Source organism: Momordica charantia (genome assembly GCF_013281855.1).
Source record: "Momordica charantia cultivar OHB3-1 chromosome 10 unlocalized genomic scaffold, Mcharantia_2.0 BLBB01000010.1, whole genome shotgun sequence".
NCBI lineage: Eukaryota > Viridiplantae > Streptophyta > Magnoliopsida > Cucurbitales > Cucurbitaceae > Momordica > Momordica charantia.
In genome coordinates, this window is record NW_028275158.1 from 5843801 (window position 1) to 5949300 (window position 105500).

Here is a 105500-nt window from a genome sequence, read left to right on the forward strand (position 1 = left end):
CCCAAACCTAGTGGAAATGTCAAAGAAGGAACGACCTGACTCGTCCTTTGCAAGTCATTCCCTAGAAGCGTAGAACCACTTCCTCACCCATCCCTTGATGGAGGTCGGCCCCTTAACTATACCGCCTGCGCCTTTCCTTGCGCACATATAGAACCGACCAGGCTTCTTAGCTATCCTTTTCGCTTTGAAGCACGCGAGGAGCTGGTCTACGTCCAACAGCTCGGCCTCTTCACTATCCCGAGCTCGTAGCCAAAAAAGGATGGCCAAAGCAAAAATGACACCCCACCCATTGGGGGCCACTTGAGCCGGAGCCAACCCAGTCCGGAAGAGAAATTCTTGGACAAAAGGGTGAAGGGGAAGCCGGAGGCCGTACTCAAACATTTTGAAGTAGAGAGTGACCCATCCCTCTGGAGGATTGTCAACTCTCTCCCCCTCCTCCGGAATCCTAAAGAGGATGTTCTCAGGGATAGCGAACCCCCTACGAAGGGATCCGAGGTAGTGCTCAGGTATCCTAGAAGGGTATTCCAAACCCTGACCCGAGGTGGAGGCATCACTATCCTCCCCGTCATCGGAGAACCTAAAGTTTTCTATCTCCTCGAGCTCGGACTCTAATCTACGAGCTAAATCCTCATCGGATCCTAAGTTGCTGCTAAAAGAGGACGACATGGCAACTACGTTCGAAAGAGAAAGTGAGGGAAGAGACCGACCTACCAAGGGTTCGAGCTGCCTTCAGATCGAACTCCAAGAATTCAGGAAACGTAAGGTATGACCTGAAGGGTTGGGGATATTTATAGCTCGTCGGAAAATTTCCCCACCGTACATGTGTAATCAACGAGCGGCTAGGATCCTCCCGGAGATCCGAAGCGTCGGAATATTTGAATATTCCGATGATAAATCCACCGCAACAGTTATGTTTTCTCACGAATAGGAAGTCGCCACGTGTCCGAAGCAAATCAAATGAACTTCTCTGCCAGGTCGAGATCGGACCAGACAGAGAGGGAGCCAATGTTTGGGGGAAAGAATACCCAGGACACGTGGAGGACGGCCATTGGTGCCCCGAGGTGACCATGAGTCATGCCCCAGCTCGGACCGCCGAGATCACCACCACTAGCGTTGACAGATACTAAGTATGAGGGCCGAGGTGAACCTCGAACTAAACTAGGAATCCGACCTATACTGACTTGATCGTCGGAGTGCTCACCTTTTTGTGCACGTCCGCCTAAGTATTCAGATCGGTCCGGAGGTCGAGTTCGAGCTGCAATCTGAAATACACTGTTGTGCATATCCTTCCATAAACAAATTTTAATTAAAAAGTCATTTCATTTTCTAAGATGATTATGGTTTTTATTGAATATTTAAACCTCATTTTTTTAACCCGAATTGTGATTAGTCGTTTACCAATTAAATTTATGTTTGGCCTTTCCAACTCCCTAGCAGTAGATCCACACAAATGATATTTGAGTTAAAAAAGATATATAGTATAGTTGTTGGTGCGTGATTTTGGTACATATAAATTTGTTTAATGTCTCATCTACAATAACGATGATCTAGTTGAGGTGACAACTTGCACATAAACTTTCGTACAAAATACTCTAATGTTTAAATTAATATTTGAACTGAAATAGTAGTGTTGAGTAAAAAATGGTTCAAACTATGTATTTGAGAGGGAAGTTTCACTATTTAAAATAATTTTTGGATGTAACCTTGAGATCTGGTTATTTCATACATAACTCTCATACACTTTGTCACGCCCTATGACACTACACACAAGAGTGACAAGCATAGGGATAGTTCAGGATGAATTTTCATTTGGACTTTGGTCTATTCTGGTGGTATGACTTGTGAAGGTGTGCATCCCACTTTGGCTTGTAGGTCTTGACTTGACTCGACTGGTCTTTAGGTGGCTTCGTCCAACTTTCTTCCACGTATGCTTCGATACGTGGAGATGGTATTTTCTCACTCCCAACAGTAGCGATTTTGGAACTAGACAGTAATAAAATCAAAATTTATTTTCTAAAAGTTTTATGTTTAATGTTGTGAAATTTTAGCCTTTTCTTTTATTTGTCCATATACACTAGATGTTTATTAGCGCAAAAAAAAAAAAAAAAAAGACGCGGTTTGTCATTCTAAATTTCGTCAATACACGGTAATGAAAAGTTCTTATCCTTTTGACAATATCTCAATAACAAAAAATAAATAAACAATATTTATATATAAATATATATTTTCATGACCCTTTTTCTAATGTTTTATTTTAGTATTTTTGTATTGGGTAGAATTGTAAGTCGGTTACCTATTCGAGTCAAACGAACCTTCTTAGTTAGCAAAATATTCACAAAGTATTGCTTCTTTTTGCACTTTCTAGAACGGGATCCAAATAATTAGCGAATGGTTTAATTTGTTTTTATAGTTTAAATGGTAAGTTTAGTCATTAAAAATTGTGATTATTGTGTTTATTTAGTCTAGAATTTTCATTTTTTATGCTTGTCTAGTACTGTGTGCCACTTATTACTACATTTTAACGATATGTTTGAGAGTGATTTTGGCATGACCAAAATTATTTTTGCCATTATTAAAGTCACTTCCCTTGATCATGTTTAGCAAATTAAAGTGTGTTTAAGAGTAATTTTGGCATGACCAAAATTACATTTGTTATTGTCAAAATCACTCTCTTCCCATCGATCATGTTTGACAAATTTAAAAATTTTGATTTTATAAAAACTCAAAATCACTTTAAATTGATTTCTAAGGTATTACTTGAATGGTGATTTTGGAAAATCAATTATACCATTTTTTTTTTAAATCACTCATTCTACCGTCATTTTCAAAAACAATCTAAATCATCAATTGTTAATCTAATTAATTTGTCACGTAAATATATGAGTAACCAACACGGTTAAACACAACAATTGAAACACTTAAAAGATTGAAAGATTCTATTATCTATTCCTTATTTCTTGAACTCAAAACAATAAATTATCAAAATTGCTACGAAACATGTAATTTAACCAAACTAAGAATTATGATAAATTAAAAGAAAAGAAAATTGGTAGAGTGAAGTTTTCAAAGAAACTTTGATGAAGATAATAAGAGGAAAAATGTCAGGTGGTGAGATGTGAGGGGCAATGGATGGCGATGGCGACATAAAGTAATGGCTGAAATTTACGAAAAAAAATCTAGAATTTAATGAGTTTTGAGGTAGGGGCTCACAATGCAAATTAAATTATTTAATTTTATTATACATGAAAATAGACTGTCTCTAAATTATTATCATCATTAGTGTCACTTTCACAAACATCAACTAAATTCATATCGATAGTTATTATTAACATCATTCGTATTTCTCATATTCATATTGATGATAATAACATTCATGTTGCTCGTTTTTTCTTTTTTAATCCAGAAAAATAAAATTGGTTAGTTTGTATCTTTTTTGGTTTTGCTGAAAATAAGAAACAATAAATGTTACTTTATATGAAAATTAAATTTTCACATTTTGTATGTTATGTTTAGTTTTTTTTTATATTTATTATATATTTTACAAGTAAAAAATCTAAAACAATGTAATTATCTATATTTAAGAAAAACTAGAAACAAAAATTAGAGACAAGAAATTTGATTTGGTTGTTTCCAAAATTTGTATATAATTTCTAAAAGGAATGAGAAACGAAAAACAGAAATAATTATCAAATATTTATACTTTTTAAAAAATAAAAAATAAAACTTTAGAAAAAGAAAAAGAAGAAAGAATAACATTATCAAAGGGACCATAAATTTTTTTTTATGCTCATGCACTATTAGCAAAACTAATTATTTTTTTTTTGGGTATAAGATGCGGAAGAAAAAAATGATGAAAGTGAGAGGGAGGGGAGGGGGTTGAATTTATCGAAATAATCATATATTCCAATGTTGATTTATCAAATAGTTTAAAATAATCATAAAATAAAAAGAATGAAAACGGAGAAAAGGTTAAAATGGGAGTAACGGCGTTAAGGAAGGAAAGGCGTAGCGGGGGGCGGCGTTAAAAGAAACTGACGGTCACGGGGATGTGTTGTAGAGAGAGGAGAATTGTGGCGTTGCGTGAGAGAAGGAGCCTGGTCAAATGCTCTTTTGACCTTTTCCTTTTTTTTTTTTCAAATGAAAATTTATTGACATTTCCATTCGGACCAACTAAGATTCTCCATCTGGCGTACCTGCACCCCTAACTTCCGGCTCGGCTCGGCTAACCGTACCAAGAACCTTTAACCAAAAAAACAAAAAAAGTTTTACCCAACGGAGCAAAGTTAATCAATTTGCACTCTAAAATTTTAAATTTTATTATAAGAACCTTGGAATTAGAGTTGCAATTTTCATAAAAATCAAATTTGGTACAAAAATTAAGTCCCGTCAATGCAGAAAATTAGTTCTTGAATAACTCGTTAAACAACTAATTAAAAAAAAGGTTAAAAATATTATTGTAATTTCCTTTTGATCCCTGCACTTTTAAAAAATGATCATTCTAGTCCTCCTTGTAAAAATTTTACACACAACGAAAATTATTTAATATAAAGTAATGTTAACATTTAAAGAAATATATTGATTTTAGTGTAATGTTGAAATTGTGATAGAAAAAATGAGACTAAAAATAAAATTAATTGACCAAAATACTCACTTTTTAAAGTAACATGAACCAAAATGAATATTTTGAAAGTAAAGAGACTAAAATAAACCAACATTGAAAGTATAGGGGTCGAAAATTAATATTTTTAACTAAAAATATTAGTTATAAATAAACATAAACTTAAGTCCGTAACTGATATCTGTATGTAACGGAGAAGTCAAGGGATCAAATTTTACACCTCACTTGTGCTGCTCAAACCAAAAAAAACAAAAAACAAAAAACAAAACAATGGAGGGTAATTTGGGAAAAGAGAATCTAAAACGGTAGTAGAAAGAAACGGTCTGGGTGTGGGGTATGGCCACCGCAGAAGGCGTAGGCTGAAACCTCGGCCCCAAATATAAAAGCTCTAGGCCATTTCTCAACTTCCCCTTATCTTCATCGTTGGTTTGCTATTTCTTCCGCTCTCCTTGTTTCTGGTGTGAATTGAATCCCGCGCCCAGCCCCAACCATGAAGGCCACCGAATACCCGAGCTCCTTCCTTGGCCGCATCAGCATCCGCCGCAACCAGGTCATGTCCATGGACGGCACCCACGAGCAGGAGCTCGAGGATCTCGAGCTCTTCCAGAAGCACGTCTCCGAGCGCTTCTCCGACCTCCTCCCCCCGCCCCCCTCCGACGACCTCTCCTCCGACCCTCTCCTCTCCGTCGCCTGGCTCCGCCGTCTCCTCGACGAGTTCCTCTGCTGCGAGGCCCAATTCAAGGCCCTCCTCATCATGGGCCGCGACCCTTCCCAGATCGTCAAGCCCCCCCTCGATCGCCTCGTCCCCGAGTTCCTCGATCGCGTCGTCAAAGCCCTAGATATCTGCAATGCCGTCCTCCACGGGATCGAATCCGTCCGTCAGTTCCAGAAATTGGCCGAGATCGCCATCTCCGCTCTCCACCAGCGCCCGATTGGGGACGGTCAGGTCAAGCGCGCGCGTAGGGCCTTGAATTCCTTGATTACTTCCATGGCCGTCGAGGACAAGGATTTCACCACTAAATCCACCGAGCGGGCTTGGTCCTTCGGCCGCCGCGGCGGGGGCGGCCCCGGCCCCGCCACCGGCAACGCCACGCCGCAGCATAAAGACCGGATCGCCGGCCAGTTTCGGTCGCTGTCTTGGAGTATGGCCAAGGGTTGGTCCGCGGCCAAGCAGATTCAGGCGATGTCGTCCAATCTCGCGGCGCCACGCGGCGGGGAGTCGTCCAGTTTGCCGCAGACGGTTTATTTGATGAGTACGGTTTTGGTGTTCGTAATGTGGACTCTGGTGGCGGCGATGCCGTGCCAGGAGAGGGGCGGCCTGCCGACGAACTTTCCGGTGTCGAAGCAGATGAGTTGGGCGCAACCGATGATCGGACTGCAGGAGAAAATCGCGGAGGAGTGGAAGAAGAAAGAGAAGAAGGGGACTGCTGGGTTGTTGGAGGAGATGCAGAGGATGGAGAAACTGAGTCAGTCGCTGATCGAATTCACCGATTCCTTCGCGTTCCCGCTGGAGGCGGAGCGGCTGGAGGAGGTGGCGGCGCAGGTGGCGGAGCTGGCGGAGACCTGCAAGAAACTGGAGGAAGGATTGGTGCCATTACAGCAGCAAATCAGAGAAGTATTCCATAGGGTCGTCAGAAGCAGGACGGAGATTCTGGAGCTTTTGGACATTACTGCAAAAGCATCTTCCCCAATTGTGTAAAAACAAAGAAGCCATCCACACGCCATGATCAACTGCCAAAGGATCCTCAAAATACCAAAAAACAGAATCACAGAAAAGAAGAAATTGCAACTTTTTTCTTGAAGCAATCAATATCTGTGGGATGATCCCATGTCGGAGTTGGTGGCGCCCATGTAGATTTTGTAAGACTTTTTTTTTTCTTTCTTTTTTTGGGTCATTTCTTTACTAATGTTTTCTCTTTTTTTGGGTGTTAGAAGAAAGATTAAAGTAATCTGCAGGTGTAATTGTGATAAGTATATGCTCTTGCTGAAATTGAAATACCTAATTTCTTTTATATAGTTTTTCTTTTTCCATTTTGGCATGAATTTAAATCTGAAGTGGTTCCAAGATATTTTGAGCCTCGAGGAATGTGGGGGGATAACCATAGCATAAAAGAAAACAATAATAACCCATGTGCTGATTATTCTGTTGCAGATTTTGAAGCTCTATTGTCAATTCTGGTGCAGTGTTAATGTTGGATTCTTTTTGACTTTTGTGTTTTTTACTCATAAAGAGAAAAAGGGTCACTCAGTCTCTGGTGGCTGCCCACATTCTTCCATGATTTCTGTTCTCTTCTGATCTTATGTGTGTTCAAAGTTTTTAGAGAGAATTGTATATTAAAAAAGAGTCTATAGAATTTATTTGATTATTAGACATGATGCAACAACATGCTAACCATGTTTAGATTATGTTGTTTTAATTATTGGATTGGGCTAGGAGCATATCTGATATCAACAATATTCATACTATTAAATGATATAATATATGTAATTTTGGAAAAGTCATCATTGGAGATTCTAATTTATCAACTTAGTAGGAGAAAGATGTCAGCGGATTGAACATACAGATAGACTGATAAATCAATTTCACTGCAAATAAAAAAAAACAAGTTAAAGCTTAGTGATGTCACCCATCTAAGTAAGATAATAAATTCTAGTGATTCTTAACAATCATAAATCGTAGGGTCCTCCAATATGTCCAGTGAGAATAGTTTGTCTAGAATTTCATGTTAGAGTCACATATTAGTATAATTATAATTTTAAAGGCATTAATGCAAACTAGTGGATAATAATGAAATAAAACAAACACAAAAAAGCAAAATCCATTGAGTATAAATAAACAATAATTACTAACCTAGCTTAACAAGATTGTTTTTATAAATATATAAGAAACAAAATAAAACATGAAATATTTAGTAGATATTTTTCTTTATTAGAATTATATCATTTTTAATGTAATTATTATTATTTTTTTACTTAATTAACTTTTTGACATAATTTTAAAAAAGATTCAAAATATTTTTATAAATTCTATTTTCTATTGAAAATTGACATCAAGAAAATGTATATAAAAATGTAAATTATAAACTTTAAATGAAAAGAATAAAAATAAGTAGTTATTGATGAGAGAGAGAGTGAGTTGGTGGTAGGTAAATATGCTATAGATTTCTCCTTCCATTTTTTGGCAACTTGTGTTTCAGATTTTGAGTTTGAGTAAGCCACTTTTAGGAGTGGCCACAAAGTCCTAGAAAAAGTTGAAGTTGAAGTAAATAGTTCTTTTTTGGACTATATATGTACATGACAACTCTATCTATCATGGACAAACATGTCAACAATGATTAAAATTAAAGAAATAATTTTTCTCTACCCCATTTGCCCATCTTTTTTTTTCTAATTATTATTTTCTTTAATTTTATAGAATCGATGTTGTGTGGTTTACACTAATGGAGCCTTATAACATGGCCGAGCAACACTATGACCAACCTGATAGATGTCATAAAAAAAAAGGACCCCATGTCCTTACCGTTGCGCCATCTCTCATGCGCGTAGCTCTTCAAAACTTAAAAATATCTATCAAAATGTCAAAAATGATCACATTTTAGCCAAAAGAAATCACAATTAATTTAGAATTCTATAACATTATATGGACCATCACTTCAAAATATTTCAATAGGGAGTTCTAGAAACACTTTTAATTATCTATGAAGGGCTATTAGTCCAATATTATTTCTTTAAAATAAATTAGAGTTGAAACAAATAAATGAGATGGTTAGTTTAATATAGCTAGTTAAATTGCTAAAAGATTTGAACTTTTAGTATATTTTTCTTCCTCCTTGATTGTTTAAATTTGTTGTATATTTTGGATGAAGTGTTGAGGTTAATTGGGCCTCACAAAAAAACCTAGCCTCTAGTAAGTGGAGGGTGAGTTAGAGCCTAAGGCCCAAAGTCTCTTGCATTTGAGATTGACAACTCCTAAAATATATCAATTTTGATGAAACAAAAAGTTTTGGTTGACTCAACAAATTACAAGATTAGAGAAACCCATCTCAATAATAGAAATATATCTATTACTATGGTTTTACATAACAATCAAAATTGACTATAATAAAGTCCTTAAAACACTAACAAATTCATCAAAACATGCAATTAAGAAACAACTATTAAAGAAACTAAAATTAATTATGTCGTCTCAAAGCCAGCATAGCTTAACGATAATTGACATATATCTCCAATCAAGAGGTTGTGAGTTCGATCACCCCCACATATTGTACTAAAAAGAAAAAGAAAATTAATTATGCACCGTTTGATAGCTATTTGGTTTTTGGTTTTCTATTTTTTAAAACTAAACTTACCACCATGACTTTCACCCCTACATTAAACCATTTGTCTTTTTATCAACTTTTTAATAACATTTTTAAAATTTAAGCCAAATTTTGAAGGAAAAAAAAGTAGTTAACAAAAATTTGTTTTTCTTTTTTAAATTGGACTAAAAATTCAAATGTATTATGAAGAAAGGTAAAAAACAAAAATATATCAAAGAAATTAGAAAGAAAAATACAAGCATAACTTTTAAAAACAAAAAACTTTATATTAGAAGGGATTTAATTCCTTCATTTACCATTTTACTCATTACTACTCGTCAGGGTGATCAAAAAACAAAGGCTATTTACATCAAAATTTCAACATTCCAATATCTTTCTTCTTGCTATACCTCAACCAAACAATATAAATCATAAAATCAATGTTTGATTTTCTTGGACTAATTATAAAATTTTCTTTGTTTTATGTTTTGAAGGTAACAAAAAAATGCATTTTTTTCCTTTTCTGCAATTGACTCTCCAACCACTACATGTCATAATAAAACGACCAAATTTGGAGTGTATTGCATTGGCTTTAGCTTTTGTTTAATACACAAATTTCCCCCTCGAAAACAAATCTCAAACCCAATTTCTTTGACCGAAAAAACAACCCCCTATACATTTTTTTTATTAAGATAGTATTATTATAATATGATCTCATCTATTTTAAACTTAAACTGATACGGAGCATCTAAGTTTGGATTCGAGTTTTTAAGCTTACCTTAAAGTTTAAGTTGAGAGCAGACGAAAGACCGTGTTTTTAAGAAAACTAGGTGAGTGCGAGTTTGAATAGGGTGGGGATACTGTATAAGTTTGTCGGTTTTTTCAATTAAATCTAACGTGTGGGTTGAAACCGAACTTAAGCCTAATTCACATTTCAAAAGCTCCGTATAAATTTACGACTCCAAAAGTTTCGGTAGCAATAAAAATGTTGTCTTTTATATATTTGTATACAAGGAAGACCAAAGTCATTGGGACATTTTTGTATTCAACTTTGGCTGGCGGGGAGAGGTTTAATTTCTTGTTCTTTGCAAAATCCCAAAACTTTTTAAATTGGTAACACATTTGTACAAATCCATTCTCTCTCTCTCTCTCTCATCCCTGCCCTTCATTATATATATATACACAGACTTAAAACTCTATGAGATTTTTGTACCAAAAGTCATTTGATTTTTTGCAATTTCTCTCTACTCTTGGCAGGCCTCTTGGGTTCTCTCTCTAGCTATTAATTCAAGTCAAGTTCTTGTTTATTTTTGATATCTTCTTCACCCTCAACAGAAATTAGCATGATCAAGGTGATTATTACTCACTACTTCAAAATCATCTTTCTGAATATTTCCGCAAGTCTTTAATTTCCATTGTTTTGACCTTAAACCCTCTCATCATCCTCTGATACTATATCACATCTAAAAATCAATTAATTCTTAGAAGAATAGTCCAGGTCTATTATATAAACTTTTGTTAAGGTGTTTTCTTTTTAAGGTGGGATAATCCTTAATAAAATTAGGCTTAGGAAGGGCTTAAGAAATTAAGCACTGTTTAAACAGAGCTTAATTAAGAAGATATCCTGAAATCAATTAGCACGTATTTTGATTTTTCCTCCGTCAAAGATTGAGATATTAATTAATTTCATGTATATATGACATATTTTGATGCAGAAAGTAGTGCTGAAAGTGGATATACATGATCAGAAGACAAAGCAGAAGGCTATGAAAGCAGTTTCCAGTCTTCCAGGTACAAAAGCAAAATTTTAATTACCTTCTACATACATTACATCAAACCGTTATAAAAGTTTAAAAAGACAAATTAGAGAAAAGAGTATTAAAATTTCAACATTTTATTTTATATAATTTTTAAAATATAAAAACTTTGTCCTCCTCCTCTTTTTTACCCGGCTCAAACTCACTCGAAAGTTCGAATATGAGACCTCTAGGATATGTGATACCAAGAGATCCTACTATCTTTGCCAAAGGAGCCGTCCCGAGAGACAACCATACGTCGTAGCTGTTATTTAATGATTGTTGTTTTAGTGCAGGGATAAACTCCATAGCAGTGCAGCTGGAGGAGAGGAAGATGACAGTAGTTGGGGAAGTAGACCCAGCAGAAGTTGTGGAGAAACTTAGAAAGCTTTGGTTTGCAGAGATTCTAACAGTCGGACCACCAGAAGAAAAAAAGGAAGAGAAAAAGGAAGAATGCGACAAAACAAAACCAATTTGTTATTGCAATACCTATCCCTGCTGCCAATATCCCATGTACTATTACATCATATAAATTGCAGAACAAAACCCAATTTCTTGTTCTTTGTTTTCATGCATATACTTTTTGGATCTTCCAATCCAAAATTACCATAGCCTGTGACAATTTTACTTTCTGTTTGGCAGCTGGGAAAATCTTGGTGGAGTGCTGGTAAAATGTGTGTGTTAATTTGTGTACTTTTGAGGATGTTTTTGATGGACATCATGTGAATATATCATGCACGTGTGTTGTCGGTTGTGGAGAAATTATCAACAAAAATTATTATAATATATATATGTTATTTTTCGACGTAAGTACACTTCCCTTTACTCTGTAGGGTCTTCTCTCAGTTGCAGGGTTTGGTGAACCCTACCGTGCGGCTTACGCGAGTGGATTTCTATAGTTCAGATTCACTATCTGAGCTAAGCAACTTCCCTTTACTTCGTAGGATCTTCTCTCAGTTGCAAGGTTTGGTGAACCCTACCGTGCAGTTTATGCTAGTGGATTTCTATAGTCCAGATTCACTATCTGAACTAAGCAACACTAAGACCAATGTATTGCTCGAACTTGAGATTTCAAGGTAGGTGGTATTTCAAGACTCAAAATACTTGTTACCTATGTCATCTTGAGGCGAACAAAAATAATTAAATAATACATTTTGTTTTTGTTTTGTTTAATTGAATAAGAAGGGTCAGTTATGAGATTGGTAGTGATACAGATTAGTTGGACTATCTTTTTCATGACAATATATACTATTGGGATTAAAGAAAAAACTAATATGTTATTGGAAATAGAGTACTCATGAGTGTCTATTAATTTAATTAACTAAGATATACTTGAAAGATAAAAATTAACAATTGCATACGATTAATTTTAAAATGTATTGAAAAATAATACATGAAAACAACTTGTTAACGTTTTTTTTTCAACCTTATATATGTATGTGTTTATAATCTCTTTTAAGTAATTATCAATTTTAGGCATTAATTATCTAAAATAGAAAATATCTTTTTTTTATATATATAAATAAAGAAAAAAAGTATTTAATCTTTTAATTATTTTTTAGAGATATAATTCAATTTGGTTCTTAGTCATCTTTTATAGTTTTTAAGCTTTAAAATTCTCAATTTTTTTTATAAAAAATCTCAATTTTTATTTCTGATGTATTAAAAATTTTCACATACTACTCGGTGACTATTAATATAATTAACTAAGATACACTTAAAACTAAAAAAATAAAAATTATATATGATTAATTTTAATATGTACCAAAAAAGTATGTTGAATCAAGAAATAATTGACCAACTCCACGAACGTCGGTTCAGATCGGATGAGCCAGACAGTAAACTCCGAATGTCATGTAACAGACCTGCAAAACAGAGTGAGCACTCCGATGCCAAAGTCAGTGAAAGTCCGAACTAAATTGAGAGAGAATCGAAATGTTTGTGTACCTCCAAATGAACGGAATGGTTCTATTCATAGGCGAAGACCACGACAGTGTTCCAGACAAGGCCTCAACGACTCTTTGAGGTTACCGTGAACAGTGGCGTGTTGTCGTGGAGTGTGTCGGAGGCGTGACCAAGCTGAGGTAAGCTAATCGGCTCAACCAATGACATGGGAACGCGATTGTGAGCAAGCTTATTCGGTTCGGCCATCGAAAGGATTCGACTCAGTCAGACAAATGAGTTGAGATGTGCACACTTTTGGGTGATTTCTTGTGGCATCTATGAGCAACGTGTCATATTTTGTATCCACTCGTCTCCATGTACGCTGAAATCTATATTATATATATATATTAGTCCATAATTTATTAATTAATTATCAATTTGGTCCTTAGTTATTTATAAGAAAACAAGTCTTTAGAAGACTTTTAGGTAATTCTAAATTTAGTCGTCTAAAAAAAAAGGTGATCTTTAGTCTTTAAAATATATTCTCAATTGGGTCCTTAATCACATGATAAAAGATGATACTTAACCTTTTTAAATTCCCAATTGTTTGTGGGGTGGAGGTTCACTTTTAAAATATAAGTAATTATTATCTCATTTACCTCTTAATTGGAGATATATGTCAATTACTATTTAACTATATTCGCTTTCACTAATATTACTCATTAATTAATTTATAGTTAATATCTAAATTAATTTTGATTACTTACTTAATTAATTATCTAATATAAATATTTCATTGAATTAATTTCTTAATTCAATTTAATCATTTAAAGTATTTTTTCCATAAACAAAATCTATAAAACAAACACAGAGATTTAACTTCCAAAATCCTTGTCATTTAACTCTCAATATATTTAATATTTATATCCATCAAACAATATCCAGAATCCAAACGAATGGAAATAGTAAAATTGAGATATTTGAAAAGTTAAAAGACTAAGAATTATCTAATATTCTTAAAACTCTTTTGTTAAACAATACTTTCTTTTCATAAAAATAGCATTATATTTTTAAAAATAAGCTATTTCAAAACATTAAAAATTTAGGCTAAATACAATTTTTGATTCCTCAGTTTCAGAATAGATTTTTTCTTTGGTTCCTAAATTTTAAAAATTGATAGTTTGGTCCTGATTTTTGAAAAATTATTCTAAAAGGTCTCTAAAATCAAATGTGGTGAGATACCTGCAAGTCTGTCCTGATTTAGATTAAATATGATAAAAAGTAGTAATTAAAAATAATTACAAATATAATAAAAATTAGGTCGTAAAATAGTTATTAATATATATGATTGGGCCCAGAAGCAACAACACGAATAGCAGAGACTGAAGCCCATATGAAATATCAAAGTTTCAAGTTTGGTATTGCATTTGAGTCCAAAACCAATCGTTTTTAATAGAAATGTCCCATCTAGCAAATCCAAATATTAAAAATATCAAATCAAGGACCTCTTAGATAATTATCTTTTGTTTTAAAGACAAGCTTTTTAATAATACCAATTTCTTTTATGTAATTCATATTTTGAAGTTATTTTCAGAAACCCATTTGTATTCTTAGAATTAGAGCAACATATTATGCCAGTAATTTTAAATAAAATTGAAAACAAAAAATACATATCAGGATTAAAAATACTCCTCTTTTCGAAATTGAGAATAAAAACAAGAAATCAATTTGTGGTTGGCTGGTTTCTATATTATATGATTTTTCTTATCTCAATTATTTTTTAATTTATAATTGATTTTCTTTTCCAAATCCCCTTTTACCAAAAAAAAAAAAATGATAACAAATGTTTACGTACCTTTTATCATTTTAAAATACTTGAAGTAATTTTTTAGTTGATGTTCTCTTTGGAATAACGTAAAGGCCGTACAATTATCAAATTATTTATAGTTTTTAAAGTGTTCTCTTTTCAACTAGAGGCAACCTACAAAAGAAAAAAAAAGGAAAACAAATTGGAATACTTTACTAATTAAATTAAACATTTGATTATTAAACAAAGCCAAATCCAAATTCATCTTCCATTACAATAAAAACCCTTGACCAAATTACTTTTGAAAATTGAACTACTTTCCAGTCATGATAAGAAAAATTAAAAAAAAAAAAAAAAACTAAAAGAAGTGGTTTCTTTAAGCCGTGACAGACCAAAAAGTTTGGTCCCCGACCTTAACATAAAAAATTATTTTAAAATAATCAAGAAAAATATCAAGTTTTTTTTAGTGCCTATGTCATGCATGATTTACATAATTACATCACTTAGATTTAATTTCGAAGTGAATACTCTTTTAGTCGATGTATTTTGATTTCGATTTATGCAGGTCTGTGTATTTCAAAAACGTCCATTTTAAATTTTTATATTTTGAGCTTTTGATTATTTTAATTATTGTATTTTTAGAAAGTTGGTTTTGATTTTTACACTTTTAAAAAATGATTATTCTGGTCCACTCATTTTCATTTTTACCTTATTTATTTCGTTCAAAATTTTAACATGATGCTTCACTCACTATATATATTTTTAAAGGTAGAGAACCATATAACTTTGTATTAAAGTATTTTATTATACATAAAATTTGTGTTAAAATTTTTAAAATAAAAACTAAAATGATATTTTTTAAAAAAGAAAATACAGGAACCAATTTGGAGCATGCCTAAGTTGGCTGTGCTTTTTGTGACTGGTCTTGTCGCATGATGTTCTGTTGTTCAATATTATTCCATAATGTTCCATTGGCCTAATTATACAAAAATTAATTTATTGAATATGTCACATCACACTCTTAAATGTAGCCCACCCATTCTTACCTTATTAATATTTATTATTGTTTTTTTCTAAAGTTCCATCCATTTCTATCCTGACCCCAATTTGATTTTTATAATGGATTTTGGACTTTGCTTCCTCTTCCAATTTCTATACAATTTTATAAAATTGCCTTAGCTCTTATCCACTTGCCCAAGACCATATATATGAGTCCACAAATCACATATATGTATATATATAAATATTATTTGACTTAATATATAAGTTTGACCCAATGAGATTTGGTATATATATCAATATTATTATTTTTTTAGTGTTAATCTTTTTGCATATTGAAGGACCCCCATATCATCTATTTTGTTTTTTAAAAATAAAAGTACAATTGGAGTTCTTTCTGCTTAATTATTATTGAGGGCCTTGAGATCACAATATAATATGTGTTTTTGCTTCATCAAAATTAAATAATCGTTGTGAGACTCGGTCATATGAATTTATTAAGTGTCAAATAAAATTTTGATGTCTTTGCAATTGTTAAAATATTAAATATTATAAAGGCACGAAAATAAACCTCGAATCGTTTGTCAAATTAGATGTGTGTAAGTTTTGTCAAACAATAACTATTATTAATTTTTTTTTAAAAAAGTTTAAGTTTCATTTGAATACTTGAATTTTCAAAATTTTTATCATTTTGATCCATCGAGAGCTATATATTTTATTTTAGTATCTGAACTTTAGAAAAAAGTAAATATAACTAGTGTTATATATTGGCGTAGACATGTATTAGATCTACATAGGGTTTATTGAACTGAATATTAAATTAAAAATATGTTAGGTGACAAAACATAGCAAAAATTTATTTTTAAAAAGTTCTTTGAAATTAAAATATATATTTTAAAAGTCGTATGGAAAGCTGAAAACTCAAAGACTATGGGGATATTCCAAGAGAAAAAAGCAAACTTCTTTGTTATTCCTTTGTATGAATGTTTCTTACAAATTGTAATAAAACCCTCTTTGAGTTTCCACACTCATCCATTTGAGCAGTGAAAAAGAGGATAAAAGAAAAAGAAGAAACAAATGCAAATTATGCATGCAGATACAAAAGCCCACAACACCCACGACGTGCAACTACACACAGCCTCCAAGTTCCCTAAATTATTGGGAATTAGAAGCCATTTTACAGTGGAAACTTATTACAAAAAACTGAAGGAAGGATTAATCCATCAAATAAACCAACCCCAAAAACCCACAACCAACAATTGAGAGATTGATTAGTAAATTTCTTCGTTAACTTGTCAAAATCCGTGTTCGATCGAGTTGAAATTTTATTCAACGTGATCGTCACAATATGACTGTCGTCCCCTCTAAGTTGTGGCTCGGAGCATTGGCGATTGAGGTAGCGGCGAGTGCGGCGACATTATGTCTTCAAGCCTTCGAGATGATAGCCTGAGCTCAAGGCTGCTTTGTCGCCAACAGAATTTGTGTTTCTTAATCTTAGTTGCCTCCTTGTTTTGGAGCACAAAGGTTCTGATTCTGGTTATAGAGATGTCCATTGTTTTGTCGTCCATATTGGCGAAGCAAACTCTGAACCACCCGGGCTCGGAGCAGTGGAACGAAGACCCGGGCGATACGTTCAGCTTGACCTCGTTGATTATCACTCTCCATAGCGCCATTTCTGCTTCCAGTGTCTTCTCTTTCAAGAGATGCCTCAAATCCATCCACAAAAACAGTCCCCCACTTCCTTGGAGATACCCAATACCAACCTGCATGCATATTACATAAACTTTCGTTAAAACTCTAAGTTCAAACATTTTTCAATTACATATTTAACGATATTTACTATAATTCATCAGCTAACCTGAGCAAGTCCTTTAGTGAAACTTCGGTGGCGTGCTGCGAGCTTCTCAGCACTCCCAACAAGGAAGCTCTCGACAAACTCATCGTCGGACAGCATCGACGCAATCATGTGCTGCGTCTGCGACGACACGAGCCCGAAGCTCGACATCTTCCGTGCACAGCTGACAACGGCATCGTTATACGAGTAAATGATACCGACTCGAAACCCGGGGAACCCCATATCCTTGGAGAGGCTGTAGACGACGTGGATCAAGTTTCTGTCGCAGCTGGGGTCGTTTTCGATCACTTCGGAAATGCTGACGAATCCCGGCTCGGCGAAGACAGTGGCGGCGTAGATTTCGTCGCACACCAAGTGGATGTTTTTGTCGTTGATGAATGCAACGGCGGTTTCGAGCGTTTCCCTGTCGTAAACTGTGCCAAGTGGATTTGAAGGATTGGTTATGAGTAAGCCTTTGATTTTGGTGTCGGATTTTTGAGCTTCCTCGTACGCTGTTTCCAAGGCTTCTCTTGTCAGCCTGAAGTTGTTTGAGCTCTCGCAGATTACAGGAACTATTTCTACTCCTGTTCTCCATCTCAAATCTCTGTCGAATCTGCATCCATTTTTTGCATCAAATTAAAACTCCAATATTGCAGAGTAAACCAAATCAAACCCCAATACTAATTTTTAAATATGCTGTGTTTTTATTGGTCTATTTCTATTGAACAGAGCCATTAAAAATACCCACATTAGAAAGCAAAAGTTAGTGTGCAATTTTTATAAAATAGAGAAACTTTTAAAGTTTTAATTTTTTGAATGGAAGAGAAATTATGTTGAGTGGGTGATTGTCTTTTTTCTTCCCACTTTTGCTTATCTTGTTTGAGTGTATTTGGAAAGAATGAGAGAAAGTGGAGTGGTCAAATTTGAGTCAGAATCAAATACTGTAACATACTAATTAATAATTAATATGTCAAATTAAACAAGAATTAGGAAAAGAAAAGAAATAAAAATAAAATACCCTGGATAATAAGGAACAGGCACTAGAAATGCTTCGCCAGGATCAGCGAGACAAAACGCCACCGTTTCGTGAGCTCCTGTCGCTCCACCACTCATCACAACTCGGTCCGGGTCGAATTTGACTCGGTCGCCTCTCACTTTTCCCATGAAATTCGCCACAGCCTGCCACATTTCCCCCAAGAATTAAATTTACACACCACAAATAAAATCATCAATAATAATCCAAATTAATCAAGGGTTTAATTAATTACGTTTCTGAACTCCGGCAATCCGTGGTAATCCTGGAAGATGGCCACATCCTTGAACTCATCAATTCCTTCAGCAGTACAAATGGAAGCCTGTGGGTTGTTTCTCATCCATTTCTCCACGAACCCAAAAGAAAGCTGCAATTTTGAACCAAATCCACCAAGAAAAATGCAAAAAAACATCAGAAATTGAAGTTGAAAACTTGAGAAAGGAGAAGAAAAGAATGGTGTGGTTTTGGGTATGTACTTGATTTTCAGCGAGACCCATTTGAATGACTCCACGAGGGTTGAGAGTGGGGTGAAAAGGGTCGGAATCGTAGGCTTTCCAGCCATCAAAATATGGAGAATCTTCCCCATGGCCGTTGCCTGTGGCTAACTTTGAGAGAAGTTTCTTGGCATTATTGCTCGATTGCAGCACCATTTCCAGTAACAAAAGTAATTTAAATGGCAGGAGAGAGAGAGAGAGAGAGAGAGAGAGAGAGAGAGAGAGAGAGAGAGAGAGGGAATTTGGTTTGGGTTTTAATGGTGAGTGTTGTTGAGGAATTTATGAAGGAAGAGGAGAGGGCGTGTGGGTATTTATAGATATGGAAATTCAGAGTCGGGTCAGCGGCGCAAATTATAGATTTCTATTTCTTCCCCTGGAAACTCAGAAGAAACTTCTCTTAAATTCGGGACATCACCAAAGTCCGCCGGTGAAAATCGCCGGCTCTCTCTCTCTTCTTTTTATTTTTATTTTTTACGAGAGAAGAATACTTTTAAGACCCGAATACATATTATTCTTTTCATTGTCAATTAATTTTTGCATCGAACATATTAATGTTGATAAAGTATTAGAACTTAAAACGTTCAAAGAAATATCCGATTAAGATCGATGAATCAAAAGAACTATGATTATGATTTTGAGGGATCAGACTACTCCTCTTCATGAGTGGTCTATTTTTCAATGGTGGTCAAAATAGAACTAAGTGTTTTTCTCTTCATAAAAACTATTTAATCGTTTTATATAGAGTATTAAATTTTCATCAACATGTCAACATTTTTATGGTAAAAAAATCGATGAAGTATTAGAAAAATATCAACAAAGTATCATTAATATCCACATAACATTATTAACAACTTTAAACTTGGACAAAAAATGTTTATTTGTTAAGTTAAATATGTTTATAATTCTCGACACTTTATTGATATTAACATTGAAATTTAGACCTCAACATCTTCATTAACAACTTTTGAAATCTTAATTTTATCTGAGATATCTCTTTAGCTAAACATTATTTCATTGTTACATAATTTTTTTAAAGTGTCATGTAATATATAGTAATGAATTCTCGTAGTACGAAGAATGGTGGCATTTGATGGATTATGAAATTAAATTGAAACTAAACTCAAACTAAACCAGTGATTTAGGATATCTAGTTTAACTTTTAATCACTCTTCTACCGTTTTCTTTTCGAAGTTATTTTTCATTTTGTTTCCTATCACCAAAGTGAGGATTTTGAAAAGAAATAATACTGCATAATGTTTTCACAAATTTAACAGCAAGGTTTTCTAACGATTATATTTAAATTCTAGTAAAAGTTTGAAGAGTTAAAATCGAGAAAATTAAAGTTGAAGAATCCAAATCTTATTTGAAGTCAACTTTAATTTCTGGTTAAAATCATATTTTTTTGAATTAAAGTCTGACCAATTTACCATTTTTATTCGTGCCTTTTGAGTCGAGTATATACATGAAATATACCTAAAAAAAAAGAAAAAAACTAATTCTGTTATTGTACACTTTTTCCTCATTTTGTGCATTTTTCTCAATCAATTTAAATTCAATGTCCTTGTGAGAAATTGAGATGGTGACGTAAAAAATGTGGGAACTAGTGTTTGAAAAGACAAAGCAAGAATTATTGTGTTTTTTTAAAACTATTTTGCCAACTTCTCCTTACTTGCAGTTATCCCATCAATTATTATAGATTCTAACATCCAAATCTCTGCCCATTTCAAAGAACTTGCACTTTTTTTTAGAACAAGAGTGGAATAAAAATTTGATTGTTCCCCTTAATAACCTAGTTGATGACAATTAAAATGGTTACACCAAATTTAATCTACCCCTAAAGTTTGTTAAATGCAATGTTTTGTTCTTAATCAAATACAATTTTTCAATTTTTAATCTTTGCTATTAGAAAAACTTTTATACAAAAAAGGTGATTAGGTCACGTTTTAGTTTGTGACATCCGATTTGTTTAGAGTAATGTGTATGTATGATCATGCTACCACTTGGCAGGATAGCGTTAATTCTATATCTCGAACTTTGATGATGTATGCTTTAGATTTATTTTTATAATTGGATCGTTAATTTTCTAGCTTTTTATGTGTATACTCTCTTCTTTCTATCGTACCATGTTTGTTTTTGTTTGTTCTATTGTTATCATTTTTTTTACTTGTTAGGTCTCAGTGTTTGTGTCGTGCCTTAATCGTAATATATCTTACTTTTGCAAAAGAAAAGACGACCTGTATTGGATGACTTTCAAAAAATGCATTAATTAAAAACATTTGAGAAGTCTTTTTTAGTACTCTTAGAATTTTCAATTATTTAATCAACACGCTATATATGAAAGTATTGCAAAAACATTTTTTAATGAACTAAAAAATGAATCTAGGTATAAATAAGTAGATAAGGCGCTTGTAACTATTCTTCTTACCATCCCAAACTCAACGAAGGAAATAAAATGGACTATTCTTCTATCTTACCTTAAAAGTCTCTTTTTTAACCATTATGGTGGGTCTCATTAGTCCAAAGAGACTCAAGTTGAGCTATGTTCATGTTGGTACATTATTAAGAGTCGTCTATAGTTCACGTGTTAGATTTTAGGAAAAAAAAAACAAACGTCGGAACCGACATTTCGAGAATCGGATAGCGTAACTAGAGTGATTGGGATCCAAAGAGGCAAAACAGTGTGGAAGAATCTGATTGCGTGACCCAAAATAATTACGAGGAGGTGGAGCCAAGAGCAACGCGTGAGCGTCGTATAATAAAAGAGTTTTAGGTGGGGAGGGTGATAGTGAAGAAGTGCAGGTGCCCTACAAGACAAGGAGTGGAGGGCCATGGTGTCCCACAAAGTGACAACTCCTACGGATTATTCAATAGTGGCACTGCGAATATCCAGCTTTATCCCCCCGACACTGCACAGCTGGCAGATCTGACTTCAGACTCAAAACATCATTCACAAAAAGCAAAAATGAAAAAAAAGGAAAAGAAAGAAAGTTCATTTATTATAGAATCTCTTAGCTTGTTGGTGTATCCCTTTTGCCACGAGGTTAGGTTTTCCCTTTCTTTCTCTTTTCTTAATGAGAAGCTTTGGTCCTCTCGAATGAGTTCGACTATAGAAGTTTTCAACGTACACCCGGGGACAAATCTTTCACTCACTGAGAAGTGAAAACCTGTGACTAGATCGTCCTGAAGACGGATGCGACGGGAAGAAGTGGCATTTGGAAGTGTTGCTGACTTAACATTTAGGTTTCGGCATAACAAAGCTTGCACTGTCTTTTCGCACTTAGGCGCATAGCGCGCCATTGGTAATGATTCGACTACGGTGCCACAAATTCGCAAACTGATCCTAAGTAATCGTTGTTGTTCATTGGACTACTCAAAACTAAGAGGGGATGCCGCCTACTACTAAAATCCCGGTTTTTGCAACAGTTGCGTTCTTCTATGCAAGAAGAAGACTTAGAAAGAACAAAGAAGTTTGGATCGGAAAAAGTATGCTTAGGCAGTTCCTTCGCTGAGCACAACAGAATGAAGAGGAATTTGTATCATTTTAAATCCCTATTCTTATCGAATAGAAGGAACGAGAAAAACCGAAATCTTCCTACTCGAACAAGAAGTGTTTTGATTGGAAATATATGTAGTTAGATAAACAATGTTTGGATTGTTCTCTTTTTTCTTTTTTAATAATGTTTTTGTCGTGGATTAGAAATAGTCTTGTCACGTGGAAGATAGATGAAAGTCGGAAAAGACTAGGTCTCTCTCTTGAAGACCAGCTAAGAGGGAGTGTCGACTTTCGGTACTTAGCTATAAAGTCACACTTGAAAACTTTCATTCGGTTGAAGGTTTTACCCATCCTTGAACTTATATATGCACCAACATAACGACTTTCAGGACGACATGGATAACCATTGCTTTGATAGCTTGTTGGATCCTCAACTTATAAATAAAGCGCTTCACTCCAGTATCAGGTATTTCATTTTAATTCGGTCTATTTAAACTGACTTTTTGTTTATCTCATGTAGGTTTTTCCTAGCCAAGTGACACTCAAGCTCGTTTTAATCGTCTTTGTTGACCAGTTCTAACCTTGACCGAATTTGTTTCACGAACCGTTTTAATTAAGAATTGTTTGACGTGACAACTAAGACCATGCTAAATAGGATGTCTAAGAGCTAATTACAAATGAAATTAATTATAATTAAGGTTCGATCGATAGTCATTTTGTTATTGATTTTCTGTTTTTTGAAACTAAGCTTACAAAACCTACTACTTCCCGTCTATGTATTCCTTTATCTTGTATCAACTTCTTAAAAACATTTCAAAATCTAAGTCGAATTTTGACAACTAAAAGTGAAATATAGTTTCCAACAACTTGTTTAGGTTTTTAAAATTTGGTTAAAAATTCAAATTGTGTTACGAGGAAAGGTAAGAAATAGTGAGAAAAATAAGCATACTTTCTAAAAATAAATAGAAAACTAAAAACAAATTGAAATGGTGCCTAAGATTTTTAGAGCTTATTTCCGTCTCTTGTTTCTCGTTTTCAATTTTATTTAGACGTACCCATTTAACAACTATTTATGTTTCTTGTTTTTCAATTTTTTAGAAACATTTTCAAAATTTTATAGAAATTTTGTGAACAACCCAACATGTTTCTTGCTCTCATTTTCAATTTGTTCTAAAACATAAATAAAAATATCGTTGTACCATTTTTGAGTCCATGGAAATTGGAGGTCATCAATTCTGCTTTTATTTATTAAAAAAGAACAATAAAATATGAATATTACCAAACGAATTCTTAATGACCACAAACTTTAGTTCACCATATTGTATTACGTAATCTTTAATTAATATGGTTAAAGTAACTCACTCGTGAGAAAACTCCTTCCTACGTATGGCACTAATATAGTTTTAACGTCTAATTAGATCGAGTAATCATTCGATAACCAAGAACATAAGTTCATTACTTTTTATTTATCTATAATTGGAACATAGGATCCATTTATTCATTCGACCCGACTTGACCTCTAAATGAAAATTCAGGAATGTAATTGATACTTATTAAAATTTGGAGATTAAATTGATATCAGAGCTACATAAATAAATAAATATATATAAACTTGGCTGGGATACAGCTTTTGGAACTGTTTTAAATAATTTGTAAAATCATGCGGTGATCAATTATAAAATAATTGATTAATGTCTTCTTGTCGCCTCGAACTCACGTTTTTAAATAGTTTTATGTCTCTAACTTTTGTATTTTATGCAAAAAGTTTGTTCATAGTGATATCTTTTAAAATACAAATATCGTCATTGGAATTAAAAAAAAAAAAGAGAGAAATAGTCGACATAAATAATATTTTTTTAAATGTTCAAAATGGAACTGTTCATAAATAATTATATGGTTATTTTTCTGGTTGCAACTTGATTTTATTGTGTCATATTTTAAAGTTAATGTATTTGAAGAAATAAATGAAATATATAGAGGATATATGACCATTTTTAAAATAAAAAAATATCAAAATTTTGAACCAGCTAACTGTACGGAGAGAAACTAGATTTTAATGTTTTAGGAATATTACATGGAATTTAGATGCACCCTCGAAATTTAAATAGAAAGATTTAAAATAACTAATGAAAAAATATTTTAATAATTATGTTTATTTCGCAGGATTTATATTATATACTGTTCTAAAATAATCCTTAGGTATGTTAATGTAATTTATACATTGATTTGTATTATTAATTTAATATTTTATTTTTCTTATCAATTTAGTTTATATTAATTTTAAATAATATTTTTGTCGACACACATGAATATATATTAATTTGAGATCTAAAAAAAATTGATTATAACTATTAATTTCAATTATAGCTTCAATATTTTTTTCAAAATAAAATTATATAATTGACGATATGTTTATTAGATTATATTTTTACATTATCAAATAAAAAAATTTAGGGGAGAACGTTGGTTTCTATAAAAATTTCTTAAGGTATATAATTAATATCAATTTGAAGATAATCTATAAATCAAATAAATTGAGATATTGATTTAATTGAAATATATGTTATATGTAAATGTAATATATAAATCTAGTTAATTATATAGAGTTGTTTATTCGTGAATAAGTATATTTAGTTATTTTAATTATGAAATAAAAATAAGAAAGGATGAAGGAAAAAAATGATGTAAGAAAAAAATGAAGAACAAAATAACAAGATATCTTCATCCTAGAAACACAACCTTTTTCAAGAGGGCATAAAAAACTATATCTCTCGGTCATCCTAGATCATTCATGTATATTCTACATTATTCCTATAAAATAAATGGATGGGAATCGAGAGACCAAGGTAAATTAAAAGGATGATGACCACCTACTTTGAATTAATTTTTTCGTTTCCATGACAGCAAATATAATAGGATTATTAAATCAGACTTATAAGATGTGTAAAACTGTGTTTATCAGTTTCTCCCGATAAAAGAATAAGTAAGTTTTAGTCATGAGTACATTACACCGGAGCTATCCAAAACTAGTCATTTAATCATTTTCTTCGCAAAACATTAAAAAGAAAAAGCTGTTCTAATATTCGAAAGAAAAGAGGAAAAAGAAGTAGAAAATTAGACTTTTGATTCCAAACCATCCCAAAAATAAAAATAAAAAATAAAAAAAATAATCGGCTACCAATAATTTCGAAGTCTCGAAGAAAGAAAAACGTTGAGTGCCATTTTCCTAAAGATGTTTTTATGATTATCCATTCTTTAATTATAAAATATTGTTTCGTAAAATTGTTTTGAATTGGTCGGTTCAAAATAAAAAGAAAAAAAAACCATGATGAGGGAAATTGAACTCGAAGCTCACGTAACAAATCAAAGATTGTGAACTCAAAAACATCAAAATTCAAAGCATGGTAGAAAATATATATTTGCCTAAATTATAATTCTATTCTTTTTAATTTTGCTATTTATTGCATACACGTTTTTCTACTTTCATGTACGTGTAAACATATAATCACTGACATTAATTATTCAATCGAATAATAACGGAATAATACTGTTCAATACTTGTTCTAAAAAAATAAAAAACGTTGTTCAATACTTTTCTTTAAATTAAAAAAAAAAAGAGTTCAATAATTTTTTTTGGAAAAAAAAAACTTAAATAATTGTGAGTGAGAAATCCAATCATCGTAATTAGGATGGTAATAAATATTTTATCCATTAAGATATATTGATAGATTCATAATGACAATACTATGTGTATATATTCAATTTTTAAATGATGCAATATAGTTTTTCATTGTTATATAGTTAGATGATTAAACCAAAATGAGAATTAAACTAATCCATTCATAAATTTATGAAGATTTTACAAAATAATTAAGAAAACAAATATTATTAACTTAAGTTTCGGTTGATTTGAACTTGTACTATAAAAAGAAGGGAAAAATCAAAGAAAATCAACACATCATATTTAAATTGTAATACAAAGAATGAAAAGCAAAACAAAGAAAAGAAAATGTTGTCTTTTTATGTTATTTTTTCTAATTCTGTCGCGTGGAGAAGATCCGATCAAGTGATGTTTTTTCTTTTCTAAGGAAAATAAATAAAATAAAAAGAGACTTCAAAACAGGATCCATCCAATTCTCGACAAACTTTTATTAGCCTCATTTAAAAGAGAAATCTTCAGTTTTGTTTTTTAGAGAATGGATTGGCAATAAAGTCATCCATTTCTCTTTAAAAATTGGGTAAATTGCGAAATTGATCTCCTCTAATTTAGTGTACTTTCAATGTAGTTTTCTAATTTATGATTTGATCAAACCTCACCTTAAATATTAAAACTTGTTCTAATATTCTCCCATTGAAGTTTTTTTTCTCTCTTAAATTTGTCGACACACTTATATTTTAAATTTTAAGTTAAAATATTATTTTGATTCACCGTCTCTAAATGTTCATTTTGATCTTTTTTACTTTCAACTTTTGATTTGTTTTAGTTTATGTACTTTTAAAAGGATCGTTTTAGACATTATACTTTTAAAAAATGACTATTTTATAGTCTTCTAGTTTTATTTTTAATCTTATTTTTTCTATCACAGAGTTTCACCATGTCGGTACATTGGATATACTCTTGAAATGTAAAATGGTTTTATGTAAAAGGATTCCATTATGTATAGAATTTGTGATAAAATTTTGCAAATAAGGACCAAATTAAAATGGTCATTTTTTAAGAGTACAAGATCAAAATAAACACTACAATTACAGAGACTAAAATGAACTAAATGGAAGTACAACGACCAAAATAGTATTTTAACCTAAAATTTAACTAGGATCTCAATTTTTTAATGAAAGAACTGAAATGAAAAACCGACTTAAGAACAATAAAAATATAAATAAAATTTTGGTTAAAAATACTTTTTTGTTACTTTCATGAATGTTTAAGTTATGAAATAAAGTCTATATTGTATACTAAGGTTCGGAGAAGGCCTAATTTTCTTAATTAAAAATCCATGGACAAAATGGAAAGAGCTAGTTTTTTTTCCCTCTCTTTTTGCAAAAGCCATTACTCTAGCTAGGAAATATCACATCAAGTGTAATGTGTGGTTCAATGTATCTGATTTAAGATCCTAGTGAATCAATTATTATTTCTTTTAACTTACTCTATGAATTCCCTTAATTTTATAAAAGTATAATCTTTATGCATATCCCTCTTCTCCATAAAAAAATTAAAACAAAAGAAAAGCATAAGGTGAAGTTTTATGTGTGTTCCATGTGAACATCCACACATCAAGGGTTATATTCCTTGGAGTTGGTCTTTTTCAAAGCTCAATTTTAGCATGTTTCATAGAAAAACATGCAATTTGATCAGTTTCTTCCCACTTTTTTTCCTTTAAAGAAAAAACCCATTTCCAATATTCAAAAAGCACCCTTTAGACTTTAATTTTCCACATAAACAAAACAAAACAAATGAAAATTTGTTGATAATGAAAAGACTTATATATTATAGAACATGAAGAAGTTGTAGAATGAATCAAAGTATACGTTTTTGGAAGTTTTTTTTTTTCTTTTTTAAGTCAAAGCTATATATATAGTTGATGACGAGTCCAACAATAATTCCCATTTAGAAGATCAAATTTGAGTGTGTTGGAAAGATATGGCACTAACTTAATTATTAGAATTTCTTTTGTTTTTTGTTTTAATTAAAACATTCGAGAGTGAAGTGCATATATAAGGTTCAATGAATTTTGCTTGGGATATGTATAAAGAAGAAAGGTATTATTAAATATTTTATGATTTGGAGATTTAAATTCAAATTGATATGAAACGGTGTTTAAAACATGTGGGTGGCTAGGCCAAGCCTAATATTGAAGAAGTAAAAATTTTGAAAAGAAAAGAAAGGGAGAATTTTTATTCTTTGGAAGACCCAATCAAAATCAAGAACAAAAACCCTAAAATAAAAAACAAAAGTTGTCAAAAACGACATAGTTTGGTTGTGTTCCATTCCATTCCACATGAAGTTGAAACATTAATAAGAGTCAAAAAGTCATAGATTAGAATTTTTAGATGCACGTGGGTTGCCCATCGTTTCCCCCGGGCAGCCTCTTGCCCTGCCCCTTAATTTTTCCAAATACTATTTCATTAATTTTGACTTCATATTTCTCCAATCTTTCCCATTGTTAGGAAAAAAATGTGCTGCATGCTATATGCTTAAAAAAGAAAAAAAGAAACTATATATATTGTTTACGATGGTGAAGGCAGCTATTATGGAGTTAGAATATAAGTAGTTTCATCCTAATTTCTTTTAGGAATTATGAAATGAATAAATAAAACATGTTTCATATAATCTTTTAATTTTATTTTTTTCTAAAAATTAGAAAAGAAAGAGTGATAGGAAAAAGTATATGTTAAGAAAATATCAACATAAGTACACAACTAATTTAGGTATATATCCATGATTAAAAGGTCGAAAATTAGAATTTCTACCCAACATGTTATTGAACTAAATAAAAAAAAATGCAAATAGAAATGAACAAATATATATATACATATATATTTATACAACAAATCATTGGAAAAAAGTTCAAAATTTTATTACAATCCTTGAACTTTTATGTCTATTTCATATATGGATCTTTAAAACTTTTCAAACTTCTTACAAAATACATCTTTGGTTTATTTCCTTGATTAATAGATGCTTATATGAGCTAGTGTTTAAAAGCAAACAGGTTAGAATTAGGTATTAGGTTTTCGAATAAATTATTAAGTTCTTATAATCTTATTAAATAATTAATGAATAGTTAAGGATAAGAAGTAAAATAATCTTTAAACAAAGCCTAAAGACTACGACGGAATATTTACCAAAATGAGAGATGAAAATAAAATATTTGAAAAGTTGAGGACAAAATTATATGATTTAAACTTTATATATATATATATATATATTTTTTTTTTCTTTTGCAAGTATTAGAAATACACACTAATGTTTTACCCACGGATGATGGAGAGCAAAATTACTTACTAATAATTTAGAATTTCTAAGAACTTTGTATTCCCTTAGTTCTATTTGGTTATTTTTTAAGAATATATCATTATTATAGATGCAAGTGTAGAATTTTGAATTTACTTTAAACTATGCACGAGTGGGCTATTTGATCACTTGATTTAGTAAACATCATTAATGATTTTGTATCTTGATGTGTTAAAGATTTTTTCGGTGTCAACGTTGACAAAATTTTACCTATGGTGTGACAGAAATAAAGAAAATCATTAACATATGGAATATGTGAAATTATACAAAATTTGACCTAAAGTTTAATCCATGATCAAAAGTAGGGGTGGATTCATAAATCATAATAAAGATTTGGTTCATTGGCTTTCATGTTTGTCTATACAAGTCTTAATGCCTACTTAATTTCGATTTCATCCAATTGACTCTAAATTTAAAAAAGTGTTACAATTTTTATTCTCTATTTAATTTTTATTTATTCACCCCCTAATACTAATAGGAAAAAAAAATAAAAGTTAAAAACTTCAAAAACTCAATAATTTAATGAAAATAAAATTTTGTGCAAAATTAAGTTCGGTATATGCACAAAATCGACTAACTTTGGAAAAACAAATAAAGTAAAAAAAAAACAACTCAATTATAATTTTGTCTCAATACTGTTAATTTCGTACCAAATAGTACATATTTTTCAATTCATTAGACACATACTTTTTTCAAGAAACTTCCAAAGGAAAATTCAGAGGATAAACCTTTAAATTAAAGTGAAAATTGCAACACTTATCCAAGTTTAAACTACAACTTATCAAGTTCATGATTGGATTAATCAATATTCTATTATTCTTGTTTTAGTTTTTTCTTTAATATATATAAAAAGTAATTTCAAATTTCAAGTCAAAATTTTAAAATTAATTATATAAAAAAAGAAATTTAATTTAACGCCATTAGGAAAAAAACACTAAATATTTGAAGTTTCCTTCCATTTTTAATTTTTATTATATTTATATAAATAATCAGCATACTTTTTTAGTATTTATACTCAAACAAAAAGAATATATATATATATATATAATAGTTTATTTTAATTTAGCTTTTTAATCAATATTATATTTTTGTTATAAAAAAGTAATCAATATCACTTAATCTCAATGTCTTATATCATTACATCTAAGATTATATACATAATCCGGCACTCGGAGTTCTGCACATTGAATTGTTATGTGATAATGAAAACCACTGGTTTTTTGTCCGACACGATAATATTTAGGTTAAAATACTTTATATTTTTAACTTTTGGTTCATTTTGATCGCATACTTTCGAAATGTTCCGTCCTTATTCCTGAAAATGAAAAACCAGAAAAATACATATTTCCGAGCAGCCTCGTTCGTTCAAAATTCAAATGAAGCCAAAACAAATACTTTTTTTAAAAAAAAAAAAAGTTCAAGCCAAAACAAATACTTGACATGGCTATAAATTAGTACCTGCAGAAATAACGTCACTTAGCCACAAATTAATACCTTGTTACAAATCTCCATAAAAGGATTTATTTTACTGCCTATCCAAGTTTAAAGTTCGATGGTGTAAAACTAAAACTTAATAAAAATCGACTCACCCAAAAAAAAAATAATAATCATTGTGGCAATTTCTGAACTTCTTCTCTCACCATTTTCATATTTCATGTTGTTGAATGATTAAAACGTTTAATTCAACAACCAACTTACAATTGTGTGCTGGAAACTGTGGACGAAAGGGGGGAGAGATTCAAAGTATTGACAACAAGCATTCCACTTGAAACAGAGCCACAAATGTTGTTACTACACTGCAGAATTGATGGGCGAGAGGGGTTCTATCTCCTCATCAGTAGAACCACAGTGTGAGCGGCAATGCTTCTGTTTTCGCCAAGGCTGTCGACTTTCTCGTGCGTTTTTGCCTTCAGATTCACGACACATGGGTCGGCTCCCAGAAGCTCGGACAGGTTTGTTCTGATGGCTTCCTTGTGAGGGCTAAGCTTTGGTCTTTGAAGTATCAATGTGGCATCCAAGTTTCCTATGTCATAACCTGCCTCATGCATCAGTCTCACCTGGATGGAATCAGCCAAAAAATAGCACCAAAGATATCACATCATCTATTAGATAATGGAACTTTTTAGGCTAAAATGAACAGAAATTGAACTAATGTATTTCCACTTCGGTTAACTAGATGAATTCATGCGCCTCAAATTTGTGTAGGAGAGGCGTGTTGTTTCACATATGGAAAGATTATGTTTTTTGACTAACCTAACTTACCCGCTTTACTTTTGACTTTAGTTGTACTTTAATATGCTATTAGAACAGGAAGTCCGAAAGTTCACACACCAACAATGTTATTTTCTTCCATGTGTAGGACCTTATGTTTGTATTTAACCCCACTAATATATTGAAAATTTCAAACTTACCAACTTACATTTTTAAATTTTTTTATGATTTAACAAATATCGAAGAACTCCTAGATATGGTGTAAGTGGGATAGACTCTTACTATTGATTAACTACATAAGAAGACTCCTTGAAAATTTTTTACCCACAATCTTAATAAACTTGAATCTATGAAGCCTAAAGTTGGGAAGCTTGGGTTCATGTAATTTGTATAAGTTAGCTTGTAGAATGAGAGATGGGTCTCATAAGCAACATGGGTTAAAGTAGCCCATGAGATTAGGACACTCTTAATTTGTGATAAGCAAATCCACGTACCGAATGTAATCTTGATATCTTAACTCGGGATAACACAAACCTACCCCAAATAGGTAATAAAGGAAGAGGCAGAATGGTTTGCCTCTGCAATCAATTCTCACCTCCTGTCCTAGCCCATGGCCACATAATACTGGATCCCTAACAAAGACAATCTAGGAAGCAGAAACTTTCTGATTTTGGCCTAGCGTTCATGTCCAAGGTATAATATGCTCCAAAATGCATCCAACACTTATAGTGTCTAATATTATTTATATTTTTGTTACGACCTTAGCTAGCAGATATATTCTTCGAGAGAACCTCCTGCAATAGTGTCAAGAAAATATCCTTGACATGACTAGTTAATCCATGGATCCTCGCAAAATTTTATATGCGTGCATTGAACCTAGCATAGGCCCATATTTCTCAGAAAGACTCTCGACCCTTTTAAAAGTTTTCTTATTGCTGTCGAAGGAAATGTTCGGTAAGGAAGAAAAAAAAAAGAAAGAAGAGTAGCACACACCAAAGGCCCTCCTTGTCTAGGATTGGTGGGTGAAACAACACCAAACCTTAGCCATATTACTAGCAAAAATTTTCTACAAGCCTAAATTTCATTTGAAAATCTTGAAATCCGAACGATGATGAGCAACATCATGCTTCCTAAGGTTACTAAGAGCATCAACCCCATTTTCGTCCAGGAAGCCCCATTCATGTTTAGAATTTCTTTTCCCATTGTTTGAATTGCCAATGGTGTGGTGCCCACAAAATGATATCCAGGATTCTTTTACTCAAAGTGTTGTTGGGAGACAGTTTCAACAGGAAAGCAAAGGTTCTCTGGATTCTTATGGTGTATGATGTTCAGTAAGAATTTTGATACAAAGAAATGTATGTATTTCTGAAGGGAAGAAGTATAAAGGAGATCCAAGATATAAGACGAGCCACTTTGTTCAAAGATTCAGCTTCTCTTCTCTTTTGGTAGAAACGTCAATTGGAAAACCTTTTAGTAGTTCCTTTTGGTTTCACAGAGTTTATTATACTCCCCTGTTTGTTTATAACTTCCCTTCTCTCAGTAATAGTCTTTGATTCTACTTAACAATGAAAGATATTTAACACAACAGAGTTGAAAGATTGTGCTAAGCTGATTTTTAAATACTTAACTGAGATGCTTACATTCCCCACCCCAACCAACATCACTTCATTCAGGTACTACCACATGACTTGTTGCAGTCTTTATCCTCTCTAGGTAATTAGAAAATGAAGCCATATAGAGGAACCATTAAATTTTATAATGGTACAAATAGAGGGAAAAAAAATAGAGGAACCATTAAATGGTATTATGGCACAAATAGGGATCGAACAAATATACAAGTGAACTAGTGAAGGATGCAATATAATTGAAGCTGAGGATGAGGACTATCTTTGAAGTTTTCAACTTCAAGTGAGTTTGAGATGACTTTTGAAAAAATACTTTTGAGTGAAAGCACTTCTTTTATAAGAAGCACTAATCTAAGTTCTTTCTCCTAAAAGCACTCAATGTTTTTTTTAGTATTTGTATAATTTATTAAATTACTTTGATGATCTAGCCAGATATTATGAAATTTTCAAAATCACCCTTAGTACACTTGGATGATACAATGAATATAATGTTTTTACTTATTAGATAAGCACAAAGTGTACCCACCAACAAAATACAGCGTAGACACAATTTATCGAGATTCATAAAAATTGGCACAACTACTACTTCCCTCCTGAGTAAGAACTCGATGCAACCCACATAAAATAAAATTCATTTAACAAAGCAAATAGTATTCTTATATGACATCATATACACATCAAAGAAACAGATAACAATCTCAGAACATCCAGTATAAAAGCAATAACAGAATCTTGGATCATCTGTACACCGACCAAGTGCAAGAACTCCAACATGTCTATGAGAGCGATCCACTTAAAACCAATTGACTCAAGGAAGACATGATTCATACATTTTTCACCTAGCAAAAGTTAGTAAGCGTAAGAATATAGTTACGGCGCGTAACTTACAGCTTCTTTAATAAAAACAGATGATGGAGCACCCTTCCATTTGGGATCTGAATCTGGAAAGATCTGTCCAATGTCAGGAAGCCCCAAAGCACCCAAAATTGCATCAACCACGCAGTGAAGTAGAACATCCCCTAAAATGAACAATCCGAAAAAGAATCAAACTACTCTTCAAAATTTGACGAGGAATTCAGAACACTTTTATATTGAAAGAATAGACTCAGAAACCAAAATTTTGATCATTTGACAATAAGGTTACTTCTTAAGATGGAATCTCCATTCAATTGGGCATGTGCAGGCACTTGGCTTAAATGACTATATCCCCTTCACTCCAAAAGATGCAAAATCTCTCAGACAATAGTAGACTATAAAAACAGTGAAATCCAAGTCCCAACACCAACATTAGGACAAAACACCCAATGATGTCATATCTAGGGGCAGAAGAAAATTAAGATGTTAAAGTTTTCCCTCTTGTTTACCTCAATACTAAAAAAAATTTTAAAAATTATATATATAAAAAGTCAAAATGAATTTTAAATTTGTAGCTCTGAGTCTCTGACCCTGGTCATTACTGCAATCAACAACGGCCAATTAAGCCCTAGTAGAGCACTCTGACTGTGCAATGATTAATAATCTAGGGAAAAAGAACAACAAAACTGAGCGAATTATTCAAAGAATCAAAACAACCACACAACAAAGTTCATAGCAAAAGGGACAAATTAAACAACCCTGAAGTGGGGTAAGAGCAATTACCATCAGAATGAGCCTCGCAGCCTCTCTCGTGGGGAATATTAATTCCCCCAATAATCAAAGGATATCCAGGCTCCAGCCTATGAAGATCGAACCCATGTCCAACCCGAAACGGAAGGGCTTTAGACCGAGAATCGGATGCCGCGGCGGGACCAGATTGGAGGGCGGTGGTGGGCTCCGCAGCTGCGGCGGAGGTGACCCGGATGGCCGGTGGCGAAGAGGAGGATGAAAGAGCGAACTTTCTTCTGGGGAAGGTACGGGGAAACATGGAAAGGGAAAGGGATTGGTGGGAGGGAGTGGCGGCGGCGGTGGCCGGAGAGGCGAAGAAGGGGGCGGGCACAGCCATGGAAACTGGAAACGGCAAAGGGAAGAGCTGTGTGGAGTGGAGCTCGGCTGTGTTGTCTCTGCGGTTGACTCGTGTTGGCGCGCTGTAGTCCCGTGGGCTTCAAAAAACATGAAACACGCCTTCCTCTTCATTACATTGCCTTTTTTAGCATAGATCACTCAAAAAATAAAATAATAATAATAATAAATAGAAATTAGGTTTAAAAAATATATATATATATTTTTTGGTATATTTTCGATTTTGTTCACTTTGATTTCTATATTTTTTAAAAGTTTTTTTTCCTTGTATTTAAAAAAAATGATTACTTTAATCCTTTAATTATATTGTTTTATCTCATTTTTCCGATTATGATTTAAATATGACACTACACTCAATATATTTTTTAAAATATAGTCGTACTTTTAAATGATTTTTCGTTTTGTATAAAATTTTTGTTAAAATTTTGTAAATAAAAACAAAAATTCACTTTTTAAAAACATGGCAAAAATGAACATTTTAAAACTTTAGTGACTAAAACGAACAAAAGTTTATCTAGATCAAAATAACATCTTAAAAGTAGAGAGACTAAAATTAAAAGTATAAGGACGAAAATAGTATTTTAACATAAAAAAAAAAATGCTAAAGGTTGAAGGTTCAAAATCCTTCCGATATAAATTTAAAAAAAAAAATTCATTTGAGCGACCTGTGTGATTCCAATATATATGAACGTCTACTACTCATTGTTAAAAGCAAAATAAAGATGAGAATGAAAGTGAATAATTTTTTTTCTTTTTAAGTTAAATGACCAAAACAGAGTAAACCTAAAAATTTAATGACAAGAAATAGTAAAATCTTAAAAGTTTGTCAGATCATAAAATGAAATTTAAGCCGAAAAAAAAAAATATGATTACGATCTTAAATACATTCAAAAGCAATGCATGTAGTGCTACATTCTTAAAAAGAATTTTGCCGTTAAATTTTGATGATGGTGTCTATTTAATTCATAAACTTTAAAAATTTTCAATTAATCAATAAACTTGAAATTTTGATGGGATGTGAAAGCAAACCAAAAGACTCAACACTAACACAGTTGGCATGTTGACGTCATATTAAATGGAAGGTATTAGAAAAAATAGTAGATATTAGTTCATCTTGGTAAAATAATAATAAATAATAGATTATGTAAAATACCCTATGAATTATAATCAAACTCTGTTCGTGGAAATGAAACGCAAGTTTTAGTTACTTTCTATAAAATTAAAACTTTCCTTTGGTGGAAGGGCCGCAATCGGGCCCAAAGGCCTTCTTCGTAGGAGTTGAATTACACGTTAGGAGATAATGGGAAGAGATAGCAAAGCCCATGGGCCGGAATCCAATAGCCCATTTCACAAAATTTATGAAATTGTACCTTTTTCTTATAGCATTGTAAAACCATCCATTTTTATATTAAAGCTAATTTTTTGATATATAATCGCATAATAATATATATATTCGCCAACATGAATGTAATCGAAGAGTTAAAGACATCGACTCATTCTTCAGAGGTAAGAAGTTTTTGTTGATCTTTTTGTAAATAAACATGACACTAGAACAGTTAAGAAAACTATTTAATTCCATTATTTAAAATAGTTCCTGTAACGTTAGATCAAACATCTAACCACTCTTCTCAATTCAATTCTTTTGCTACAACAAATATACTCATTTATAGCATTTGTTTACTGTGTTTTCTCATTAAAATACACCTACAAAAAATGGAATTGTTGAAGAATATTACCAATAGGAATTAACATTTTTTTTAGGCAAATATTAATTTTTTTTATATTCCAATATCTAAAATTACTGGCAAACAATCCTTCTAAATTTAAGTTTACATATATATATCATACAAGTTGAAGTAATCCGTATCAATAGGCGTAAATTTTTATATAGTTAAAGAAAAGAAACGTCCCCTTCAATATGAATATAAATTAAATGTCAAATAACATCATTTAAAATACTTACACAGAAAGAAACAATATATGAAAGAAGCCAAATGAAGACCATTTCAAACCCACCGTTTGTCCCAAGTTGCCCATTCCGCGTGTGAAAATACCACACCCCTTCAAAATTCTCTATTAACGTCACTCCCTAATGGCCCATACTATATGAATTATGCAACCCTACACAATAAAAATTATATTATAATATGATTCTGAGTGCCAATTTGGTCCCAAATTCTTCCCTTTTCATCTTTATTGCCTCCTCCTCACGTAACCCTTTTTTTTTTTTTTTTTTACAATATGTAATGTAATATCTATATTAATTAATATGTCTACTTTTTTCGAAAAATTATTTAATGTGGCTATCTCTTTCCAACCATTAGATGCTGGATCAAAGTACTGCTTTAAATTTGTCTTTCATATGCATCTAACTGTATTAACTACCGGTAATCTAAAATTAGTTGTTTAGTAATACCTTTTGGTTGTTTATATAGATATTGATTATTGAATTAAGAAATGATGGACTTAATTACTTTGCAATTTCATATCCTATTTAAATTTATTGCTGTGTTATTTAAGTGATGTGTTTTTAAAAGGAAAAAAAACATATAATCTATTTCAGCAATATAAAATAATCTAAAAGTTCTTTTCGGTTGATGATTTATATATATATATATATAATCAATAACCAAAAGTATATGGAAGAAGAAAAATAAGATTAAATTTATATTGCAACTCATGAATAGGATAGAACTTCATTTTGAAATATAACTTTACAATTAATAAAATCGTCCTAAAGAGCTATTTCGTATAGAAACGTACCCGAATAACACGTAACTGAAAATCTTAGCCTAGGAATGGCTTAAATAGTTGTGGCCCCATAGAATAGGGTTAAAAGGTTCATAGTCCTTTTGTCATTAATGGAGAGAAACTAGATTAGGGCGAGGCTCAAGTTGAAGGATGGTGTCAAGTTGCAAAAGAGGACTTTGGCCCTTTTTTTTTTTTTTTTGGTGTTTGACTTTTGGGAAGCTTCTTGATAATAGATTTGGGATTAGGCAGTGGATTTTTTTGACTGAAAAAGTAAGGAAAGTCGGAAAGCAATGCCAAAGATTGGAACTATACATACATATATAGGTAATGGGAGCAAAGCGTGGGAAAGGGCAAAGGGCAAAGGGAGGGAGGGGAGCAACCTATATGATGTTGATCTCTCTCCCTCTCACGTCCACTTTTGAGATCTATTATTGTTCATGGACCGATACGATCGGATTTTTGATATTAGTCGATGTCGATACAAAGGGAATTATGAATATGTTGATAAAAGTATATTGATCTATCAATTTATTAAATTTTTAAGTTCGAGTGGTGTGATGATATATATATATATATATATATAGTTTTGAGAAGTAAAATCCTTAAGTTCCAACCTTTTTGAAATGTTATTTTTACTATAATGACTTGTATTAATTGTCCATGTACTTGGTCTCGTGTTATAGACAAGCTTATATTTGGAAAACCCCTAACCTCGTCTATATTTTAACTTTAGTTTGTAGATCGAGTAGGGATTTAATAGAGACCGATACCGTTGAACCACTAAAGGTTTATTCTAGTGGCTTAGAGCATGAATGGAAAAAATTAGGACTTTAGAGGAATAAATCCAAAACTTTATGACGTGATCACCTACCTAAGATATTAATATGACTATTTATAAGATTCTATCTCAAAACCATTAGCAATAAGATGGGTAGTCAATATATATTATAAACTTTTGTTAGGTTCTTATCTTTTCAATTTCAATGTGGATACTTAACATGCCCCTGAGGATAGTAGCTCTTTTGGGCTCGCAACTCTTGGGTCAGATCTCATTTTTTGTTCGGAGGTTCATTTGAGCTTATTAGACTCTGATACTATATCAAGATTCATGAGTCCATCTCTACGAGTATTTGAAAGGGCGAGTTAAGGATCACATATTTGAAAGATCATGTGACCCAACAAGGTTTATACCATAAGTAGATTACTCTTCTCTTTTGGTTTCATCAATCTTGACCAGATCCCAATATTTTTTTATCGGATGCTCGTTTGAAAGTGTTAGGTTATTCTGATATCCATATCAATATTCATAAATTTCAACTCAAAATTAATTGGTAGGGATCGTTAATTAACAATTAAAACATCATTAATTAATTAACAGAGAATGATAGTAACCTTGAAAAATATTTATCACCCAATTAAATTATTACTCTCCCTTGAAAATTGTAGGTTGGTGAAAAGAAAATAAAATATGACGACACACATATTTTCAAAGCCATTAATTGAGGGTATTTAAGGAGAAAGCTTGCTAACATGGACAATTAGAATCATCAAAAGGGTCCATAACAACTATATGTCCACTCATAAAAAAATAAAAAAAAAAGTTTTGAAAATAACACAAGACTATATTAAGATTATTAAAATAAATAAATAAACAAATCATTTCTCTTCTCTTCACACATTAAACTATTTAGAAATGAATAAAAACCAGTTTTTAAACCCGTTGACATTTCACAAAGTCAATGGAAATACAGATTAAAGAACAGCAAGACAAAAGCCAGCTCCAAACGACAGCTTTCACAAACATCACAACATCCCATTTCTTCAATTATTTAAACACACGAGTTTTGGCCAAATTTAATTTCCCAAATTAAAAGCTCCAAACTTTTCAAAGTCAGCCCCCTCAGATTCAGCTTCTTCTTCTTCAATAATCTTCTGAATTTTTGGTTGTGATATATATTTTTGCATCCATGGAGGACTGGGATTTGCAAGCTATTGTAAATGGATGCAGCAGCAGACCAAGTTTTTCAACTCTGATGGAAGATCCTGATTTCTATTCTTTTCTGAGCGAGGAAGATGGTTTTTCTTGTGTTTATCCTGAAACCACAGCAACTTGTAGTTCTTCAAATAATATTGAATTTGAAGAAGGAGTTGGGAGTTGTTCGATTTACCCAGTGTTGCATCCGTTGATTCCTCATCCCAACAATTCTGCCTCCATTTCTGATCTTCTGAGAGAGCTCAAGGAGCCAGAAAAGCTTCATCACAAGAAGCAAATCGTACCAACTAAACAGAAACAAAGGTGGGTACTCTTCAAATTTCCGTTCAAATATGGTTTTTGTTTTTCTTTTTAAAAAAATTCAATCTTTACCCTCCAATTACTTTCATGATTCAATCCTCAAGTGATTCAATTAAAATCCTTAATTGATTAATTGATTAATTGATTATAACGTGTAATGTCTTAATCGGTTGAGCTATATTCATGCTAGTTACAATGAATTTCGTTGATCGTAGTTCTTCAAATTGTGTTGGGTATTTTAACTATAAGATTTAAACGCATCTTGCCATTAATTAAGTCTGAAGGTTTTAACTACAAGATTCAAATATTTTCATGATTGGATTTAGGTGTTTGTAACATGAAGTTAAGGTGCTTTATTAGGTGAATTGTATATGATTTATGGGTTGATTCATAAGCAATTTTCTAATTTCATCTCATATTAAATACCACCGACAGTGGTAGAGTAGTGGACTTGTGACTGAATGGGGATTACCCTATCTCCAATTCGAGTCCCGTAGGGCATATAGCTGGGGCTTTCCCCTCTCCCTCCCACTCGGAGGTGAGCCTCGCAAGCGTTTACCACTACAAGAAATATGATTTTTCTTAATATCTTAAAATGTTGGAAAAAGCCTTAAAAACGTTGGGAGTGACTTTTCCCGACTAAAAATTTTCATCCGGGAAATCGAGAATTTTCCCAACTATTTTAAAACTGTGATAATGTCAATTTCTCCACTTTGAGTGGCCGTCGACATCTCTCCGTTATAGAGATTCAACTAACAAAGCCATATATACCATCGATTTCGAGTTAATATAAAGAAAAATTTTATCTAGGTCAAAGAAACTACAAGTTTAAAGTTAAAATTGAGTCGGTTTTTTTGTGTTTCAGCAAGAAAAGCAAGCAGAATAGAGTTGTGAAAGAGGTGAGAGCGGATAGCGTATGCTCAGATTCATGGGGATGGAGAAAATATGGACAGAAACCAATAAAAGGGTCGCCATATCCAAGAAGCTACTACAGATGCAGCTCCTCCAAAGGCTGCTCCGCCAGAAAGCAAGTTGAACGGAGCCTCTCCGATCCCGACGTTTTCCTCGTCACCTACACGGCGGAGCACAACCACTCCGAGCCAACTCGCCGGAACGCCCTCGCCGGCACCACCCGTAAGAAGTTTCCGCCGCCGCAAAACAACAACATTCCTCTCTCCTCCTCCTCACCCAACAATTCTACTTCTGCAGCGTCCTTTGAATTTGAAGAACACCCGCCGGAGGGCCTCGCCGGCGGCGATGTTCTCATCAATCTGCCCTTCGGAATCTCCACTCAAGATCTGTTTCCTGGGTTGGAGGATTATTTGCTTTTTGGATGACAAACAAAGTTCTCTTTTTTTTTTTTTTTGGTTCTTCAAAGAGATAATATTGTTCGTTTTTATATAATGTGAATTCGAAATTGTAAAACTCGTTCATCAGAAAAGAGCAATTGATGATCAGGGTTTAGTTAGATTATTTGTGTATTTTGGATCGTAAATTTAAAGCAATGAAAATGGTTAGATCTTTTTTTAGTTTTTGAGTTGAACAAAAATGAGGAAATGGGATATATATTCAAAGGTAAGGACTTTAATTTCCTACCATTTCTTGACCTCAAATGGTGGGATTAAGGACAAGCAATTAACGTTATTAACTCATTATTAATTAATTGAAGAGTAAATTTCATACAAGTTCACACTCAAAGGGATTAAGGATTTGACAAAAATGTAACGCCCATTGAAAATGAATCGAGTTACTCAAATCGGAGGTAGATGAAAAAAAATTCTATCTTTATTATATTCATCAATCTCAAATGGCATACATGAGTGTAGTCTGACAGTAATTGACCAATGTCACTAATTATAAAGTCGAAGAGTGAGATATGAAAAATGTTCGTAAGATTGAGGATAGAGAGTATAATCCCTATTATGATTCTTGCTTCGAAATGTCATAGCTATATTAATTTTATTAATGTGAGAACATAAAAGTTTTATTTCAAAAGAAAAAAGAAATGCGAGGGAGGATAAGAAGTTGGTTGCACATGCACTTTAACATATTATTAAGTGGTGTGTAATTATTGATAAATTTGATTTGATAGAAACTTGCAGATATTTAGTATAACAATACCGAATTAACATTCAAATGAGATTTCATGATGGATTTTATGGTGGAGACGAATCTGGTTTTGGGTCTTGCAATTGACCAACATTATGATTTTGGGTCAGTTTTTCTTAACAATAATAATTCATTGAGGATAATTTTATGCATTACAAGGCTAAATCATCATTACTATTACTTTTACTTTCTCTCTTGGATAACTATTTCGTTTTTTATTTTTAAAAATTAAGTTTGGAAAAATTACTTTCATCTTTCATCTACGAGTTATTTAGTTTGCAATATAAGTTTTTAAAATTATTTTTCAAAATCTAGATCAAATTTTTTAAAAAATAAAGAGTAGTTTTGTTTTTAAAATCTAGTTCAGAATTCAAATATGTTATCAAGAGGGGTGAAAAACTTTTTTTTTTAATTGATATCGTGTGGCATACGCTACCCGATTTCTATAACTAGATTCGAACTTGAGATCTCAAGGTCCTAAACAATGAAATTGTAAAAAAAAAACATATAGTTTAAGAAAATAGAAAACAAAAAATAAATAGTTATTAGATTATATTATTCAACCTAAGATGTGTCGCGGTACATTGACCTTTTGTGTGGAGAAATATATTAGTTGTTACTGGTGCAACTAAAGAGACCCATTGATTAAAAGTGGGAGGTTTATTTATTTATTATTATTATTATTGGTATATTCGAAAAATAAAGTCATATAGGTGGACTTATATATAATCTAATTAAAATAAATAATATCATACTACCGTGAATCCGCACTATTTTATTAAATGATATTAAAGTCTTTTTCCAAAATAATGTTTGTGCGATAGAATAGTAATAATAAACGTTGTGTTATATTATAAGGGAAATGATAAATATATACTCGAAAACCATCCTATCCAATTTGTTAAAAGTAATTAAAATAAAATAAACGGGTAAGTAATTCAAAACATCGAAATAAAAATTTTGAAAGTTTAAAGATACTAAAATAAAAAATAGTTCTGAAAGTTCGGGACAAAAAATAATATTTAATCTTAAAATTTTTTTAACAAAATGACTAACAAAATAATATTAAAACTATGTTTGCTAGTTTTCTTTTAAAGAAGAAAATAATGAACATAGACAAAATAACATATGATGCGACATGCAAATCAAAATAAAAAGGAAAAAAAAATCAAGTTGTGCATTAAAAGCATGAAATTTTAATGGTATGAATTGAAATTAATTAAATGAAGAGGTAGTGGGGTAATAATAATTGGATTAGATGTTAAAAGAAACATGGGCTTTGACTCTAACCATATTCTTAAGATGAATATCCCATAAAGTTGCTTTAATTAATTACTTGTGACAATTTGAAACCAATTTAATTTTTTTCCAAACTACCACAACCCCCCATTTCTCCCCTTCAGGCCGTTTAACAACATCATCAACATCTCTCTATCACAAGCCATCACATATAAAAAAGTGATTTTTTTTTAATCGAACTATATATCTACTATTTGAGATGGTATTGAAGTTTCTTATCCACTTAAAGTTATGCTCGGATTGATCTATAAAACGAGATATTTAAACTACCGTGAAAATTTTAAATTTTAAATTGACACACTATAGTTTATTTAAATCTTGTATTAATATACTTTTATTATTCGTGGATTTGAAAATTTGCACCAGGCTTACCAATTGGAGGAAATATTTGAAAGGGCTGGAAACAATATTGTGATAGCCGAATATTAGGCTACCTTTTGGTATTCTATAGTGAACTCGCTTTTATGGTACATTTGGTTGGAGTGAAACAACTGAATATTCTCTTACGGTGATTTGCCGTTCACTCATCTTTGAGGTCCTCCAAGATTTCTCCTTTTTGTGATTATGATATTTTTACCATATCACTTAATTAGAGTGCTTTCATATCGCCTCTCTTTTGTACGTTCCTCACATACTTTTCAATGAATTATCTCGTATCTTTAAAAAAAATGTGATAGTCAATTCTATATGCCATTAAATGTATGAGAGAGAAATTAAAATTTAGATTTCGAACTTTGCTTCCAATAATTATTAGGGAGATAATCAATATTTTGACGACTAGATTTAATAACTTTTTCAACAAGCGAGTGTGTTGAGAAGGAAATAACAGTAATTACAAAAGTTTGAACATATACCTATTGTCATGTTAAACTAAATTAAAGTTTAACCTGATAGATTATATTTAATATTTTAGTAATATCCGGAAGAAGAGAGAGAGAAAAAAAAATTAACTGAGCCAAAAACATAGCTTGAAACTATGTTAAACCCAACAAACACTTACCTACTAATTCTGTTCAACTGCCCCACCCCAAAAGAACACCTTTCTCTAACTCTCTGTGTAAACATATATATAAAGTTTTGAATCTGAGTTTTCCATTTTTTTTCTGGTAGAACCCTAATGGTAATGGATGGTGACAATATTTCACAGCTGCTGAGTGCACCCACCAATGGTGATATTACACACACACAGCTTCTTCCTCTCAGCCAAAGCTGTGATGAAATTGACTGGGAAGGGCTGCTCTGTGGTTCGTCTTTGAGTTTGGAGATGGAGAAGGCAAGTGGAAGTGAGGGGATAAAAATGGGGGATTTTGATGGTGGAGCTGGAAGAAGAGATGAGGGTAATAATGGAGGGAAAAACAAAGGGAAAATGATGATGGGCAAAAGAAGTAGCAGTGCAGTAGTGCCTAGGATTGCTTTCCAGACAAGGAGTGCTGAGGATGTTCTTGATGATGGCTACAGATGGAGGAAATATGGTCAGAAGGCTGTCAAACATAGCACACATCCCAGGTACATGTATATGTTTTTGTTTTGTTTGTTGTCATTTTGTCTCAGTCTTCAGATTTGTGAAGAGAAAATGGAGTGCCCAAACACTAATATAAGTTGACGAAAGGGGGAAAAAAGAAATGAAAGTGGTTCAAAGATGCATGTTATTTGAGAATGTGGGCATCAATCCGCGAGCTTTTTTTTTTAATGTTGTTGAGTTGAACGTGAGAGTTGAACTACACTTAAATTGACAAGTAATAGATAATTATGTTGATTACTCAAATCATGCGTGTGTGTATAATTTCTTTCCTTATAAGTTGATGGAAGAAAAACACGAAAAGAAAGGTAAAATTTGTTATTGTGTCTACTAAATTGATGTATACTAATAACTTAATATGAGTTAACATGTTAAAAAAAACTTGTTTAAATTCTCACTTTGGAAAGTGGGTTTCTTTTTCTTTTGTTTGATTTGTTTTAGGAGCTATTACCGGTGTACACATCATACATGCAACGTTAAGAAACAAATTCAAAGGCACTCAAAGGATCCAACCATAGTGGTGACAACATATGAAGGGATTCACAACCATCCATCTGAAAAATTAATGGAGACTCTAAGCCCTCTCCTCAAGCAATTGCAGTTCCTTTCTGGCATTTAGAACAATATAATTATAATCTTTCCCTTCTCCATTTGCATTGAACTTTTTTCTGTATGTATTTGTATCAAACAATGATGAATCTTTCTTCTCCTATGGCACTGGAGAAGCCAAAGTGAATGATGAATCTTTCAGCGTTTCATCTAAAAGTAAGAAACAAATTTTCGGATCGCTCCGAACAAAATTAATATTTACAAAGAAGATTTAAGAGCCATCTTGAAATCATATGACATTGTTGTACTTAATTTAATTAGTTCCAACATTTTAATCTACATTCTAGAATATGAATTCAGATTATTCAACATATAAATTAGTCGGTATTACAAATCCAAAAAATGGAAGAAAATGCAGCAAGACTTGCAATCTGTCTCCACCGAGTGTTGTGTTCCAAAAAATAAAATGGAAAACAAAACAAAGAGAAACATCAAGATCAGTTCTAAAAATGAATAAATAATATAACAAGAATTGTGCGTATAGCATCTACAATCTACCCAACACGACTGAAGCAAACTCCTATCTGAAATGATACGGGCTTGGGTTTCACATAAAAAAACAAGAGATCATTATATGCAACTTCTCTAAACAAACTGATAAAACCTACAAAAATTAAATGAAATACAAGCAAACTAAATCTATGCAAAGATGGCACTTACTACCGTGGTTGACTCGACGACGGCCGAGCTTGAGACCTCAAACTCATGAGAAGAAAAATATCGAAATCGTTGTGAATGATGATGTAATGGATTATTTGACAATACCAAAAATATATACGCATATCAGATTATTTACTTTCATTCCTCCCACAAAGCAACAACACCAAGTGAAGATGTATCCTCTTCTGGGAAAGCCACAAGAAGATGCCTTTTTAAATTCTTAATGTTGCGAGTCGGGCGACTTAATCGGGCGATTCAGAACCACAGCGCAAAAGCTTTGAGATATTGATAAACAAAGCATGAGGACTGCAACCGGGAAGTTCATGATGGTTCTAAGACACTTCCTAGTCTGAATATCCAAGGATGTTTCTTGAAAGGCCTCGCCAATGCCAATTGAATTTGCACAAAAGTATGCTTATATTTGAAAAGTTCCCAACTCGTTGCCATGCCTTCTGAGTTTTACTTTCCGTTCTTCAGTCCATTCAAGCCGATAAGAAAGATCAAGACTATGAATCAAAATCTTCAAAATGTCGGCATGACTCAAACCCCTTACATTGTCCTGTGAAAGGAAATCTAGTCATCTTATGGTGCTTGGTATTTCAAAACATAGACATACAATGCTGAAAAATAGCAATTTTAAAGAACCAAACAGATCTATTACATATAGCAGAGGGGACCAAAACCATCCTACATTTTAGCAAAGAATGTGGGATTAACCAGCCAGGAAAATAACCAATAAAAAGAGGTGTTTGCCAACGTAGAAATAAAATTCCACAATCTCCAGTAATTTGCATGAAGAGTTAGTGTACTTCCCAATGTATCATTGACCCAGATTGCTATAAAAATGTAATATTAAAAAACCATACAAAACTCAAGAAATACTTTAAATTCCATTAAACCTGAGGTAAAAAGAAATTGAATGTAGGAATATAGATTTTATTTGCGTATCACCAAAGGGAAGAAATTACCTGCACATCCACTTGCCTATCACCTTCCATTGCACTCGCCATTATACTTAACCTTGAAGAATTAGGCGAGAATCCCTCCCATGGAGGAACAAATATCGCTTTGGTGCATTGAACAGGAACAAAGTTGCGGCTTAGTTTCTCCCACCATACAGATCCCAATGACCACCATCGTATCATTAAGCCATGCTCAGAAAAGGCAACCACCCCCTGAAATTCATACAATTGAACAACTTTAACAAGCACACTCTAACAGTGGAGAACCAAATGTTATAAAGAAAAAGTGAAGCAATATGACATGCATTAGTTAGCCATTTCCAACTGCCTATCAAATTTAGGTGGTGAGCAGTACTCCATCAGTTCCTTGATGATATTTGAAGATCTCGGGTATGGATGGTGATAGGCACTTTGGTAATTTCTTACAGCTATGATTTCTACCAAATACGAATATTTTTTTCCGACTTGTTTTATTTTGGCAGCCTCTTGCCTTGTTAATTCATTTATCTATCACATCTCTTTTAAGAGGTATCATTGCCTTCATAACCTCTGTGAATCCTTCAAAACACAAAAATTAGTTTCCAATAAATTGTCCTGTTTCTGCCTAAAAATCATCAAACCATCTTGAAAGTAAAACCTCTACAACACTTCAACTTGGAATCATAAAGTACTCCGTTATACAACTATCGCCAATCTAATAAGTTTATGGAAAGGGCATGTTATTATTAACCAGTAAATTAAGCTCAAGCTTATATGTTTGCTAACCCGACTTCAGTAGTGAAGAAAACATATCCGTCAGTTTATACTATACTAAACATGAACGGCTGCCTACGTCAAACTTAATCCACAATTAGTATGATGCGCTTCTTTACTGCAATCTAATAAGATTACCTGTCTTATCGAAATTGACACAGAAGACTTTGCAATCAAACTTGAATATGTAGGGTTGTTCCACACACAAAACTGACTTTCGAGCAAAGATAGAAGAAAAGCTAGTCCCAATCCTTATTTTTCGTTGGGACTTGAAGGATCGGATTTCAAATTATAAACACTTGACACGGGTAACTAACAAAACTGAAGGTATCTAAGAAAAACTAGTCCCAATCCTTATTTCTCATAGGGACTTGATAAGGATCAGATTTCAAATTATAAACACTTGACAGGCGTAACTAACAAAATTGAAAATTCTCTTATCCAAAATTATACAAGGATCAATGGAGAAGATCGTCAGTCAGTCATAGGAATAAATTTTATTTTCCACAACGATATCGAGACTCCAGAGGATTATTAATCTATTACTATGGAACAGTAACACATACCTCTCCATCAGGGGAAAAGCTCAAAGCTGATATTGAGGTCCTTACAGCCATTTCTGACCCTGCTGCAAGCAAGCTTGGAAGTCCAGGAGGTCCACTTGCATCCAAAACCTTAATCTTTGTAACACTGTTTCCGGAAAAGAAAAAAAAAGGATAATACATTCAGGTGATCTCAACTCCTTGATAACCTCCAAAAAGAAAAAGAACAAACAATCATTTCTTTCTTTTTTTATAATTGGGAGTGGGAGTTTTGCTCCCCTATACCCAGGGGCACCCGCATCCACCCCAAGGCCCGGATCCGAGAGACATCAAGGATTTTTGGTATTAAGCTCACCAAAAGGTTCAAACTTGACCTCTAAGCCAGTATGACCAAGAGACCACAAGTCCAAGCCTTTACTAACCGGGCTATCCCTTGGGGGCAAAAAGAACGAACAATCATAAGATGCAAAACAATGTCTTAGTTCCAAAGGAACCTTGTCAATTACCATATCATGCAATAGGCAATAAAAATGTTATATTTTCCATGATAAGAAACAGAGTTTTATTACCAAGCATTTTTTTTTTCCTGGTATCAATCATTTATTATTCATCTGAAATACTAAAACAAATAATGTCATAGTGGTGCAATCAATAATAAAATACAAGAATAACAAATCAGATTTTAGCTACTTCCAAGAGAGACCTTTACTTGTGACACCTCAAATTAGTTTTTGTCGACCTCCTTAACATTGCACTTGTTTAAATGGTATGTTCCATTCGAATATAAGGTTACCATATTTTTTCAGGATGAAAGGAGTGTGTCTCATTGCTGGATACCTAGCATACACCCTCATAAACTTGCATCACCAAACCCGTTAACTTTCTCTGGATGGGAAAGTTGATAAACAAAGTATTTTCCAATTTTAACCTCACATTTGTCATGGAAAAGGCTATTCACAGAACATCTCTTTTAATCAAGACATTGTTTTGCAAAGTTAATCCTCACAACATTTTTGTAATTTAGACATTTGTTTATAAATCAAATTTGATTTAATGTTGATTGTTAGAAATATTAATTGTCTGACTCTATAAAAAGCAGTGCATAAAATTGAATAGGTGAGGCTCGATCAAAGGGTAACATCTGGCTATCAAAATGTAAAAGTCTAGCTGAACTGAGGTTGCCTCCTCAATCTAGACCCAATCGCTCCTCTTCTGCCTTCTTAATGCGTTTCTATAAAATTCTCCAGAGGTATAGGAATATTGCTGTCTTTTAGGGGCGATTGCCAGTTATTAGGCAGAAAATTGTATAGTTTCTGCTTGTTAGAGTCGAGCTATTTTCTTTTATTTCTCCAAACTGTTAAGTTGACAACTACTGCCTACTTTTATAAATTAAGTTGACAAGATCAATTGTTCCCATGTTTTATTACTAGAAGGTGTAAGCATGCAGACCACTAGATAATATAACTCTAATTATTCTTACATCAAGACTTTATATTCTTGTTATTGAAAAATAATGTGATAAAAGAAAACATGTGGTTAAACCACTTGGTTTGAGCATTAGTTATAAGGCTTCCAGCAGATGGGAAATTTTTATGACTACTGACGAGATACTTGGTATGGTCTTAATTGGTATAGTTTTGACACAATATTAAAGAGTCTTGAATATCGTGTCAAAACTACACCTACATTTATGGTTTAGGAGTGTATTAGATTTATTATAGAAACTTTTGTTCATCATTGTGTCCCTTTTTAGTCTTTTCCAGATGATTCCATCAGCTTTGTAATCTTGTAGGCTGCAATTACCGAAAAATGCAAACAAGAAAGTGCTTTCATCTTTTCTCATAACGTATCCTTGAAATAATGATAAAATCAAATAGTTGGTAGTAAAAGGCATGTATGATGCAGGCCTACATGACTGTCCAAAATAAACTGCCAAACCAAACCCAGTAACAAAATTATTAGCTCTGACCTTTGTAGATCATACACGCGAATGTTAGCACTGTTGATCTCTCCAATAACATCACCAACTGCCAATCTGGTCCATGAATCATTTAATGATACCATGGGAAAGACATGCACCACTTCCTTTAGAGCAGCCATTGAGCTCTGATAACATATTTTGCGCATGACTGAGTTGCTGGGCTCCATGATTTGTAAAATGAAGTTAACTGCCTGCAATGTTAAATGAAATGAGATCTCAAAGGCAATAATTATGGAACGAAAATTAGTTAGGTTTCGTTTCTCAAAAGTTCAAAGAAAGTACACTGACTTTAGATTACAACCTGTAATAACCAAATTCCCCCATTTAATTTAACATTAAAATTCATAAGGCCATCTCATCCCACTCCAGAAAAGAATGCACATGCTCTCCTGTTTCAGTAATTTTGTTATCTTTTGAAAGTAGGATTTATTCGTTCATAGTGTTCTTCAACCACTTATCTCAGGAGTGCTCGTCTATTTCTTGAAGGGAACATGGAACTTACTTGGCTATAGATACTGATGTTTAGAAGTGACTAAAGTTATTCAGGTCAGGTTAAGACGTCACCAAAACAATAACTCAGAGCTGATAAAGGTCCTTCATACTAATCCAGAAAATACAAATTTTCATGAAAATGCATGAGAAATCGTGGTTTCAGTGCAATTAATAGTATAGAATTTAGAACAAACCTTGTCAAGATATGGCGCCAGATTTCTAGGACAACCACGCACAACCCTGATCAGTGTCTTAAGTGACACCAGATGAACAGGTGAATCAGATGCAGTAGACCAAATTTGACTTTCTATTACAGTCAAGAATCCAGGTATATCAGCCATTGCTATTTTTGGGAGAAGAACTTCAACCAAAGTCTCCCGGATACCCACTGGAAGGGCCGAACTTTGAACTAACTGATTTGCAGATGGACCACTCACATATTCCAGCTGGAGTAGTATATCTTCAATAAGATGAGGAATTTCATTCCCCAGACACGTTTTCCAAGTGCTCTCCATACCTTCTGCAAGGAGCTCTGCTGCAGCAGAACTGTATTTCCCATTCATAGACTTCACCAACTTCACTAATGAATGGACAACCAGCATTGGAAGGTTTTTCTTCACAAGACTACGGTACCAAATGGCCAGTGCTCCAGCAATTATTATATGAGAAGTCATTGCATCTTGGCTCGTTCCTCCAACACAAGAAATCCAATCTTGCATTTCATAAGATTCTAGCCAGATGCGTGTATTGAATTCCTCAACCTGAGAAACCTCTTCACTTTTAGGAATGCAGTCAGAACATAATATGTTATCAGATTTCTCATTCACATTTGAACACTCATGTTCATCATCACTAGCTCCAATTGGGCTTACACTTCCGTGCTCGGTTGATCTTTGACCTCTTAGTGGTAGTGGAATTGCACGTGAAGCTGCACAATGGAACAAAGAGCGAGCAGCCATACGTACATGTTCACTTTCATCTTGCCAGAAGCTCACTAAAATCTGAAAAATATATGAACAATCATGATAGAATCTTTAATTATTTTTTTTTTTTGTTTTGAAAAACTACGGGTCAAATAATTTCATTATTTATAATTCAATTAAGTATTGGAACATTTTTTGAACGAGAGACAACTTTTCGTTGATGTATGAAAAGGAAAATGTTCAATATTGTTAAGTATTGGAACTTAATGTTTGCATCTTAACTTCGTTGGTCATATTTTTGCTACAAAGAAAGATCAGAATCAAGTAAATCAAAAACATTACGAATAGAAATGTTGGAATATAAGCTCAAAATTCCAATTTCATTGTATTCATCAAATCTTATGAACAAGCCAGAGACAGATGCTACATTTGGAACATTTAACCCAACAAGCATGTCTCCATCGTTTATTATCATCAAAGAAAATACGCATAATACACTAAGAGTGTCACTGATACTATAGCCAGTGTAAACATTTCAAAATTTTAACTTCATTGTGTACACCATATCCCATACCCTCCATCATCAAGGCAATAAAAAATGTCATATTTTAAACCTTAAACCAGTTTATGATTATGTTTATTTCTAAGCTATTCCTTACTAAAATTTCTTTAGAAAGTTCTGTATGGAATTGCTTCACATATTTCAGCACTTGTAGTTCTTACAAAAGATAAAAAAACAATATATAGATAAACTAAACATCGCTGTACCATAGTCAGAAGATAATTATAACGTTTTGGTACATGTAATAATAACCCATTAGGAAGAGAGACTCCATTAAACATATAAAAGCCAGTCACCACCTCACCAAAATGAAAATGGAATAGAAATTAGCCAACATCTTTTTGGACCCTTCATAATTTCACGCAAAATTACCTTTTTCTAATCGTAAGAATGAAATAGATAATTACATTAAGTTTATCAGGTCAAGATATGAATTGAGAAAAATAAGCAAAGATGTACCTGAAGTAAAGGTGGCTTTATATCTGGAACTTTGTCCACAAAATTTCTCATATAGAATGCTGCTAATGCACTGCAAGCAAAGAAAGAAAATCAGAGTGAAAAATCAACAAATCTAGATGGTTCACGTCAGCTAATAAAAGTTTAAAACCAAGAGGAGAGAATTGCAGGGATATCACTTTACACACAATTTTTTAAAACCACAATCTACAACATACATGACCAGGCAGAAACAACTTGTATAGTCAAGAAAAGATATGTGTATATATAGCTTCTGGATTTAACTTTTTTACTTAATATTTAGACTAATTTCAGCTTTTTGCCAATCATATCTTTACATGGAACCATGGCTTTGCGAATAAAATGGAAGGTCGCTGATCCATTTCATGTATGCCAGGAGAAAAATAGATAAGTTTACTTATTAGTTCTAGGAGTGTGGGGTTCATTTTGCAATAAAACTATTGTGTTAGTATTTTTATTTTTATTTGTGCGTGTTTAGGTTCGCTTACGTGCACCTCAAATAATCTCATAATACAATTGTCTGACCTTACAATATATTTGGTAGTTATAACTTATAAGACTCAAAAAGAACATTTATATACTAGGTAGGTGGACCCATGGGTTTGTAACCATTCTCCCAACATCTATTTTACCTTTTTCACACGCTCACTAAGCCAACCTATGGTGGTTTGATTGCTAGAATTTTGAATTATTTTTCATTCTAATGCAAAGTGTTTGGTGAGATAACAGTTCAAAGCTTTGAACTCCAACAGTTTGGCGTAATGGTAAAGGCCTTTGAGATCACATAATTGAGATATTAGAGATCTCATGTGCTTTCGAGGTACCAAATATACAAGGTAGAGTACTAGTTAATTTCCCTAAAACTGATGGTCAGGAAACTTCTGCAGATAAAAATAATTGCATAGGTACACTTTCTACTAATAAAAAATTAAATTACTAGACCAGTTAATGCTGTAATTTTCCAACCTGCTGGCAGATGAACCTGAGTGAAACAAGCTAATCATATGTTGAGCAAGAGACAGAATCATGAGTGACCTCATGGCACAAAATTCTGCAGATGACTTCCAAAGCTGAAATCAAATTTCAAGAGTCAGAAGAAATATTGCAAGGAATAAAATGTGAAAATGCCCCATTATTCAACACAGATTATCCAAACTACCTCAAGAACAGCTTTCAAACCAGGAAATGTCACTGTTAGTGAACCTTTATCCCCCTGCAAACCAGAAGCTACAATAAAACTCTCTGGTTTTCTCAACTTCATGTCAGTTACTAGCAAGTCGTCAAGATCACTGTCAACGTCCCATACATGCAAAAAGGACAAGCTAAACCGAATTAAACATTCTTCATATGAACTAATCCAATTAAGTTTTTCAACGTATTCAGTTGAAATTTCTTGGACCAAAGGATTTTCCATTTTCTTATCCCTGGGACTTGACATCTTAGCTTCCTGATCCTTCAGAATGGCAGTATCTTGAAAATTATTCCCATTTGCTATTAACTTAGACTTCTGATTGAAAGACATTAATGATGTAAGATCGAAGCTTATTGTAGCAATTCCAGGGAAGGGACAGGAGCACTTGATAGGGTGCCTTCCACTCTTAGAATTATAGAGAGAGTTTAGAAATGATTTAGAAGTGTTTCGTCTTCTAGCATGTCCATTTGAAGTATGTGATTCTACCTTATTTGTCAGATTTTCCATTGACTTTAATGTATCAGTGGATTTCCTACAGCTTGAAACAGAATCAGAAAGACTCCCATCTTCTACTGTTGTAAACAGTAAAGATGAAGCAGAGGTATTTTCATTCAGGACAGAGCCAGACAAATTCTTGCCAATTCCTTTACAGAAATAATCAAACATCGAATGAGAAGCTGGCCCACGAATAACCCGTTCACGAGCACCTGTCTTAACATCCCAAATATACAATATATCCACAGTATCCGATGTACTGGAATGGTTACTGCACATACATGCAATATAACCTCTAACACCATCCCACACAACCTTTTCAGGATAATTGCGATTTCCAGGAAACATTCTCTCCACCTGTAAAGTCTCTAAGGATGCAAGTGCAACACAAGAATCCTCCCCAACTGAAAGAAAACAATCACTCCAAGGATGGTCGGTATAAGCAGGAGGAAGAATTATCTGCCTCACAGGAGCCACGTGGTGGTGCATTACCATGATAAGATTCCCAAATTCCAGATCCCATATACGAAGGGTGCAATCCATACTTCCAGATAATAGAACTTGTTTATTACCTTTGCCTGCTATCCAATGAACTGCCAGACATAGTACAGGTCCCGTGTGCCCTGAAAGATATAGTTCTGGTGCATGATGATCCACTTCATAGTGTGGGCTTTCTCTATGAGAAGATAGCCCTTGGAGTAAATCAAGTTTTAAAATTTGTATGTCACCACTAAAGTAGCCATAAACAACTGCATAAGGAGTTGATAAACTGTCAGAAATAACCATAGAAGAAGATACTATTTGTCCCTTCTGTACAAAACTGTTACTGTGACCTAAATATAAATCATTTACACTTTCAGAACTAGAATCAGATGAGTCCTGCAAATTCAACTCATCTCTTATAGTATATTTCTCTTCGAATTCACCATGACAAGTGGAATCTGTTATCCATTCTGCCAATGAACTAGCTTTAGCAACCATTCTGCATTTTAGGTTTGACTTTCCTTGAACATGGTGTTTCCCTTGTAGTGACCATATTGTGATATTAGGAGACCAATGAAAAGGCTCTTCAATTTGAGAGCTAAGTGACTGGATGCGGATGAAATGTTGATTCAGCATAATGAAAGATATCGATGGTCTCATATCTGAGGAATAAGAAGATGCAGGAATCTCATAAAGAGGTTTGTATTCAAATATCTTATTTGTAAATGATATCATATAGACAACTGCATGACCTCCAGAATTCCAGACAGCAAATTTCTCTACAAATGTTTCATGGCATGCCTGATTATACATGATATTCAATTCATCTCCATCATCAAGAAACATTGCTCCAGCAACATGAATTGAAGAGGTAAGTTGATTAACACCAAAAAGACTATCCGTGAAAGTAACCTCTCCAACTGTGAGACCACTGAGTAAAAGCTTAAAAACACAACGATCAGGTAACAAAAAGGCTATGGCATTGCGTTGGGTCGCAACTGACAAAACCTGACCTCTCTCGCTCAATACCTCAGCCCAAAGAGGAATATCCACGTGTGAACTATTGTGCAAGCTCACTTCGTCCAGCTTATCTTGGTCATGTTCCTTAGATATTGAAACAATCTGCAACCGACCAAATGAATCAAATAAAACTGCTGAATGATTCCCCTCACCGGTTAATGGTGAGATTATGGTCATATACCTCAAGGAGCCAATAGATAAGTTTCCGTGCACAATAGTTTCAACAATGGTAAGAGTATATGTATCAATAATAACGACAGAGCATTTGAAATGCTTTTTCTGCTGATATTCTCTATCAGCTGGAACCTCACTCCCTTCAGCGGGATCAACTGAGTGTTGATCAGACGAATGAGCACCATCAACAAAACAGCATCCAATGCATACATATCTTGGTTTTGACGGAATCGTACAGACCATGGAGGGACTCCCAACCCAAGCAGGTAGTTTTCTTCTGCACCTGCAATGTCCACTTTTCCTGCTCCAAATGCACAGCACACCATCAGAACACGCACTTACTAGAGCACCACAAATTTCTGAAGTGGAGTTCACCTTGGCATTACTTGAAATATCTGTCTTACCAGTCCCCGAGATAACAGGGTAACAAATGCCAAAATCGGCTATAGTCGCAGCATGGCCACACAATACAGCAACCGGTTTAATTTCCTATCGAGATGGGAAGTGATTATCCAGCAACATGATTTAGAATCAAAGTTTAACAAGAAGAAGAATTGCACGAAAGTTTAACAAGGCAATCATCATAAACAAATGCAATTAGGCGAAATGCTTGGTCCGTTACGCAAAAAATAGCACCAACAGCTGACCAATCTAAGCGGAATCACAATGCTGAAGCAAATAAATTAAATGCAGTGTTTTAGCTGATCTAAACTAATTAATGAATCTTAATTCTGCTTGGATAGATGATCGTCCAAAAGATTATAATGAAACGCCGAGTTTAGCTACTCGAGTTACCGTGCTGGAATCGGTGAAGGACAAGTTCCACCAGATGATTGAGCCATCGGATCCGCCGGTGTAGAGAGTCGGAGGCTGGCTCAGCACGGCGGTGGCGGTGACTCGGTGGGACAGAGGCGTGCCTGACCATATGCACGCTACGCTCTGGCACTTCATGACTCAGTGAGTCGAAGTAAATCGCCTTGTAATCGCACTCGCTGGGGAACGCAGAGAGGGCAAGATACAGAACAAGCTCGTCATGTGGAACGACACAGCGGCAGCGCTAGGTGGCCGGTTGAAGACGACTGAGTCGGAGATACGTATTTCCCGAACTAGTTGACATGGAACGACGACGTATCGTCCCGGGCCACGATGGATTATCGGGCCGGCCCAATTGGGCCCAATGGACTAGCCTGCGTCCTGAATAATGTTCATTGCATACCGGTCTAGATATATATACTATTTTCTTTCTTTTTTCTTTCTTCAGAGGATACTATTTCATTTCTTAATTAATTGTGATGTGTTCGAATTAACATGATTTGTTATTTTGATTATTTTTCTAGATAATCATTTTTTCGATATTATTACCTATTTTAATCATCTCAATACTTTTTTGTTGTCACTCTCCGGGGGAAATATTATGACAATCTAATAAATAAGACTAACAAAATATAAATCTAAATAATATTTTAACAAGAATGTTATTGTTGGATTTAACTTCAATTGATTATTAAGGTTTGACTGAATATCACCCATTAATTTTTACTTACTTCAAATCTCACATTATTGAGGTTTATTGAATATCACAAATTATTTTTTACTTACTTTAAATCTCACGTTATTAAGATTTAATTGAACATCAACAAATTATTTTTTTAATTACTTTAAATCTCACGAAATCTATATTATTTTTAATTGGCGTAAATCATAATATAAATTTTACAATGAAAAATCCAAACCAACTCGTTGTGACGTAAATGAAATCTGTCACATATTAAATGCAATGATGACGTGAATGATTCGTCAAATTTGACAATGTTATAATGACTATTTATCGTTTTTTTTACGATGAAATTAAAATCGATGAAATTGAAATCGTTAAAATAGGGAAAATTAAATTCAACTTGATCACGAGCTATAGGAAAAAGATTTACCAAATTAGGACTAAATTCATAATTTAAGAAATTTAATATTATTTAAATGTAAACACAAGAAAACAATGGTTATAATTCAAAAATTTGCAAAAGCCCTTTTTTTTCTTTTTGAATGAACAATGGTTAGAACAGATGTGTGAGAAAGTGAGACGCTGTGTGATTTATTTAGAATATTTGTATATTTACTCGACGAGATAGCAATACGTGGCGAATGGTAATTGGGTGGACGCCAAATTTATCTGTTTATAATTTATATATTTTGATTTAATTATTTAACGGATAATGCCACGTAAAGGTCCGTAAAAGACAACGAGCCCCATCTCCACGCAAAGTGGGTATTCGCGGACGACCCTCTTGACGGAGAACGGAACGGAATATTCCCCCGTCGACGGGCCGTTTCCAAATATGACACACATTTTCCCGAAAACTATATATAGTTACTTTGTTCCCAATTCGTGCCCTAAAAACTCTGATTTCTCCAACTCTAGCCGCAACATGCTCAACACTCCCGTTTCTCCTCATTTTCCCTTCGTTTTCTCGCACCTAATTCACTTTCCCGGACTCACTCTCTGATCCGAGTCTGTTTGGTGGGATGTTCAAATGGTCTTCTCTGTGTACAGATTGGTGTCTTCGTTCGAGGGGCTTTTAGGGTCCTTGAAGATGTTTGGCGGCGGCTGTAGTGAATCGTCTGCGGTTCGTAGTTCGGTTGTGGTAGGGGTTCGGTAATGGATGCTGTAGAATTGACTTATCCGGTGGATGTGGCGGCGCCGAAGCTCATGGGACCAGACGGCTCTGTCAGAACCGGGGTAACAATCGAGGAGGTGGAGTTGTGCGAGTCGGATCGCGTTTCTGCCCCTCCAAGCTATTCATTTCAGCATTTTAGCTCGTACGGTAGTCAAAAAGGTGAAAGAACTTTACTTTTTTCTGAAATACTGCCGTTTACTTTTCGATTTGGAGCTGGTTTCATGTTCTTACCAATTGGCCACGACCTGTGATTTGGAGACTGCTGGGGTTTCATGAAAGAGATGGCAATCATTATAGTGCTTAGAGTTTTCCGCATTGCTTTTGGATTAACTGGTTGTATGTAATTGGATGAAACGTGTGGATAACTTTTAAAATACCTGTTCAATTATTGTTGAAGACCAATGAGTTTCTGTAGGCCCATGAAGATATCACCACTTCTGTTCTACTCCTTCCAATAAATGTGTTCCTGTGGATTTCGCCAATTGAAGTGGTTTATGTAAGCTCTAGGCGTTTTGTGAGGATGTCTTATCCTCGTGCGTTTCTCCATTATTGATGAAATATGTCTAGTATTTTATTATTTTGAAAGAGAAGTACGATAAAAAGGACATTATGCTCTTGGGATGTGGTAGCAGAAACATCGAACTTTTTGCACAAGAAGAAACATTATATATATATTTCTTCTTATGCTTTCGGAGGACGGTTTAGATCAACCGTCTGCTGGAACTCTGAACATGGAATAAGGTCTATATGGTGGATTTGGTCAATCTTAAAGAAGAGATTACATCTTTTTTTTTTAACGTACTTCTGTAGATGGATGGCAGTGGTAGCTGGCTACTGCACTTGTGAAAGGACTGTCATAGTCTTAGCTTTATTTAGACTTTTTAAGTGTTGTACTTTTGGCCTCACATAATCTATGTGATTTCACTCTGAGTTAACTTTTATATAATTTTACACGACTCTCTGCCATATTATCTTCTTGTCTGTCATTTTTGCTTTCATCACTTTCCATACTTCAATGATCTAATGGTCTATAAATGTTGGTATGCCAGCTGGGACAAGCTCTATCAATGATGTGGGTTCTGTTTCTTTGGATAAGATCCCTGATGGAGCAGTTTCTAAGGATGGTGAAGGCACATCTGAAGATCTTGAAAGTAGGAACAAAAGAAGTCTTTTGTTCACTTCAAGCCCAGGAGTACAGCAACGTAAATCATTAAAGGTGTCGAGGAGTAGTAGTAGTAGTTTATGTTCTAAGAGGCCACGTGTAGTTCGTTTGGAAGATTCTTTATTCTTAAGTGGAGCTGATGATGTAAAAGATACATCTGATAAGCTTGGATCGTATCTTAAAAAGTGCAGCTCTCATGGTAATATACACTAGTCCCCAATTTAATGTTATTAATGTTCATCTTTTGTTATTGCTTAGATTATCCTTTTCAGATCTAAAATTCCAAATGACAGTTTGTTTTTTTTACAGTCCAATATGTTCAGATAGGAAATCATAACTTTTATTGATAGGAGTTAGAGTGATCCTTGTTCAAGAAATCTGATTAAAAAATAATGTAAAGTAAAAGACAATACGAACATTTAGCTATAATTACTAATTAGAAGTAAAGAAACCCATGATATAAGTACTGTTCTCAAGAAAAGTAAGAAAGAATTTAAAAATTAAAACTACACCCCCCGGTTTTAACAAATTAAGATTGGTTCGTTGTTCAGGTTGTGGTTTTTTCTTCTTCCTGCATCTATTTGAATGTTGTGATTCTTTCATTTATCGTAAATTGTAAATTTGTAAGAGGAAAATATTTGGGAAAGATTTGTGATTATTTCATTCATTGTAAATTTAGAAAAGAAGAAGATATCTGAGTTTTTCATTTTGGTTGCAAATTGGTAATGTTTCATTCACTTAATCTTATGCACTATATATTTTCTCTTTCTAAAGTTAAGGAATCATTTTCTTTTAATATTTTCTTTAGTTAATGTATTGTGAAACTGGTGCTACTATGGCCTTTTGACTTTTCCTAGTCTAAATCAGTCATTGTGCAAACCTAGAATGGTCAATATCTGCATTTATGTGATTCAGTTAGGATATCGTTTTTCTTTTCTTTTTTTTTTGTGCTAGCATGCTTTCATGGTTTATAGTTGTTGGGAATGAGGAATTTACTGAAGCTGTTGAAGTTTACTGATACATCCACACCTCCCCCCCCCCCCCCCCCCCCAAAAAAAAAAAAAAAAGAAACAGAGAAAGCTCAATTGCTGAAACAGAAGAGTAGCCTAAGCAGCAAGCGGGGTGATAAGAGAAATCTCAAAGTGTCATTGAAGACAAAATTTGATTCACTCTCTATAAATGCTGGAAATGGCTCAGCTGCAGCAGGGAGCAGTTTTCTTGGTATGATGTCATATGAATTATTAATTAATATGCTCAAAAGCTTGCATTTATTTGGTATATATGGTCTTTTGAGGAGCCTATACATGTGTATTCATTGGATAATGCAGAGGTTTTAAATTGCTGCTGTTGTAGATATTCTTGGTTTCTTGTTAGGAAATTTTATGTCATTATTGTTTCAGGACCAAAATTGAGTGATAACTGATAAGTATAACTAAATCAAGACAGGTCTAATTCTATTGAGTTTGAGTTGTAGTTATCTTTTGTGAAGATATGATTTGGTTTTCCTATCTTTCATGAATAGCATTTCTAATGGGTATGACCATCTGTATGCAACTCCCCACATTGCAGCGGTTTACCTATCTCATGAAAAGATAGAGTGCGACTCTCTTAACGTCACCTATTTTATTTTATTCGTCAAGAAAGAGTTATCTTTGAGTATATCTAGCTTTACGGAAGAGAGTTGCATTCTCAATTTCAGTTCTTACAAGTGCTATAGTGAAGGCAATTCCTCTTTAGCTTTCTTTGATTTTCTTTTTCTTCCATCACTATAGGTCATAGATGGACCTTGTTTCCAATTTGGCAGGAGTTTACCTGCTCAAGTCTGTTAGTTGTTATACTATATTAGTTGTTATCCATGACATAAGTTAAGAAACAACCACTTGTATATAATTTGTTTATAATAAATCTTCTCATTGATTTTACTTATGTGCCCCGTAGTTTGCATTACACTTAGCATACATATCACTTATGGACCTTGTGAAATTTATACAGCACTATATGGGCTGAAATCAGATGTTCATGATTTTACAAAGCTTGTGGATGATCCACCGCTGAATGATCTTCTTGATGGCAGTTATGACTCTGCTAGTTTAAGTATAGACAAAGGTAAAAAAGACACAAATGTAAATGAATGTTTTCTGCAGTCAGTTAGAAAAGCTTGTTCTGTTCTTCAGCTCCCATGGCCTGTCCACCCACAAAATATTGCGGAGTCAGAGGGCTGTTCTAACAGTAAACCATCCACAAGTATAGTGAGTTATGTTTCAAGCATGGAAGAAGGGGTGAATTTTGATGTAAAAGAACCTATTGCAACAGATTCACCTTCATTAAACAAGGTCTGCAGTTTGACTCTCTAGTTTATTTAACGTTTTTATCTGTACGCTGGCTATACATTTTCTTGCTTCAAATTGTTTTGACATGTCTATTATATTTATTTGAGATCTGTCCACAACCTGATTGAATCTGTTTCTGCTGATTCTCTTTGTTGCGGCAATTGATGAGGCAAAAGTCTCAAATCTTCATTGAGAGGATTCTTACCAGTGTTCTTACTTTTAGACATACATTATGAAGCTCCTTTTGTATAATTGCATTTGGATTTAGACCTAATTATTTATTATTATTTTTTTCCATGAAGGTGCGAGATGCCTGTAGCAATTCTGAAACTTTGACCAATCCGCTTGATTTTAAGTTGTACAAACCTGATGACATGTTTGTGAAAATGGGCCTTCCCCTACCAAAGGACTTAGAGTCTTTGCTCCAGGATGCAAGCAAGTCCTCTGTATCTTCTTCAAAGAATGTAACAGATTTACGTTCAGCGAAGCAACAATCTCGTCGAGCAATGTTGCAACCATTTCCATGGTCGCATTCTTTTAATGGACATTCTAAATCAAATTCTGATTCATCCAAGTTTTCTGCAAATAGGACTACATGTCCTGGTAGGTGGTGGCGAATTGGGAACTTTTCCAGCATCCCCAGTGCTACTGCTGATTGTTTTACGAAAGATTTGGAATCATTGACTTTTAATCAGAGTTTATTTCCTTCAACAATGAGAGTTGTTGGACCTGATGATAGAAGGTCCTCGTCTGTATCTGTTAATCACCATCAATGTGGATGGGATTCCCTGTCTTCTGCAATTTGTTCGAAAGCTTCCTCTGTGCTTGTGGGTAAGGATTTATTGGAAGGCATTTATGTAGCATAACTGAGATACAGTATTCACCTTGGAACCATTCTGCTATTATTATTTATTTTACTTAAATCATGACGCTGCTTTTGGTCTACATACAGAATCTCGAGGGAAGACGAATTATGAGGCAAATGGTATGAGTTTCAACTTTCTTATTTCTTATGATACCTTTATATATTTGTTAGCTGTGCGTGTGACTAAAACTTGCAATGCAGCACTTTTTTTCTTTTGGGTATATTATTCGTTTGGGGACAAATACGAGAATGCCTATGATGCTTTGTGTATTTTGTTATTGAACTCCTTATTTTATCTTTATGAATTATATAGGTCTTATTCTTAAAAAATGTTAAAGTTTGGAGTTAAGATCCAATAATTTTATAAAAAATAAAATAAAAACTTTATCAGTAAATGACTTTCCAATGGCACCATAAATAACTCTCAGTATGCGAACCCACTCAATTTCATTTATCGCTTAAAATGACTTTTCTGATGAAAGACCAGCAGTAACCCTACCTCAAGGAATCTAATGGGTCCCGTTTTCAAAGGAATCAAGAATAATCCACTGGAGGAATATTCTTATGGAGGAGCCGAGGGAGAGAGAAACTGATCTTGAGTGAGAAAAGGAAGAGAGGAGAGAAAGATTGGAAAGAGAAGTTCGTATGGAGTAATCTGAGTATTTAGTGTTCTAAATGAAAAGTTTTTCTGAAGTTCAGTGGTTGAAGAAAGTGCTTCGCTAGTTTGAGAATTTTGATAGTAGAGAGAAGCTTACTGTATAAAACATTAAACGTATAAAGTGACTTTAAATTTAATCCTTGGCATTTACTTATTATGTGTTATTAGAAATATTCAAAACTTGGATTTTTAATCTCCCAAGGGAACTGTAGGTAGACATGCTATAATATACATGTGTCTCTAAAAGATTAGCCACCTTCCCAGTTTGTTCATTACAAAGTTGTGATTTCAAATTAAGATCCGAGTGTTACTACTTCATTTATCTGGCTGTAGTTTGAATGAAACGTATGTGAAAATTTTGTGTCATTTGCATACAAATGAAGTTTAGCTGAATTTCTTGTCTTCGGTTATTGATATTGCTTCTCTACTTCTTACCTAAAAAAGAAAGATATTGCTTCTCTACAGATCAGCAGTGTCCAAAAGTAATAGCTGCTGCTAAAACTCTGTACGACATTGCAACTTATGCTGCATCAAGGCAGAACATAGACGGGATAGTAAGGTGGCCAAAAAAGCCTTCACAAAAGTCCATGAGAGCTCGCAAGTTGAAATCAGAGGAAACTGAAGAGTTATATGCCGCGCCTACATATGGATTGTGGTCTGACAATCCGTTTAAGAGTGAGGGCCATATGCATTCCTCAAAGAAGCCAAAGCTAGGAACAACAGAGAGTAGAAGGGACCTTGCTCATACAAATTGCAGAAGAGGACCATTGAATTGGGCCACACCCAGATCAAGTAGATCATCTCCAAGCAAGTTCGTTCGGGATTCGGCTTCGGATGCTAAACATTCAACCTCCGGCATTGTAAAACCATCATCTATGATGCCTCCACCAGCAACAACTCTTTTATGCAAGGGTGGCGAGGGTCAACAGAAAACGCGAAAACTAATGCTGATGGATTGGAAAAGAGGTGGAGGAACAGGTTAGTTTGATCAAGAAACTCTAATTTCATATCCCACCAAAGAATGTGTTTATTAAATTAGAATCACTGCTCTGGCTGGGGTAGTGGCGAAACTGGTTGGTTGTACATAATATTGTTGTAACTTGGTGGATTGATTATTGTAATGCTCCGTCCTGAATAGTGACACACGCTTTCTAATTGTTGTAACATCAACTTCATTCCAGAACGCAGTGGCAAATTCTTTGCCACTGTGTGAAAAAAAAGTATTTGACGAGGCAATAGAAATTTTTAGTTCTTATTTATATTTTGTTATGCCCCTCTCTGTTCTGGCCACTCTTTTTTTTCTTTTTTGGGTGTTGTCACATCTCTGAATAGAACCAGGAAATTTCTAGTTGTTTCGGTTGTTGTTAGTGTTACTGTTAGTACCAAATACAAGGCAGGAACAGAGACGAGATTAGACTGGTGCTGTTCTTGTCGCTTTCCCCCCTCGTTGTCGCCATTCAGGGAGGACGAGCAACCTTAAAATGTAATTTTAGTTCTTACATTCTATAGTAAAGTTTATTTAATTTCTAGCATTAATTATCTTATTAAATAGTAATGAAAAATTGACCTTAAGTTGATGTAGAATCGTGTATGTTACATTAATTTTAGTGTTGTGTATGTGACATTTATTCCTACAGATGCGTATTCAAACGGCCTATCTCAGAGTCACCATCGTTTATGATGTGGTCATATGTTAAGACTTTTGTTTCGGTTCAATAGAACAATTAATATGGATGGTTATATCTATACTTTAATTGTTCTTTTTTATCTACATATAGACATTTATTAGAGTTTAGAAAAAAATAAATGGACAAAAATATAAAGGTGACAAAAAATAGATTGGACTCAAATTATTAATTATCCGTTTAGTGATTAGCGATTTATCCTGTTTGGGTGAATTTAATAATAGACGTATATTGACATTATTAATTATTTCTTGGTCGTGAATATGTCTAAATAGGTCGATAATCGTGTGGTTTGTTTAGAAACATATATTATCTATATAGGGATCTTTTCATGAAAGATATATATATAACAGTACAATATGTTGGGGTGAAACTTTTTAATTGGAGATATATACAAATTACAGATGAGTTAAATCGATCAAATTTTAAAAACGTATTAAGACAATATTTTGTGGAAAATACTTGGCTAAGGATCAAATTTGTCCTCAAAATTAATGAAAAATGGACCAAATTTATCCAAGGGAAAAATTTCTGAAAAATGGACCAAATTTATCCGAGGGAAAAATTTCTATCTTATAGTAAAGTTTGAGGTTGGAGGTTCAGATTTTTGTAGCCCCATATTTGTTTTACTAGAAAAAAGGGATTACATGTTGTAGTGAAATATAATTATACCTCAATTATTTGTTAAAATCATTATTGTATATACTTATATACAATAGAACAAGGAAATATTATTATGCCCACGAGGAAAAAAAATATTATTATGCCCACGACAAGGGAATAAACTCAGACTCTCTACTAGGAAAAAAATTCCTTTCAAAGTCCAAAGAAAACGCTGCTACTGTAAAATATGCACAAGAAAAAAAAGTGGAAGATCAAAAAGAAGAAGAATCAAATTCTAATCTAAGAGAACATCTGATCCAAGAGTAAAACCAGAGCCATGGCGAAGCCGGGATCGAAGCCAGGAAGAACCACCAGAAGAAAAACCTCCGCCCCGAAACAGACGCCGCCTTTAACCGCTTCCTTCCTCTTCACCTCCGCCACCACTCTCCTCGACGCGTCCAGAATCTTGCACGATCGGTGCCCGTACGAACCTTCCACTCTGTACGCCAATTTCTTCTCCGAGATTCTGTAGTCGTATACGTACGCAAGCACTTTCGAATTTGGAGCCGCATGTAGAATGTTCATGTTCTTCCTCACCCGAAATATCGGCTTCTTTCTCGCTCTCTCTCTCGCCCTAGCCCTAGTTTCGCCGCCAATTTCCCCTTCGTACACGCACCAGCTCTCTGCTAGTCCAAGCCTCTGTTAACCGAAACATACAAATCAGAATCCAATCCTCCACTAAATTACAGCGAAAATTAGGGCAAGTAACAAACAATTAGATCTATTTCATCGGAGAGGAGAAATTGACTGACCATGGAGCGGCACATTGTGAGGACGGATTTTCCGAGGCCGTCCATCAGAATCATTTCCTCCGGCCGCTCGACGTAATTGTCGACTCGGTATACGATATTTCCGTTTCGATCGATCACTGTGAATCCGTTGCAGGTGAGTAGCAGTGACTTCCTCCACACCGTGAGTGTCACGCACGCGCCGCCGCCTCTCTTGACCTCCTCCGCCGGCTGGGATTCCTCGTGCACTGCTCCGGACGAAGATTTGAAGAAGAACATCTTAAATTTCCCTTTTTCTTCCTTCGTACAGCGATTCTTGTTGATTTGTTTCAAAACTTTGAGGACGTTAAGTCGTCAATGGAGCAGATATTTATAGACTCTCACTATCGGACGTAACTCCTCCATGAAAAGCCCGACTCTCGCTCACTAGATTTTTTTCTTTTTTTTTTTTAATATCATTGTGAATTATAAATAAATTATATATATCCATATATAACGTTAACAATAGTTTTGACTTCTTCCTTGTTTTTTTTTTGTTTTGTTTTTTTTATTCCTTCTATTCAAATTATTTATTATAATTTTTAAACCATGCGTGCTCTTAGAGACGTATAATTTCTTCAAATTATATAAATCATAGCCACTAGCCTGTAAACGCACATACAAAGTTATATTATCTATTTTTTAAATGCAAAATAAAGGTAAGGACCAATATATTTATTATTTTAAAATTTATGGATTAAAATACACTCGATGAAAGTTTGAGAAGCAAATAGAGCCATTTTGAAAATTTGATATCCAAAATGGATTTTTCTCAAAATTTTGGAGCAAAATGAATTTAAATGTTTCTCGATACATAAATGTTGGTAACAGTGATATACGATTATGGCTTGCATGACACGTTAGTAGGATGATATATTAATGTAGATTCTGACGTGTATTTAACTGACAACCTAAAAACAAAATCTTACAGAGGTGTGATGTTCGACCATGTATGTCACTCCAACACGTAAGCTAGTACTTAGTTTGAGCTGGTATCGAGCCAAGTTTAGGTTAAATGCAAGAGATCACGCACCATTGAGAATGTAAGACTTTGCCTTTTATGAGGAGCATTAGGAAGTGGTTGGTGGGACATGGGAGCCTCAGTTCCAAGTCTAATAAACTGAGTGAGAAACGACCTATTACACAACTTGTCATGTAATAAATATTCTGTCAACAATCAAAAGATCAAATACTGGCTAAATTGACATTCCACTGACTATCTGCGAATTTCATGTGGATCATAAGTCAGAGTCATGTCGGACTATGCTTATGAACATGTTGACATTTCCTCCTTGTTTTTGGGCATGTCCGAGCTGATCAAGTCCGACCACACATGCCTCAACAGGAGCTAAGGGCCATGCATCTGCAATTGCCACTAACAGTAACTATTTATGTACCACACCACATGAGCTATAATTGTAAGATTAGCGAACCCTAGGAATTGAGATTTAAAATTCCTAAATATAGACAATGTAAAAAAATAATAATAAATAAATCTTCATACTCTTAAAATTATTTTCAAGATGTGTACATGTCGTAATTTTTAAAACATCCATAATCAGCGTCAACCTAAACATGTTTCATCTGATTAAAAATAAAACAAAATAATCCTATTTTTTTATTCATGTATTTTTAATGAAATTGGAGGAAAATACGAGAGAGGATAGAGAAGAGATTTTGCCTCAAATGGTGCTTGCCGGTTTGGTAGGGACATTTGGATTTTGGGAAGGATTATAAAGATAGCAGTGGAAAGAGGGGTGTCTAAATCAAACGCAAGAATCTTTTAATGTGTAATTAGTGACTAATAACGAGCCACGTTTACACCTATTCCCAATGGCAATTGGACACGTGTACCTTTAGACCACTTGCTTTTCGTTCTCCCTTTTCGTCCTTTTCATTTTTCCAAATTCATCCCCTTTCGTGGTAGGGTGGGCGGGATTGTCCCCTTCTTAATTTCCCACGAGACTTTTCTTTCATAAAATTTGTCGATTTCAAATAAATGATGTAAACTTTTTATGTTACATTTGAAAATGTCAAAGTAACTCATGGCATATTTAGAAATAATTTTAGTATTGTTGGAATAAATTCCATTAGTCTTAAAATCACTTCTATTTTAAAATAGATATGTTTTGAATTTTTAGAATTTCTTATATCCCATCTAAATTATATTTTTAATTTTCTCCTTTTCTTAAAATTTATTTTTTAGAACTCTTTTTGGATTTCATAAATTTTGAAATAAATTTTTAATTTAAAATTTTAAAATGCAGAATTATATTAGAAAATTAAATTTTTTTGAAAATATACCATTTTATGTTACTTCTTTCATTTTTTTTTTAAATTAAAACATATAAAACATAATATATTATAAATTATATAATATTGTGAAATAATATTTATACAAAATTTATAAGTTGGTAAATTAAATAATAATATTTTACATTGAGTCAAATATTTGGTTTGGTAACTAACACTAATTTATAAATATATATTATTAACAATTTTTTAAATTGAGATTCAATTTTTAAATAAACTACCAAATACATACACAAAAATACTCAAAGCATGGAACACGACTCTTTTTCATTGAGTTACTTGTTTTCAGATCACCAACCAAACACATCCTTAGCGATTTTGGATTATTTTGAAAGAACTTAATATCATTTTAAGTGATTCTCAATCAATCACTTGGGGGCGGTTTTCCAAATGATTATTGGTCAAAAATGGATATGAAATTAGTTTTTAAAATAGCTAAATTAATACTAATCATTCAAGTTTACTTTCAACCGTATAAAATCACTTGAAAAAATATGTAACCAAAGGTTAAAATAATTATATAAAAATTACTTTCTCAAAATTATTTGTCGTTAAATCTTTTTTGCTAAAATCACTCATTCTAAAATCATTTTCAAATATGCTCTAGGTCCCGATATAATAAGTTTCTATTAATTTGTATTAGTACTATTCAAATGACAAAATTTAGTTCGTTTGAAATCCTTATCGTTGACTAGAAAACTCTCAACTTTTTTAATTAAAAAAAATATTATCCTTCTACGTTGGTGAGATATATTCTCACCCTTGTGTGTTGACTCATTTTAATTTAGATTTCAAATTTGTTTATAGCAATTTAGTCTTTATTATAACATTAGTGTGGTAAAAATTTCATCAATATTCAATGTTATTAGATGAGAATTAATAATTTGAAATATGTAGCCATCTCTTATATAATAGTTAAATTCTATGTAATCGAATATAATCAATTATAACAAAAATCTTAAAATTAAAAAATGTCAATTATAAAACTTCCGAGAATAAATTGTTAAAAAAAAAAAAGACTAAACAGTCTTTTTGTAATGTTCTTCTCTTCTCATTTACTATTGAGAAACATTTTTAAACGTATATATAAAATTTGAAAACATCAGCAATTTATTTTTTATTTCACCATCAATTTGTCATTTTTTTAATATAAGATACATAATATGTCTTGAAAAAATTAAATGTAACAAAAGTAATTTAATATTTTATTTTTAAACAAATCAGTTTTCATACAAACTTTTTTTTTTTAATTTAATATACGAATGAACTAAGTAAACCATGTTTTTCGTCTTAAGAAGAGAAAAAACAAAAAACGAGAAACAACAAATATATATTCTAACCGACTCTAAAAATAAAATAAAGATTAAAACATAATTTTATACGCTTCTGATATTGCAGAAGTCATATTCATCTATATATTTTATAATTAAAATAAATTGATGTCTTTCATATCTCTTGCAAGTTACAATCAGTCGTGAGGAATTAGGACTCTGCAAATCGGCATGGTCGGCTGCCAGCCGAGAATAAATTTTATAGTCGAGATTTCTGTGGCTAATATCAACACTCATATTCTTCATTCTTCAATGTGCCCACTTTATTATTGCATTATTCATATTTATTACAATTACAATGAATATTACAATTCCCATAGATATATTTTAATTTATTTTTTTAAACTTTTCTCGAACCTAACACGACCATAATTTAAGGCTTTAAATTCCATATTTGTTGTAAAAAAAAATATCTATTTCTGTAATAATTCGATTGGTGAGTCTATGTTGAAACTTGACTATTAGTATCGTTGGATTGATTGGTTTAATTAAACTCTAAATCCAGAAGAAGAAAAAGATGTTACTGAAATTAATGATTTAATGTTTAATTTTAACTTTTAGATAAAGGCATCGAATTAGTCAACAAGATTAGTTGGGATATTTATTGGTTAATCAATATATGAGATTGGTGGGGAAAGTATACATATTTGGGGCACTTGGATACTTAAAAAAAAATTATTTATTTAAGCTCCGTTAATAATCATTTCATTTTTTATTTTTGATTTTTGGTTTTTAGTTTTTTAAAAATAAAGTTGTTTAATATATTTTTTGTTTTCCAAAAACTATTTTGAAATTTTCAAAGTTATTTTCAAAAATAGATTTCTGTTTTTCAAAATCTGTTTTTCATCCACTGTTCAACTTTTTTTTATTTCTCATATTTATTTTTAAAATTTTTTTCTCCCACTCTAAAATTTTTTTATTTTTAAATTTCTCTCTACATAATTTATTTTTCTGTCTCTAAAATTTTTCTATTTATTATTGTTGGTCTCTCTCAAAATTTTTCATCTCTATGTATTTTTTGAATATTTATTATTATTTGTCTCTCTCAAAATTTTTCATCTCTATGTATTTTTATTTTTTATTATGTTAAATAAATCTCTCTCTCTAAAATTTTAGTATTTGAATATTTATTATTATTCGCTTCTCTCTAAATTTTTTATCTCTATGTATTTTTATTTTTTATTATTTTTTCTAACATACCAGTTTTATTTCTCTCTCTAAAAATTTAATATTTTTCGAACTTTTTTTCCTCTAAAATTTCGTGTTTTATAACTTTTCTTTATCTTCCTAATCTATTTTTTTTTTTTTTTTCGTTCAATTTTCTTTCACTATAACTTTTATTTATCTCTGTATTTATTTATTTTCTCTAAAATTTATATTTTGAATATTGTTTTTACCTGTGTATTTATTTATTTATCTGAATGTATGTTCCAATCCCATCCCTAATTCAATTTTTAAAATAATTAATAAATATTTATTACTCTTTTTTATTTTGTAAATTCTAAAAATATTTAAAAACAATTATAAAATCAATAATTTTTCTCTGGAACGTCTCTCAGACCAAAGAACAAGATAGAGACGAGGATTAAAAATTTTCACGGACACGATAATGGAGGATTGCATCCTCACTCGTACCCACACTATTGTCATCCCTACCCTACATAATTCAAAAAATGGTGATCAAACATATATGATTTCTGTTTTTCTAAAAACAAAAAACCAAGAACAAAAAACTAAAAATAAGAAAAACCAAAAACTAAAAACATAAATGATTATCAAACGAGCCCTTAAATATAATTGTAGAATGGAAAATCGAACCATCAAACTTTGAAATAGTATTAAGGTGTTTTATCCACTTTAACTATGTTGAAAGGGGCAAATAAAATTTACAGTAACCATTAAAAAAGTAAATACATATGAAAATATCTGACAACTAATGACAAATTTGTAATTTTGTACACACTTTCTTTTAGTAACCTTTTCTGCAAAACCAATAAGAAAACTACTAATTTCAAGAAGCCCCAAAGCCCATCACACTCATTTTCTTGGGCCCGTATAGCCCTGCAATAAGAAAACAACAATAAATACAAGGATTTAACTAAACTATATAAAATTACTTAAATTTGACAACAATTTTATCCTTTATTTCCTATTTTGAAGACAGCATACTTCTTTATAGTAAAATTTCATTAGATAATCTTCTTTCCTAAAATATTTGTAAATACATATTTTCATATAAATAATTTCGTTTATAATATTACAAAAATGTAATAGTAAATATAAAATTTTTAAAAATATATTGATTGCTGAGGAATTCTTGACTATTTCTTTATTTCAAATAAAAAAAAATGCAGACCTCTCTAAATAGAAAAAAAGTCTTCTAATAATATATTTTTCCTTTAAACAAGAAATTAGTTATAAATTTTTATTCATCATTTTTTTCCTAGCTTCTTTTGTTAAGTTATGAATATTGTTTGAGTAAAAAATATCCCTCCAAAGGATGGAATAAATCTTCTTGTGAAAGGTGAAACTTGCAAGATCTGATACTCAAGTCAATATAGGTTGAAATTATTGAGGAACAACTAACAAGTTTACAATCGAGATTCACACATATCTTGGATGAGTTTGGTGATCATTTTGGCCTTTATATCCCTATATCTGAGGATATGTGCACATACGCAAGAGGTCATTGTTTGGCGGAAGTTGCGTTCCATCCCAAGCCCTCAACGATATTCCTTGAGGCCTCAAGTCACTCAAGCTATCTCTTGTGGACAACTCCTTGCCCATTCATCTCCAGATAGCAGGATTTCGCGGGAATCGTACTGGCGTTTACTACATTCCTGCTTGGGATAAACCGAGACATGTAATGGTAGATTGAAGATCGACATCCTGGCTGTAATTTAATTCGACTTTCCAACCTTCGTATATTGCCCAAGAGTGTAATGAAGTCACAGGTACACTGTTGACGAGATTCTCAATGGTGATTAAAAAAATGACAGTTTCATTGAATATCACTCCATTTGCAAAAATCGTTACTTTATTTTAATTTCTTTTCGAGGAATCGTTAATCTTTTTATTATATTATTATCTTATCTCAATAATTTATAACATAGACTTTTCATAAATGTGCAAATTAATTTAAAACTTTTTAATTTTTTAAAAATCAATTGTGAAATTAAATTCTAAAATGCGCATATGGTTCTTCTTTAAAGTTGGTACATATATTTGATTAATGAAAAAAGGTATTTTATTAGCTGGACCTTAAATTATTCATATGGTTATTTACTTAGTTCTAATGTTTTTTGATTTGTTGTATTGGTAATGGGACTTTTTATGTAATTTTAAAATTATGTCCCTATCATGATCGTATGTGACATAAAACTACGTAGTTTTTACTGTCATTTGAACACATCTCTAAGTTTACAAATTGTGCTTACTTATGCTTTCTGTGGAAAATATAGCTTACATATTGTTCATTTATGCTTTTAGATCATGCTTTCTCTAAAAAATATAATTTTTAAAATATATGTCAAGTAATTGTCGTAAAGACGTGATTTATCAAAGGCGTGATTTATCTTTAAAAATTCGATGATCATGAATCTCATGAGACAATCTAATTAAAAGTCTTTGAAAAAACTAAACAATGAAACATTTTTTTTATGGATTAAATATTTTTTTCCCCTACACTTTCATAATTATTATTTCTTAGTTTTTATATATTGTAAAATTATACAAATAAGTATATTTTTTAAAATAAGTAAATTAAATTTTTTTTGAGTAAATAAATTTAAGAAGTCTAAAATCATGCTCAAATTAAAAATTAAAACTTTTTAAATATTATCAAACACTTTTTTTTAAGTTTAATAATTAAGGGCGAGAGATATAATTTTAAGTATGAGAAATTGAACTTAGATTTTCGAGTGCAAGATTTTTTAGTGCAAGATATCGAACTTTCAAACCAAGAAAGATAGTGGATACGTTAAAAGGTTGTGATAGTACTTATAAAATTTTAAATTAGTCTATTCAAATTATTCTTTAAAAAAATACAAAGTAATATTTAAAACGGCCTCAACAAAGAAATTTTTATAATTGAAATCTCATCATTACAAAAAGAGACAAATTTTAGAATATTTTTCTCCCGCTTTACTTTAGTTAAATGTCCTGCATAGAATGAGTCCAAAAGAAGGGTAAAATAGTAATTAGGAAAAGAGAGCATCACAAAACGATCCCCCGGTTTATGCAAAATATCATCAGGTACAAATATTTTCTTCTTGCAGGAAATCTTTGTCTTCTCCGTTCAGAGCCTATTCCTTCAGATTCAGAACGGGCCTTCTCTGCAGCTCGTTCTATCACTCCCGATCGGCGGACGGTTGGCAACGACGGCACCGGAGCGTTTTTCAACTGTTTGATGATATTAGTTTCACGATCTGCAGGCACGTTTCTCGGTTCGCCGATCAATGAACTCGACTACGGAGCAGCATCGCGGAAGCAGTTCTGACGACATTACACAAATTGACACGGTGATCCGGCTTGGACCGCCGCTGGGACCGGAGTTCGGCGCTGCGGAGGAGTTTGTGGAGGTGACGCTTGATCTGCAAGACAACAAGACGGTGGTGCTTCGAAGTGTTGAGCCTGCAACAGTAATCAATATCGACGATGGCGTCTCCGGCAGTTCTGGAACGCCGGCCTTGACTTCCGCTTCGACTTCGAGATCTCCGTCGGTGAGGCGGAGTTCATCGCATCGGTTTCGTCAGTTCTCTCATGAACTGAAGGCGGAAGCGAGGGCTAAGGCGAAGCATTTCTCGCACGAGTTAAAAGCCGAATTGAGGCGTTTCTCATGGAGCCGGAGCCATGCGTCGCGAGCATTCTCCGCGTCATCGTCTACTCTGAACGCGAACAGTACTTCTGTTGGAGTGGAAAACGGAATTGATTCGGCTTTAGCGGCCAGAGCTCTGAGGAGGCAACGAGCAAGGCTTGATCGAACTCGTTCCGGCGCTGGGAAGGCTCTCCATGGATTACGATTCATAAGCAGCAATAAAACGAATGGCGTCGATTCGTGTCGTGAAATCGAAAGCAATTTCAATAAGCTTGCCAAGGACGGATTTCTCAGCCGCGCCGATTTCGCGCAATGCATAGGTAAAAACTGGCCGCAAACAGGTTTTAGGTATATTTTGTGAAAACTTTCACTTGATTTCGTGGTTTTCCTTCCCTAATTTGAAAGGAATGAAAGATTCAAAAGAGTTTGCTCTCGAGCTGTTCGATGCTCTAAGTCGGAGGCGAAGACTCAACAACTTTGACCAAATTAGTCGAGACGAGCTATTCGAATTCTGGATGCAAATTACAGATCAAAGTTTCGATTCCAGGCTCCAGATCTTCTTCGACATGTACGCATTCATCGCATATGATCATAATTTTTTTTTCTTCCAAGAATTATCACCATATTTTTTATTCTCCATCAATTAGTTTATGCAGAAAAAAGTGTATTGCCCCCGTAGCAGTTAGCACATCAACTTTCTTTATTATTCTTTTTCTGAATTCTTTAATATAATAAATTATTTTTTCGTAATATAAAAATATCTTTCATTTAATAATTGCATTTCTCTTTAACTACTAGGCTTAGTATTATTTTTGAATCAGAAAAATAATCGTCAATTAAAAAAAACACTACGCATTTATTATTACATGAGAATTTGAACATTATTTTTTTAGTTAACAGCTTGGAATTAGTGATTTTAATTAATTACACATTTTAGGGTGGACAAGAACGAAGATGGTCATGTCACGGAAGAAGAAGTAAAAGAGGTAAAAATTGTATTGCTCAACTACTACTCAACTTGTTTTGGTCCTAAGGGTATTTTAGGCAAGTATAAAATAATTTGAGATCAAAGCCTTTTTCTTTTTCTGTATATATAAAACTATGCTTGCATGATAAGATTATTATGAAGAAAAATTCAAATAATTCATATATTTTAATGGGGGATGATATAATTATAATAGATTAGCAAATTATCACTTTCCATCATGCAACTACAATAGAGCTATGAATTGGCCAACTCCTTGATAGTCAAGATTTCAACGATAGTATTAACAAGGATTTTTTTTTTTTTTTTTTGAGGTTGATAGTATTAACAATTTTGATATACCAACTTCAACTAAGATAGTTAACCAAAGTGATTCTTGGTAGGTGGGATTCGGTAACCTTTATTAAAGTGAATGCCATTGACATTCGTCTAAAAATAAAAGAAATAAATAAAGCAATACCATTTTCTGTTATGACTTTTTCTTTCTTTATTTGAACTCTTCCGCCAGAAGTAGGAAAAATGGCATCTTCAACTCTGAGAGAAAGAGGAGAAATATAATTTTAAATTTTCTCACACTTAAAAATTGTCAGACGTGACATTTAGATTGATGGTATTATTTTAATATTTTGTGCCAAAAATAATTAGAGTGGTTTCGTAATTGTGATCGGTTAAGAGGTTGAATATATCATTCTGATCAGAAAAAAAAAAAAAAAGTTGAACACATGGGTTTATTAGAATTCGTTTTTATTTCATTTGTCTAACTATTTACTTCTGAAATTTGGTAGATTATCATGCTAAGCGCATCAGCCAACAAGCTATCTAGACTTAAGGAACAAGCGGAGGAATATGCAGCCTTAATCATGGAAGAATTGGACCCAGAAAGACTAGGTTATATCGAGGTTAGTTATTCCTTTTTATTTGCTGCTCAAACGAATTTTCATATATTAAAAACAATACCTAATGTTTTACTTCAATATCCAACCTCTAATTTTTTGGTATATATTCTTGGTTAAAAATAATGCTTAATTTTTTTTAATACAACATATTATAGAGGGGATTCGAACTCCCAACTTTGTGGTGGGAGGTATATGCGAATTAGAGCTATACTCGCTTTGACTAAAAAAATAATGCTTAATTAGTCTCACTAAAATTGTAAATAATGTTACGCTTCCTTTAGTTTTGATTTTTTATTAGGTAGGGTTGCTCCCGAATTAGGTTTGCCACCTTAAAATAATTACTATTTATTAATGTCTACGAGCAAATTCCTGGTGGTTGAACGATTCGTTTTTCGCCCTTTTCGGGTTTTGATTGTCAATTTGTTGATTTAGTTTTATAAACGCAATTAGTCGTTCTAACAACTTTGACAAGGACTGTTCAAAAAAAAGAAAAAAGAAAAAAACTTTTACAAGGAATTATGGTCAGGGAATTAATTTTTTATTTTTCGTTTTTCTTTATACCTCTATGGTTGCCAGTTGTGTTGTGAGTTGCCAGCGCTAGACGCTAATACTGCGCTACCACTACGCCTCGCCTAATACATCCAGTTCCAGGCGATCTGGAATCATATGACAAATATTGATGGAATCGGGTCTATTTGTCCGAAAGTTGTATCCACTAATTTAAATTCCGTAGATTGGCCTTTCTAGACTATATACAAAAAATTGCACCCAACTCTAGGTTGGTAGAACATGATTCCTTTGAATTCTGGGAAATCTGGCACATAACGATACAATAGCAGTAATAAATTAGAACCCACTTTTGATCAATAAGGAGAAATTATCTGGATGAACTTAAATTTGTTCTGTCTCTCTCCCTTTTTTTTTTTAAATTAATCATTATAGTCAGTAAGATTGGAGTTGACCTATATAATTGTAAGTGATTATAAATAAAAGAGAAATTAAGGTTTAGTTTGAAATTTTCTGCTCACTAAAAGGAAGTAAAAACTTTCTTGGCTACTTATTGAACTGAAATGCAGATTAAGAACACTTGTCAGTATATTTAGCACTGAGCATTGAGCAAGAGCATTGCAGTTTAGGAGGAATTATTGAATGTTTGTGTCTCAAAGAGCATTCGTAGAATCATACCAGGGGAATCTCCATCTAAATTTAAGATTACGCATTCATCTGTAAATTTATTTCTCTTTTCCTATTCTGGGTATAGTGGTGTGCTTACCATCTAACATATATGATCCTTTGGGTGGGTGGGGTGGAATTTCTCCCCTAGAGCATAGATATTTCTCATGTGGTGTAGTGGCCTGGTTAATTGCAAGATTCATGCACATGGTTCGGACTACTGATGATTTTGTCTTCTGCTGGGAAATGTGGCAGCTATGGCAATTGGAGACACTTCTGCTCCAAAAGGACACATACATGAACTACAGTCGAGCCCTCAGTTTCACCAGCCAAACTTTGAGCCAGAACCTACAAGGCATTCGACAAAGAAGCCCAATTAAAAGACTTGGCACGAAAGTGCTTTACTTTCTGCGAGAGAATTGGAGGCGAATTTGGGTTTTGACAGTTTGGATTCTGATCATGGTTGGGCTTTTCTCATGGAAATTTTATCAGTATCGACATAAAAACGCCTTCAAAATTATGGGGTATTGTCTCACCACAGCAAAGGGCGCGGCTGAGACCTTGAAGTTCAACATGGCTCTCATTCTTTTGCCAGTTTGTAGGAACACTATTACTTGGCTAAGGAAAACCAAAATAGGTTACTACGTACCTTTCGATGACAACATCAATTTTCATAAGGTACACGCTGACCTGGGCATCCTCATCATTGCTTTATTTTAGTATTGATCCATCTGCTTCTCAACAATTTTTAGTCAACTCATCTTAGTTGCAAAAGCATGATTATCTCAGCTATGGGATTACTTGTATAAGCACGGTCATTTTAAGTAAGGAGCGTACGTCACGATCTCGGAGGCCAAATTAAAATTTAAGTGTCTAAATCCTTTGGAGAAAGCAGACACATTCTAAAAATTATTTGATGGTCTAAAACATAGTTTGAAACTTGAGTGTAGTTTCCAAATTACTCGGAAGTTTGTGAACATACTGATTTTATTGCACTAACGTTCAGTCTTCAAGAGAAAGAAGAATTTATTGCTTCAAACTTTGAATCGGAGGTGTTATATCATGATGGCAAATATATGAGGTTTTGAGGTCTAAAATGTTTAATTGACGCGGACGTATCATGGTATAACATCGATATCTCTATTTGTCAAAGGTTGGCTAAGAGTCATCAAGTACCCAGTCAAGTTACTGTGAAATTGTTAATTCCAAGAGTGAAATAGTTGAATAGTAATTGAAGTTTCAATGTGTAGATAATTGCGGTGGCCATCATAGTTGGTATCATTCTCCATGCTGGAAACCATCTTGCATGTGATTTCCCAAGGCTCCTTAAATCATCTGAAGCTGAATATGCGTATGTGATTGGTGACTTTGGCAAGAATAAGCCCAGCTATATGGACCTCGTTAAAGGGTGTGAAGGTGTTACAGGAATCTTAATGGTGATTTTCATGGCAGTAGCTTTTATACTTGCAACACGATGGTTTAGGAGGAACCTCATTAAGCTACCCCGTCCTTTCGATAGGCTCACGGGATATAATGCCTTCTGGTATTCACACCACTTATTCATTATTGTGTACATCTTGCTCATCGTTCATGGCGTATTCCTCTATCTTGTGCACAGATGGTATCTTATGACGGTAATCAGTTATGATTTTCTTTAGCTTTTGCTAATGGCTCTCAATTACGTGCTCCTTATTCATTTATATCAAATTAAAAGGTTGCTTAATTAACATACTAATTTCGTGATTTCAGACATGGATGTATATTGCTGTTCCAATTTTGCTGTATGCTGGAGAGAGGATCCTAAGATTCTTCCGATCGGGATCATATACTGTTCAAATCCAAAAGGTGCATTTGAACTAAGAAATTAATGCACTGATAAGAACTATCAATTACATATTATTCAATATCTCAACTAATATATTTCTGGTTTATAAATCATTAACGAAATCTCTGGCTTTCTGATCTTATCTCATCTTTCCTTTGTGATAAATATAGGTAGCCATTTATCCTGGAAATGTGATCAAATTGCAAATGTTCAAGCCGCCCCAATTTCATTACAAAAGTGGACAGTACATGTTTGTTCAGTGTCCTGCAGTTTCTCCCTTTGAATGGTAACGAAGGATCAGATTTGCTAACACCTGCTTTTGAATAAGCTTCCAATTTCCTTGTGTAAGATAAAATATAAAATAAGTACGTCAAGAAAGTTGTCTCTTTCTGAAACAGATAAATGAACACATGGGTCTCTTTCTAGAAGATGACTGTTTGCAAAAAGAAACAAATCAGATATTTAAAACAAGAACAGAAATCGTTGTTAGAACATTTGATATGATGAATCCAATTAACATGTTACTACCGAAGTTGAACTAATGGATCTCAGATAACTTTCGGGTCAACTTTGTCGATGGCCATTAGTATATCTTAAGATAAATATACATTTTTTCTCTCTAAGTTGAATGAATTATAAATTTTAATTTATTACATTTAAATAGACTGCCTTATTTGCACTTCAAGTTACCATAACATGGTAAACTTTGCATGCAGGCATCCATTTTCAATTACCTCTGCTCCTGGAGATGACTACCTCAGTATCCATGTCAGGCAGCTTGGTGATTGGACGCAAGAGCTTAAAAGGGTTTTCTCTGAGGTTTGTGAGCCTTCCGTCTCCGGAAAGAGTGGCCTTCTAAGAGCTGATGAAACTACCATAAAGAGGTTAATATTTATCCTTATAATTCCTTTCTTAGACCTCATTTTAGCATACTGTATTTCCTTCATATAAATTTTGGAAATTTGTTCTGCCGATGCCAGTTTGCCTAAACTTTCAATAGATGGACCATATGGTGCCCCAGCACAGGACTACCATAAATATGATGTGCTACTACTTGTTGGCCAAGGCATTGGGGCAACACCTTTCATCAGCATTTTGAAGGATTTGTTGCATAACATCGTGAAAATGGAGGAGCAGGCAGTACGTGACTTGTGCTGTTATTTTCTTTTACTTATGATTCTATTGTGATCAATCATTTTGTCAAAATTTAATTGCTCTGTAACTTGAAAAGAACCTTACCAAATATGCTTATACACTTCGATTCTCTCAGGATTTATCTACTGACATCAGTAGTGTTGCAGACTTCAGTTATGTGAGCAAAGATTGTATCGCTCCTAAAAGGAAAAATAGTCTGAAGACCACAAATGCATACTTTTATTGGGTGACTAGGGAGCAAGGCTCCTTTGATTGGTTCAAAGGTGTGATGAATGAGATCTCCGAGATGGATCAAAGGGTAATTCATGTCTTTACGTGCTTATGCTTAATATACACTTGCAATATTGCATTTCATATCCTATCTGTTAATTTGGGAATTTTGATTGTTATGAATTTTAGGGCCTAATTGAGATGCATAACTATCTGACTAGTGTGTATGAGGAAGGAGACGCTCGTTCAACTCTCATTACCATGGTTCAAGCCCTCAATCATGCTAAGAATGGAGTAGATATTGTGTCTGGCACCAGGGTAAAATCGTAAACATTCACTGCAGTTTCTAATACCTTTTCTTCGTATCATTTACTATTGTTATGGAAGTACATATGCAAATTTGAAAATTATGCCAAAATATGGAATCAAATCAACAAAAGCTTGGAAGAAATGGTGAGGAATTGGTGTACTCCTAGGCTGGCTGACAAATTTTGTGGCCATATTGGTCCTTGAAAAATTATGTCACCGTCTATACCTCACCCATTCTAAAGTTTTTCGACTCCAATGCAGGTGCGAACCCACTTTGCCAGGCCTAACTGGAAGAAAGTTCTTTGCAAAATCAGTTCCAAGCACTGTGGAGCAAGGATAGGTTGGTTAATTTCAACTATTCAATACTAGAATCCTACTAATGAAATCTCACCTTTTCTCATATACTTGTGGTTTTCACATTTTCTACTAGGTGTCTTCTACTGCGGAGCTCCAGTTTTGGCCAAAGAACTAAGCCAGCTCTGCCATGAGATTAATCAAAACGGTTCGGCCAAGTTAGATTTTCACAAGGAGCATTTTTAAGATAAGTTTGCCATGCATCATTTCTTCCCTCCAAACCTTCATAATCCTCCCTTGTCATCTCAGAAATATACAAAGATTAAAAAATTATACATTAACATTGGAAAAGTTGAGGAAAAAAAATCCATCCACAAGATTGATAACTTGTAGAGACTAGGTAGGAAAGCAGAGAAGAAAAAACAAAAGAAGGAAGTTATACAAGGAGACTTGGAAAATTAGCCATATTATTCCAAGCACAATCACCAATAAACACTATGGTCTGTGTTCAATAAAATTAGGAATTTTATGTCTGCTGTGGTTCTGCATTGTATATATGATTACCATTGAGCAGAACCGATGGTACAGAACAGTACAGCAACACAAGAGAGAGAAGTTCGCCAAATTTGTAGGAAATATTTTGAGTGTATAGGATTTGAAAAAGATTCTTAGAGGTTGCAAGGTTGCAGAAGGAAACAATTCTGACATAATGGACAAGGGATTAAATGGACTTCTGGAAGTGGAGTAAGATAGCTTCTCTAATCTCTATCATTCATTTTCAGAATTTTCCCAAAATGGGTAGGAGAATTTTTTACAGAGTCCATGGAGAAGGTCATAACACCGATCAACCTCGATTTCCTACAATATACCACCCATATATCTGTGAATAATAGTCATTCTTCAGTGTTTCCATAGATATTCTTTGGACTATTATTCATTCTTGTATATTTAGAGAGGGAATTTTTTGTTATTATTATTATTATTATTTTAACCTATAGAACGTATAGTGTCAAATTCTTTATTTGAAGTTAACGTATACTTCTACTCTTATAAACCTTTTTAACTTATGTTAATGGCTTTTGTGGTTCTCTATTTTAAATTCATGCCATACGTCTACTTCTAATTTTTGCTTGCTTACTCTTTGTCAAAAATTCCTTAAGCCCACTTAGGAAAATGCTGATGCTCAAAAAATGTTATAGAATGAAGATCGTGTTGATATATGTGATTCTCATATCTTAGTTTCCATTTCAAGCTCTATGTATATTTTTTCTAAAAAATGTTAAGGTTTGGAGAAATACTGGACTTGAGGAAATGAAGAGATGTTTTAAGGTTTTTTTTTTTTTAATACAACATTACGCTGAGGTTAAGATTCGAACTCACAATTTTTTGGTCAAAGATAGATGTCCTAACAAGCGGATTGAAAAAAAAAGTTCATAATTATAAAGTTATTTTTTGAAAGTAAGATGAAACTAACAAACATGTAGCCTAGAATAAATCAAAACCCACATATCAAATTTCATATTAAACAAATTTACAGTGGTTCCTTCATAATTCATATTAAACAAATTTTAGTCCGAGTCAAGCACCTCTTTGAAGAGTAGCCTAAAGTCTTTCTAAAACTAAGTCAACAATCTCCATTAAACCGACTCAAATCGATGGCCATTCAAGATTCTCCCCATAGATATATTATAGTGGTTCCTCTGATCCTCATATAAAAATCAAGAAGCAGAAGACAAAAAAGTCTCCTTTTCTCTAAATCGAGACATATATGACAAATTCAGAACTCCATAAACAAAAAGAAAAAACATCACAAAAAACCAAGTTCTCACATGTAGATTAAGGAATTCCTAGTTTAAAGCAGAAACCCACTATTCCATTTTCCACTATCATGAGTTCATTTATGTCTAGAAGGGAAGAACTGCTGCTGGTCAACCTCTGTAGCTGCACATGTAGGAGACATACTATTACAATTAATCATCTCCCTAATCTCTCTGTCTCTGTCTCTGTCTCTCTCTCCCTCTGACCCAAAAAAAAAAAGAAAAAAAAAAACAATGAGAGGAATGGAAAAGGCAAATGTAGAAGTGAAAAACACCCTTGTCTATCAAGCTACAAGGATGTCACATGTTGCTCTAGCTCTACCTTATCAAGCTGGATATTATGTTTCAATGGGAAAGCAATGAGAGAACACACAGAAAAAAGGGAGGAAAAAAAAGCCATATTCTGAGTGTACTGTTTGAGAAAAGAGACCATTACTACAATCAGAGGAGAATCTGAATCATTTTACTCATGGGATTTTGGAAGTTTCTGCCTCCTTCCTTCTCCTTCCAATGAATGATGAAGATTTAATCTTTACAATAATATGTACAAAACTCATGAGCTCCAAACCCTTGTTGGAAAATTCTCCACCATCCACTCAAGAAATATATAATACGATTAGGTGTACTTGAGAAGAAGATGAATAAAAAAAACGACCATAATATGGACAAGATAACAATTTGACAATTTGACACAGAACAAGAGAGCATCACCCCAGAGGAAGTGATTTTCATGGGACCAAAACAAAACCTTGTGCCATGAAAAGACAGAATTGAATCTATAAACCCCAAATATTTAAACTTTAGTTGAGCAAACATTTCAACTGATACATGAATATGGAGAACCATAATGATTATCCTCCATAAAGGGATTCAATAAATCCCCACATGGTTCCCTTGGCTGTTACTTTTAGACCATAATCCATTGGATAAAACAAGAGTTGGAGAGAGGAAAAAAAAGGATAACCCATCTCTCTTTCTCTCTCTAGACCCCAAAAAGAAAGAAAGAAGCTCATTTTCACTATTTAAGTAAAACCCACTTTTCCCCACTTCTCTGACCACTAAAGACACTATTTTAGCCACAGTGACACAGTCTACTAACAGACCCACATCCTTTTACCAATCTAAAAAGCCAAAAAAAGCAACATAATTTCATAGCACCCACTTGAGCTCGGTGGTTTTCTCAGTTTCAATTAGGGAGTAGAGCAACCAAAAGAAAAAAATCACATTCTTGGGCAACTGTGCTGTGCTTGGTTGTATGTATCAGTTCCTAATACTTTTTACTGATTACAAAAACACATACAATCCAATGTTTCCTGCCTTCTTCTTCTTCTTTCCCTTCTATGGAAAGATTGGAACTTTCACTTTCAAGGCAAAGGCACCCACAAATTCATCCCTAACCCAACAGCTGCACATTTACATACATATATATATATATTTATATAGCGAGAGAAAATATTCAAGACATTGACCAAAATTCTCCCGCCGTTTCTGTTTGGCTTGAAATTTCCTCATGGGTTGATCAGTCATCGTTTTTCTTTACCTTCAACCAGTAGCTTTTTCTGTTAAATCTGAAGGTTTTTCACGCAGAGTGTCGCTCGCTGACCTTGACAGCAGAGAAGACTCTGAATCTGTTGTTTTTTTCATTTTGTGTCAGCAGAGAAAGAAAGGAAATCATCCATTAATGAAGCGAAAGGAGAAACTTTTATTTCAAGTTACAGAATAGTGAACAGTGAATAGTTTTTTTTTTTTACCTCGAGAAGCGTTGAAGGATCTCTTGCAATGAAGAATGGCACTCTGGATTCCGTCCTGTTGCTGCAGAAGGGAATCGTCCCTTCTTGACGGCGCCGCCGGGAGTGGCGCCGCCGCTACGGCGGAGGAAGCTGACCGACTTTTCCCCAAATGCTTGCAAACCACTCTTAGCCTCGCTGGCATGTTCCTGCCACCCTTGGTGGTGGTGGTGGTCGTTGGTGCTTGAGTTTGTACAGCTTCTGTTTCTGTCACGCTCTTCTCGACCGGCGGCGAACCGGACTTAGCTCCGGCTGCCCCCAAAATTAGCTGCCCGGATAACCTGAACTTCTCCCCGTATCTCCTCGAAACCCGAATGTAGAGAGGCTTCACCATCTTCAAATACTTCTGCATTATTACGTCTTTCGAGAATCGGTTTTCCTCTGAAGCTGATTCGTCGGCGCTCTGTTTTTGGGGTTTGTTGGTGGCTCCGCCGGAGCCCCTCGAACTGTTGTCTCTGGTAAACAGAGACATGATCGGAACTTCCTCTACCTTAAATTTCACTGCGAAGAACTTGTTCTTCGCCTGACTCTGGTTTTTCTCCGGTGGGTTCTCGTTTTTCTCGGGTGGGTTCTCCGGCGTCTCTTCTTCCTTGGTTTCTGGTTTGGCCGGTTCCCCAACCGATCCGTCCGTCTCTGTTTTCTTTTCCCCGTTGGATTTCGATTTCTTGAGGCCCGACATGAAGACCCGGAACTTGGCGGCTGATTTCAACAATGTGACACGAAGCTGCGGCCTGGAGTTCGGTTCGGACCCGCCATTGGAGGAAGCTTCAACAGGGACAAGTTTTCCCTTGAAAAACAGGTCATCGGAAGGAGAAAACGTGAGATTGGCATCGGAATGATCGTTGCTAGAGCCAGAGGAGAGCGTGAAGTTAAACTCCCTCTCCCCATCAGAATCCCCATCATCTTCTTCTTCTTCCTCCTCCTCCTCCTCCTCCTCACTCCCATCAACACAGTTTCTCCCCTGTTTTGGGGCCTCCTCCTCATCAGGAACAGCAAACTCCAAATCAAAGAAAGGCCCATCATCGCCGTCGTCCTCCTCATCAGTCTCCGTCTGGTTCTGCGCCACGGCGGTGACAACAGTGGCCGTCCCAGCGGAGGAGCCAGCATTAAAAGCAAAATCAGGGGCCGCAGCACCAGCCCCAACAGCGGCGCCGCCCCCTCTCCAGTACTTGAGCAAGCTGAAGCTTTCCATGGTTGGGAGAGCCAGAGTAAAGAGAAAGAGAAATGGGGAAGAGCAAATAAGGTGGGCTAGCTTTAGAGAAGAAGGGGGGGTGGTAAAAAGGAAAAGAGGGGGTAAAGATAGGGGAAAAAGAAGGTTTTTTGAGAGAGGAGGCTGCTCAGTCGAAGGACGATGGTAATGGTTGTTGCACTTTGCAGGGCTGGAAATGGGAGTGGCAGAACTCTACACAGAGAGTGTGGGTAAAGGCCTTTTCACTAGACGAGAGAGAGAGAGAGAGAGAGAGAGAGAGAGAGAGAGAGAGAGAGGGAAGGTTTTTTTGAGTTTATTTTGTCCATTTGGAATACGTGGTTTGCAGAGTAGTCATGTGAGCCCAGTCCTCAGCGTCAGAAATGGGAAAGACAGTGACAGAGTAAATGAAAGAGAGAGAGGGATGAAGCAACAAGAGAGGGATTCCAATCCAAAGTTTGTAAAGCTTTTTCATTTCGCCATTTGGGTCATTTTTTATTATAAACAAAGTAAGGATTTTTAATCTTCTTTTTCCACGCAACTTAACTTTCTTTACTAATTCAGAATTGTGATTAGCATATCTAGTTGGGGACAACCTTATCTAGGTGCATATTGTCTTCTTTGAACATAATTTTCAAGACTTTAATTTTGATTTAACCTAAAATACCTCATATCAATTGACAATTATGCTATTTCATAATCAATATGCGACTTTGTTTGCATCTTCTTACATCGAAGACTGCTCCAAGTCAAACATACTTAAACGCTAAATAAAGATTGACCGCTCGGTTTGAAATGGATCCTTGTAGAGGAAAATAATACCCGTATTCAAAACTCTCAATCAAAGGATTGAGAATTGGGAGTGAAAAAGGGGTGGAGAGATATTTATAGGAATCTAAAGCACCCTTCAATTTGTATGATTAGGGTTTTTTCTTCTCTCCCTAGGGCAAGAAAAAGTGAAGGAGATGGTTCATTCCCTTATAGTTGTAGGGACTAGCAATACCCATTCAATTCTTGTTAAAAAAATTGAATTAATGATCTTTTGATAGAAAGATTAATTTGAATGATTCTGAACCATTAAAGACATTGTTCATCCCTACTTTCATTTATTACCTGAAACTTGGGATTATAAGTTGTCCCTTTCACCATTAATCCCATCCTATGATGATTTTTCTATAAATATTAAGAAAAATACTCCTCCAATGTTATGGCCTTTCGAGTATAATCGACTTTGCTTGGTAAGAAATAAAAAAATATTTCGAATTTCAAATATTATTGTTTAATTAACCTTACCTAATGTTGAGCTTGAGGTTTGGATTTTATATTAGTTAACTTAAGAATATAAAATAGTATTTGTTTTTTCAAGTGATTTGAATAAAATATTTAAGCAGGTGTTAGATAACTATTTTGTTTTTAGTTTCTATTTATAAAAATTATGCTTGTTTTAAAGTGAATGAGTTGGTTCACAGACGATCTAAATGGTCCAGTTAAATCAAAATGCTTTAGAAGGAATGAGCTCAAACTCCGTTATAGCTATTTACATCGAAATTTATTTCAGATGTGTTTCCTTGACAACCAAATATAGTAGGATTGGAAAACAAAAAAAAGGAAATAGAACTAAACTATTCATATAAGATTTGCATTCTCCTCCCTCATTCATAACCTTATTGAAAAAAAAATGTTACAAAAAATAAAATAGTGGGAAAACAATAATCTAGGTACTAATTATGAATCTTATGAACATAAATATAAAAGTAAAATCCACCAACACAAAGCAATAATAAAGAATAATGTACTAAAGATTTACACGTATTTTAATACAAAAAGTTGTATTGTTGTTTATTCCATTTTAACTATAAAGTCACTTCTTTTTTTTAATCCTATCAAACTCACTTCATCTTTCTTGCTCCTTTTGTACTGCAATAAATAAATAAAGATTTCATCTTTTGTGAGGAAAAGAAATTTATCCATTATAAAACAAGTGGTGGAAGTAGGAGAAATAAAAGAGTAGGGGTGCAAATAGAGAAAATAGGGTAAGATGAGGGGTCCTTTTTTAATAATGACAAAGTGAGGGCAATATAGATGAAATATCAACATGCACACTCTTTGAATATCCCATTTTTTAAAAAAAAACATTTTTAATCTTATTTGTTTTTTTTAACACTAAGTTAAAAGTTGCAAAATACTAGGGGCGAAATTAAATAACTTAAAATTACACTCGGATAGCATAAATTTAATATCTATTTCCGAAAATGCCACCACTTATCATATTTTTCATGTATTTTACAAGGGTGGAATTTCAAATTTTCATTTTTTTCTGGTACAACTTGTGGATAGGGGATTGAACTCACAACCTCTTGGTTGGAATTTCAAACTTTCAGTTATATTTAAAAATAAAGATTTATTTTAAACTATTTATACATATATCTCTCCAGTTGTATTTTATTTCGCCTCTAATGATTTTTAAATTTTTAAATTTTGCCTCAACCATGTTAATTCCTCTAGGTATTTTAACAAAAATAGACGACAAATGAAATTTTATATCAATAAAAGATTTGAGATAGAATGAAAACCTTCAAAATATTGAAAACAAAATTCAAATTTCATGCATGATAAATTGGTACTTTGTCTTTTTAGTACTAAAGTGGGGTGGGGATTCGAACAGACAATGATAATTGATACTTTTTTTTAGTACAATTCATGAACTCTCGTTCAGAGATATGATCAAATACTTTCGGTATAATTTAATGTATGATATGTGGGGTCCACATGGCCATAAGATAAAAAAGAAAAAGAAAATTATGGTTTTTGATGAAAGTGGGCCCCTTGTACTGAGACACAGCCTCCGAATCTTAAATGGGCCGACCCGCACTGTATTCATTTCTTACAGAAAAAAAGGTAATTTTGGGGGAAAAAAAAGACTTCAAAATTTTCATTATTCATCAAAAAGCTCCAAAGTGCATCAAATTCCCCAACTTCCCCCCTCCCTATATTCACTGCATCCCCATTTACACGTGGGCGTAAGCTTTTTTTTTTTTTTTTTCTTCTTTTTCGTTATTTAGTATCAGTGTTTTTGAGTAAAAGACTAGAAAAAAAAAGATGATATTTAACAAAGAGTTTTGTTATTACAAGATCTAGAAGAAGTATTTAGCAAGGAACTAAATGATGGCTCTTAACATAACTTTTGTAATAAAAATGTGGTTAATTAGTTGATTTTTTGTTCAATGACCTCTTATTCGCAACTTGATATCAAAAAGTATTTTTTCAGTGGAAAAGTATTTCATTTAAACTATAGTATTTTGGTCAATATGAACATAGCACAACGATTAAGATATCTACTTTTTCTCTTGAGGCCAAATCTCACCTCCATGACTATTTTACTAAAAAAAATTATAGTACTAAAAAAACTATGATACTTTGTCAACTTGAGTATAATTTAACTAATTAAGGTATTGATAATCTCTTTTAGAGATCGAAGTTTGAATTTCTACCCTAACACATTTGTACTCGAGAATGATTAAAAAAAAGTAGTAGTTTTTAAGAATGACTACATAGAGATATGATTTACAATCAATAGGACTATATAAGTTTAACCAGCGAAAAAAAGTGAAGAGTGAAACTTTTGTTGGAAATGACAAATATTTATGAACCAAAATGCGTCTCATATAGGGAGATTCACAAGTGGGAGGGATAAGGGTTTGTAAGGCAAACCCGTTTAGTGGGCTTCTGATCGCTTAAAAAACTCTCGTTCCACACAGAAACGTTCTGATCGGCTGCAACTCTTTTCTCACGAGTGCATATTAAGAAAAAAGGTGTTGTGTTAACTTTGGAGAGTAAATGATTTGTGACGATTTAACATCGAGATCGTGCCGAATTACTTTCAAGGCACAACGGTTTTCTTCTCTCGTTTATTTTTTTTCCTTTTTTTTTTTAAAGAAAACATGAATTGATATGTTAAGGGAAATAGAAGTCGGGAGTGGGCACCCTTAAGGTTGTCGTTGTCCCCCAAACATAGATTTGTTTGGTGTTGTCATGGTGGCCTTAGTTCAAATGTCAATATAATTGTTTTTTCTTTTTAATGTAATTTAATTTAATTTATATATAATCTTGTTATAGAAACACATGGTCCAAATCAGTATCATGACATTTGTTGGAAAAAGATGGGAACTTGGACTTTCCATGTTTTTGTCTTTTTCCTTGTCCCAAAACTTCTAATTCCATTTTGTATTTTTCTTTTTCTTTTTTTTTTTCCTAAGCAAGAAATGTTTTAACTTTTTTTATGGTGGTTTCAATTCAATGAAGATTTATGAGGAAATAAAAAGTTGGAAGAAAAGGAGCAAACAAGTCATGTGTGGAAAACAAAATAAAACATAATTTTTTAAAATGTATGATCTTTTTACTCATGAATAATTTCAATGTGATTTTACATTAAAAAATTCGTAATCAATTAGAAATTAAGCTCAATTCTCTTTGAGTGAAGTAAGAAAAATGGGCATATGATATTCGTGTAACAAATTATAAAAACTATAGTACTAAATTATTATATACCAGAGACTTGAATTCTCGTTTCAATTTCATCTGCACTAAAAATAAATAAATAAACAATTAAACAAGAAAATAGGTGGGACCCACCTAAAGAAAAATCTGTTGCAAAATATTTTTGTTCACAATTTTACAACAATTTTACTTGAATTTATATAATCGGGAGTTTAGAATTTTGACGTTTGAACTCAGAAAATGAGTTTCAAAATGGAAGATCTCTTATAGATTATTTATAAAAAGATTTGAGATTTATTATTTGTTTTTCATAAAAGTTCAAAAATATAGTATTAATAATAAAGAGTGATTCAAACCTTCAACCTATACGATACTAATACTTCATTTTATTAATTTTTTTTCTTTTTTAGATTAGCAAGTTTTGAAAAGTGAGTCATATGATGAAATCAATGTAGTTTTTTTTTTTATTATTATTATTAATTTAGAAAACAAATTCATCAAAATATATGGATAAAAATAAATAGCAAAAGTATAATATTATATTGTTTTTTATTAATAGAATTTCATTTTGTTGTGATGTGAAGTACAATTAGGTCCAATTTGTTCCCTCTATTAACATAGGACAAAACCTCAAAAAAAATCAAAAAAAGAAGAAAGTAAGATAAAGATTAAAGAATCTTAATTTTAGTTAAATTGCTTCCTTGATTGAGATCATAAAGTTGGAAACATATCTCATTTATATCCACCTTTGTCGGATCTTCCCTCTCTTCTTCCTCTTTTTAATCATAATAATGTCACACATTTGGTTAATCTTGTAATGAAATTATAATAAATTTTACCGCGGCATTTAATTAGTTTTTTTCTTTTTTTGAAACAACCTTTAATTAGTTAAAGGGATTATTGTGGGGTAAATATATGATGTATATATAAATTTAATAATACTAACAAATAGATTACAATGTAACTGGCTACAGACAATACATATTCAGACAATTTGATGAATACCAAAACTTGATAAATATAGTATAGGCACTCTTCAATGTAGGCTGAAGACAAATATTCGCTCTGTATAAATTGCTAGCAGACTGTAGCGATTGTTTTAACATGATACAATGACTAACTTCGTAGAACAGCAACATCGAACTACTTAGACTGTAGAAATTTTAGATATTTGCTCTCAACACAAACAAGAACAACGAAGAGAGAATTCTTGTGAGAAGAGAAGAACTCAAATATGTTTGGATATCTCAAACGATGAATATATAGTTGTACAAACATGTAACATCTCTAGTAACTTTAACACATATGTACTTTTACATAGGTAGCTGTTAGAATCCCTATAAATGAATTAAATTTACCCAACCCATCAACTTAAGTTTTTGGGTTGAGTGGTGGTGTGTTCATTCTTAAGAATAACTTTAACAAAATTAAGAAACAACTCTTTTATTTAAACATATAACTTAAATTTTAACCAAAGGTAGAAACATAACAACTAAAGAAATAAATAAATAATTAATAAACAAAATGAAAAATAAAATTCACAACCTAGGTTTGAATTAATAGTTACAAATTTAATTTTCGAATATTAAATTGTTTATCAATATTTTCAAATTTCCTCATCTTTTACGCATTAAAAATCCAACAATTATTTCTGAAAAGAATAAAAAAATAGTTAAGGTGTTATTTATTTTCTTAAGAGGCTAAAATCCCTACCTCCCATTTGTTGTGAACTAAACAAGTATACTAAAAAATATATATTTTAAAAGTTAAATAAGTTAAATTACAAGTGAGATATGTGGTATATATTGCCATTAAAATTAAGATTATTTAAAAGTTAACCTAATTGTTATTACAAAAGTTCTGTGAGAGATAGTATTACAGATATATATTAAATATATTTTGACTTATTAATTTAGTTATAAACCAAAATGTTGAATATTTAAATTAACATTTTTTTTAAGACTAAAAAGAAGTTTATCAGTGATTAGTCTTAGAGATTTTGACTCAAAACTTTATATACATACAGAAGAAAAGTTAATTTATTCACCATTTTAGAGAATGTTACTGAGAACTAAAACAAAATTAGAAAAAAAATAATAATATTAAATCATTTATATTTTATTAGTTAAAAGAATCAAAGAAAGGAAATCAAACCCAAAAATTGTAATAAAATAAAAGGCACGAGCATCCACTTTATTTGATTGATTTGATTGTAGGTATGATGAAAAATGAGGATAAAAGAACAAGAAATCACTTAAAAATGGGGATTTTCAAAAGAGAGTCAAAGGAGAGCTCCAATCTCAATGGCCCAATAATTGCACAGATTTTAGCCATAAATTCAAAAATATTGCAAACTCTGTTTTTTAGTTTAATTAATAGCCACCATTTGTTAGAAAATCCAACTTATCTAACAGAGTTATTGTACCATCAGTATAGCCTCGTGTTGTATTATGGGTGGAAGGAAGTGTCGCACAATTATTTTGTAATTCGTAAATTTGTTGGAGTGCGATGTGGTAAGAAAAAAATACTTCTAGTTTAACATATAGTGTAGCAAAACATCAACTCTAAGTTTTCGATTTAAATTATCAAAATCCAGTCTTCTAAATTCGTGAAGTAAGTGTCATTTAATCAAATAAAATAATTTTTTTTTTTTTTTGCCTTTTTAGATGTAAATAGGGTTGACTAAAATAGCTTCTCAAAGAGAAGACAAAAATTAATTTGGATTTGTTTTATAATTATTATACTTTTTTATTGTGTTCTAATTACATTACAAATTTACAGATGAACCAACCATAACTCCAAAGTCCAGCGGCCGAAAGCAGAAAATAAAGTAGCCGACTAGCCGAAAAGTGAAAAGGAAAAACACCCTCGCTTGGAAAACTCAAATTTAATTTATTTTCACCTTAAATTAATTTTTATATTTAAGATATCTTCTCCCTCTGTTTTATATATATATATAAACAAAGTTTGTTTGAGAATAAATTTTAATTGCCAATCTAAATATAGCTCTAATCCTTAAAATATTTGTTGATGCGGAACAAAAAACAATGAACACCCGTATGGTATGCTTAGATTAGAATCGAAAGTTGAAAGTGGTATAGTTAAGAGTAGTTATTTTGCATACCTCTAGGATTCAGCCTCTCTTTCTATTTATAGGAGTTGAATCATTTTTACTTCTAGGAAACGTAGCTTTCTAAAGAGAGGCTTCAAGTGGTCGAAGAATTGTCGGAGCCAACCAGTTGTCAGCTAATACCTGGTTGGTTTTGGCCTCGATCAATCGTGTTTCAACTCCTAGTGGTCCAAGCCTTGTGCTTCCGTTGGACTTTTTCGATTTGAGTCTATTTCGTCCTCTGTTATAACTAAGACTCATATTTATTATGTAGCTTAAACGTCGAGTTTGACTTTATCCATTCATAGCACATATCTACAATCAAGAGGGTGTGAGTCAAATTGCTTTTTTTAGCCATTCTAATATTTTTTTCATTATTTTGATCGCCTCTTCCAATAACAATATCATTATTTTATTTTTCTTTAACAAAAAAAAAACTAAAATTAGATTTGAGTCATTCAAATTTTCCTTAATAAAATATCCTTAAATATTACATGCTTAATCCTACCATAATTGGAGCTCCATAGGTAGAAACAGAGCAATTGAATTCATTGTAAATACCTGAGTGAGATTTTTTTTATTTTTTATTTTCAATAGCACAAATGAGAGGAGTGAATTCTAAGTCATGACATCTTGGTTAGACACGTGTCAATTAGACTAGAACTCATGTTGGTAATCTTTTTTTTCCTATTTGGTATGATAAAAGATGAAAGATTTCGGCCTTTAACTTTCAAAAGAGTACAAAACGACTCATTTTAGTAAAGCGAGATTTTTTAAGTAAAAAATACTTATGATTATTGTACTTTCACTTAAATAAAAATTTAGTAACGACCTTAAATTAGTAACAATTTAATACCTGCATTTTAGTATGCAATAATTTAGTCTTTGTATTTTAAAATTCGTAATGATTTACTCCTTATTATGAAAATTATTATTAAAATTTTATACGTAAATTGATAAATTGATGAACGACCAAACGTGTTCATAAATTACGACAACGAAATTGTTATATGATAAAAGGCGACACTTATTTTTTATGAATTTTTTTACGATATAGATTAAAATGTTATATATTGGAATTATAAGAAATAAATTGTTACATCCTAATTCAAGAATTAAATTATTACCAACTTGAAAGCACAAAAACAGAATCGTTATTTTAATATAGAATTCAAAGGTTTATTTTTAATAATTTTTTTTTATATAAAGAAATTTTTTTTTTTAACTTTCTATAAAATTGATGCTTTTATTTATTAGTGGGTCCATAAAGCTACAATTTTGAGCAGTAGAGACAACATGATGATAGTAATCACAAATTTTGGCATTTTTTGTGGGAATGACATTGTTCTTTTATTTTTCTTTAATACATATCTATACCTTTAGTTTTCATGTTTACTTTATCATACTTTTTAGCTTTTTTAACTCCTTTTGTCTTATTTGAAAATTTTTAAATAATCTTTTTTCTTTTCTTATTTTGATTAATAAATACATATGTTATCCACAATAAGTGAGATTGTCTTTATATTTATGTTTCTTTTATTAGAAAAAAAAAGAAAGAAAAAAGATGCAATTCAGATTCTATTTCTTTGTTTTCATTTGAATGGACTGATTTCAATAAATATTTGTTTAGTTGTTTTTCTTTTAAACTGTTTTTAGATGATGTGGTTCAAAGAGTGTAATTTCTGAAAACAACTATGATTTTAGTATTTTCATATTTTGAATTTGAAATTTTAAAAGAAATTTTGATAAATGTATTATTTAATGTTATAAACTCATTTATTTTTGTTAAAATTAAAAATTAAATATATATTTCAAAATTTATATCATATGATAAAATAATAATTCTACAAAATTTATAATATAGGTTAATTAACTAATTAATATTATTTTAGATAGAAGTAAATATTTAATTAGAAACTACAACAGGTTTACAAATATAAAACTAAACACCTTTAACAATTTTTAAATTTACTATCAAATATATATCCGAAAACATTAAAAACATAAAATATAAATCCTGTTTTTTATTGAATTTATTGTTTTCAAATTTATGATTTTAGATCACCAACTAAACAAATTTGAGCTTTCTTTTCTTCTTTTAATTGATGAGATTTCAAACATTCTCCAAATGAGAACTTTTGAATGAAATTTTTAAGTATGATATGATTTTCAAAGTTACATAAAAAAAAAAAAAAAAAAATCTTACCCCTAATTTTGGCAAGGTGCACCAATTTTCATCTTTAATTTTTAACATTATTAAAATTGAAGTCATATATATGTTGCAAATTTTACTTTCCATTTAATTTCAGCTAATTCATCAACCAATTCTAATAATAATAATAATAATAATAATAATAATAATAATAAATAAAATTAAAAAATCTCTAAAAAATACTCACTAATTTCAATAATTAAAAAAAAATCAAACTTGACACAAAATCAAATTTAAGCAATTCAGAGCTTGTCATAAATTTTAATAAAAGGGTAAAATAATTGTACTAGACATGAGTCTTATAATTCATAAACACACAAAATAATACATTTTATAATTCACTCAGACTCGCAAAATAATACATTTTATAATTCACTCGACACACAAAACAGTACCTCTCTTTTAATGACTCTTCAAATAAAACCCTGGGGTAAACATTGTACTAATTGGACAGTTTAATTGGTAAAGACATACAATCTTTTGGTTTCAAGTCCACACTTTTAAGTTTAACATACCAAAAATCATTGATGTCTACTAAGATCGGACCTCGAGACACACGCGTGTACTCATTGATACCTATGAGTACAGAGGAGCAAAACTTCAACTCCCCGTTAAAAAAAAATCCACTGTACAAGTCGAGCAAAAGATAATTCTTTTGAAAAAGAAAAAAATATCTAACAACAATTATATTATAAACGAGAAAAAAAACACCAAAAAGAAATGATTTCATACAAAATATTGAAAGATAGTGAAATCACAACTAAAAGTAAAAATAGGCTTGCTTGTTTTTGCTGTTAGAACAGCACCAGCCCATACAAAGAAACTAGCTGCCTATGTAATCCCCACAACACAGCCCACTGCCCAGCCCCACACAAATGGAACAAATCAAACTTTCCAACACATCATACAAACCATTTTCCTCATATTTACACAAACACAGCTTCCTCACATAAAAGAAAGAAAAAACAAAAAAAAATAACCCCTAAAACTTACAACATAATCTTCATGTTTTGAAGGGAAAATTATAGCCCATTTTAATGTATAATCCATCCATGGCCTAAGCTCACAGGAAATATGTCAACTGTTGCTTCTTTCTTGATCCACCTTCCCCATATAAGTCATTCCATTGCTTCAACTCACTCATCATTGCCCCTTCTGCTGCAAAACTGGCTGCAACCTGAAACAAAAAAACCAACCATTTTAACTGATCTTGTAAAACTTGAATTTCGAGATCGTTTTTGGGGCCGAAGAACGAGGAGGGGAAAGGAAACAGATTCTGATGGGTTGAGATTGAGAAGAGATTTCAAGAAAATGGTAAAAAGGACAAGGAGATGAACTGTTACCTGATTCTTTGCTAGTCTGAAGTCCTCCAAATTTAGTGCTCTGAGAGTGATTACTCTTTCTTCTTTGCTTTCCCCTGCTGCTGCATCCCCTGCTGCATTCTGTCCTTCAGCAGCTCTTCGTTTTTTCTCCTACAAAAAACAGACAACGCAGCGAAGACACAGGGTCGGTCTTGAATCTTACATGAAAGCAAAGGAAATGAAAAGACAGAAAACTGCCCCTATTGATTCCCTTGTACTTACAAGATCCTTTAGTCGTTCTTGCTGAATTAATTCGCGAACAGGTCGATACGCAGCTGTCATGCAGAAGTTCTGGTTTCGAAAGCAATGTCTCAGTCAAGAAACTTGTAACTGCATTTGGAACTTCAAAAGTAAATATAATTAGTTGTGCAATTAAAATCAAACCTTGAGATCACTTCCACTATATCCTTCTGTCATTGTTGCAAGCTCCTTCATGTCCAGTCCTTCTTCCACCTTTTCTTTTGCCAAAAGAGTTCTCAGTATCATTTCTCTATTTTCTGCTGTTGGTAACCCCACCAGTATTCTGTTCATAAAATTTGGCTTTCAGGTTTGATCTAAAAGAAAATCATCTGAACATATAGCACAGGCACGGGTACAATCAACATTGTTTGTGAGTGCAATTTGAAACACTCGGGGGACATTGAATGTCGCATCACGAAAAGAAGATATACCTTCTCTCAAAACGCCGTATGATGGCTTCATCGAGGTCGAATGGCCTATTTGTTGCTGCTAGAACGAGCACGCCCTCCCCTGGCTTTGTCAAGAGTCCATCCCAATGAGTCATGAACTCGTTCTTTATCTTCCTCATTGCCTCATGCTCGCCTACTCTCGTCCGCTGCCCGAGCATGCTATCTACCTCGTCTACGAATATAATGGTGGGAGACACTTTGGCGGCCAACGTGAATAAAGCACGGACGTTTTTCTCGTCTTCTCCAAACCATTTGGAAGTTATGGTAGACATTGATACATTAATGAAGCTTGCTCCGGCTTCTCTGGCTATGGCCTTGGCTAACATAGTCTTTCCAGTTCCGGGCGGTCCAAACAACAATATGCCCCTGCAGGGCTTTAACAGCCCTCCGAGAAATAGATCCGGCCTCCGGAGAGGAAGCATTACGAGTTCCTGAAGGGATTCTTTTGTCTCTTCCATGGCCCCAATATCAGCAAATGTAACACCAATCTCGTTCGCTGGTATGACTTCAGGCCTAATGCGTTTCTCGAACTCGTTGTCTGGTGGAACTTCCTATGTGACATTTTATAACAATACAAACATCAGTAATTAATGCCACTGATAGGGAAAAGATGATTCAGAATTAGAGACCTACAGGAGCTTTTGCAGCTGGAACAGCTATCTCTCCCTCGGTTTTTGGCACTGTAGTAGATGCCGTTTCGCTTTTGTTTTCGGGAGCCGCGGTATCAGCTTTCGCTTCGGTTTTCATCAGTCCTGAGTCCTAGAGATAACAAAATTAAAGCCCTCAACAAACTTATTTGATTGTCCTCAAGACGTTAAAATATAATGGTCGAACTAAAATATATATGAACCTTCGATGCTTCGGCTTGTGCTTCAAGCTTTATAGTGTTTTTGCCATTGGATTTTCCTGTCTGGAATATGTTCAATCCATGGGACAAACTGCTCCATACCCCAAAACTATAAGTACTTAAAACCGACAATTGAGAACCCAACCACAAAGAATTGATCTTACCTCTTGCTTGAAATGATCAGTTTTCCGTTTCGGTATTCAGGATCCTTGTTGTTCATTAGATGATAAGAAATGGCAGACACCACAATCTCTTCTATGTAGTTACTGAGAACCATGGTATCAGCAACACAGATCGAATCGAGATCGTCACAGTCGAGATCATTCGCTGAAAGAACTTCCGTGATATGGTTTCTGTTGTCCTGAACCTTGATCGTCTTCATATCCTCTTCCAATTGGGACTTCCAGCTGACATGATGAGATTCATCATCGGGTGGCCTGATCTCGATGTTATAAGGAAAAAGAGCAGAAAGCCTCTCGTCCACCTCCATATAATCATTGCTCGAGTCAATAGTTCTTGAACCAAGAATCAAAATCGATCCAGATAGTTTCTGAAGCATTTTCTGGAACAAGTTGTACACCCTATTTGACTTGGATAAGAACCTATCTACGTCACGAAGATATAAAACAATCGGACTCGCTTTCGACACGTATAGAAGAACCTGCATACAAATAAAAAGCCTATGTTCTAACCAAAAATCATATAAATTTCAATTAAATCGGTGAAGAATGCTACTCATTATTACCTTATACAGAGACTGTATAAGAAGTTTCTCCTCAAAGGACCAGCTGCTCGTGCGCTTAAGGGGAGCTACAAACAATTAAACTCAAACTAAGTCGAGAAATCTAAAAAGAGAACAATCAACAGTGTCAAACCCGAAAAGAACCACAAAAAATTGTACCACATTGGTCAAAAATAAAATTTGAAGGGAATTTTGAATCATGAGACAGGAAATTCCCAGAGACTTTGTTTGAAATATTTTAATAAGTTCGCTAGTCATTGGATATGGAATATGGCAGACCTGGCTTCTCAACATTGCAGTGTGTTGCAAGGTTATTGATGTTAGCCGAGGCCGAGGCATTTCTTCGAAGTTTCGGAAGACTGGAAGATCCTTCCATTCCCCTGCAAATCAAAACACAAGATACATAACAAGATCCTTGTCTGTCTAAGGGCTCGACTAATTTGCTAACGTAAGCATAACTTCGTAGTTAAGGCATCTACTCCTTTTTTTTTCCCTCTTCCCATGAGGTCTAAGACTTAAATCTGAAAACTATTGATATATCCCCACAATATTATGTTCCATTAGTGTAATTTTATTATGGTAATCTACAAAATGACAATATTTTTGTAGGTACTCATGAATTTACAATAAATGTATAATCTTGTATGTTGTACATTTCATTGAAATAGTGAAGATTATATAGACAAAGAAAGAATAAGTAGGCTAATCATACCATGATGAAAGTTCCACACCACTACTTTGCCTTCGCAATGAACCTACAGCCAAACATCTCGGTTAGCCCAAGATCGGAAATGGAGATGAAAATGCTACATAAAAGACGTTTACTAAAATTGTCTGAAATCAAAATAAAAATCATATGTATGACAATTACTAGAATACCCATTTCTTATTCCCAGCTACCACCCACATACCTTAATTAGTCTCGATTTCTCAAACACCATATTTAACAATACTGGATCAATATCCTAGAAGGTTCGATCATTATGTATATAGTTATAAATATATGTATTAGCCAAAAAACCAACCTATTTTTTGTTGTTCCCTGGGTGGAAGGATAGAAAATGATCCAAACAAGCCAGACAATCTCTCCAATGTTGACTCTGAAGTAGACCTTTTAAAACCCTATATGAACATTAAACAAAAAAATCAGAGAGAGAAATTCAAATCACATGTTTTGTAAGTTAGAAAGCTTACATGTTCTTTGACTGCAGTGCCATATTTGCCCTGGATCTGAATCATTAAAAACACTAAATTGAATAGTAATTCAAAAAGAAAGAAACCCCACAAAAATGTAATAAAATGTATGAATTTCACCTTTAGAGAAAAGTCAGTGATATCCAAAAGCAACAGCTTGGCTTCAAAGTAGTGGGCCAATGCCTTGGCAAGCATTTGTTGGTAAAGTTCTTCAATGGAAACAAAAAGATCAGAACCCAAAGCAAAGATTACAACTTTTGAACAAATATTTACAAGAGAGAGAAGAGAGAGACCAGCAGGTCCAGAGAGCAAAATGGCTCGACTTGCAGGAGAGAGATTTCGAGTGAACTTTGAAACTTCAGCATGTTTCAAATGGACGTACGCAGCACTTGTCAATAGAACTCGTGTCTGTTCACTGTCCTCGCACAATACAAAAATTCCCAACACAAATACACTCATGATTCAGCTCTTTGGTTTCCCAGAGAATCAAAACACAAAATCGCATATATTATGCAGTATATATATTCTTTATAACCCGGAATCCACATTGCATGGGTTCACCAGTTGGATCCCTATCACCGAGGGTATCAACAACCACCCAACACTGTAATCCACGTTGCATAGAACTCATCCCCAATCGGGAAGAAAGCCCCGACTGCATGCCTTATGGGACTTGAATCGGGGAGAAGTGTCCCAATTTGGTCACAAACCTGCCACCTCCACAGGTGGTTCATTTCATGCAATATTTTTCAATTAAAGTAATTTAAAAAAATATTGCTTTTATTTATTCCTTATAATATTGAAAATCATAAGCATATACTTAGTATCGGTTCTTGTTTCTTGGTTCTGGTTGTTTCTTGTTTTTCCTTTAAAGAAAAATTCTAAAATTATGTATAAATTCTAGAAACAATACAATCAACTTTTAATCTTGCATAATAAATATCAATTAAAATGTTGACCTTTTTAATTCAAAACTTTAGAGAATACAAACATATTTATGATTATTTTTCAATTAAAAAAAAAGAAAGATAATTAAGAAACAGTTAGTTATTTATTTACTTATTAAAAATTGGAAACGACAAACAATCAAGAAGAATAATTAGGAGATTACGAGAGACCGATCATAGTGGGAACCCAATGTTATCTTTATGCACCAAAATAGATCATGTGATAAGGACACACAAAAAAAAGGCCATCTCTCTTTTGTTTTTTTTTTCCCAAATAATTTAGAATCTTCGTCCGATGATTTTCTCGGAAAATTACACATCTGATTACGACCATACGTACATACGGAAAAAAGGACTAAATATATGTCTATTTAGATCTTGATCTTGTAAAAAAAAGTTTAGAAAACAAATTACCTGAGATAATAGGGGAAATCATCAAAAGTGACCTTGCTTTGTCGGCCATCGACAATCTGTTTAAGCATTTCCTGTTCGAGTTTGTCGGCGGTGATGAGGGCGGCGGAGGAAGCGGCGGACCATTTTCCGACGCTCTGGCCGGTGGCCAATCCCAGCCCCACGCCCACGCCCACCCCCACGCTCAACGCCGACAGCAGCAGCCCCTTCTGCTCCATTTTGACAACCAGAAATCAAAATTGTGAATTGTGAATTGTGAATTTGAATTTGAATTTGAATTTGAATTTGAGTTTGAATTTGAACTTGAACAATTGTGTGAGTTTGAGGAGATGGGGTGTTTATAAGGGGGAAGCGAGAGAAGCGGCGACATCCGGTTTGTTTTGTGTTTGTGTTTGTTTTTGGGTTTGCAGTTTGTTAGGCACATACCTCGGATTCCGAGTCCCACCTTTGGTGGTTACGTGCCACTCTCTTCACGGTTCCAACAATCGGCTGTCTCATGCCTCTATTCACACACTTTTCTTTTTTCCTTTCTTTATTTACTTAATAGAATTGCTGAATTATGTTTCTTTCTCAATTCTCAGAGTTTGCGCCGACATGCGAGTCTTGGAGATAAGATAACCCATGCCTCTTGCTTCCCCTAAATTACCCTCCAACTAATATATATATATATATATATATATATATATATATATATATATATCTTCTTCTGGTATTGATTAGGAAAAAAAAGTGATTCATAATATATAGATAACATCAATTGAGAATCTTAATTAGAGGAGAGGGTATATAGATGATGAAAGAATATCATATCATATCATCATGGATATACTTAAAGGTACGGAGGTACTTGTATCCAGATTATATTTTCAAAAGTTTAAATACTAGAAAAAGATATATATTATTTACACAAATATTCGTTAATATTTTTGAAAGAAGTTTTAACATGACATATCAAAGTACATTGTCTATAATACTTAACCGACACTCCAACAAAGTTAACTTTTAATATGATTAATTGTGGTTGTAGTTGTGGGGGTGGACATGTCGTTATTTATTTACTTGTAATTTTTATTACCGCTATTAAAAAGTTAAGTTTATTTAGTGTCAACTAAGGATCCGTTTGATAACATCCTCGTTTCTTGTTTATTGTTTCGAATTTTTTATAAAAATCTAAGCATTTTGCAACTAACTATGATTCTTGTTTTTCATTTTTTTTAGGAACATTCTCAAAATTTGTATGAAATTTTGGAAACAATCAAAATAAGTTTCTTCATTATTTTTCTCATTTTCAATTTGTTTCAAAACATAAATAAAAACTTTGTTTCATCGTAGTTGAATTCATTTTTTTTTATTAGAAAAAGGAGGAAACATGGATATCATGAAAGGACCCTTAATTATTCTAAACAAGTTTTTCTATGTTTGTTTCGAATTCTATTATTTCTTTAACCATCTAAAAAATTGTTGAAGGTAGCATGGAAACAAATAATAAATCAATATTGATTTTAGGAGACCCCCAGCTCTCCGGTAATCGCAACTTGGGCCTGTAGTGGAAGATGGGGCCCACTTTACCCACGTAGGACAACCTAGACGCAACTGATCCGAATTCCTCGGACATTTCCCCACTTCTCCTTCGACTCTTCAAATTCTTGGACAACGACAACTTTCATTCCCTCTCTCTCTCTCTCTCTCTCTTGTTTATTGTTTTTAAGCGGGAGAAATAAAAAAAAAGTCTCATTTATTTATTTATAATTACCGTTGAGTTGTATTCGCTTAATTTGTATCACTTATTTTAATTTTTTTTTATGTATTTTCATATCGGAGACATTCAAACACGTAATATTAATCACATAAAACTTATGATAAAAAATCTAAAAGATTTTTGTAAGCTTAAATTGAGGATTATGAAGATGTCTCATTGGATCCAGATGAATTTTGATGATGGAGGGAAAGAGGGTTATGGGAAAGTGTGATATGTGATGTAATATGATATGGGAATTGATCAACACAGTTCAATTTGGCCAAGTTGCCAAATTCCCTGCCACTGCCTCTGTATTTGAAACTCAAAGTTAAAAGCAATCACACTTTCCACCAATTCAACGAAAAAAAAAGTTGTTTTTATACTTTTAGATATATGTTTGTCTAACATATTTGAAAATTAAATCTCAATTTAATAAATTGTTCAACAGATTTA

General features: G+C 33.2%; 12 protein-coding genes across 15 annotated transcripts; 6 read left to right on the top strand and 6 right to left on the bottom strand.

Annotated features, from left to right (window-relative positions):
• The first annotated feature begins 4792 nt into the window (after positions 1-4792).
• LOC111008158 (protein ROH1A) lies at positions 4793-7024 on the top strand. Its single transcript, XM_022280760.2, has 2 exons — positions 4793-6478; positions 6771-7024. The coding sequence occupies exon 1, from the start codon at positions 5109-5111 to the stop codon at positions 6315-6317; it is 1209 nt and encodes a 402-aa protein (XP_022136452.1). The 5' UTR covers positions 4793-5108; the 3' UTR covers positions 6318-6478; positions 6771-7024.
• Positions 7025-10082: 3058 nt separating this feature from the next.
• Positions 10083-11522, top strand: LOC111008426 (heavy metal-associated isoprenylated plant protein 39-like). The gene is made up of 4 exons (XM_022281130.2): positions 10083-10268; positions 10632-10707; positions 11009-11225; positions 11355-11522. The coding sequence occupies exons 1-4, from the start codon at positions 10260-10262 to the stop codon at positions 11395-11397; spliced, it is 345 nt and encodes a 114-aa protein (XP_022136822.1). The 5' UTR covers positions 10083-10259; the 3' UTR covers positions 11398-11522.
• Positions 11523-16339: 4817 nt separating this feature from the next.
• ACS6 (1-aminocyclopropane-1-carboxylic acid (acc) synthase 6) lies at positions 16340-19109 on the bottom strand. The gene is made up of 5 exons (XM_022280738.2): positions 18746-19109; positions 18505-18636; positions 18255-18415; positions 17261-17849; positions 16340-17165 (listed from the first exon to the last, which is right to left on the bottom strand). The coding sequence occupies exons 1-5, from the start codon at positions 18917-18919 to the stop codon at positions 16767-16769; spliced, it is 1455 nt and encodes a 484-aa protein (XP_022136430.1). The 5' UTR covers positions 18920-19109; the 3' UTR covers positions 16340-16766.
• An 11772-nt stretch (positions 19110-30881) lies between these two features.
• On the bottom strand, positions 30882-35201 carry ISPF (isoprenoid F). Its single transcript, XM_022281078.2, has 3 exons — positions 34746-35201; positions 33996-34126; positions 30882-31328 (listed from the first exon to the last, which is right to left on the bottom strand). The coding sequence occupies exons 1-3, from the start codon at positions 35086-35088 to the stop codon at positions 31095-31097; spliced, it is 708 nt and encodes a 235-aa protein (XP_022136770.1). The 5' UTR covers positions 35089-35201; the 3' UTR covers positions 30882-31094.
• Positions 35202-39673: 4472 nt separating this feature from the next.
• LOC111008420 (putative WRKY transcription factor 29) lies at positions 39674-41678 on the top strand. Its single transcript, XM_022281123.2, has 2 exons — positions 39674-40152; positions 41015-41678. The coding sequence occupies exons 1-2, from the start codon at positions 39824-39826 to the stop codon at positions 41484-41486; spliced, it is 801 nt and encodes a 266-aa protein (XP_022136815.1). The 5' UTR covers positions 39674-39823; the 3' UTR covers positions 41487-41678.
• Positions 41679-44609: 2931 nt separating this feature from the next.
• WRKY56 (WRKY DNA-binding protein 56) lies at positions 44610-45978 on the top strand. The gene is made up of 2 exons (XM_022280969.2): positions 44610-45063; positions 45518-45978. Exons 1-2 carry the CDS (start codon positions 44675-44677, stop codon positions 45693-45695), a joined length of 567 nt encoding a protein of 188 aa, XP_022136661.1. The 5' UTR covers positions 44610-44674; the 3' UTR covers positions 45696-45978.
• Positions 45979-46124: 146 nt separating this feature from the next.
• On the bottom strand, positions 46125-57470 carry LOC111008200 (Transducin/WD40 repeat-like superfamily protein). 3 transcript variants are annotated; one of them, XM_022280815.2, is made up of 9 exons: positions 57197-57470; positions 54197-56890; positions 54004-54107; positions 53020-53089; positions 51270-52076; positions 50572-50774; positions 48627-48750; positions 47314-47520; positions 46125-46904 (listed from the first exon to the last, which is right to left on the bottom strand). In XM_022280815.2, exons 1-9 carry the CDS (start codon positions 57350-57352, stop codon positions 46761-46763), a joined length of 4509 nt encoding a protein of 1502 aa, XP_022136507.1. In that variant the 5' UTR covers positions 57353-57470; the 3' UTR covers positions 46125-46760. The 3 variants fall into 3 exon arrangements, with proteins under 3 accessions (XP_022136507.1, XP_087974796.1, XP_022136508.1); XM_088118670.1 differs by lacking the exon at positions 57197-57470 and having other exon boundaries at positions 54197-56702; positions 56806-56890; XM_022280816.2 differs by lacking the exon at positions 57197-57470 and having other exon boundaries at positions 54197-56702; positions 56777-56890.
• A 1307-nt stretch (positions 57471-58777) lies between these two features.
• LOC111008234 (uncharacterized) lies at positions 58778-65347 on the top strand. The gene is made up of 7 exons (XM_022280865.2): positions 58778-59232; positions 60123-60434; positions 61304-61456; positions 62228-62568; positions 62868-63396; positions 63518-63550; positions 64554-65347. Exons 1-7 carry the CDS (start codon positions 59055-59057, stop codon positions 65069-65071), a joined length of 2064 nt encoding a protein of 687 aa, XP_022136557.1. The 5' UTR covers positions 58778-59054; the 3' UTR covers positions 65072-65347.
• Positions 65348-66502: 1155 nt separating this feature from the next.
• LOC111008235 (LURP-one-like protein (DUF567)) lies at positions 66503-67585 on the bottom strand. Its single transcript, XM_022280867.2, has 2 exons — positions 67189-67585; positions 66503-67075 (listed from the first exon to the last, which is right to left on the bottom strand). The coding sequence occupies exons 1-2, from the start codon at positions 67441-67443 to the stop codon at positions 66677-66679; spliced, it is 654 nt and encodes a 217-aa protein (XP_022136559.2). The 5' UTR covers positions 67444-67585; the 3' UTR covers positions 66503-66676.
• Positions 67586-75090: 7505 nt separating this feature from the next.
• Positions 75091-83600, top strand: LOC111008521 (respiratory burst oxidase homolog protein A). 2 transcript variants are annotated; one of them, XM_022281260.2, is made up of 14 exons: positions 75092-75983; positions 76069-76231; positions 76601-76649; positions 77434-77547; positions 78973-79395; positions 79968-80351; positions 80467-80562; positions 80713-80828; positions 81259-81426; positions 81523-81682; positions 81813-81995; positions 82097-82225; positions 82478-82556; positions 82647-83600. In XM_022281260.2, the coding sequence occupies exons 1-14, from the start codon at positions 75305-75307 to the stop codon at positions 82754-82756; spliced, it is 2853 nt and encodes a 950-aa protein (XP_022136952.1). In that variant the 5' UTR covers positions 75092-75304; the 3' UTR covers positions 82757-83600. The 2 variants fall into 2 exon arrangements, with proteins under 2 accessions (XP_087974720.1, XP_022136952.1); XM_088118594.1 differs by lacking the exons at positions 82097-82225; positions 82478-82556; positions 82647-83600 and having other exon boundaries at positions 75091-75983; positions 81844-81991.
• Positions 83601-85455: 1855 nt separating this feature from the next.
• Positions 85456-87825, bottom strand: MAKR2 (membrane-associated kinase regulator). The gene is made up of 2 exons (XM_088118595.1): positions 86079-87825; positions 85456-85955 (listed from the first exon to the last, which is right to left on the bottom strand). Exons 1-2 carry the CDS (start codon positions 87304-87306, stop codon positions 85870-85872), a joined length of 1314 nt encoding a protein of 437 aa, XP_087974721.1. The 5' UTR covers positions 87307-87825; the 3' UTR covers positions 85456-85869.
• A 9997-nt stretch (positions 87826-97822) lies between these two features.
• DAA1 (P-loop containing nucleoside triphosphate hydrolases superfamily protein) lies at positions 97823-103704 on the bottom strand. Its single transcript, XM_022280930.2, has 16 exons — positions 103313-103704; positions 102245-102366; positions 102072-102160; positions 101952-101987; positions 101783-101879; positions 101470-101512; positions 101037-101137; positions 100761-100825; positions 100180-100676; positions 100019-100106; positions 99802-99927; positions 99151-99719; positions 98864-99002; positions 98702-98770; positions 98462-98590; positions 97823-98295 (listed from the first exon to the last, which is right to left on the bottom strand). The coding sequence occupies exons 1-16, from the start codon at positions 103525-103527 to the stop codon at positions 98182-98184; spliced, it is 2499 nt and encodes an 832-aa protein (XP_022136622.1). The 5' UTR covers positions 103528-103704; the 3' UTR covers positions 97823-98181.
• Between the last annotated feature and the right edge of the window lie 1796 nt (positions 103705-105500).

What these genes read in the sequence shown, in the direction of transcription:
- LOC111008158 (XM_022280760.2), top strand. Translation starts at nt 5,109, where the DNA reads ATGAAGGCCACCGAATACCCGAGCTCCTTCCTTGGCCGCATCAGCATC.
- LOC111008426 (XM_022281130.2), top strand. An exon ending in AGCAGTTTCCAGTCTTCCAG is followed by an intron (nt 10,708 to 11,008) that starts GTACAAAAGCAA and finishes GTTTTAGTGCAG; the next exon opens with GGATAAACTCCATAGCAGTG. An exon ending in CCCTGCTGCCAATATCCCAT is followed by an intron (nt 11,226 to 11,354) that starts GTACTATTACAT and finishes TCTGTTTGGCAG; the next exon opens with CTGGGAAAATCTTGGTGGAG.
- ACS6 (XM_022280738.2), bottom strand. Translation starts at nt 18,919, where the DNA reads ATGGTGCTGCAATCGAGCAATAATGCCAAGAAACTTCTCTCAAAGTTA. An exon ending in TGGGTCTCGCTGAAAATCAA is followed by an intron (nt 18,637 to 18,745) that starts GTACATACCCAA and finishes TCAAAATTGCAG; the next exon opens with CTTTCTTTTGGGTTCGTGGA. An exon ending in GATTGCCGGAGTTCAGAAAC is followed by an intron (nt 18,416 to 18,504) that starts GTAATTAATTAA and finishes GAAATGTGGCAG; the next exon opens with GCTGTGGCGAATTTCATGGG.
- ISPF (XM_022281078.2), bottom strand. Translation starts at nt 35,088, where the DNA reads ATGGCTGTGCCCGCCCCCTTCTTCGCCTCTCCGGCCACCGCCGCCGCC. An exon ending in CTGCGAGGCTCATTCTGATG is followed by an intron (nt 34,127 to 34,745) that starts GTAATTGCTCTT and finishes TGTTCATTTTAG; the next exon opens with GGGATGTTCTACTTCACTGC. An exon ending in CTGTTTTTATTAAAGAAGCT is followed by an intron (nt 31,329 to 33,995) that starts GTAAGTTACGCG and finishes GATTCCATCCAG; the next exon opens with GTGAGACTGATGCATGAGGC.
- LOC111008420 (XM_022281123.2), top strand. Translation starts at nt 39,824, where the DNA reads ATGGAGGACTGGGATTTGCAAGCTATTGTAAATGGATGCAGCAGCAGA. An exon ending in CCAACTAAACAGAAACAAAG is followed by an intron (nt 40,153 to 41,014) that starts GTGGGTACTCTT and finishes TTTGTGTTTCAG; the next exon opens with CAAGAAAAGCAAGCAGAATA.
- WRKY56 (XM_022280969.2), top strand. Translation starts at nt 44,675, where the DNA reads ATGGTAATGGATGGTGACAATATTTCACAGCTGCTGAGTGCACCCACC. An exon ending in AAACATAGCACACATCCCAG is followed by an intron (nt 45,064 to 45,517) that starts GTACATGTATAT and finishes GATTTGTTTTAG; the next exon opens with GAGCTATTACCGGTGTACAC.
- LOC111008200 (XM_022280815.2), bottom strand. Translation starts at nt 57,352, where the DNA reads ATGAAGTGCCAGAGCGTAGCGTGCATATGGTCAGGCACGCCTCTGTCC. An exon ending in TGGCGCCATATCTTGACAAG is followed by an intron (nt 50,775 to 51,269) that starts GTTTGTTCTAAA and finishes TTAACATTGCAG; the next exon opens with GCAGTTAACTTCATTTTACA. An exon ending in GCTTTTCCCCTGATGGAGAG is followed by an intron (nt 47,521 to 48,626) that starts GTATGTGTTACT and finishes TATGAATTTCAG; the next exon opens with GGGGTGGTTGCCTTTTCTGA.
- LOC111008234 (XM_022280865.2), top strand. Translation starts at nt 59,055, where the DNA reads ATGGATGCTGTAGAATTGACTTATCCGGTGGATGTGGCGGCGCCGAAG. An exon ending in CTCGTACGGTAGTCAAAAAG is followed by an intron (nt 59,233 to 60,122) that starts GTGAAAGAACTT and finishes TTGGTATGCCAG; the next exon opens with CTGGGACAAGCTCTATCAAT. An exon ending in TAAAAAGTGCAGCTCTCATG is followed by an intron (nt 60,435 to 61,303) that starts GTAATATACACT and finishes AAAAAAAAAAAG; the next exon opens with AAACAGAGAAAGCTCAATTG.
- LOC111008235 (XM_022280867.2), bottom strand. Translation starts at nt 67,443, where the DNA reads ATGTTCTTCTTCAAATCTTCGTCCGGAGCAGTGCACGAGGAATCCCAG. An exon ending in TCACAATGTGCCGCTCCATG is followed by an intron (nt 67,076 to 67,188) that starts GTCAGTCAATTT and finishes TTCGGTTAACAG; the next exon opens with AGGCTTGGACTAGCAGAGAG.
- LOC111008521 (XM_022281260.2), top strand. Translation starts at nt 75,305, where the DNA reads ATGAACTCGACTACGGAGCAGCATCGCGGAAGCAGTTCTGACGACATT. An exon ending in CGGAAGAAGAAGTAAAAGAG is followed by an intron (nt 76,650 to 77,433) that starts GTAAAAATTGTA and finishes GAAATTTGGTAG; the next exon opens with ATTATCATGCTAAGCGCATC. An exon ending in TCTCCGAGATGGATCAAAGG is followed by an intron (nt 81,996 to 82,096) that starts GTAATTCATGTC and finishes TATGAATTTTAG; the next exon opens with GGCCTAATTGAGATGCATAA.
- MAKR2 (XM_088118595.1), bottom strand. Translation starts at nt 87,306, where the DNA reads ATGGAAAGCTTCAGCTTGCTCAAGTACTGGAGAGGGGGCGGCGCCGCT. An exon ending in ATCCTTCAACGCTTCTCGAG is followed by an intron (nt 85,956 to 86,078) that starts GTAAAAAAAAAA and finishes AAAAAACAACAG; the next exon opens with ATTCAGAGTCTTCTCTGCTG.
- DAA1 (XM_022280930.2), bottom strand. Translation starts at nt 103,527, where the DNA reads ATGGAGCAGAAGGGGCTGCTGCTGTCGGCGTTGAGCGTGGGGGTGGGC. An exon ending in GCACTGCAGTCAAAGAACAT is followed by an intron (nt 101,880 to 101,951) that starts GTAAGCTTTCTA and finishes ATGTTCATATAG; the next exon opens with GGTTTTAAAAGGTCTACTTC. An exon ending in ATACGGCGTTTTGAGAGAAG is followed by an intron (nt 99,003 to 99,150) that starts GTATATCTTCTT and finishes TTTTATGAACAG; the next exon opens with AATACTGGTGGGGTTACCAA.